At 42.5% G+C, this 126,974-nt stretch overlaps 1 protein-coding gene and 1 long non-coding RNA gene across 10 annotated transcripts; both read left to right on the top strand.

Annotated features, from left to right (window-relative positions):
* Nucleotides 1-2,902: 2,902 nt before the first annotated feature.
* Nucleotides 2,903-3,890, top strand: LOC115159628 (uncharacterized). Its single transcript, XR_003868924.1, has 2 exons — nt 2,903-3,064; nt 3,442-3,890. It is a non-coding gene; the product is annotated as an uncharacterized LOC115159628 (long non-coding RNA).
* A 3,956-nt stretch (nt 3,891-7,846) lies between these two features.
* LOC115159615 (ankyrin-1) lies at nt 7,847-116,696 on the top strand. Of its 9 annotated transcripts, none has more exons than XM_029709496.1 (45): nt 7,847-8,529; nt 74,301-74,399; nt 87,836-87,937; nt 91,199-91,297; nt 91,828-91,926; nt 92,025-92,123; nt 92,562-92,747; nt 93,223-93,321; nt 93,453-93,551; nt 93,660-93,758; nt 94,047-94,244; nt 94,517-94,615; nt 94,758-94,856; nt 95,145-95,243; nt 95,499-95,696; nt 96,017-96,115; nt 96,402-96,500; nt 96,643-96,840; nt 97,136-97,234; nt 97,578-97,676; nt 97,876-97,974; nt 98,184-98,276; nt 98,422-98,494; nt 98,889-98,909; nt 99,736-99,859; nt 100,011-100,074; nt 100,201-100,313; nt 100,569-100,793; nt 104,648-104,802; nt 105,003-105,214; nt 106,139-106,343; nt 106,611-106,707; nt 106,981-107,209; nt 107,375-107,503; nt 108,616-108,735; nt 109,418-109,502; nt 110,440-110,508; nt 110,610-110,741; nt 110,878-111,033; nt 111,246-111,317; nt 114,344-114,974; nt 115,220-115,376; nt 115,748-115,834; nt 116,015-116,106; nt 116,516-116,696. In XM_029709496.1, exons 1-44 carry the CDS (start codon nt 8,404-8,406, stop codon nt 116,081-116,083), a joined length of 5,811 nt encoding a protein of 1,936 aa, XP_029565356.1. In that variant the 5' UTR covers nt 7,847-8,403; the 3' UTR covers nt 116,084-116,106; nt 116,516-116,696. The 9 variants fall into 9 exon arrangements, with proteins under 9 accessions (XP_029565356.1, XP_029565355.1, XP_029565362.1 ...); XM_029709495.1 differs by having other exon boundaries at nt 96,399-96,500; XM_029709502.1 differs by lacking the exon at nt 74,301-74,399.
* The last annotated feature ends 10,278 nt before the right edge of the window (nt 116,697-126,974 follow it).

Genomic DNA, 126,974 nt, shown 5'->3' with positions numbered 1-126,974 from the left:
ATGAAAATTATGCACTATCACAGAAGGGTTATAGATGGGAGCTATTGTTTCACCATAAAAGTAGAGGAGAGACACAAAATACAGTGTCACACTCACTACCTTGGCATTGCCTGAGTCATTATCTACAGCCAACAGCTCCTGTGTATATTTCTAAAAACATTTTTGAGAGCATGTGAAAATAGTTGGCCCCAAAAGCAAATCTCATTTCCATATATCCTGTTTCACTTCTCTCTCTGTGTCATCATTGTGGGTAGGTGGCAGGGAAGTAAGGCGTAGGAGAAACCAACTTGGTATAACTGGAGTAGTTTAAAAAAGAAATAAAAAACCAAAACCAACATACAAAAATAAAACAACATGGGTAAAAATGACACGTCGCACACCAATACAAAATACACGAGCACATAACAAACAAACAATCTCTGACAAGGACTCCAGGGGAAACAGAGGGTTAAATACACAACATGTAATGAATGGGATTGGAACCAGGTGTGTATGAAGACAAGACAAAACCAATGGAAAAGAAAAAATGGACCATTGATGGCTAGAAGACCGGTGACATCGAACGCCGAGCACCACCCGAACAAGGAGGGGCATCGACTTCGGTAGAAGTCGTGACACTCTGCATTATGCATAATAACAGGTGGCAGGTTTGGGAACTTCAGAGAACTCTTAACCATGATCCAATTAATGTGCTGCTGGTTCCATATGTGTGAGTTATGTATTATTCATAATATAATTATTGTACTGTATAATACAAAGTAAAATAGTTTACTTTCATAACAATATCCCTAGTTGTACTTTTGGTTGGAATAACAATGAACTACATTTCTTGTAGTCTCTCTTGACCTACAATTACATTTCTCCCCTTCTCTTGCTATTTTTGTCATTCAACATTAGGGATGCACTTTTCTGATTTGCATGGTTATCAATGGCTGGGAAATAAATGTTGAGCTCTTAAGAAGGGAATAATCTTGCATTTTGAATTAGTTTTAGAACGGACACAAAACTTAGTTTTTTTACTGTGTCTGGGCTAGGGGGCAGTATTTTCACGGCCGGATGAAAAACGTACCCAATTTGAACAGGTTACTACTCTGGCCCAGAAACTAGAATATGCATATTATTAGTAGATTTGGATAGAAAACACTCTGAAATTTCTAAAACTGTTTGAATTGTGTCTGTAAGTATAACAGAACTCATATGGCAGGCAAAAACCTGAGAAAAATATAAGCAGGAAATGAAAATCTTGTGCCTGTACTTTTTTCAAGTCATTGCCAATGGAACACACAGTGACTAAGGACTCATTTTGCACTTCCTAAGGCTTCCACTAGATGTCAACAGTCTTTAGAAAGTTGTTTGAGGCGTCTATGATGAACAGAGACCTAATGAGAATGCTGGGAAGTTGGTCACCCAGGGAATGACATCACTTCCTTGGCGCGCATTCACGAGCGAGGTAGCTCTGTTCCAAAACGTTTTTCAAGACACAGGAACTGTCCGGTTGAAATATTAGTGAATCTTCACGTTCTAAAGGCCCTAAAGATTGATGCTATACAACGTTTAACATGTTTGAACGAACGTAAATAGATTTTTTTTTCACTTTTCGTCGTCACATTTTCCGCGCACTTCCTACATTCGGAGTAGCTGAACTGAACGCGCGAACAACAAGGAGTTATTTGGACATAAATTATGAACTTTATCGAACAAAACAACATTTGTTGTGGACCTGATATTCCTGGAAGTGCCTTCTGATGAAGATTATTAAAGGTAAGTAAATATTTCTAATGCTATTTATGCATTTAGATGACTCCAAAATGGCGGCTATCTGTATTGCGTAGTGTATTTTTCTGAGCACAGTACTCAGATTATTGAAAAGTGTGCTTTCCCAGTAAAGTTATTTTGAAATCTGTAAATGCGGTTGCATTCAGGAGATGTTAATCTATAATTCTTTGAATAACAGTTTAATATTTTTTCAACGTTTATCACGAGTATTTTTGTAAATTGTAGTACTGATTCACCGGAGGTTTGGGGGAAATACATTTTCTGAACGTCACGCGCTGATGTAAAATGCTGTTTTTGGATATAAATATGAACTTGATAGAACAATAAATGCATGTATTGTCTAGCATAATGTCCTAGGAGTGTCATCTGATGATTGTCAAAGGTTAGTGCATAATTTTAGCTGGTTTTCTGCTTTTGGTGATGCCTGTCCTTGCATTGAAAATGGCTGTGTGTAATTTTTTGTCTATGTACTCTCCAAACATAATCTAACTTTATGCTTTCCCCGAAAAGCCTTTTTGAAATCGGACAACGTGGTTGGATTAAGGAGATGTTTATCTTTCAAATGGTGTAATATAGTTGATTGTTTGAGAAATTGAAATGATTAGATTTTTGCTATCTTTTCAAGCAATCCCGTTACCGGGATGAGAATGGGAATGGGGTCCCGTAGAGGTTTTCATTCCTATCTTTCATCAACTATCTCTCTCTTTCCTTCCTCATCCTTCAAGGGGACAAGGAGAATCAGACAAACACTTGGATTACCCAGGAGAAGAAGCACCAGATCTCAGTAAGCCTGAAGTTTGTGACCCTGACTGAAGTGGTTGAGCTGAGCTGCGAGTCCTAATGTAATGCATAGAGTCCTAATGTAATGCATAGATTCCTGATTTAGGTCATTCATCCATTTGGTCAAAAATACATTTTACTCTGTTACAGACATGCTGACTAAGTACATCATCGGATGTATGGCCCTGATAGGATTTGCAGTATTCATATTCTGCATCACCTGTCTCCTCTCACTGAAAGCAAAGAGTATGTGAACCTGGTATCTAACAGCCTTTTAAACGTATTAGCAAAACCGATCAGACAGAATCACTCATTTATTCCATTGTTTTACTATCATAGGGAATGGACACCTCGTCATAACAAGGTGAATAGTGTTGGTTGTGTGTTGAACAGCATGATTATGACAGCATACAGAACATACAGTTTAAATGTGAATGCCTGTCTCACCTAACCATGTCTTTCAGATCGCCCAGTGACCAGACATTGCCAGGAGACCCTACCCTAACAAGTATGTATGATGTCACAATGAAGTGTACGTGTGTAGGCCTATTATTATAGAGATATTTACCACAGTCCCGTTTTAACAGCACATTTCTGTGATTCTGTTAACACAGCAAGTGACACAACAAATCCTGTAGAATCTCCACAGGAAAAGAAGGCAATACCATGACATAATTATGTTTTTATGTAACTGCCTCACACTCTTCCTCTACTTTGCCACCATAGTGCTTTTTTGGTTTTCTGTTCATAAACAGTACAGTGGGCTGGCACACAACACATAAGCATGTTATAAATGAAAAACATTGTGGTTTATTGTAAGGATATTATGATTTGATGTTTTCTTTCAAATAGTGATTTGTCCTCATCCCTTTGTTGCAATAACAGGAAGGTGAAGATGATTGGTGCTATGCCACCGTGTCCCATGCTGGTGCTCCTCCATCCTACTCAGTCAAGTTTGAGCAAGGCCATGACTATGCCACAATGGTCATATACTGACCAGCATGTGCTGACCTGAATGGACATGAAAGGACTTCCACATAGATAGATTGTTTGACTTTAACACCTCCATTTCAATTTTCTTTCCAAGAAATCAATTGCATAAATCTATTTGCAATGTAGTTTTGATCATCCAATTTGTCACTTTAAGAGAACAATAAAGTTTTTGTATTCCACCATCTGCTTAATTTCTGTTTGTCTCGTGTGCACCTGTCAGTCCCAGTCGCAGGAAACAGTAACACACTGCTTTTCGCTGACCAGGCACTCATCTTTGCTTACCTGCTGAAAGCTTCTAAATGTAAGCCATTGAATTAAAGTAATAATTTATTCTTAGGCTACTCTCTCGTTTCTCAATTAAATTGAAATCACATGTTAAGTCAGCAGCTTTTATAAATTCCACGAGGGTTAAGTCTACTCCAAATGTGCACAGTCCGTGGATAAATTGGCAAGTATTCTAACCGTTTTCTCACGTTGTTGTGGTTACAAACTACTCTACTACTACCCCGCAATAGCAATACAAGACACGTTTATATCACTAGATGGAAATGTTGAATCCTGTTTTGCAACAATTTTAAGAGCTCCTCGTAGGCAGGGAAAACCCTTTTTGGACATTTCTGTTATTGGAATAGGCTATCATCAAAATAAATGAATCGTACAATACCATTGGAAATTAATGTTGAAAGTTACATTCATGTTCCCAAAATTTTAATGGAAAATGTATTGTCGCTGCTTCCTGTTGACAAGCCATGTTGATAAATAGCCCAATGTCAAAACACAGTTTAGAGATTAGATTAGACATTAGAGATTAGAGAGTTTAATAGTCACATCATGCACAGGGTTGCAGATGTAATTACAGGGCACGAGCTCCAACAATGCAGGACAAAGTGAGATAAAATAATACAAATAGATAATAATACAAATATACATAATAATAAATACGTTTTAACAACTGTGTCATTGATAAATGTCCATTGGGGGTGGGGACAGGGTTAACGTCCGTTAGAGGGGATGGGAAATGTCCACAGGAGGAGCTGCAGGGTGAGTAGGTGACTAGTTGTGACTATTCAGCATAATACATGTGTATTGGGGTGAGGGCATGGTAAAAATGTCCTTTGAGGTGGGGGGTAGAAGCCTGACGGTCTGGGGGTAGAAGCTATTGGCCAGTCTTACAGTTTTTAACATGATGCTCCTATACTGCCTGCATCTGAGTGATAGAACGGGGAGAACATGCCATGGCTCAGGTTGCTGGGGTCCCTGATTATCTTCTTTGCCTTCCAGCTACACTTGGTGTTGTAGGTGTCCAAATCAATAAGCAATATGCAGAAACAGTTCGTTACATATTGAAAACCTAAAATCTACTATCTACACATGTGCAGCAATTGTAATCATATTACTTGTATTTTTTTAAACGAGCAGCTTATAAACTGCACACGCACCAAAACCCTGGTGTTTTGACAAGTGGCAATAAATAACTGATATCGAATAGGTGGGAGGGATAAAGGTTGTAGCGCTCTTGAAACTAACACAACTAAAACAACACATGGAAACTGGAGATATTTTTTACGTCACTGGTTAGAGAACAACCTGCAGAATTCAGAAATCATCTACATTTTAGAGTGAGGCAATTTGATTTGGGGGTCGCCAAAACAGAAAGAGAAACGCTACACTTATTTTCCAATCACTCATATTGATATCACATTGAAATCAATTGCACGAGGGGGAGATAAGGTTGCAAGTCCTGTTAAAACTAACACAGATCAAAAACTACACGGAATCTGGTAATAATGTGTTACCTACAATTTGTAGAAGACAGCTAGCTACATTTTGAAGTGTTGCATTTTGATTCAAGTGGGTCGCCAACGAGGTGAGTGTAATGCAACACTTTTTCATTTCATGCTGAAATCAAAAGAACAGGGTCAAACGTTTGAGCTGTAGCGTTGTTGGTTAGATGAGAAATTATAGAAGGCATACAGTATTGGCCTATCTATATTTTGGAATGTCGGATGTTGATTTTCGTCAAGCGAGCTTTATAGAGACCAAGAGACCAGGGCCTCCCGAGTGGCGCAGCACAATTGGCCAAGAGTTGTCCAGGTTAGGGGAGGGTTTGGCTGACCTGATTTCCTTGTCCATTGCGCTCTAGAGACTCCTTGTGGAGGCCAGGCGCCTGCAAGCTGACTTCAGTCGCCAGCTGGACAGTGTTTCCTCCGACACATTGGTGCGGCTGGCTTCCGGGTTAAGCGAGCAGTGCGGCTTGGCAGGGTCGTGTTTCGAAGGATGCATGGCTCTCGACCTTCGCCTCTCCCGAGTCCGTAACATGGCTGGGGAGAAGTTGGGTGCTTAAACAGAAAAAATCTATAACATCCGACTACTATTTTGATTCAAGTGGGTCTCCAACGCGTTAAGTGTAATGCAACACTTTTTTTTTACCACTGAAATAAATATAACAGGGTGAAACGTTTGGGCTGTGGCATTTTTGGTTGGATGAGAATTTATAGAAGGCTTACAGTTTGGCCTATCTATATTTTGGAATGTCGGATGTTGATTTTCGGAGATCTGGCAACATTAGTCTGCACTATTGAGGTATGAGTACAGGTTCAGCAGTCTTATTGTTGTAGATTAAAATGCATTGTCATTATTGAAATGATTTATATGATAGCATTCACCAACATTTCAGTAGGTGGCAGTATTATTCATATTTTAGTATTCCAGACTTTTTGCAGCTAGAAAATATATTCTCATAGTTGTACTGACATTTTTGACACATGGAAAAAAACTGAATTGGATCCTGCCCAATCAGTTAGAGTGGAATACTGCCTAGCCTACGTAGATGTGCCTAGTATGTCATTTCCCATTTGACATTTGTGCTGAACACAGAATAAACCCCCATTCTATTCCTGGGGCTATTGAACTATATTTTGGAGTGTTTATTTCCTCCAGTTGAATGGGGACCATTACCATAAGTCAAAATAAAGTCCAAAGCTGTCAATCACACCAAAAGAATTTCCCTCCCTGCTTGGTGTCAGTAGTAGTAGGTGGAGTTTGTACCGTGTTGAATGACGCATGAAGAAGCGATTAATGGAAAGACCCCAAATCAATGCAGGTTTAATTGACATACTGTACACACACACACACACACACACACACACACACACACACACACACACACACACACACACACACACACACTCAATAGATAAATTGCTTGGTCACCAGGGAGACATCCCCTATTCATCTATGAGTCCTTAATGGGAAACACTTTTAATTACTCTATTACTTTTTAAAATAAAAATGCTTGTGTTCCCTATGCACAGTATTGATTTAATGCTTCATTTTGCAGGTAGGCTAACTGGAATGAGCAAAGCAATTCAGTTGCATTCTCAAGCCAGGCAGTTGAATGCAGGTGTGCTGGTATATTGGCTCATAGAAACCGTAAATAAATATGACTAATGTGTTTCCAGTCAGGTGGCTGCTGTCTTAAGACTATGCAGAGAGAGTGAGACCCCCACCATGATGTCAGTGTAATTCCTTTGTTTCTATGTCTCTGGCGTTGAGAAGGATCCCACATATAGCGCTGAGATTACATTTAGTGTGACTGGAATATAAATAAATGGAGCGACTAGAATATGCCTTTTACTTCCATTTCCATGTTGCCCTTGCTCTCTTTTCCCTCGATCAATGCTTGTGTGAGGTCCTTATTGGTTCTGGAATGATTCATTATTTGTTCTACAGTGAAAAGGAAAGGGAGAAGTGCATGCAATTTTTATGAAACACACGTTTTTGATGTTTATTCCTTGTCTGTTGCTGACTGTAAAATATAACAGAACCTGATTAGCTAGGGTGAACACAGCCCCATCTTACTGCTTGTGTACTCCTCCATGTCAATAAATCACACAGAGAAATACATTCCAACAATTGTCTATACATCTTTGAAAACCAAAAGATATATAGAATAGCCTTTAGAGCAGAGCAAGAAAAGGCTGTATATTTAAGCAATAATGCCCAAGGGGGTGTGGTATATAGCCAATATGCCACTGCTAAGGGCTGTTCTTAAGCACGACGCATCTCGGAGTGCCTGTACAAAGCCCTTAGCCGTGGTATATTGGCCATATACCACAAACCCCCGAGGTGCCTTATTGCTATTAGAAACTGGTAGTCAACGTAATTAGAGCAGTGAAAATAAATGTTTTGTCATACCCGTGGTATATGACCTGATATGCCACGGCTGTCAGCCAATCAGCATTCAGGGCTCAAACCACCCAGTTTATATATTTGACTGAAGAATAACAACATTTCTGCTGTACTGCAGGATTGCTGTCCTTTTCCTTTGAGGGAATCGTGGAACTGTGGAAGAGGCAAGAAAAAGCAAGAGGTGACAAATATTTGAAGGAATCTGCAGTTCGTGTGCCCTTGAAATTGTATTTTACACACACAGTTCTCATCAGCTTGGTCAGTGAAGTAGAGGACAGTAGAGGAGGAGGGTAGAGAGAAGCAGAGGAGGACATAACAGAGGGAGAAAGAGAGAGGGAGCTCTGCAGCAGGATCCCCACCGTGCTGAGCCCAGGACTGCGTGACTGGTCTGTGCTGGGTGAGGGGGAGGGGAGGCATATCAGTGCAACACAGCCTTACTGGATGAGTTGCAGCAGCAGCAGTAACACTAGCAGCATCTCATTTGTGGCTGCTGGGAACTCGGTCGCTAGAGCACGGCGCTCCCGCTCACACACACACACACAGGCGCTCCCAGCGCCACCGTCACACACACGCAGTGGCAGCCACAGCCGTCGTTAGAGCCTGGGCTGGGGCAGGGACCACTACTGTGACGACTGGAGCTACGGCGATAGCAGCTGCGGCACCATGGCGCAAGCCGCCAAGCAGCTACGCAAGAACAAGGACCTAGCGGAGCTCGCAGCTCAGGAGCTGAAGGATAAGGAGGAGGAGAAGAACAAGAAGAGGAATCGATCGAGGGACCGCAGACGCAAGGTATGGCTGACTGAAGATGGTGTCAATTTCTCTCTGTCTTTGTTCTCTCTCTCTCTGTTCCCCTCTCTCTCCTTTTCGTTCATTTCCTCCTTTTCTCAACCTGTCTCCCTCCCTCCATTGTACAGGACGGGTTAGGAATGCTTAACAATATAATTACACACACAGTCACGCGCACACACCCGCCATGTGTTAACCAGTCATGCACAGCTGCTCATGCACAGGTTGTGTTTGTTCAGTCAGACATGCCCTGCCCGCTTCTCCCCGGGAGGGTGTCATGCTCTTTACTCTGGTCTTTTCCCCATATGTCATTTCTCTTGGAGGTTGGAGTCACAGAGGGTCGGTGGCGATGTGGGGAGACAGGCAGGGATCCTCTGTCTCCCTCCACTCTTCCCCTCTCCTAATCTCCTAGCTGAGTCGTTATGTCCTGCTGGCTGGGTTTAATGTGCCTTTCAGGTTCTATTGTTTTCCCCTCCTGTGGATCTGCTGTAGTATGTGCCACATATCTCTGATAGGCTGGCTTTTATAGTCACTTTCCTAGATGAGTGTGTGAGAGACTGTTCATCCATCCTCGGCTGAGATGGAAAGAGTGATCTCTTCTCTCCTTCCCATATTTGCTAAGCTTAATATTCCTCCTATAAAGAACAGCCTGTTTTAATGTGAACCTCCCAGCTCTACCTGTGAGATTAAGGGTTAAGGATGTTCTCCAATAGGGTGCACTGCAGCTGCCTCTATCTCTTGAGTCAGTGTTCTGTGCTGTAGGCTACAGTGACATCTCCACCTGCTCCTTGAATTATCATGGCTCATTTGCTCATTACCTGGGTAATGATGGTGACATGACACCTCATTGTTGATGTCTTGTGTGTGTATTATCATCACTATAAGATAACGTGAGGTCGGTGTGAAGAGTTGTGGGATCTTGGAGAAGGCTGAGGATGGTGGGAGAAAGGGAAAGAACAGAGAGATATAGATGGAATAGCAGAGAGAGAGAGAGAGAGAGAGAGAGAATGAGAGCAGAGGAAGGAGCCATTATCTCCACGTGACGGTTGTTCATACCATGGCAAACAGTCTCAGCAATGTCAGGGGCGTCTTACATGGAGGATATCCTGTTCAGAACATCTGTCACAGGCCAGCTTTTATCTCTGACCTCCACATCAAAACCATCCAAATGAGAGACGGTGAAAGAGAGGGAGGAGAGAAGGAGAGGATACCTCTGCAATACCAATTAATAGCAATTGTTGGCTGCAATCATTTCAATACAACACACACATTTGAAAACATCATATTGCTTGCTGTATGCCAAGGTTGGCATTGGAATAAGGTTGAGACAGCGGCATAATTAATTAATGATAACCCTTCCATAATGTGATGATCTACCCTGTCAGTAGTCAGTATGTGTAAAAGAAAAGGTGTCTACACTACAATATCTTCATGCATACAGTGCATTCAGAAGGTATTCAGATCCCTTGACTGTTTCCAAATTTTGTTACGTTACAGCCTTATTCTAAAATGGATGAAAAAAAAAATCCTCATCAGTTTACACAAAATACCCCATAATGACAAAGCAAAACACGTTTAATTTTATATGTGTGCAAATTTATACAAATAAATCAATTAAATAACATATTTACATAAGTATTCAGACCCTTTATTCAGTACTTTGTTGAAGCACCTTTGGCAGCGATTACAGCCTCAAGTCTTCTTGGGTAAGACGCTACAAGCTTGGCACACTTGTATTTGGGGAGTTTCTCTCATTCTTCTCTACAGATCTTCTCAAGCTCTGTCAGGTTGGATGGGGAGTGTCACTGAACAGCTATTTTCAGGTTTCTCAAGAGATGTTCGATCGGGTTCAAGCCCGGGCTCTGGCTGGGCCACTCAAGGACATTCAGAGACTTGTCCCGAAGCCACTCCGGCGTTGTCTTGGCTGTGTGCTTAGGGTCGTTGTCCTGTTGGAAGGTGAACCTTCACCCTAGTCTGAGGTCCTGAGAGCACTGGAGCAGGTTTTCATCAAGGATCTCTCTGTACTTTGCTCCGTTCATCTTTACCTCGATCCTAACTAGTCTCCCAGTTTCTGCCCCTGAAAAATCATCCCGACAGCATGATGCTGCCACCACATTGCTTCACCGTAGGGATGGTGCCAGGTTTCCTCCAGACGTGACGCTTGGCACTCAGGTCAAAGAGTTCAATCTTGGTTTCATCAGACCAGAGAATCTTGTTTCCCATGGTCTGAGAGTCCTTTAGGTGCCTTTTGGAAAACTCCAAGCGGGCTGTCATATGCCTTTTACTGAGGATTAGCTTCCGTCTGAACACTCTACCATAAAGGCCTGATTGGTGGAGTGCTGCAGCGATGGTTGTCCTTATGGAAGGTTCTCCCATCTCCACAGAGGAACTCTGGAGCTCTGTCAGAGTGACCATTGGGTTCTTGGTTACCTCCATGACCGTGGTCCTTCTCCCCCAATTGCTCAGTTTGGCCGGACGGCCAGCTCTAGGAAGAGTCTTGGTGGTTCCAAACTTCTTCCATTTAAGAATCATGGAGGCCACTGTGTTCTTGGGGACCTTCAATGCTGCAGAAATATTTTGGTACCCTTCCCCAGATCTGTGCCTCGACACAATCCTGTCTTGGAGCTCTACGGACAGTTCCTTTGACCTCATGGCTTGGTTTTTGCTCTGACATGCACTGTCAACTGTGGGACCTTACATAGACAGGTGTGCCTTTCCAAATAATGTCCAATCAATTGAATTTACAACAGGTGGACTTACAATCAAGTTGTAGAAACATCTCAAGGATGATCAATGGAAACAGGATGCACCTGAGAACATCCTTAACCCTTAAGGGTCTGAATACTTGTGTAAATAATGTATTCCTGTTTTTTATTTTTAATACTTTTGCAAACATTTCTAAAAACCTGTTGACACTTTTTCATTGTGGGGTATTGTGTGTAAATTGATGAGGGGAAAAAAATACTTAATCAATTTTAAAATAAGGCTGTAACGTAACAAAATGTGGAAAAAGTCAAGGGGTCTGAATACTTTCCGAATGCACCGTATCTTCTCAATCATCACAATTTAAAGATCAGTTAGGGTTTTAGGTTGGCTGAGAAAAGTGGAGAAAGTATTATCAAATGTAGGGATGCTGTAGAATGTTTTGTGTGTTTTCATTGCAATGCATTGGGCTGTAGTACATTTTCCTATTTCCACAGGGTGTGGACTTAATACAATACTAGACTCAAGACCTGCTAATGCGTTGTGTGTGTGAGCACGTGTCCGTTTGTATGTGCAATTGTGCGTGTGTGTGTGAGATGACATGGCTTCAGGGTACCTCATTCCTCTTTTATATATCCTCCTGGATGCAGTCCTCTAATGATAAAACCATTACAATGTGAGCTCAGAGGCATTCACTCTCTCTAGTATTGCTTTGGCCTTGAGGATGATCTGTTCCTTCATAGGTGGAGGCACGAGATGACTAAAAATGACAAAATAAATGTTTCGGTGACCAGGGATGTGCACTGTCTTAGACCTTCTGTAAGTGGAATTCCAAGCTGTTAACATTTTGCATTAACATTTTTAGAAGCCTTGCTCAAACTGCTATGTACTGCTTGCATAATGGCTGTGCTATATCTGTGTGTGCCAATTGACCCTTCGCTAAGCCCTGCCTCAACCAATCACAGCACTCCGATGGATTGCAACTGTCGTCAAGTCTGACACCTCGGACAGGCTTGCTCATGTTTCAAACCTATGGAAGCCAAGAAGGGCTATGGCAAAAACTGAGAGTTTTCATCAAAAAATAAATATTTTAAATTAGGGATGCACGATATATCGGTAAGCATATCGGAATCGGACGATATTAGTCAAAAATGCCAACATCGACATCGGCCCGATGTCTAATTTAACGCCGACGTGCAAAACTGATGTCGAAGCTGACGTGCATACCTATATAACGTAGGTAGATGACGTAATGACGCCACGGAAAATACAGCGCTACACAGAACATAAGCAGAAAAATACTAAGCGCCAACTTCCAACAACTAAACAAGTTCAAGTTGAGCAGTCATTTGAAAGAGTAAGAACATTTCAGCGAGACAACTCAAAGGCAAAATCCATTAATGCCAAGATAATGGAATTCATTGCCCTTGACAATCAACCATTCTCTGTTTTTCAGATGTTGCCCTACCAGAGTTACACAGTATTGTTGAAACGCACATCCATGAGCTACTTACTATAGGCATCACTGCCATTAGCTTCACAACTGACATTTGGACCAGCGATGTTAGCCCCATAAGCATGCTGAGTCTGACAGCACAGTGGGTCGACGAGAATTTTGTACTGAGGAAAGCTGTATTGCATGCTCAAGAATGTGCTGGTTCTCATACCGCTGCTGCCATTTCAATGGCATTTGAGAACATGTTTGAAACTTGGAAACATGAACACACTCCTAGCTCCATTCAAACAACTGACTCGAGAAATAAGCTCATCAACTGTGTCTGCAGCAGACGTGATACCCTCGGTTATGGCATTGAAACACCTGCTCAACAAAACTGCCGACACAGACCGTGGGGTTAAAACTTGCAAAAGTACTCTACAAGAGGCTGTGAACAAGCGATTTGGTGGCATTCTCTCTGACCCTCTTTACTGAGTCGCCACCATGCTCGATGCTAGGTACAAGGATCGCTACTTCGATGCAGACAAGAAACAGGGTTTACGTTAAATGTTACAGACACAGCTGGACAAGAAGGAAATGGATACAGTCACAATGCGCACCGAGGAAGAGAGGCCATGGACAGACAGAGCTGAAACTTCACTGCTTGACATGTAAGATGAAATCCTGGTTGAGACTGAACAAATGAACAACGAAACATCACAGCAAGTAAGTGAAAGAAAGGTTTTGATTATGTTTTACTGGTAATGGGGACATACGTAAATGCCAACAAAACAACTTTTTTGTGTGTGTGTGTGTGTGTGTGTGTGTGTGTGTTTTTCAACTATTTAACTGTACTAGAATACTTTAAAGGTCGCACATGTCTTTTAATATCGGTTATCGGTATCATTTTTTTTGGCAAGCAAAATATTGGATATCGGTATCGGCCAAAAATACCATATCGTTGTATCCCTAGTTTAAATGACTAAATAATTTAACGGTGCGCTAGGGGTACATGCAACTATGAAACATGAAACAGAGCCTGTTGAAGTGTTTTTCAAATTATGAAATTATACTGTTTTCATTGTTTGCTAGCTTGCTGGTTAGTTAGCTCTCATTGAAAACGTTGCTAACGCTAGCTAGCCATAGTGAATATAACTTGTATTCTCCAGATGTATGTTAGCTAGCTAAATTGGCTTTATTAGGAATATAATTGTCATCTGTGTTCGACATCAACAAACGATTTGAGAGCACTTGTTCGCTCCAAAACTGGTCCAGGTTCCCAGGAAGCAATTGTAATGACAGTTCACCACAGCATACCCTAAAGTCTCCTGATCAGCAAGGGGTAGTCTGTGTTTAATCTCATTGTGAATTATAAATACAGTTTGAGATCATTGTGATGAGTCTTCTCCAGTGGTTTTACAGGGGAATTGGGCTTTCTGGGAAAATGTTGACCGAGGTTGCAACAGTAACCAAGGGGGCGGGGCTTAGCAAAGGGTCAATTAACTTTTGGGCTATAGTGTGGAGCGCTGATTACAGAAGTCTATCACTCACACTACAGAGCTGGTAGATGTAATCCAGAAAGCTCACTCACTAATAACCATGCATTGGGGTATTTAATTAATGTATACTTGTGGGGATTGCCCTGTATGGATAGGGCTACATTGAAATGTTTCTTACAGAAAAAATACGGAAAGTATATGCATAACCATGGTAACAATTAAAAGGGAACAGTTAGGAGATTATGGAGAAATAATTAGACTAAAGGTGAGGAGACAACAGTTTACCTGACAAGACTGAATCCAAACATTACACTGTTGATTTCATGTGCATTTTACATTTACTGTACCTTTCGCTGCATTTGTTGATCATGAAATCTGAAAATACTCTGGATACATTCAGTAGTAACATGATGAGAAAATTCTTGGAATATTTGGGGTAGGTGCAACATAAGAAAAACAATTAAAAGGATTTGAGTGAGAGGTCTAAGTGTTTTTTCCAAGTGGCCACACACCTCCACAGTTCCTGATTAATTTAAATACACTTTTGACTCAAAGAAGAGTCTTCAAATATACGTTTTTTTTAATCTCTCCTAGCTGTGCCATTGGGGAACTAGAGCAAGCACACTTGTAGTTGTTTTCTTTGGAACACAGCCCTGCATCCCCGCCTTTACACAATTGCTGTTGTTATTTAAGCAATCCAAAAACGTATAAATCACAATCTGGGTCAGGTGGGCATAATTTGAAAGCTTGTTCTATTGCCAACATGACTAGCTAAATTATAAAATAGGATCTTACAGTTTTAGGCTTTCAGTAGGCAATTCAGAGAAGCAGATCGTTATTTTGATGTGCATATAATGTCATGAGTGCATTCAAATGTATGGTCTGCGGCAAATTTTCTTCACAATACAATAAACATGGTCTCTTTCTGTTCAGGACAACCCAGGTTATAATGCCATGTCTTATTGTAACTGTACATCAAACATAGTGATCATACACTGAGCGTACAAAACATTAGGAACTTCCTAATATTGAGTTGCACCCCCTTTTGCCCTCAAAACGGCCTCAAAGTTTTGAAAGCGTTCCACAGAGATGCTGACCCATGTTGATTCCAATGCTTCCCACAGTTGTGTCAAGTTGGCTGGATACACAATCTATGTCTCAATTGCTTAAAAAGCCTTCTTTAACCTGTCTCCTCCCATTCATCTACACTGATTTGAAGTGGATAAATCCTCTTAAATGTAAAGTTCCCATATTTGGGGACCCTATTCAATTCAGTCTTGTATGAGAACGGTAGCCCCTATCTACAAAAGTAGGGTGTCTGTGGAAAGCTGAGAATCTTGGCTATTGATCTGTGCCTTAAAATGTTTGGTGACCTACTACCATATATGGGCATACAAATGTATAAGGGTAGGCCGAGCCGATGACCTCATTTCAAGATGGCTGCTACCTACGTTCCGGTTAGCATTGAAGTATAAACAAAATAAACACAGAATACGTTGATTCACACCGAAAGCCGGAACTCCATAGATTATGAGAATGTCTAATTTGTCTGCCTGTGACCTACCATTATTTATCACCAGCACCGAGAGTCAAAATATTTATTATACACAACGTTTTCATCTCACAAGGTTCGTCTCACAAGGTTATTTTACACAGCAAACATCTCACAAGGTAAGCTTCGATTGGGTGGGTATAATTTGTGGAACGTTCCAACAGGAATCTGTTCCAAAAACTTTGTAAAGTACAAGGTTGCCAACAAACAACGCATACAAAGTAACATGATCAATTCACCTAGCTAACTAGCTGCCGAATAGGCATCAACTCACCACGTAGCTTATTCATCATTTTTGTCCATAGGCTACCAGAGTGAGGACAGACGTTTTTCGGAATAAACGTGGTGAGTTTATTGAGTCTACCCATTATCTTATTTGGCCGTTATTCAACTTTGTATGCGTTGTTTGTTGGCATCCTTGTTATTTATGAAGTTTTTGGAACAGATTCCTGTTGGAACGTTCCACAAATTATACCCACACGCTTCGATGTGGTCTGTGTTTGAGCTATAGCTACATGGGGGGGTATGAAATTCATCCTTAGGTTGTTATTAACAAATCTAGCCTATTGTCAATGTTATCTGATGATGTATGACTTAATGGCAACATCGAATGAGTGACTATATCTTTGCACATGAAAAATATGATGAAAACATTTGGATATCCCCTGACACCACAACCGTGTTTGAGAGAGGTTGGTGTTGTAGAAATTTAGTTTTTATAGTGAACAATAACTTTTAGGCACATCCAGTGTGCAAAAACAGTGCAATTATCACATTCAGACACTTTGGAGAGGTTAAAGGGCACTTGAATGGACCCTGGATACCACATAACACCACAATGTTTGAGTGAGGTTGATATGGTAGAAATTGTGTTTTAATACTTAACAAATAGCATTTAGGGATTGCAACTATGTAATAGCACTGGAATGATCTAATTTACAGACATATGGCACTTTGGAGAGGTTTAGGGACACATGGAAACGTCCCGTGACCACACCTGACACCACTTACTAAACATCTGCCCATTTCTAGCTGTTAGGTCTATCAATTTTTTTCAGATATTTTCCCCATGTTGTGGAAGCCATCGAATGTGTTTCTAATAATTCACTTATATTTTGTCATGGAGATGATTTTCAAAATAAAAAACAAAAAAACAGTTATTTTGTGTGTGCTTGATCTTGTGTATTCTGAACTAACTCCAATCTTCTGATCATTTCGTCATAATCTCCCAGATGTATTTTTTCCAAATATACCACGTTTCAGAATCGTGTAGTTACACATGAATAGCAGTTACTTTTGGGTTTGTCTATTTAGGCAGAAATCTACATTTTGCCATTATATCTAAAGGGGACATCAATAAGGGATCACCTGGCCAGTCTATGTCATGGAAAGTGGAGGTATTCCTGATGTTTTGTACACTCAGTGTAAATGTTGACATATATTACATGAGTTTTATGATATGGAAATGTGAAGTGCACATTTAGACTCAGGTGTTTGTTTGCTTGTATGACATCAAAGTGGTATTTCATTCAAAATACACTGAACAAAAATATAAATGCAACATCTAATAGCTACAGTTCATGTAAGGAAATCAGTCAATTGAAATAAATTCATTAGGCCCTAATCAATGGATTTCACATCACTGGGAATACAGATATGCATCTGTTGGTCACAGATACCTTAAAAAAAAGGTAGGGGCTTGGATCGGAAAACCAGTTAGTATCTGGTGAAAAAAGGACGGACATCAGAGTATTTTTCAGTACACCAAAACGCAAAGTAAGAACCCTAGTAGCCTAATATCTCAAAGACTAGTTGATAAAATGTTCATAAGAAAGAAATGAAATTCTAATGGAAATGTTTCACAATGATGTCATTAGGCAGAGCAGGCAACAGATGGCACACAGACAGCAGAGTTGGGGACAGATATGCAGGGACAGACTGGCAGAGACAGGGAGTCTCAGGTAAGTTTGTTGAGTCTTTGTTTTGCAACATTATGAAAGGTTCTCAATTTTTTTGACTTGTAAAATAGGAACATAATTGGAAAATGCCATGGATACCCCCACTCTCAACTTAAACTGGTGACTGAACTAAGATTTGTTAAAGGCAATGGTATTGCTGTTGTGATTAGTTGTGTAGTTTTGGGTACCGGTAGTTAGGAGTATGGCAAACACCTTATTTCTTTGGTTCCTCAATATACATTTACCATATTAAACGTAGGCTATGTGTTACAGGACTACTTTTGGTGTCCCCCTCAGGAATTGCTCTTGAGAAAATTTTATGTAATTGTCCCCTCCAAAGTTGATATCAGATTTTCGCCCCTGGGGGCCATGCATTATCATGCTGAAACATGTGCGAAGTGAATGGCACGGCGGATGAAAGGCACGGCAATGGGCCTGAGGATCTCGTCAAGTTATCTCTGTGCATTCAAATTCAAATAAAATGCAATTGTGTTCGTTGTCCGTAGCTTATACCTGCCCATACCATAACCCCACCACCACCATGTGGCACTCCGTTCACAACGTTGACATCAGCAAACCACCCGCCTGCCATCTGCCCGGTACATTTGAAACCGGGATTCATCCGTGAAGAGCACACTTCTCTAGTGTGTCAGTGGCCATTGAAGGTGAGCATTTGCCCACTGAAGTCGGTTATGACGCTGAACTGTAGTCAGGTCAAGACCCTGGTGAAAACGACGAGCACTCAGATGAGCTTCTCTGAGACGGTGTCTGACAGTTTGTGCATAAATTATTTGTTTGAACAAACCCACAGTTTCATGAACTGTCCGGGTGGCTGGTCTCAGACGATCCCGCAGGTGAATAAGCTGGATGTGGAGGTCTTGGGCTGGCGTGGTTACACATGGTCTGCGATTGTGAGACAGGTTGGACGTACTGTCAAATTCTGTAAAACAATGTTGGAGGCGGCTTATGGTAGAGAAATGAACATAAAATTCTCTGGCAAAAGCTCTGGTGGACATTCTTGCAGTCAGCATGCCAATTGCACACTCCCTCAAAACTTTAAACATTTGTGGCATTGTGTTGTTTGCACATTTTAGAGTGGCCTTTTATTGTCCCCAGCACAAGGTGCACCTGTGTAATGATCATGCTGTTTAATCAGCTTATTGATACACCAAAGCTGTCAGACGGATGGATTATCTTGGAAAAGGACAAATGCTCACTAACAGGAATGTAAACAAATTTGTGGGCCTCCCGAGTGGCGCAGTGGTCTAAGGCACTGTATCGCGGTGCTAGCTGTGCCACTAGAGATCCTGGTTTCGAGTCTAGGCTCTGTTGCAGCCGGCCGCAATTGGGAGACCCATGGGGTGGCGCACAATTGGCCCAGCATCGTCCAGGTTAGGGGAGGGTTTGGCCGGCAGAGTTGTCCCATCGCGCACTAGCGACTCCAGTGGCGGGTCGTGCGCAGTACACGCTGACTCGATCACCAGGTGTACAATGTTTCCTCCGACACATTGGTGAAGCTGGCTTCTGGGTTAAGTGGGCATTGTGCCATGAAGCAGTGCGGCTTGGCTGTGTTGTGTTTCGGAGGACGCACGGCTTTCAACCTTTGCCTCTCCCGAGTTCGTACGGGAGTTGCAGCAAGTCCAAATCTGCCATTTTCAACTCGTATATGGGTATGAGTGTAAAGGTCTACCCTAGCCCAGTCGGCCGGAACTGCACAGACCATGGTGTTTATTGTGTGTAAGCATTCTGCCCTATATTCAGTCTTCCTGCTAAGCTGATATATGAAAAGAACAGCAGTGTATGTGCGTGAGCATGTTTACGTGTGTGTGGGGCGCAAACAGAAGTGTCCCAGATTTCGAGGGACCTGTGTGTGTCTGTATGCATCTCAGAGGAGTAGGCAGGATGAGGCAAGGTCGGGCTGATGTGTAAGCACCCCTCATCCCAGCCACCGCCATGCTGGAAGAACATTCTGAAACGGGAACATACAGTCTGCTGTCTTTATGACAGGTACCTGCAGTGTAAAACAGGTGCCAAGTAGAGGCATCAGTCACAGAGAGACAGATAGGGATGAAATTGCAGTTTATAGGATTGTATGAAATATTACAGTAAGAAGTTAGAGGTGAAGGTTATCCTCAGTGTAGGGTTTAGCCAGGTTTCAGCAGGGCTAATCCAAGATGGCCATCCCATCTACCATGCTTGCCTTTATTACCCAAAATCACCTGACTTTGATGGCTAGAAATATCAATCCGCTAGACGCCCATCTCGTTTAGTGCCAGCCATGTTATAATTCTTCAAATTCAATTAAGATCTTAAGTACCAGCCTATTAAAAGGCACCTGGGCCTTAACATGGTCTAACATTTCACTGAACATAGACTATGGTTGTCAATGTGGATTAAGGACCTTGTTCATCTCATCTATCAAATTTACCTGCAACCCTGATGATAGTGGAAGATGATGTTTACTGGGATCTGGTGACACATTTATCAAACACAACAGATCAATGAGACTTGTTCTGCTGACGGGTGGCTAATTGCCAACTGCAGTCAGAATTATTTTGCTCTAATTGCCGTTGTGAAAAGTGACATTCTAAGTGCTTAGAATAAGTAATAAAGCATAGCTGACTTAAAGAAAAATGCCAGATTGCACTGTTTTGTCAATGTGAATGGGCCGTGTGTTGGTGTGTATGTCTGTACTACGTGAGTGTGTGCATACACACATACATGTTGTGTGTCCTTGCACACAAACAGTAGCTGTCCCAGCATCACTGCTGTCAGACCTTGGATGTGGTTCCCCATGGCAACTGAAGGTGTGAAGGACAGATAGGACCTGGATCTGCCAGGTTTTGATGTGCAGGTTGTAGTGCCATTGGCATCTGAAACCATCACGTGTGTGTAAATGAATAGAACGGAATATAAACTACTAGTCCGGTAGCAGATCAATTAGCAATTTAGCCAAATCCCCTGTTGTTTGTTGTCATGCCAAACATTATGTACGACTTGACAACGAGCAAAAAAACAATTGGCTAAGGCACGCACATACAGATCTGCGAACATGCTAATTAACTACTTCATGTCAAATTAAACAATTAACTGGGTTGTTTAATTCAGTGTTACAAAATGCCTTCACCTTTATTGGTTATGGAAAGGTGTTTTGGCCACTGTAAAGTCAAGTACCAGTATAAGATATTTTCCCAGCACATCCGGTAGTTTTGGGTGGATTACATCTCCTACTTACTACAGCACTTCAACTGGAGATCCATTATTATAAGCTCTTAGAGAGGCCTCTGGGAAGGACTGTTAGCACCAAGTTAAGAGCTTAACCGACTGGATTAGTAATAAAGTAATGGAGAAGGGGCCCTTTATGATTAGTACTTTTGACACATTAGCTGGAAAAATTCTGATTATGGCACCATGACTCAGAATGAAAAGTAGGTTGACTTGACTGTGCTATATCTGTTCTTTAGCGTCTCATACTGTATGTGGCGTAGTTAATAATACCAAATCTACTGATTAATGCAAGTTGCTGTGGAGAGGGAGGAATAGAGAGAGACAAAGGGGAGTGGTGTGGACGGCAGATGAGAGGTGAGAAGGGTGGATGCCCAGCCTAGGGGCCTCTTCCACATGTTTTTATCTGCAGATGGACTCACAGCTGTCTCAACCCCAGGGTTCTCACTGCATAGTGTGTGTCTCTTTCTGTGTGTGTGTGTGTGTGTGTGTGTGTGTGTGTGTGTGTGTGTGTGTGTGTGTGTGTACAACTCATCACATGTCTACAGGATGTGTGTACTTTGCTAGCTGACAGTGACATGACATGGTGTTTCTGCATGTATTGTGTGGAATGGTTCCTTGATGTGTCTTGGACCAATCCTGCTTTGGTTCGAGGTTTGTCTCTGGCTTGTCTCAGTGCTGGGTAATATGATGCAGTGAAGTCACAATAAGAGATCCACTGACAGCTCCTAAAAGCGCTCTGTTTTGGCTCATCAAAAATCAATAGCTTCATTAGAAGCGTGTAACCACTGAATCTTTGTCTGAGCTAATTTTATACCTCAGCCCAAACTCTGTCCTGCTGCCAACAGACACCCTGCCAACCTAAGGCACAGAATGAGGGGAGTTAGGCTGGGGAAGGGGTATGGCGTCCTCCACAGCATCTGTTTGTTCCTGAGTTATCCTCTCCCCAATCACTTCCACCTCACTGTAGTATTTTAGGGACTATGGGCAAGCCTGTTTTTGGTGGAGAGTTGACCCTTCTCTGGCAATCTCTCTCCAGCCCACTGGTCTGAAAGAGACTGGATGGAGTGAGAGCTCTGGGACGGAAGATATCCACCTGGAGAGAACACCAGTGACTTTTAAAGGCTGTTGGGACCTGATACCTAGCTCCTGTGTGTTCCCTGTTTGAAATGAGGGAGCCAGTCTGCCAATGCCATTCAGATAGATATATTGTCTCACCAATCGATCAGCCTGCCCGTTAATCAGAACATCGCCTCTCTAGAGGAACTAGCCAATCAGAGCCCTTCTAGTGCAGGGGATGGGTAATGGTAGTAAATCACATCTGCAAAGTTTATTTTGACCTTGGGTCAAGAGGCAGGCATCTGCAGTGACAGAGTTTTGCCATGGTGATTACAGTGTGACATATTGACGCTGCACACCAACCATACAGAGATTGAGTTCTGAGAGTAAGCCCAACAACACACATCAGCTGCAACTGGATTCCATAGTCTTTTAATTGACCTTCATTTCAACTAACATGCTGCAAGTACATATTCCCAAGATGGTGGCATGTCAAGTCGTTTGTCTGTGACTAGTACATTTTAACCTACTAATAACCTATTTATTTATGGCTGAGTAACTTCCTTGTTGTGTAGTGCAAACAATGTTATTTTTTGCTGCTGTAAAGATTACAGGTCATCCTCAACTTGGCACTTCAACTCGGCACTGAAGTTTACCAAAGTAACCCCATCTCTGGCTGGCCTGAGTTCCTTCTTCATCCACGGAGTGTCTCGTCTAAGCCGCTCCTTTTTGCTCTTCGCCTGGCTGTCAGTGGCAGCTCAACAATCCCCAACCCGCTCTCTCAATCGACCTCGACACCCAATCTACTCACACGTGCAAATACTCACATTCAGACTTACATATACGCTGTCCCTCTCTCCCCTTACCTTCATTGGGCTCTATTATTTACATTTGTCAGAGAAAATGACAATTTTCGTGGTATTGCTTTGTGCACTGACTTTAACGAGATCTGGAGAAAACGAACATTGTCACTGGGTGAGTACATCTGACAATGTGCTCTCCCGTCCATTGGACATTTTGTTTGCAGGAACTCGCTCTTTTTCACTCGTTCCACTCGTCCAAGTGCCGATGTATTTGTGGCATGATGTGAACAATACGAATTTGTGTCACTACCAAAGTCTAATGGTTTTAAATTACTGTTTTGTATTGTCTGGAAACTCACTTGTAGACTTCGCTTGCAGTAGGTCTCTTAAAAAAGAGAAGCCGTGCAACGTTATTAAACAGAGGTGCCTAGTTATTCTTTTATTGTTGATATCAGGTAACGTGCGGCCTAACCCTGGCCCTGATATGCAATGTCTCCAAACCCCCTCTGATTTTAAATCAAGATCTGGTCTTGGTATTTTTCATTTAAATGTACGCAGCCTGTTGTCAAAAATGGATGGGGTTAGGATTTGGGCTAAATCAACTGATGCTGATATAATTGTGTTTTCTGAAACCTGGCTCAGCAAGTCTGTTCTTGATACGGATATTTGTATAACTGGTTACAATGTTTATCGCACTGATCGGGTTAAGAAAGGTGGGGGTGTGGCTATATATGTAAAAACGAAATTCCCTGTAAGTGTGGCAAAGTCTGAAACTATTTGTAAACAGTTGGAATTTCTTGCTTTGAATATTGAGGTTTCAAAGGGTCTTTCTATAACTGTGATTGGCTGTTATAGACCCCCCTCTGCTCTCGGTGATGCATTTTCTTCTTTGACGCACCTTATGTCTAAACTTCTTTACAGTGAAATGATTTTGATTGGTGATCTCAACTGGTGTTGGTTAATGCCGGTGTCTGATGATTTAAAAATGTTTTGTAATTCTATGAATCTTACCCAGTTGATTAACTCACCCACTCGCCCAAATCTAAAATGCCCAGATAAATCTACCCTGATTGATTTGATATTGACAAATGTTCCACATAAATATTCTGCGGTTGGTGTTTTTTGTAATGATTTAAGTGACCATTGTGCTGTTGTTGCTATTAGAAATACTAAGATTTCTAAGTCTAACCCGCGTTTTATTCGTAAGAGAAATCTGAAGTGTTTCATTGAGCAGGCTTTCTTTCATGATTTGTTTTATTTTGACTGGAGCAAGATTGAGCTTATCCCTGATGTGGAAACTGCCTGGAAATTCTTTCATGATGGTTTTCTCCAAATAGTAAACAGACATGCTCCATTCCGCAGGTTCAGGGTTAAAGGGAGGGATAATCCATGGTTTTCGTCTGAGCTTTCTTGCATTGTTCACGACCGTAATCTAGCCTGGGCTAAAGCAAGGAAATCGTGTTCTGATGCTGATTGGCTTGTTTTTAGGCAGTTACGAAACAAGTGTTCTTCTCTTCTCAGGAAGGCCAAGTCTGATTATTTTATGTCTGTTACCACTGATAACCTGAATGACCCTAGAAAGTTTTGGAAGGCTATTAAGTCTGTCTGGTAACAGTAATGTTAATGAATTACCGTCATGTGTATTGAAGGACTCTGTTGCTATATATGACAAAACTGAAATGCTGAATTGTTTCAATGAGCACTTTGTATCATCTGGTAGACTGTTTGATTCAGTGTCCTCTGTCTCTGTACAACCCTGTGTGGATGAACCAGTGAGAGCTGGTCAAACTTTTAGCTTTTTGCCATTCTCAGTGCAGGTGGTACATAAGGCCCTGATATCCTTAGATCAGAGAAAGCCTGCAGGTCCTGATCTTTTGGATCCCTGCTTTTTAAATCTGGCAGCTGATTTCATAGCTGAACCACTTACATATCTGTTTAATCTAACCCTGGAATGTAATGAAATTCCAAAGATCTGGAAATCAGCATTTGTCCTGCCACTTTTAAAAGGTGGAGATCCAACTCTTTTAAATAATTATAGGCCAATCTCAAAGCTGTCACCCCTGGTGAAAATACTTGAAACCCTTGTGAGTGACCAGCTAAAAGAGTTTTTATATACTAACTCTATTTTATCAATGTACCAATCGGGTTTCAGGAAGAAGCACAGCACAATTACAGCAGCCATGAAGGTTTTAAATGATATCACTGAAGCTCTTGACAAAAAACAGCATTGTGTCTCACTTTTTATTGATCTCTCTAAGGCTTTTGATACAGTTGATCATGCTATACTAAGGCAGAGATTGTCGAGTGTAGGTCTTTCAGAGCATGCAGTTGCATGGTTTGTTAACTATCTGTCTGATAGAACTCAGTGCACTCAATTTGATGGGCTTAGGTCTGTTAAATTGTCTGTCTTAAATGGTGTGCCCCAAGGCTCTGTACTTGGTCCTCTCTTATTCACTATTTATATAAATAATTTAGACAAAAATTTCCAAAATGCACAACTTCATTTTTATGCTGATGATACTGTTATTTACCGTTGTGCTTCATCTCTTACAAAAGCTTTCCAGAACTTGCAAACTGCTTTTAATACTGTTCAACATACCTTGTCTCAATTGAAGCTTATCCTCAATACTGACCAAACAAAACTACGGGTGTTTTCTAAAGCAAGAAATAGACCTCTGAACCTTTCACCTATTACTACCTGTCAGGGCAAGGAGATTGAGGTTGTAACCTCATATAAATATCTTGGAATTTTGATTGATGATGGCCTCTCTTTTAAAATGCATATTCAACAACTTACAAAAAAATTGAAGCTGAAATTAGGATTTTATTTTAGGAATAAGGCTTGTTTTTCTTTTGAAGCCAGAAGGAGGCTAGTATCAGCTACATTTATGCCTTTACTAGACTATGGGGATATTTTATATGTGAATGCTTCCGCTCAGTGTTTGAGATCAATTGACACCCTTTACCATGGCACTCTGAGATTTATTTTAAATTGCAAAACCCTTACGCACCACTGCACTTTGTATACCAGGGTTGGCTGGCCTTCTCTAGTCACTCGTAGGCTCAGTCACTGGTATACTTTTATTTACAAAGCCATTTTGGGTTTACTACCTTTTTATTTGGGCATTTTTATTGTTCAGAAATGTGGTGGGTACTCTCTTCGTTCGCGGGACTTTATCCTGCTAACTGTTCCAAATGTCCGAACTGAATTTGGTAAAAGGGCTTTTATGTACTCTGCGCCATCGTCTTGGAATGCCTTACAAAATACTTTTAAACTGGAAGAACTTGTCCCGATTGGTATTTTTAAATCACGGATGAATGATCTGGAGACTGATTCCCTGACCTGTCAATGTTTTTAATTTGCTGTTTTTGATTTTGTTATATTCTTTGTTAATTCTATGGTTTTTACTAGATTACTTGTAGTTTTTCATGTTGTTTGTCTGTAATTTTTGTAATGACTTGGCGCTGCCTATCTTGGCCAGGACGCTCTTGAAAAAGAGATTTTAAATCTCAATGAGCCCTTCCTGGTTAAATAAAGGTTAAATAAAAAAATACTACAAGAGAAATTGGCTCCTCACGGATTGGGGCTGTTTTCATCTGATCTCGATTACTATTCCCCCAGATCCGCTGCAGGGGCTGGCCATTAGACCTCTGCTACACAGCCCTCTCATTATCAGACCGAGACAGCAAGCCAGGTTATGTAATGGAATCAGAGCTCCTCAAGGCCTGTGTGGATCATGTGGCCTTGGCAACACCCTACATCCAGTCAGTGACACTCCATGTACCACTCATACTGGACTCTATGTACAATATGTGCTGCTGGGGACAAGTGGAGGCCACTGAGACAGTTGAGAACAATTGTCCTTGGGATGTAAACAAAGAGAAATTCAATTGGTATCCCTAGAAAGGCCAGATACCTTGTGGAAGATCGTTGAGAGGAGATGGATCTAGCAAGGGCAGAGGAAGTATTGTTGAGAGACGAAACATACTGTAGCAAAAGTATATGGGAGATTTTGCATGAGGTTGATACACTAGAAATGTTAAAATGGAGATAATAGTTGAGGGATAGTTGGCTAGGCTGGGGCGTATAGAGTAATGCCCTTGTAGTGGTAGTAGAGGGTATGTGTGCAGTGCACTTTAAGTAATCATGTCTGTGTCGCTGTGCTCCTCTAGTGGTAGTGTTGATGCTGTGTTATTGATTGATGTGTTTGATCAGGGAGGGGTAGCTCCATCAGCTGGCTCCCTGACAGAACAAGGCCCAGGGAGTTTTATACACAAGCACACACACAAACAGCTCCCATCTGTCACTCGCTCCTTTCATTCCCTCTCCTCCTCATTTTTCCAACCCTCTAGTATCCCTCTCTTCCCTTACCCTCCTCTGCCAACCAGCTCCCCATCCCTCACTCCTTCGCCCTCAACCTCTTCCTCTCTCCAGCCCCTTTGCCTCAATCCCCTCTGCCCTATCCCTCTCTCCTCCCCCTGACCCTAGCCCTGCTCTCTGGCTAGCCTCTAATGGTGTAGCATGGAGCACATTACTGAGGAAGAGAGAGAGAGAGCGAGGAGAGGGGGAGTGGGAGAAAGGAGCAGCTTACACCCATTCCCACTAGGGGGCTGGGGGGGAGAAGAACACAAGGAAAAGGAGAGAGAAGGTAGATAAAGGGATGCAGAGAGATGGCTTGCAGGATGGTGATAGAGGGGAGTGGTATAGAGGTACAGAGAGATGGGTGGGAAAGAGAAGCAAAGAGCAGAGGAAAATGTCTTCTACACTTAGAAAAGAGAGAGACTATTATATCTGGGATGTAGCACAGTTGGTTGCTCTCTTTTGATTATTCTCTGTTTATTTGCTACAGACGCAATAGCACACACAGACTGGAAACACTTACAGGCACAGGGAGAGAAAGAGGGGAAGAGAGAGCGAAAGGAGTGACACTATCGACAGGCTGATAGGCGGTTTGTCGCCCCCAGCCGTGTACCTCTGGCAATCCTCCCTGTTTAGATACCTGTGGTGAATGCTGATGAACACTCTCCCGTGCCAGCCAACAGGAAGTGAGATGATGAATATAGAATAACTGCCACACTTGGTGGAACCAATATGTAAATTAAGTTGGGAATCCTCTGGCAGGAAGCTGGGTCTACTCCATTTGCTTGGCTTGGCATTCAACAAATATTTCTGAATGATTCCCAATGCAAGTTTTGGAAGGCAGTCTGACCATGGACGTTGATATTGATACCAATTTACATATGTTAATTTGTTTGCCAGGGGTCTGTGTGTGTGTGTGTGTGTGTGTGTGTGTGTGTGTGTGTGTGTGTGTGTGTGTGTGAGTCTGACTGAGGTTGAGGCATTGTGTTGTTATCAACTGGTTAAGATGTGTGTGTGTGTGTGCTCTGCACCGTACCAAATTCCTGTGTGGTGTCCACATTCTGCCTAATTAACTGACATGGGGGATGTTCCTCAGTGGAAAGGCTAAGGACGCTGCCTCTTCACTGCCTCTGATGATGGAGTTAATAATGATTATCCACCGTGATCCGTTGAACCAAGCTTAATGTTTACCCCATTTCCTGCTCATTCTGCATACTCAGGAACAGCATCTTTTCAATGATGTACATTTGATTTGAACCAAAGGGACTCGAAGCCAGTGAGTCAAGCGACCTTCCCATGCACTGTGAGTGTATCCCCATTGCTCAGTCTCTCCCATGCATATCTGTAATCTGAGAGAGATACAGCATCTGGAGAAGGAGAGAGAAAGTAGGAGAGGCAGAGCGAAGGAGACCGATGGGTTTTGTCTGGTAAGGTTGATAAGGAATAAGATGGATTCTTCTATGACTCACGTCTACAGAAGCGTCTGGATCTCTGAGGAGATTGGAAATGAGGGAGTCAGAGGGCTAGAGGGGGTTGAGTTGAGGGGTGGTGAAATACAAATCTAAACTTGATAGTGTTAGGTGTAGGAGAGGTTGGGTCAGGAAATAGACAGTGTGAAGGAATGGGGAAGGTACCATGGTGTTTATTTGATTTAACCTTTATTTTGACAAGGAGTCATGCTGAATCCAAGGTATATTTTACAGATGTATATTTTACTATAATTTAAACAAATATACACATCAATAAACTACGAAAAGCAAAACGGATACAAAAAACAATCATAGAAAACAAACACATTCTTCAGTCAAAAGGTCCTCAATCAGCCATCTGAACCCTAGCGGCACCAAATCATACACAATCATACAGTTTAAGAGAGTTTGGGAGATTATTCTACAAGGTGCAAAAAAACCACAAGTAGATTTACCTAAGTGGAGATTTGAAGGGATCTCCAGAGTTAGCTGTTGAAGATGGAGGAATTGTATGTCACAAGTTGTGAGCATTGATGTGCCCTCCTCGACAAGGTCAATGTCTCCTCTTTCCTGTGACTATGTGATTTTAACCTTGTCAGCTCCTCACCATCTCCCTCCTCCTGTCTCTCTCTCTCTCTCTCCTTCTCTCTCTCTCTCTCTCTCTCTCTCTCTCTCTCTCTCTCTCTTTGTCTCTGTTCTGTGTGTATTAATCATTGTTTATGTGTGTGGCAGACTCTGTCATGGAGTGTGACTAACAGTGGGCCCACACTCCCTGTCCCAATCAGTCCCCCTTTCCCAGTTGCCCCAGCCCTCTCTCAGCTCTCATCTCCCTCAATTGGCTGTTTACTGATGAGACCTGGGTTAGCCACCCTCTTCCAGGCCACAGAGGACCAACAGTCACCACACCGAGTCACCACACAGCCCACACAGCTCATAGGGCAGCATCACAGACCAGCTAAGTGCCTCCAGCTCCTCTATCTCTCTATGTAAACATCACGGTCGCTTAACCCCAGAAGGACCTTAGGTCTCGTCTCGTTACAGTTAATTCATTATGACGAAAAACTGGCAGATCCTCTCTTTCTCACACAATTGCCATGTTATTCACACAATTGCCATGTTATTCACACATTTTCCATGTTATTCACACATTCCCTGCTCAATTTCCATGTTATTCACACATTGGACACAGATTTCTTTATTTTCGAAGATGGACACATACTGTAATAGTGGATCATGGAGTCTGACTCAGCTGGTTTGGGAGGGTGACAGGGTGACAGAGTGACAGAGTGACAGTGCAGTACTGGCTCGACACAGCAGCCCTTGAGTAGGGGTAGCAAGGTGAGAGAAACAAACACAGAGAAGGACTAAAACCACCATACTACACACCTGACCACTGACCAGCAGTGTGTGAGACTGAACGAAAATCATGATTTCTACACTTAAGTAAAGCGTCTGGAAATCCTACAAATCAGTTTAAATCCGTGCTGTATATCAGCATCAGTAGCTGGTTAATGTGGATGTATTAAATGATTTATGGTGGGCTCAATGAGAACGCTATATTTTGGGGGCATGATATGTCAACACGTCTGTCTGGTCTATGTTCTTAGGACTCCTTGTGTATCCAATGTATTACAGCATGTGTCATGGAGGATGGGGGTGCTGAGTTCTCAACATGCCACCATCATATGATATATGTCACAATAATGTTGCCACACCACTGTTCGTTTGTTAAATGGGCTGTATGATTTTGTCATGCACACATATTACCAGTGTCTTGGCTGTGATTCTGTGTTAGCTATGCTACGGACAACAGCGAGAGAGTGGATCACTATAAAAAAAATTGGCCTGATTATGGTAATCTCACGGTGTCTGTGTGTGTCACTGTGATTGTCTCAGTAGCTGGTTAGGCCTGGGGGTGTTTGGCTGCTTTAAACACTAGTTTAATGAGTTTAGATCAGAACCTTATTTAGTATTCCACTCTGCCTCTCTGACTCACTGCTGCTAGATCCCGTTTTTAGGAAATATCCCCAGCCCTAGGCATCAGTTTAGAAAGCAACAAGAATGTGTTAACCCCTTGGACCTTAAGGCTTATCGTTGACCCTGGCACCAACAATCTATCTGATGAATGGGACCTGATGATAATGCTGATTCAGAACGGCTGTCGACGGTCACATAGAGTGGTCATAATCATATTAAAAGTCTGCTGGAGTCCCATAGAGCAAGAGGGATTTGGGCTGTAGATACGACATAATTCTATGAGGAAAGTGAAGTGATGTATAGTTTACTTACTGGTTTGTATGCTATTGTAGTCTCCTTTGGGAGGGGTCGCAGACTGTGCATGTGGGGGTGGCTTGATGTACTGATCTTGTCCTCTGCCCCACCTTGCAACCTCCTCGTGTCCCCCCTCACCTCCCCTCTCTCCCCCCTCTCCCATCACTCAGCATGGCCCTGAGTTGTAAGACAACACCCACTGAGTGATTAGTGATGACCTGCTGTCAGAAACACAGACAGAAGTAGTGGGATCAGCTACACACGCACACAAGTACATGCACACAAACCACAGGGCTATTCCTTTTTTGAAATATTGTCCTTTTTTACAATAAACAAAAAGATACATACAGTAGACAAAAAGAATAGACAAAAACAATAGACAACTTAGCATTTACATACATTTCCACAAACATTAATGATATCCCACTTGCTCAGACCCACGTTACCACCATATCCACACCCAATGTTGGTTCCAATGCTTGTAAGACTCTACCTCATATGACTTTAAATGTTATGTTGTTTCTGTCTGTAGCCAGATTTTTTTCAATATTTAAATCATTAAGCATTTTGATTCTTACATTCTCTTTACATTGGGGTATCACTGTCACACCCTGGCCATAGAGAGGGTTTTATTCTCTATTTTGGTTAGGCCAGGGTGTGACTAGGGTGGGCATTCTATGTCCTTTTTTCTATGTTTTGTATTTCTTTGTTTTGGCCGGGTATGGTTCTCAATCAGGGACAGCTGTATATCATTGTCTCTGTTTGGGAGCCATACTTAGGGAGCCTGTTTTCCTTTGGGTTTTGTGGGTGGTTAATTTCTGTTTAGTGTTGCTTACCTGACAGAACTGTTTGGTTGTCGTTTTGTTTCTTTGTTTATGTGTTCTCAGTACAATAAATACATGATGAGCACTCAACACGCTGCGCCTTGGTCTACTCCCTTCGACAACCGGTACAATCATTTGACTTCCAGTATTTAAGTAATAGCTTTTTCAATATAATTGACAAAAATCTCACTGCACCTCCATATGCCATGTCTTGAAATATGCAGATAGACAGATTAAAAATACATTTACATTGTAAAACTTCTGACAGCCATCTTTCTAACCCTGCCCATTACTTTTGGATTTTATAGCACTCCCAGAAGGCATGAATTATTGAGTCCTTGTTAGATTTACACTTAAGACATGACTCTGCCGTTGTGCTGTAGAATTTGTCAATTTTGTGTCATGTATAATGCATTGTATACATTCGTTTATACTGGATTAAGTGTATAATTTAGTTCAATATGTTCCAACTCCCTCCATCTTGATCCAATATCTTTTTTTTTTTTAATTCTTCGTTCCAATAGTTTATATATATTTTTAAGATATTGTTAGTTGGATAGCCTCTCTGCAAAGTTTTGTATATTTTACTTATCATATGAGTATCTGTTTCTGACTCAAATTGGATTCCCTCAACATTGCTGTGATGTATATCACCAAATTTCCACCTGAAAGGTTTTGGACAACTTTTAAGTTACATATATTTGAAAATGTCTACATTGAGCAGTCCAAATGTCTTTTTAATTATGTCATGGAAAAACATGTATTTCCTATTACCACGTCATATACAGTTTCTATGCCTTTAGTTTTCCATGTGAGCCAATGTATCGGTGAATTATGAAAAGCTATCGAAGGATTGTTCCTTAGGGGTGTGTTTTTAGGGAGTGATATTTGTTCTTGTAGAATCCGTTTAATTTTCTTCCATGTTGTTCTAGTGTTCTTAACTATAAAGTTGTTAATATTCTTATCTCCATCCTTTGAAAACAGATACGTGAAAATATTCTGGGGATGAGCATACACATCTTCAGTATGAACAGTCGTGGCCAAAAGTTTTGAGGATGGCACAAATATTAATTTTCACAAAGTCTGCTGCCTCAGTTTGTATAATCTCAATTTGCATATACTCCAGAATGTTATGAAGAGTGATCAGATGAATTGAAATTAATTGCAAAGTCCCTCTTTGCCATGCAAATGAACTGAATCCCCCAAAAACATTTCCACTGCATTTCAGCCCTGCCACAAAAGGACCAGCTGACATCATGTCAGTGATTCTCTCGTTAACACAGGTATAAGGGTTGACGAGGACAAGGCTGGAGATCACGCTGTCATGCTGATTGAGTTCGAATAACAGACTGGAAGCTTCAAAAGAAGGGTAGTGCTTGGAATCATTGTTCTTCCTCTGTCAATCATGGTTACCTGCAAGGAAACACGTGCCGTCATCATTGCTTTGCACAAAAAGGGATTCACAGGCAAGGATATTGCTGCCAGTAAGATTGCACCTAAATCAACCATTTATCGGATCATCAAGAACTTCAAGGAGAGCGGTTCAATTGTTGTGAAGAAGGCTTCAGGTCGCCCAAGAAAGTCCAGCAAGCGCCAGGACCGTCTCCTAAAGTTCATTCAGCTGTGGGATTGGGGCACCACCAGTACAGAGCTTGCTCAGGAATGGCAGCAGGCAGGTGCGAGTGCATCTTTTGGAGGATGGCCTGGTGTCAAGAAGGGCAGCAAAGAAGCCTCTTCTCTCCAGGAAAATCCTCAGTGACAGACTGATATTCTGCAAAAGGTACAGGGATTGGACTGCTGAGGACTGGGGTAAAGTCATTTTCTCTGATGAATCCCCTTTCCGATTGTTTGGGGCATCCAGAAAAAAGCTTGTCCGGAGAAGACAAGATGAGCGCTACCATCAGTCCTGTGTCATGCCAACATTAAAGCATCCTGAGATCATTCATGTGTGGGGTTGCTTCTCAGCCAAGGGAGTGGGCTCACTCACAATTTTGCCTAACACAGCCATGAATAAAGAATGGTACCAACACATCCTCCGAGAGCAACTTCTCCCAACCATCCAGGAACAGTTTGGTGACGAACAATACCTTTTCCAGCATGATGGAGCACCTTGACATAAGGCAAAAGTGATAACTAAGTGGCTCGGGGAACAAAACATCGATATTTTGGGTCCATGGCCAGGAAACTCCACAGACTTTAATCCCATTGAGAACTTGTGGTCAATCCTCAAGATGCGGGTGGACAAACAAAACCCCACAAATTCTGACAAACTCCAAGCATTGATTATGCAAGAATGGGCTGCCATCAGTCAGGATGTGGCCCAGAAGTTAATTGACAGCATGCCAGGGCGGATTGCAGAGGTCTTGAAAAAGGGTCAACACTGCAAATATTGACTCTTTGCATCAACTTTATGTAATTGTCAATAAAAGCCTTTGACACCTATGAAATGCTTGTAATTATACTTCAGTATTCCATAGTAACATCTGACAAAAATATCTAAACACACTGAAGCAGCAAACTTTGTGAAAATTAATATTTGTGTCATTCTCAAACTTTTGTCCACGACTGTACCTGTTGTTCCTCTTCAGTGAATTTAACAAGTCAAAACCTTGGGTGGCGAATTGATACAAATCCAGTTTGAGTTTTCAATATTAGTCAGGTTTATCAGGAGATCGTCAAATAAGTTTAGTTTATATTCATGTTTATCAATACTGATACCAAGCATGTTCCCAGGAGTGCTCCTGTCTCTAGCTGTCATATGTAATCAAAGATTGCAGAGCCTTGGTCTCAGTGAGTGAAGATTCACTTTGCAGGGTACTTATTACACGTCTGTCTTCTACCTCTTTCCCTCTCTCCCTCTCTTCTCATTCCACACCTGGCTCTTACTCCTCTCTTTAATATCGCACTCTGTATTTCTCTCTATACCCAGCAGCTTGGCCAAATCATTGCCCTGCACTCCTTTTCCTCTCCTCTGTCTCTTCCACACTCCCTCGCTCCTCTTGTCCTGCACCTATTTGTGCTCCATCCATCACTCCTTACTGTGATCCCTTCTTCCACCTCGTTGTGAATGCGCTAAGGCAATTCCTCATCCTGGGACCTGCTGCAAGGGCGGGCTGCTGGGAGATGGGGGTGTGGGAGGGGGCCAGTCAGACTGTGTGTGTGTGTGGAGGAAAGGACGATGGGTAGTGTGTACTTCGTGTGTGACCTATTCATGGTTGTGTGTGATATATGGTGCATTCAGAAAGTATTCAGACCCCTTCCCTTTTTTCACATTTTGTTATGTTACAGCCTTATTCTAAAATGGATTAAATGAAAATAGTGATCATCAATCTACACACAATACCCCATAATGACAATTTGGCATAATTTATTTTTTAAGTTTGCAAATTTTACATAAGTATTCAGACCCTTTGATCATCCTTGAGATGTTCCTACAACTTCATTGGAGTCCACCTGTGGTAAATTCAATTGATTGGACATGATTTGGAAAGGCGCATGCCTGTCTATTTAAGGTCCCACAGTTGACATTGCATGTCAGAGCAAAGACCAAGCCATGAGGTCGAAGGAATTGTCCATAGAGCTCCAAGACAGGATTGTGTCGAGGCACAGATCTGGGGAAGGGTACCAAAACATTTCTGCAGCATTGAAGGTCCCCAAGAACACAGCGGCCTCCATCATTCTTAAATGGAAGAAGTTTGGAACCACCAAGACTCTTTCTAGAGCAATCGGCGGAGAAGGGCCTTGGTCAGGGAGGTGAACAAGAACCCAATGGTCACTCTGACTGAGTTCCAGAGTTCCTCTGTGGAGATGGGAGAACCTTCCAGAAGGACAACCATCTCTGCAGCACTCCACCAATCAGGCCTTTATGGTAGATTGGCCAGATGGAAGCCACTCCACCATAAAAGGCACATGGCCGCCCGCTTGGAGTTTTCCAAAAGACACCTGTCGTGGAAAACCATACTGAGAGAGACTTCATTTCTTCAGACAATTATCTTTATTTAATATCAATGAATTATTGCAATAATGAGACTAGTCAGCCCAACACTCTTGACTGTTGGGCCGAGCAGCCTAACATTTACAGAAATGCAGAGTTCTTTGTATAGCTGACACTAAGAATGCTTAGTCATGGCTGGTTCCACCACTCCCATGCAGACCGAGGGGCATCATAATCTGCTCTGGGTGCATCTTGTGGTCATCTAAACCCGGTGGCGTTTTAACCTGACCCCGGCTTAGTTTTCCAGATGCCAGGATGATTAGGACAATAAGGGATTGTTGTAAACTGTTCCAGGCTATCTCTATCTTGGTCACTCACACCACATCTTGTCTAAGGAATGCCAGCTTTAGATTTTTTTCACCAAGTCATTGTCAGCTCAAGGAAACCTGTCACCACCCCTACGGTGAAGCATGGTGGTGGCAGCATCATGCTGTGAAGATGCTTTTCAGCGACAGTGACTGGGAGACTAGTCAGATGTAGCGAAAGATGAACAGAGCAAAGTACAGAGAGATCCTTGATGAAAACCTGCTCCAGAGCTCTCAGGACCTCAAACTGGGGCAAAGGTTCACCTTCCAACAGGACAACGACCCTAAGCACACAGCCAAAACAACACAGGAGTGGCTTTGGGACAAGTCTCTGAATGTCCTTGAGTGTCCCAGCCAGAGCCCGGACTTGAACCAGATCGAACATCTCTGGAGAGACCTGAAAATAGCTGTGCAACGCTCCCCATCCAACCTGACAGAGCTTGAGAGGATCTGCAGAGAAGAATGGGAGAAACTCCACAAAATACAGGTGTGCCTAGCTTGTAGCATCATACCCAAGAAGACTTGAGGCTGCAATCACTTCCAAAGGTGCTTCAACAAAGTACTGAGTAAAGGGTCTGAATACTTATGTTCAGTTTTTATTTTTTATACATTTTGGAAGATATTCTAAAAACCTGTTTTTGTGTTGTCATTATGGGGTATTGTGTGTAGATTGATGAGGAAAAAACAATTTGATCAATTTTAGAATAAGGGGTCTGAAAACTTTCCGAATGCACCGTATGTGTAGCATGTTGTGTGTATTGTAGCCTATGTGTTATGTGGGATGGCGTGTGCATGTGTGTGATTAGAAGTGAAGAACACATGTCCTGGGAGTGGCTGTTGGCAGCAGGGCTAGGTTGATGTAGTGTAGTGTGTGCTGACTGTATGATACTTTATGTGTGCCTGCTCGCATAGAAGGGTGTGTTGTGTCCGTCTTTGAATAATGTGTGTGCATGCATGTGTGTGTGCTTGTGTGGGTATTTTGTGGGTATGTGTGTGTCTGTGTCAGCTTTAGAGCACTCTGCGGTGACAGAGATGTGACAGGGGTAATTTGGTAGTCAGTCAGTCAATGTCAATACATAACAGGACAGGAGCACGTGCCCCACTTCTACCTCTTCCTACAAGAAGCCTCAGCGACATGTTACATCCCACAATGACCTTACCAAACAAAGTCACCCAATACTAGGGTTGGGACGATAGATAAATAAATAGAATATCGTTAATTTTTTACATTGATGATATATTGTGACGCGCAAGAAGATATATTGTGATGTGCAAGACTATAATCTATTTGAACTCAAAACTGTGCAGTTGTATCAGTTAAGCTGTATCTATATGTCAAATGAAGTCTAAATGAATTAACTAAGATGAATTCTTTCGGCACACAAAGATTATTTAATGAGAATGTGACTCTAATTTTGTAAATAAGCCAAAAAAAACATTTTGTCATTAATGGCGCACAACAATTATATCGGATATCGCAGTATTTGGTGTAGAAAAGGTGTCCCCAAATATCACCCAACCCTATAGAGTACTGAAGCTTTTTTCTGCCAAGTTGACTTCCTGTCCTGAGTTTTCATTATAGAGGACCAGGATGACTTATAACTGACCTTCCCCTGGTACACGCTGGCTGCTATACAGTAATAGAGATTGACTATATTTCTCCTCTGGCCTCTAACAGTATGGCAACTTACCGCTATGACCATGTTGTAGGTCACTGCCATGTTGTAGCTTGATAACAACCATGTTGTAGGTCACTGCCATGTTGTAGCTTGATAACAACCATGTTGTAGGTCACTGCCATGTTGTAGCTTGATAACAACCATGTTGTAGTAGTTAATCATCTAGTAAGCACTGCGGCTGCTAAAGGAGGCTGCTCTGGATGGGAGCATGTGCTGCTACACTACTGAAAGTGTAAATGAAGTACACATTTTGACATGCAATTGTTATATTTAAATCAAAATCAAATCAAATTGTATTTGTCGCATGCACCGACTACAACAGGTGTAGACCTTACAGTTAAATGCTTACTTACAAGCCCTTAACTAACAATGCATTTTTAAGAAAAATATGTGTTAAAGTATTTACATAAAACAATTAAATAATAATAATTAAAGACCAACTATAAAATAAAAGTAACGAGGTTATATACAGGGGGTACCGGTACAGAGTCAATGTGCGGGGGCAAAGGTTAGTCGAGGTAATATGTATATGTAGGTAGAGGTAAAGTGACTATGCATAGCTAATAAACAGAGAGTAGCAGCAGCGTAAAAATGCGAGGGGGGGGGTTCAATGCAAATAGTCTGGGTAGCCATTTGATTAGCTGTTCAGGAATATTATGGCTTGGGGTAGAAGCTGTTAAGAAGCCTTTTGGACCTAGACTTGGCGATCCGGTACCGCTTGCTGTGCGGAAGCAGAGAGATCAGTCTATGACTAGGGTAGTTGGAGTCTTTGGTAAAAAGTCCCTGTCTTAGGTAAGTTAGGATCACCACTTTATTTTAAGAATGTGAAATGTCAGAATAATAGTAGCGGGAATGATTTATTTCTGCTTTTATTTCTTTCATCACATTCCCAGTGGGTCAGAAGTTTACATACACTCAATTAGTATTTGGTAGTGTTGCCTTTAAATTGTTTAACTTGGGTCAAGCGTTTTGGGTAGCCTTCCACAAGCTTCCCACAATAAGTTGGGTGATTTTTTTGAAAATTCCTCCTGACAGAGCTGGTGTAACTGAGTCAGGATTGTAGACCTCCTTGCTCGCACATGCTTTTTCAGTTCTGCCCACACATTTTCTATTGGATTGAGGTCAGGGCTTTGTGATGGCTCTCCAATACCTTGACTTTGTTGTCCTTAAGCCATTTTGCCACAACTTTGGAAGTATGCTTGGGGTCATTGTCCATTTGAAGACCCATTTGCGACCAAGCTTTAACTTCTTGACTGATGTCTTGAGATGTTGCTTCAATATATCCACATCACTTTCCTCCCTCATCATGCCATCTATTTTGTGAAGTGCACCAGTCCCTCCTGCAGAAAAGCACCCCCACAACATGATGCTTCCACCCCCGTGCTTCACGGTTGGGATGGTGTTCTTCAGCTTGCAAGCGTCCCCCTTTTTCTTCCAAACATAACGATGTTCATTATGGCCAAACAGTTCTATTTTTGTTTCATCAGACCAGAGGACATTTCTCCAAAAAGTACGATCTTTGTCCCCATGTGCGGATGCAAACCGTAGTCTGGCTTTTTTATGGCGGTTTTAGAGCAGTGGCTTCTTCCTTGCTGAGTGGCCTTTCAGGTTATGTCGATATTGGACTCGTTTTACTGTGGATAAAGATACTTTTGTACCTGTTTCCTCCAGCATCTTCACAAGGTCCTTTGCTGTTCTGGGACTGATTTGTACTTTTCGCACCAAAGTACGTTCATGTCTAGGAGACAGAACGCGTCTCCTTCCTGAGCGGTATGACGGCCATGTGGTCCCATGGTGTTTATACTTGCGTACTATTGTTTGTACAGATGAACGTGGTACCTTCAGGCATTTGGAAATTGCTCCCAAGAATGAACCAGACTTGTGGAGGTCCATAATTATTTTTCTGAGGTCTTGGCTGATTTCTTTTGATTTTCCCATGATGTCAAGCAAAGAGGCACTGAGTTTGAAGGTAGGCCTTGAAATACATCCACAGGTACACCTCCAATTGACTCAAATTATGTTAATTAGCCTATCAGAAACTTCTAAAGCCATGACATCATTTTCTGGAATTTTCCAAACTGTTTAAAGGCACAGTCAACTTAGTGTATGTTAACTTCTGACCCACTGGAATTGTGATACAGTGAATTATACGTGAAATCATCTGTCTGAAAACAGTTGTTGGAAAAAATGACTTGTGTCATGCACAAAGTAGATGTCCTAACCGACTTGCTGAAACTATAGTTTGTTAACAAGAAATTTGTGGAGTGGTTGAAAAACAAGTTTTTATGATTCCAACCTAAGTGTATGTAAACTTCTGACTTCAACTGTACATATGTCAGAGCGGCATTGGACAGTGGCATAGTATAGAATACAGTATATACATATGAGATGGGTGATGCAATATGTAAACACAATTTAAAAGTGACGAAGATACCGTAGAATATTGTGGAGTGCAGTTTATACATATGAGATGACTAACGCTAGATACGTAAACATTATTCAAGTGGCTAGTGATCCATTTCTAAGCCGCCTCTGATGTGCTAGTGATGGCTGTTTAGCAGTCTGATGGCCTTGAGATTAAAGCTGTTTTTCAGTCTCTTGGTCCCAGCTTTGATGCACCTGTACTGACCTCGCCTTCTGGATGATAGCGGGTTGAACAGGCAGTGGCTCGGGTGGTTGATGTCCTTGATGATCCTTTTGGCCTTCCTATGACATCAGGGGCTTTAGGTGTCCATTAGGGCGGGAAGTTTGCTGTGTGATTATTTTTGGCAGGGTACTCTCCTGACACATAATCTAATGTTTTGCTTTTGCTGTAAAGCCTTTTTGAAATCAGACAACGTGGTTGGATTAACGAGAGTCATATCTTTCAAATGGTGTGAAATAGTCATATGTTTGAGAAATTGAAGTTATAGCATTTTTGAGGTATTTGTATTTCGCGCCACGCGATTCCACTGGCTGTTGACTAGAGTGGGACTCTAACGTCCCACTGGCCCAGAGAGGTTAAGGAGAGGTGTATCTATAATTCTTTCAATAACTGTTCTATATTTTATCAACGTTTATGATGATTATTTCTGTAAATTGATGTTCCCATTCACCGGCAGTTTTGGGAGGTAAAACATTTCTGAACATTACACGCCAATGTAAAATGGGGTTTTTGGATATAAATATGAACTTTATCGAGCAAAACATACATGTATTGTGTAACATGAAGTCCTATGAGTGCCATCTGATGAAGATCATCAAAGGTTAGTGATTAATTTTAGCTGTATTTCTGGTTTTTGTGATGCCTCTCCTTGCTTGGAAAATGGCTGTGTGGTTTCTTGTTTACGTGCTGTCCTAACATAATCTAATATTATGCTTTCGCCATAAAGCCTTTTTGAAATCGGACACTGTGTTTAGATTAGGGAGAATTTTATCTTTAAAATGGTGTATAATAGTTCTATGTTTGAGAAATTTGAATTATGAGATTTTTGTTGTTTTGAATTTGGCGCTCTGCTATTTCACTGGCTGTTGAATAGTGTGTCCCGCAGGTGGGACCCTAGCGTCCCAGCCACCCCAGAGAGGTTTTAAGACATACACAGAGTCTACATGCAAGACGTTTGATCTATCCATGGAGTGAAAACTTAGAGTCTTGACGAGGGGGAATTGGATACTGACGGGGGGTCAGGGACAACCATATAACCGGGGCCCTTTATCTGTAAGAAAGGTACAGTAAAAAAACGTTTTGTATTAATTAGAAGATGTTTTTAAAAGGTCTGTACTAAAGATTTAGAATTAAATAAAGTGTATTAATGCTATATCTCACCCCTTAACCTCTTGACGGTCGCCTAGGATAGGGGGCGCTACAGCGCTTTTTGAAAAAAAATGGTGCCCATTTTAAACGGCCTACTACTCAAACTACTCAAACTGCATATAATTAATACTTGTGGATAGAAAACACCCTAAAGTTTCTAAAACTGTTTGAATGGTGTCTGTGAGTATAACAGAACTCATATGGCAGTCAAAACCCCGAGACAGATCGAAACAGGAAGTGGAATTCTGAATTGCGGACTCAACTTCATCTCGTTGCATATAAATCACACCGTGAGCAATGGTTCATTGAGCACTTCCTATTGCTTCCACTAGATGTCCCCAGTCTTTACAAAGTGATTTGAGTCTCCTACTGTGAAAACTGACTGAATGACACGCTGTGGAACGTGGTCACATGAGGAGGGCCATCGCCATTATGATGCCGGCGCCCCTGGCCACCCTCCCCTTTCGAAACGTTTATAAAGACAATGCAATCATCCCCCTTGAATCTTATTGGAGCTCTGGTTGAAAAAGGCCCTAAAGATTTATGTTATACAACGTTTGACATGTTTGAACGAACCTAAATAAGAAAAAAATGCATTTTGTTGAAAGAGTAGCCCCGCGCACGACGGAACTTTTGGTGCAGCCTTCAGAACGCGCTAACAAGAACAAGCTATTGGAACATAAAGGATTAACTTTTTCGAACGAAAATACATTTGTTGTGGACCTGGGATTCCTGGAAGTGCCTAAGGATGAAGATAATCAAAGGTTAGGGATTATTGACAATAGTATACAAGACTAGATTTGATATGCGATTGTTCCAAGATGGCGCTGACCTGTATTGCTAGCCTATTGTTCTGAGTATCGCATCCCTTTCATCGCAAAGTGTGATTACCCAGTAAAGTTATTTTTAAATCTGGCATTACAGGTGCTTTCAAGAGATATTCATCTATAAATCTTAGAATGACAATATTACATTTTAAAAATGTTTTCGATTAGTAATTTAGTAAATTGTAGCGCTGTTTCACCTGATGCATTTGAGGGAAAATAGTTAGTCAACGTTACGCGCCAATGTAAAATGCTGTTTTTATATATAAATATGAACTTTATCGAACAAAAGAATGCATGTATTGTGTAACATGATGTCCTCGGTGTGTCATCTGATGAAGATTGTCAAAGGTTAGTGCTGCATTTAGCTGTTTTTTGGTTATTTGTGATGCATGTGGTTGGTCGGAAAATGGCTATGTGGCTACTTTTACGATATACTACTCTAACATAATCTAATGTTTTGCTTTTGCTGTAAAGCCTTTTTGAAATCAGACAACGTGGTTCGATTCAGGAGAGGTGTATCTATAAAACGATATAATTTGAAAAACAAAATTGAAAAAAATAAAATATTACATTTTGTTATGCTAATGGCGATAGGATTTTTCGCTGGATGTCCGACCAGGGATTAACGAACGGGAATCTGTCATTTCTCTCTCGCCCCGGTCTGTCGCGGAGAAATGCAATGTCTTATTTTATACAAATAGTCTTTCCTACAACAACATGCTAGAAACATTAAAGGTTATTAAAAAGTGTAGTACTGTGCCAGGTAATGGTGGCTGACCTGCTGTACTAACATTGTTTATACATAAACATTATTGCATGTTTCAATATTGCACAGTAAAAATGTTTAAGTCATTATAGCATGGTTAAAAAGGTCTGTACTAAATATTATGAATTAAATAAATGGTTTTAAAGCTGTATCTCACCTTTAACGAAGGGACTCTCCCTTTTCGAGCTATCCCCAGGCATGGCCCGGAGAAAAAAGGATTCCGGAAAGACGTGTGCGTGCACGGGGGGGGGGGGGGGGGGGGGGGGGTGCGTGCGCGGGGGGTGTGTGCATGTGCGGTAGTGTAGGTGTGTGGGGGTGGGGGGGTGTGGGGGGTGTCTCTCTGCATGGGTGGCTTTTGAAAACAGAAAAAGTGTGTGTGTGTGGTTGTTTAGGATTGTGTGCGTCTCTTCAATTGGCCTTGGCACTTTCGATTTTATTACCACATAAGCCTTTCAAATGAGTATTTATCTCACCCCCAATGATGTGGGGGCTAAAAAGTCAAACAGCCCAGGCAGAATATATCTTGTCAAGACAACCTCCTACGGTTTAGAACATATGTTATTTCTAATCAGCGCATATACTAACGGTCCCCCACCCCAGGGATATAAATTTACAGCGGTTGACATGCTTCGAAGTACGGTAATGAAATATTTAGAAATCTTTTGTCACGAAATGCGCCGTACGCGTGACCCTTATTTACCATTCGGATAGTGTCTTGAACGCACGAACAAAACGCCGCTGTTGGAACATAACTATGGATTATTTGGGACCAAACCAACATTTGTTATTGAAGTAGAAGTCCTGGGAGTGCATTCTGACGAAGAACGCCAAAGGTAATCAAACTTTTCTAATAGTAAATCGGAGTTTGGTGAAGGCTAAACTTGCTGGGTGTCTAAATAGCTAGCCCAGTGATGCCGGGCTATCTACTTAGAATATTGCAAAATGTGCTTTCACCGAAAAGCTATTTTAAAATCGGACATATCGAGTGCATAGAGGAGTTCTGTATCTATAATTCTTAAAATAATTGTTATGCTTTTTGTGAACGTTTATCGTGAGTAATTTAGTAAATTGTTAGTAAATTCGCCGGAAGTTTGCGGGGGGTATGCTAGTTCTGAACGTCACATGCTAATGTAAAAAGCTGTTTTTTGATATAAATATGAACTTGATTGAACAAAACATGCATGTATTGTATAACATAATGTCCTAGGTGTGTCATCTGATGAAGATCATCAAAGGTTAGTGCTGCATTTAGCTGTCTTCTGGGTTTTTGTGACATTATATGCTAGCTTGAAAAATGGGTGTCTGATTATTTCTGGCTGGGTACTCTGCTGACATAATCTAATGTTTTGCTTTCGTTGTAAAGCCTTTTTGAAATCGGACAGTGTGGTTAGATTAACAAGAGTCTTGTCTTTAAAATGCTGTAAAATAGTCATATGTTTGAGAAATTGAAGTAATAGCATTTCTAAGGTATTTGAATATCGTGCCACAGGATTGAACTGGCTGTTACGTAGGTGGGACGATTTGGTGCCACCTACCCTAGAGAGGTTAAAATCAATTTTTATGCCATTTTTCTCGTAAAAAAGCGATAATATTCCGACCGGGAAAGCGTGTAAACGTACAAAGAGAGAGAAAATAAAAGCATGCTATCCTCTCGTGCACGAGCCTGAGTCTCATAGTACTGTTACTGGCCATTATCCAAACGCGCTAATGTTTTTCAGCAAGAGCCTGCAAAGCCACGATTCAGCTTTTTGCCGCCTTCTGAGATCCCATGGGAGCCGTAGGAAGTGTCACGTAACAGCAGAGATCCTCTGTAATGGGTAGAGATAATCAAGAAGGGCAAGAAATGGTCAGACAGGGTACTTCCTGTACAGAATCTTCTCAGGTTTTGGCCTGCCAAATGAGTTCTGTTATACTCACAGACACCATTCAAACAGTTTTAGAAACTTTGGAGTGTTTTCTATCCAAAGCTAATAATTATATGCATATTCTAGTTTCTGGGCAGGAGTAATAATCAGATTAAATCGGGTACGTTTTTTATCCGGCCGTGAAAATACTGCCCCCTAGCCATAACAGGTTAAAACCTGTTAGGGACAGACGTTCCGCTCACCAATATCCAATAGTATAGCGTGGCGCGAAATACAAACACCTAAAAAATGCTTCAATTTCTCAAACATATGACTATTTTACAGCATTTGAAAGATAAGACTCTCGTTAATCTAACCACACTGTCCGATTTCAAAAAGGCTTCACAGCGAAAGCAAAACATTAGATTATGTCAGCAGAGTACCCTCCCAAAAATAATCACACAGCCATTTTCAAAGCAAGCATATATGTCACAAAAACCAAAACCACAGCTAAATGCAGCGCTAACCTTTGATGATCTTCATCAGATGACACTCCTAGGACATTATGTTATACAATACATGCATGTTTTGTTCAATCAAGTTCATATTTATATCAAAAAACAGCTTTTTACATTAGCATGTGATGCTCAGAACTAGCATACCCACCGCAAACTTCCGGTGAATTTACTAAATTACAAAATACATAACAATTATTTTAAGAATTATAGATACAGAACTCCTTTACGCAATCGCGGTGTCCGATTTTAAAATAGCTTTTCGGTGAAAGCACATTTTTCAATATTCTGAGTACATAGCCCGGCCATCACGGCTAGCTATTTTGACACCCACCAAGTTTGGCACTCACCAAACTCAGATTTACTATTAGAAAAATTGGATTACCTTTGCTGTTCTTGGTCAGAATGCACTCCCAGGACTTCTACTTCAACAACAAATGTTGTTTTGGTTCGAAATAATCCATAGTTATATTCAAATAGCTCCGTTTTGTTCATGCGTTCAGGTAACTATAAGAAGAGTGGCGTGCCAGCGTGTTTCGTGACAAAAAATGTCAAAATATTCCATTACCGTACTTCGAAGCATGTCAAACGCTGTTTAAAATATATTTTTATGCAATTTTTCTCGTAAAATAGCGATAATATTCCAACCGGGAGACGTTGTATTTGTTCAAACAGTGAAAGAAAAAAGTGGAGTCGTCTCGTGCACTCGTGCGCCAGTGTCATTGTCCTCAGAAGGACCACTCACAAAAACCCCTGCTGTTTTTTGCCCAGAGACTGGAGAGCTCTCATTCAAATTTCTGGCGCCTTCCTAGAGCCAATGGAAGCCTTAGAAAATGTCACCTTACAGCAGAGATGCTGTATTTTTGATAGAGATGCCCTAGTAGGAGAACAAATTGTCAGACAGGGCACTTCCTGTATAGAATCTTATCAGGTTTTGGCCTGCCATATGAGTTCTGTTCTACTCACAGACACCATTCAAACAGTTTTAGAAACTTTAGAGTGTTTTCTATCCAAATCTACCAATTATATGCATATTCTAGTTTCTGGGCAGGAGTAGTAACCAGATTAAATCGGGTACGTTTTTTATCCGGCCGTGAAAATACTGCCCCCTATCCCTAACAGGTTTTAATTGAACTGATGAACGAGGATGGGGTAACGGACATAATTCCGATAGACGAAACGCTGTTATCCCAGATTCCCGCCGACCTCATCGAAATAATTAAACATATGAACGAGTCCGGGACGACCGATGAAAACCAGTTATCCCAGATCCCGGATGCCCTCAAATGTTTAATTAACCATATGAATGAGAGCATAAGATCTTCTACACCGGACCCCACACAGACCCCGCCATTAACGCCCATGTCCGAAGAGTCTGAAACGCAATACGATGTTTTTGAGGAATTGGAAAATTGTCTAATAAATCAGGAGGGAGATGGTCTTGATAGAAGTGTTCGGGTTGTGTACAGAAATAAATTCACCAATACAGAGATTCGACAGTTTTTCAATTTCACATGGATGAATCAGAATCTCGACTATGCGGTTTTTTATGTGATGATTTTGGATACTCTGAACGAACTGTTAGACAGGGCAAGATATTATGGCGAACCTCGTGATGTCTTGCAGTTGGAAATTTGTGGAGATAGCATGCAAAACACTGTCTCTTATTTTACCCAATGGTGAAGCAGATCTTGAACAATTTATAGCCCTGCTGGAACGACTTGTTCAATCAAATGTATCCGTCATAGCCGATAGGTTGCTAGAGCTTGTAGTGCAAATAATACGGCAACCCCTGGGTGGTGGGGACAGAGAAGGAAACTAGATAGCCTAATGCAATCAGAAATCATAAACAATAAAAGGGCATGCCTCATAAACGTTCACAATCCCGGTAATAAGCTATGCTTTGCAATAGGCCTAGCACATTTACTCAACCCTGGATGTATGGATCTAGAGGCGTTACAAAAGGCTAGAGAGCTTCAAAATGCTGTCGGTCTGGGCATACAGGATGCTGTGGCATTCTCTGACATAGTCAAATTTGAAAACTTTCTGAACATCAAGATTGTAGTTTTGTACCACAGTAGAGCTAATGCAGCTCTCTTGAAATTCCAAAACAACCTACAACCTCATCCTCAGATTCTGTACTTTAATGTGCAAAATGACCATTATTATGCTGTTACCAACATTGGCGCAATTTTAGGCGCACCGTATGTGTGTCCAGCCTGTCATACAGGCTACACCTGAAAGGGGGGGCACTCGTGCCGTTATAACTGTTCCGTATGTCTGGATGAAAATTGTCCGATGCAGCCCTTAAACCTGACACCCTGTGAGGATTGTCACAGGACATGTCGTTCGGCCTACTGTTACGAAAAACACAAAATTGAAACATAGCACCCCAAGGCCTGTAAATCTGTAAGCAGTTGTGACATTAACAAGAAATGTCCAAAATGCCATTGCAATTACAACCTTAAAATAGACAGCCCTAAACCTCATGTGTGTGGAATCATACATTGCCCAATCTGTAAAGGGCCTTTGAAAAGCAGAGACTCTGAACTGGTTCAATAAGTTCCACACGAGTGTTATATTCAACCCTTGGCTCAAGATGAACATTCAGAGAAATACGTTTTTATGATTTTGAGACTAATCAGCAATCAGGGGTTCATATGCCTATTTTTCTATCTACCCTGACTTTCAAGGGTGATAAGTGGTCAGCAGAGGGGCCCAATTGTGCACTCCTCTTTCTAAAACACTTCAGAAAACCCCAGTACAGAAACTTCACGTTTATAGCGCACAATTCTAAAGCATATGATTCATACCTTCTTTTGAATCCTCTGATACAGCAAGGCGTTGCACCCAGTGTCATAGCTCAAGGTAGTAAAATCTTGTGTTTTGTAGACCCCGCTTTCAACCAGAGACACATTGACAGTTTAGGCTTCTTACCCATGAGATTGGCTCAAATGCCTGAGTCCTTGGGTTTTGAGAACTCTGTGAAAGGCTGGTTCACCCATTTTTTCACATCTGAGGAGAATCTACATTATATTGGATCTTATCCGAGACCCGAAATGTACGGGTGTGATCAAATGTCTCCCAAAGAGCGAGAGAGATTCATGACATGGTACGAGACAGTATGTCACAGCACTTTTGATTTCCACAAAGAGATGGAGTCATACTGTGACAACGATGTAGTTATACTTCGTGAAGGATGCCTCAGATTCAGAGAAGAGGTAATCAAAGATGCAGGCATTGACCCCTGGAGTTGATCCACTATTGCATCGGCATGCATGAAAACCTATCGTACACATTTTCTACCCACAGCATCTATAGCTGTCCCCTCGCCTGACAACTACCGACGCCAATTCAAGTCATACTCTAGTGGCTCCATTCAGTGGTTGGAGTACTTGACCCAGGATAAAGACATTTTTATTCAACATGCTTTGAATAGGGGTGAGAAGGCGTTTGGGGCTTATCATGTAGATGGATACACACAGATTGACGGTGTTGAGACTGTGTTTGAGTACAACGGTTGTTTCTTCCACGGTTGTAAATCTTGCTTTGAGCCACAGGCCATGTGTGTCCTACCCCAAAAGACTTTTGGGGAAATGTACCAAGAGTTTCAAGACAAATTGGAATCTTTACAGGCTACTTACAGTTTGAAAGTGAATGTGATGTGGGAGCATGAGTGGACCGCACTCAAAAAGTCTGATCCTCATGTTCGACCCTTCCTTTCCAGCTTTGACACACCAGATCCCTTGGAATCACGACAGGCCTTGTATGGAGGCCGTACCAATGCTTTGACATTGCGGTATGTAGCGCAACCCGACGAGACAAGAGGATATGTAGATTTTACATCCCTTTATCCTCATGTAATGAGTTCCTCATACTATCCTATGGGGCATCCTGAATTTATTCACCGCGACTTTGACTTACCCCAAAACTATTTTGGTCTGATCAAAGCAACTGTCTACCCTCCTAGGGGTTTGTTTATACCAGTGTTGCCTTACAAGGGCCCTCAAGGAAAAGTTTTCTTTCCCCTATGTCGTACCTGCAGTGAAAACAACAACCAGGAAAAGCCTTGTGATCACTCAGATCAATTAAGAGCCCTGACAGGTGTATGGGTCACAGTTGAATTCTCTAAGGCTCTAGAGATGGGGTATCGTGTGGCCAAAATCTTTGAAGTGTGGAACTTTTCCAGGAAATCAGACACTCTTTTTAAAGAGTGCATCAACACCTTCTTGAGATGCAAGCAAATGGCTTCAGGCTATCCTGCATCGGTCACAGATCAAGAGAGCAAAGACAAGTACATTCAAGACTATCACGACAGAGAAGGCATACTTCTTGACACTGACAGACTAGAGGTCAACAAAACCAAAAGAAATATGTTGAAATTGTACTTAAACTCTCTTTGGGGGAAGCTTTCGCAGAGATGCAATATGCTAACAACGTCGATCATTAAAGACCCCAAAGAATTTTTGAAATTTGTTTTTTCGGAACAATACGAAATTTCACATTTTTCATTCTTGAGTCAAGACATTGCCCTGGTGCAATGGAGACATAACAAGAAGTGGGTTCTACCCCTGGGTAATGTAAATGTGTTTCTTGCAGCATTTACCATGGCTTATGGCCGACTTGAACTGTACGCCCTCATGGAGCAGCTTCAGAGGAGGGTTCTTTACCATGACACAGACCCTATGGTCTATGTAAGAAAACAGGGTGACTGGAGCCCCCCACTTAGCAACTATCTGGGTGGTTTAACGAGTGAACTCAAAGATGGTGACCATATCACAGAATGGTCCTCCTGTGGGCCCAAAAGCTATGCTTTTAGGACTAAAGACAATCACGTGGTGTTGAAAGCCAAAGGCGTGACTCAAAACTACAAACAATCCCTGCGTGTAAACTTGGAATCAATCACACGCTTGGTTGAGGCGTTCATAAACGACTGGAATAGTGACTTGGAGATTTTGAGCTACTACAAAAAAATTGTTAGGGATAAAAAGGGCTTCCATCTAAGGAATGCCCCACTTACTAAAAGATTCAGGGTAGTCTATGACGAGACTGCTTTTACCTGACGGGACCACATTGCCCTTTGGCTACTGACTTATGCTACAAGCCCCAGTGTGTCTTAAAGCTTAAGATATAATGGCTGCTGTAGAAGGTTTTGACCCCCGGTTGCAACTACAATTTTTGGCCTTAATTGCAGGCCCCTCCAACAGTGGTAAAACTTGTTTTGTAAAAAGTGTTTTAGAGAATTCTGAACATGTGTTATCTCAGAAGCCTGACAATATTGTGTGGTGTTATTCGTGTTATCAGCCTTTGTATGATGAACTGTTGAAGAAAATAAAAAATCAAGTTTGGTGAAGGAATACTTGAATCCCTGTCTGATGATGAACTTTTACCTCCTCATAAAAACAGTCTGCTGGTTTTGGACGATATGCTATTTGCAGGTAGCGAACATCCTGAAATTGCACAAGCTTTTACCCAATATACTCATCATAGAAACCTGTCCGTGCTTTACTTGGTGCAGAATGTGTTTCACCAAGGTAAAAATAGCCGTACCATTAGTTTGAATGCCAATTACATGGTATTGTTCTCTGTCTTTAAAAAGAAACCTGCCCCTCTTGAGAAGCCTAGTTGGGGCTACAGCTAAAGAACGGAAGGCCATCTTGGGTCACTGTTCTTCAGATCTCATATTATCCCTATGTGAGATTGCTTTGAATCTCCTCAAAGGGCGCATTCCACTCACCCTGACCCAATTAAAACAATTAAAGAGACAAAAGACCGCGATCAAACTCTTTGCCAATAAAAGAACCAGTCTTCAAAAGAAAAGACATTGCCTACAACAGTCTGGGGGTTTTCTTCTGCCATTGCTAACTATAGCTGTGCCCTTCATCACCAGCCTTATTGCTGCCAGACGTGGGGGTTGAACACAGAGTGTGATGGCAAATAAAATGTACTTGGTACCTCAACAAGAGTTGGATAGACTTAAAAAACAAATGCAGGGCCCTGAAAATATCAGACAAACAGTGGAAAATGATTTGGATACCGCCATGAAGGATATTTTGAACCGAAAAGGATTGAACCGCTATGATAAGGTCCAAAAATACACAAACCTCTTGCAAAGGTATTTGGCCTTGGTAAAACAAGGTCAGAGAGAGACCAACCATTTAACGCTTTCCCTACCGGAACCTTTAAAAGATGACTCGCCTAGAGAGAGCCAAGCCCCTGTAATGCCTGTACCTGCGATCTTAACGGCTGAAGATCAAATGCGTGTTGAAGATAATGTTATGCATGACATGTTGACACATGTTCCGGCACGTAACAGGACAAATGTTAGATACATTATGAACAAGATAAAAGACTCAAAGGGGACCGCTACTTGGAATAACAAAGGAGAGTTTATCCTTCAGGGCGCTGTTGTGAAGGGTTCACATATGCTTGACTTGCTTAAAAGTACCATGGCAGCCCACAAGGTTGCTGATGACAGAAGACCTCCAGGGTGGCGTCAGTTTCTTAAAGCCCTGGCAATCCTCAACATTCCCCTCTCAGGGGTACCCAACTATAAGCTTCGTCAACAGATTCAAGCTTTAAAACCAAAAACCTTCAACGATCTACAGCACCCCTAAAGATGTCCCAACAACCCCTCCCCCCAATGAAGGGGATGATGATAACTCATTTACCCCTATGAACGCCTCCGGACCTTTTCCTAATCCCTATCTCTCGGGGTGGTTAGACTTTTGAATGACTATGATTAAATTCAATACATTTTATTTGAAAAATTAAGCAATTTAACATTTGTGGCATTCTTTAAACATTTGACGTGAGCATACGCTTTGATTATACGGTCTTAAAGGACACATACTTGAACACTTTTGATATTTTCTAACAAAACAAGCTACAACGGTATCATTACTTCTTAAATCATCACAGACAGATTTCCTGAGGTGTCATCAGGGGATAAATTGAAAGCATACAATGTGTAACCCTGTACAAAATCATTTCTGTCAATAGGTAAGGAGAGATCTTTTAGATGCCTCCCGGTAGCCAGGAATAGATTGTAAAATTCTTGCACAGATATGTTGTTATTAAATTGCGGTTGGAAAGCCTTAGCATGGACCTGATGCCCGTCCTGACAGAGAGCTACATCTGCATTGAAGTGTTGAAAATTAAATGGGTTTTTATGTAAGCTGCCCGTATTAGAGGCGTGATCAACCAAACCTATAACCATGTAGCGGGGTAAAGGGCCTAGAAAAAGGTTTTCTTGACTGCAGATTCTACTGCCCACAGGTATGCTAAAGGTTTTCTTGGTAATTCTTTGGAGAGGGTAAAGGGCATTTCCTTTCATCAAAGCCTGTGAGTGACCCAGACGAACTGCCAGAGATACTTTTAATAAAAAGCGTTGCCCCCAACACTTTTAAACTAAAGTCACCGTCTTGGGCAGACATCAGACAAAACTCATCCTTGGCCCTGGTTAATTTTAGTCTTAAATCAACCAAATGTAAAAGTAAACGTTCTTGAAAGAAAATGTCAGAGTGTATAGGCCCTAGCAGATGAAACTCTCGAGATTCGACACAGTAGCGAGCGCGTGCCTCCAGTCCTTTGTTTGCACCGGTGGAAGGGTCTATCGATTCCATAGAGACTCCTGCAGTATCCTTGCTAAACAGCCCGGCGCTGAATTGTGTCTTGAGAGTGTCTTCGGAGTAGTTGAGTAAACACTCTATGATGGCCCTATAGGGGTATGTGGCACTGCTTTGACTGATTAGGCGTTCACCCAAAGTCACATCCACTTGGGAGAAGATGGTGGCCAAGGGGTAATTAATGAGACTCACTTTGGCATCGTTTGCAATATTAGTACGATCTCTTTTGGTCACTTTTGGACGTAAATGCACCAAGGTGTTGTTGAGGTCCTGATAGTTGTCACCGTGGCCTGGTATGAAAAATTCTATAGAACTGTTGTCGGTAATGGCAGAGAGTGGGGCTATCTCCACATAACTGGACCTGTCTATTGAATGTTGGGTTAAGGGGGCCGTGAAAAGATAGAGCTCTGTCTTTATAGCTTCAGAGGACATGCGGTGTAAAAGAGACATGTTGCTTGTTCTTTTAGAAAATACTTCAGAGTATTCTTTTTGTCGTTTTAGGTCCAGACCTCCTCACTTTACCACGTCTGAGTTACTGAGTTTCTTTTAATGGTTAACCTTCACTTTTTAGGGGCAGGCCTGCGCCTTATACCCGGAGGTCTCTTTTTTGGTCTTCGAGACAACATCATAAGCCCCGAGCCTTCTTGATGCTCGGCATCTGGTGACGCCCTTCGGGTCATAGCATTGGCTACAACCTCACTTATTATGTTTTTAGCCGCTGATTTTAAATGGGGTTTGGCTATGCTGAGGCCTCTCTTCATAAACAGTAAAACCATCCTAAAGAGGTTACGAAATATACCTCCTATCCCTGAACCATACATGGTCGGGGATCCATGATAGCCGGGTAACCCATTACCCACTTGATCAACATAATATGAGACATAGCGGTTAGGGTCGAGATGGTGGTTGTGTTCCATAACCATTTTAATTTATTTGTATTATGTTTATAAAAAAAATATATAGAAAAAAAATATAGAAAAAAATAAATATATATATATATATATATTAAAAAAAATACTAATAATATATGTAGAGAGGCTTTGGAGGGCCTAAAGTGGAGTTTTACAATCGTTTTACCATAAGTAAATTCGATGTTTTCGTTCTGATCCGTTTTGAGCTCCACCAGAATGTTTTCAATATATTTCTTGCTTACAGGTACGTAGTGTGGCTTGTCGTAGGTGACAGTGACTATCCCTCCATCCTTTCCCTCTATATGAACTGTTCTCAGGAGGGGCACACAACTGTCTCCTACTCTCTGATATGATATGATGTCGGTATACACAAATATGTTGTAAAACCCTGCATGTATATCTGCAGAGAATGGGGCTAATTTATCTTTCACATACGTCCATTTATTGGGAACCATCCCCAACATGTAGGCTAAATTACCGGTGGTCTTTATACCCCTATCCGCAGCCCCTGAGATTTGTACACGTTTATGAATAGGGTTGTAGCTCAAGAGTATTTCCGTATTGTTCTGGGTTAGGAGTTCATTCAACTCTGAGACGATCCTGTCGACGGTTCTATAGAACCCTTTTTTAATCTTTATAAGTTTCGCAGGTTCCGATATCCTTTTGCAACAAAAATCCCGGTCCTTATCCTTGATATTATACCAACTATGTGGGTATGTAATCTCGCTGAGATCTACTTCCCACGCCTCGGATAACTCTATAGGCTTTGGAAAATTGGTTGTATAATTCAAACTTTGGTTATTGCGATATATATGTGCTGACACATTACTGGGGAGGGTCAGGTAGAAGCCACTGTGTTCCATGATGCACTCCTGTGTACACGCGAATGATGTTGTATTTATCATGCATGAGGGTTTAAGTTAACCCCCGATGCCTCCACCACATAGTTCACAACTGTTGAACTTTTGGGGCCAGTTTTTCCAACGGACCAAGACCCATTTTTACCCTTTTCTCTCTTATGATCTAGAATCTCCTCCACGTGAAAGACTTTGTCTTTACCCATCTGTACCTTCTGTAGTTCCTTCTCATAAAACGATCCCTATAAGCTCCCCGTCATAATCTTTTAACTTGTAGACAGGGGGTATGCGAGGTAGACATTTGGTAACGGTGAACACCTCATCGCTGTAACCTTGCTCATATATTTTGTCGAAAACACCCTTCAACTTGGATATACGTACCAAGTCCCCCACTATGAATTTAAAATCATTTTTTTTCTTACGGCAAAGGGGGAACAAACCATACAGATTTTTAAAGACCTCTCTGGGCTTCATCCTGGGCTTCATCCTTATACTCTTATGGTAGCTGTAGTTGTAACCCTTTACTAAATCTTGAACTATATCGATATATCTATGCGTGTTGTGAGCTGTAAAATATCTCCACATCCGCTCCTTCAGAGTTCTGTTAAAGTGTTCAACAACTGAAGCTTTTAAATCCGAGCCTGTAGCAAAATGTACTATATTGTGCTTCTTCATGAGTTTCTGAAAAGTATTATTAAGAAATTATTTTCCGCCATCCGTCTGCACTTTCTTTGGGACTCCTCCTTCCTTCAAGATAGCGTCAAAGGCCCTGGTCACCTCTGCCTCGCTCTTATTTTTTAAGACCCTTACAAAGGCCAGTTTAGAGAAAATATCTATAACCGTTAGCATGTATCGATTTCCATCATTTTTATCTGCAAGGGCACGCATGTCACATAGATCCGCCTGAAACTGGGACAAGGGATGAGTAGAAAAAACTATATTTCTTGGAAATTGTTTTCGTTCAGGTTTATGCAAAGTATAAGCAACCTGCTCGGCTAACCACTCATTCACTTGAGCAACGTCTAACCAGCTAACTATTTCTTCGGCTATAGCTCTCTGTAAACGCTCCTTACCCCCATAAGACCCAGGGTTAGAGGGGGTGTAATACACGTTTTTCAACATCTGCTCCGCCATCCTTCTTGCCTCTCTGAGGTACAATAACGTTAATGAGCCACTTTCAAATAACGACAACATTTCATTTTCATTTTGTATTTTTATTTTTGCAAACATCAAGTATTACGTATACAGACAATTCAGGATTCGTTGCAGGATACTTGTCCCCGTTTTCTCAACGATCCAAGCATGCAACAGCCTGTATATTTGGTTTAGATTTACAGGCTTGTGTCGCTGAATTTCTAAAACACACACATCCGCTATATAAGTATATAAACAACAAATATGATAAATGTTACAATTAAACGTGTTTCAAACAAATAAAGTAAAATCTTAGACAAGGTTGTTTCTAGTTCTTCAGAATCATCCACAAGACGTGAGACCAGTTGTGTCCATTGTAGACTCTCGTCCGTATGTCGTACATGATTCATGATTTGCTCCATTTTTAGCACACGCTCTACATTAGCCCATGTATTATGGGTTGTGTAGAACGATACATTGTTCACTTTATTTTCAATAATTTGATGCATCACATTTGTAAGTTCTCAAAATAAAAAATGTGTTTATTCTAACATCGTATGTATATAGTTCCCCATTGCTTTACATCTAAATAAGAAATATGTATTGTCACTCGTTCTCTTGGGTTTTGTTGAGCCAGAAAGTCATCACATCATCCACCACAGCTTCCCTGTATTTGTTGTCGTCCACCAGGGTGTGTCGGATTTCTTTGAGTTTCTCGTGGATGCAGATCGCCTCCTTCAGTTCATGTAGGAAAGCCTTGGTTACCCCGTAAACTCTGGGAATAGACCGCACAAGACCCATTGACTCCAGGGCTCTGACCAGCGAACGTTTAAACCTGCAGGACCACAGTCTTTTCACCAGCTCCTCAAAATGGTTGAAGAAGTAGGATCTTGGGGGCTTGTATAAACACGGATACCGGCGCTGGCTGGGGTGATTGATCTCACAACCGATGCGTTTTTCTCGTATATACTCTCCAATCACCACGTTTAAAAGTGTGGCTACAGAGGCCTTGATGGTGTCCACAAAAATAGTACTGACCACCCCATCAAACACATCCTCAGGCTGTGTACATGTAGGGGATGTCGGGGGTCTCGGCTGGGGGGAGTAGAATGGTTGGCTGCGAGGCATAGAGTCCTTAGGGTCGGGCCCCCATGACGTATCGGAGTCCTGGTATGTTGTATGAATATCCATGGTGTATGCTGAAATGAAGAACCGGAGGATTTAAGGGCACTCCTTTAATTGTAGAACCAGTCCTTTGGGGGGTCAGGGTGTGGTTAACGCAGCCGCATACTTTGTTTTCTTCGGGGGCTGACCCTTCTGAGGATGACCATTCTTGGGGTTCCTTTGAATCATAATCCTCAGGAGTCGTATATATTATGCACTTCCCTAGCCGAACAATGCTCTGCCGCTGTTGGCTCTGTACAAAAAGAGCGTCCAACAACTCCATTAGATCCCAAATTTTAAAAGGAATAAACATGCGCAACCTAAAATCCCCAGTCAGGCCACCGTCACGAATGTTTTGGTTGCGGGTTTCCTTGTTGCTGATATAGAATTCCACGCATCCACAAGGAATTCCATTCTTTCTCTGTATTTTCACCCTGTGAAAGACTCTTCCTGAGGAGTCTGGGGTACCTTCCCAATGGGTCTCGTAGCCCGTGAACAAGCTATACCCCTTTGTGATAACTCTCAGTTCGGGACACACAACCTTGCGAAAAACCGACCAGTCTTCAACCCCGTAGTCCACTCCTAAAGTCTGGTCTGTATATTCTTCACCTTCGGCTACGGTATAGAGTTTCACTCTATAGGCCTGGTAATCAAACTGATACCCCCAATGCTGTCCATTAGACATCATCACTTGATCTTTCAGGGCAGTTGCGGGCAGTATTTGGGTTCTATACACACTTAGAAACCTATTTTTTGGTGCATCGTATCTTGTTGCTTTATACTTGGTCTTTTGTCTATGTTTCAGCCGCGGTCCTGCTTCCGTTGTTACGGTCATCACTGCTTTGCCACTGATCACAAAATCCATGTTTATTTTTAAAATCTTGTTTAGTGTTCTGGGGCCGCATGTGTTGTGCTGGGTCTTATTTATAAGGCGTCTGCCGCCAACACAATCCCCCCCCGGACATTCCTACTTCATAGACAACAACCCTAAGAGCAATAAAATAGGTGGGGTGTGGGGCCATCCTCTTTGAAATGTTCAAACCCCCCCCCAGTTCAACGAGGTCCCTACACATCAATCATCATGACAACTTCAAAGGAATAGATGCAATATAGATATAAAATAACACACACTCTAACACGTGACAGAACAGGATGCAACTATATGGCCCTAACCACGTGACACCTTCCCGCCAGGATGTCCTGACCGGATGCCCTTATTTGGGCATGTACGCGTCATCCGGACATTTTGACCGATGCCGTCTACTTTATTCTCTCTTGTGTGTGTGTGTCAGTGTGTATGAAGGGAACAGACTCGGTAGGACAGGAGAGACAAAGGAGGGCTCATATGTTACCATGACCTCTTCATTATTGATGGCATGTCAGGCAAAGTGCTCTTACCGCCCCCTCACCAGCTCAAACTGTCAGAAATAGGTGAGTGGAGTTATTCCCACTCACAACGATGGAAAAGAAACCTTATTATAACTTGTCCCAATTTCATTGATGTAAGGGATGTAAAAATTGGCCCTGGCTGTCCTCTAGTTTGTTTCAGCGAGACAAGCCATGATAGTAATGTATTTAAGGATTTACCTTGCCCTTGCCTTGTGTCCTCTGACGCAACAAAATATCCTCTCTATCTCTTTCCTTTCCCCTCTCTCTCTTATGTTCCTCTCCTTTAGTTTCCTTCTCTGTCATCAGCACTTTCACTTGACCCCTCTCTCTCTCTCTCTCCCTTTATCCCACATCTCCAACTGTTTAGCTCCCCCATCTCCATATCTTGTCTATTTACCTCCCCTCCCACACCCTCTTGCTAGCTCTGCTTCTTCCGTCTATAAGAATATTTAGAAGATAAATACACAACGCAAAGACAGAGGACGAGAGGTCAATACAGAACTAAAGACAGAGGACGAACGTCAGAGTACTAACGATCAATGGAAATAGTGTTCTTTCTGTAATAGGGAAATATTGATCAATGGGTCAGAGACATGGGAGGAATTTGTCTAGGCATCGAGCCTGAATTAGGATACTTGTTATTTGGCCATTGGCCCAGTTTTATTGCAAGGAATTCTAATTGGACAACCACAGGCTAGGGCTGGGTTATAAACTACATCCTGTCCCTTTGTTCTGTGGATAGAATCACAGGAGAGAATCACTGAGAGGAGAATCACAGAGGACAGAGAAGGAACAACCATCTACCATCTACCTCTCAGCATAACATCTATGATTTATCCTCTCTGAATAAACCTATTTTCCTCCACCTGATTTGCTTTGGGGTCTGTGTTAAAGAATAACTTCCATTTCTAACATTTGGTGCCGTGACCCGGATGAATTGGTCTGAACAACAAGAAAAAAACGTATCAACTGTGTGTTGCTCCAGAAGAAAGAGAGAAGGCTGAGCACAACCCACTTTGGGGAGTCAACTCTTAATCTCCTGATTGATGGCATAATTGCTGGGTGAGTCTAGACCAATATCATTTTACAAGAACCAAATCAGGTTAAAATTAGTGCATGCAATGAGTGATATGTATCTGTGATGTATAAGGTTCAAGTCCTTTGTTCTCTGTTATAGATTTTAGTCCTTTGTTTGCTCAGTTAGAGGTTTGAGTCCTCTTACAGCTTTGCTCTCTATTATAGGGGTTCAAGCCCTCTATTAAAAGGTTAGACTCCTTTCTTTTTGTGAAACCTTCTTGTTGCATAGAAGTGAGTTGCTAGTTGAGTAGCAATTTTTACACGTGTGGTTAATGTAAGCCTTCAAGTTTTTTGAAGTGAACATAAGTTTTATTGGTAGCCAGGACCTACAGAGACAATTTGTGTTCTAGAAGAGGTTTGAGTCCTCAAAAGGGGTTAAATACACACGTGTGTGTGTGTATATATATATATATATATATAGTCATGGGCGTCGTAAGGATAGGACCTAGGCGCAGCGGGTAAAGTGCTCATAATTAATTTATTCGATGAAAACACTTAAACAAAATAAACAAATGACGAAAAACAGTTCCATAAGGCATCCAGGTTATACAGAAAATAACCACCCACAAAACACAAGTGAAACAGCATCAACTAAATATGGCCTCCAATTAGAGACAACTACAAGCAGCTTCCTCTAATTGGAGGTCATGCCCAAAAACCAACATAGAAATAGAAAACTAGAATTTAACCATAGATATTGAAAACATAGAACAAAACTCAAAAACACCAAAACACACAAAACAAACACCCCTTGCCACGCCCTGACCATACTATAATGACAAATAACCCCTTTTACTGGTCAGGACGTGACATATATATATATATATATATATATATATATATTATACAACTTTTGAAGTTAATATAATGCCATTGTTAAGTGAGAACCACTCTGGAAAAGGGCGGAACAGCTCCTCCGGATGTGAGCATGAAACAGATTTTAAATTCACTGTCTAGTGATTTGAAGAACCATTTCAAAGTAGAGAAGTGTAGGCAAGAGATAATAAATAAATATTCCGTCATTGTTGACAAAGATGGAATATGGAATCTATCTGATATACAAAAAGCTTGGGGAAAAATACAGAGAATGTCTAATTCCTTGACAAAGACACAATGGTCTAAAACTGTTTTAGCCAAAGTAAGGAAACAAGAGAATCATGACAGGACATTGCAGAGAGATGAGGATAGTTTGAAAGCTCTTGGTGAACAGATCAAAATCTTGAAAGAAGAAATTCAACAATTACAGGCAAGGGTCGTAAAAACAGACTTGACCTCCACCTGTGGACTCTTTGTTCCCTTAATATATCCTCAGGCTAAGTTGCACAAGGCAGATCAGGTTTCAAGCATCTGGTCAGCACTGCCTGGCTTTGGGTCAACAGATTCTGACAGCGGGGACGAACGATGTCTTAGGCCAACCAGAACACAGTCTGTAAAAGGTAGTAAAGACAAACCTCCGGTGACAGTAATCACACAAATCAGCATCTCCAAAACAGTTGGATGAATGGTTAAAAACTTTGAAACATCCCCTAGAAGTGGGTATGAAAACGTGGGACCATTTGAAGCGTTATAAGAAACTCTACAATCTACATCCTTATGATGGGTTACAGTTACTAGCCTTTGTTTTGAACAACCGTGAACATGGTGTACTTGAAGAAAAGGTTTATAGAGCTGTGGGTGGTGAAGAGCAAGATGTGGCCGATGGATGGAGAGCCATACATGTTTTCCTTAAGGGTCTGATCAATGCAACCACCAATTGGGGAGAGATAACCAAATGTGTTCAAAAACGGAAATAACCGTTTGTTGAATTGAAGAAAGGTTTAGAGCAGAGGTGGTTAGACACAGTGGGTTACCTGACATGGAAGATGAAGATACACTCAATTCCTCCAAAAATGGAGGCAATCGCTCATCAGCTGATGCAATCCGTACATGATGATTTGCAACAACAAAAAATGTTTCCACAACTAATGACTGGGAGAAATAAAGCTATGGCGACTTAATTGACAGATTGTCACGACTGGACAGAGACATCAATCAACATAATAAACCGGCTGTTATCAGAGTTGTGCAGGTTTCGAATGAAATCAACAACATTATTTGTTCAGCAGAAGATAAATCTGGTGAATGTCATTATTGCTGGATTTCTGGTCACTGGCAAGAAGACTGTAGGAAAAGAAAATGTGTTCTTATGAGGAATGGCCAGGAGAAGCAGGGTCTGTCTAAGGGAAAATGGATACAGGACAACAGCCCCAATGATACAATGCTGACGCAGAAATGTAAGAAGCTCTCTCCAGCTCAGCAGCAGAGTTTGCTGGATGCTGTGGAGGGAAACTAATACATCCCATCTCAGCTGGTGTACATATGAAATCGGATGGAATATATGTGGAATATATGTGAACATGATGGTTAACAACTTTGCAGTAGATTATTTAGTAGATACGGGTGCTGAAGTCACTGTATTGCCCACATCTAATGCAAAACATATATGTCCTCAGTACACGGGCAAGAAGATGAGAGCAACAGGAGTGGGGGGGGGACAGATATGAAACAGACCAAACCATTATCAGTTTCTATTGGTCCAATGAAGATTGATGCAGGGGTGTGGATAGGCTCATTTGAACAACCTATTTTAGGCCTTGATGTTATTATGCAACTTGACTCTACACTGAACATTTCTGAAGGGAAGGTGACGTGGCAAATTAGGCATCTGCAGGAATCTACAGTTCAGAACCATCCTATTTGGACTACGAAGAGAAATGAGTGTGGAACTTTGGATATGGAACCAGTGTGCTAGCAAAGAAGCTATGGACGCTACTAAAGTAGTGTAGGCTCCTAACGTCATCATACAACGTGGCACACCATGTAATCCAGCTACTGTGATGCTTCCTCCAGATACCACATTACTTGAACATGACTGTTGTGAGTTGTTTTGGATCAGCTTTCTGATGGGTTTATTAAGAGTCATCCGTTTGAAAACCCTGAGTTTATCTTATACACAGATGGTTCAAGCATTGTGGAGGGGGGTGTGAGGAAGGCAGGCTGGGCATGGGAAGTTATTACAATGGACAATGTGATAGTACCAGGCACCTTAGATTTGAGAAAAGCAGACGTTCACTTTGAGGGACACAATGCTTAATTATTGCATACAACTCTCTAATGCAGTAGGGGAAGCAGACAGACAAGTTAAAGAGGCGTGGGGAATAACTTCATAGGGGGGACATGACGTAGTACCAGTGGGTGATGGTAAAACAATATGTAACAGAGACATTAGGGCCAAAATGGAAAGGTCCTTATCAAGTTTAGCTCATAACGAGGTCAGCAGTAAAAGTCCAGGGAAAATCACGATGGATACATATCTATCACTCATTGCAGGGTTGTCTATTTTGATGACAAAGCAGAGCCTGGAGAATAAAGAACTGATTGATTAGCAATCGGGGGCCAATCTCAGGTGAAGAAGCATAGTAAGATGATCAGAACCTGATAAGCTTCTATGTTGTACACCGCAGTCATCATATTAGGGATATCTAGGTGAAATGTCCAACTTTTTCCTGAAAATCGGGGCATGCTTAATTAGCGAAATCTATGTGAAATATTAATTTATCTTGAAACCAGGACATGTTACTTTCACTTTTTTGTTTCCTTCATTACAGGTTATGAGAATCTATAGTCTGAAGCTGAAGCAATATCCCTTGAACCAATATCCCTTGAACCTGAAATGATACAAGATCACCGGTGAAGTGTTCATTAGAAAAGTCCTTAACCCATGGAACAGAAGAAGAATTCCTCACTACCGGCAGACTGCCAGAACATCATTTCTAATAGCTATCTATGTGGGACTGATACCAGTGTGGAAGAGCTGGTCACTTTTAAAGGACTTGGTGAATGATTACCTTGCCAATAGTACGATTGAATATTATTTTCTTGTAGACAATTTTTTGTGTGTGTGTGAGTTTCCTCCTAATACAGGATGTGGTGGGAATTGTAAAGGACATCATCATTACACCTTTTAATACTTATTTTCTATAAATGTTTTAAATCTATTTCTTATTGTAACAGCAAGTACAACACAAAGTGCCTTTGTGTTTCATAGAAATGCAAGGTGTTTTAATGTTAGTGATTTTATGCTTACAGCTAATGTTTTTTATACTGTCTATTTTTTCATCTTTTCTATTGTTTTCTAAAAAAGACATTTGAAGTATATGTATTTTTGAAATGATCTAGGGGGATTATAAGAATATTTAGAAGACAAATACAATCCGCAGAGACAGAAGACGAGAGGTTAATACAGTACTAAAGACAGAGGACGAAAGTCAATAGAGAACTAACAATCAATGGAAATAGTGTTTTTTTCTGTAATAGGGAATTATTGATCAATGGGTCAGAGACGGGAGGAATTTGTCTAGGCATCGAGCCTGAATTAGGATACTTGTTATTTGGCCATTGGCCCAGTTTTATTGCAAGGAATTCTAATTGGTCAACCACAGGCTAGGGCTGGGTTATAAACTACATCCTGTCCCTTTGTTCTGTGGATAGAATCACAGGAGAGAATCATTGAGGGGAGAATCACTGAGGACAGGGAAGGAACGACCATCTAGCTCTCAGCATAAAATCTTTGATTTATCCTTTGAATAAACCTATTTTCCTCCCCCTGATTTGATTTGGGGTCTGTGTTATTAAAGAATATCAACTGCTAACACCTCCCTCTCTCCCCTCCTTCTGCCACTACCTTTCTGTGCTCTTCCGTCCTCCTCCCCTCTACCTTATCCATCCCCCTTCTGTCCTTTCCTTCTGCCTCTCTTCTCCTCGCCCTCCCCCCCTCCCTCCCTCTCTCACTCCCTCTCTCCTCTCCCTGTCACAGTGATGGTGTATTGGGCCTGTGGGAGCTGATGGAGTCATTGACCGTGTGGTGCTGAGTGCTCTTTATAGAACTTGCTGCCACACGACTCTCAGACACACAGACTTCCACTCCTCCTAGCACCTGCTGGAGCACCGCTTAACCAACCTGACTTTAGAGCCGACAGAGACAGACTACATACACATCTAGTGTTGTATTATTCCAGAGTCTATTTATAAGTGGTCCAGAGTCTATTTATAAGTGGTCCAGAGTCTATTTATAAGTGGTCCAGAGTCTATATTTAAGTGGTCAAGAGTCTATATATAAGCTGTACACAATATATAAATATTTGATGGCCTTGTTAAACCCTCTGTTGAAGTGTTTTATTTACCTTTGCATATAAACAGAGAAGGATTCTTAAGATATATTTTTATTGCCAGAATTGCACATGTAGCCAATATAAAGGATAGAACCCAGTGAACATAAGCTGTGTACTGAAATGCTGGATCATGCCCTGCGCTAGTCACCAGAGAGGTGAGGGAGCCGAGCGTCGGCATAGAGTGATGACGTCATAAAGAGACTCAGAGGAACTCTACCCAGCATGCTCAGCGTCTGGAGCTCCTGCAGTACTCATGAATAATGAAAGCAAACGAAGAGAGAGGGAGTGGGGAACTGCGGCGGGTCAGGGAGAGAAAGGGGGAGATCGGGGAGAGTCATAGAGGGAGCTAAGGGAGGGTCATAGAGGGAGCTAAGGGAGGGTCATAGAGGGAGATAGGGAGGGTCATAGAGGGAGATAGGTGAGGGTCATAGAGGGAGATAGGGAGGGTCATAGAGGGAGATAGGTGAGGGTCATAGAGGGAGATAGGTGAGGGTCATAGAAGGAGATAGTGGAGGGTCATAGAGGGAGATAGGTGAGGGTCATAGAGGGAGATAGGTGAGGGTCATAGAAGGAGATAGGGAGGGTCATAGAAGGAGATAGGGAGGGTCATAGAGGAAGATAAGGGAGGGTCATAGAGGGAGATAGGGAGGTCATAGAGCGTCAGGGAAAGGGAGAAACGATAGGGAAGAGGATGGGGGAAATGGGGAGACGGAACAACGCCATATAGAGAGTGAAATAGAGACAGGGAGTTGTAGAGATTTAGGTAGAGGGAGAGAATGAGGGAGGAAATAAATGAATGTTGAAGGGGAACGCAGTGGGCTGCAATGTGATGAGATTGAGAAGTGCTAGTGAAGAGTAGAGGAGTAGAGAGAGGGAGAGAGATGGAGGGAAACAGAGATAAAGAGAGATGGAATGTGATCTGCAGGTTTCTTCCATGAAGCAATTAGGTGAATATGGCATGGTTAATAAAGAGGGAGAAACTGATGCAGTCTAATTGGAGGTTATGGGAAGTGAGAGAATACTGTACAATGGTTCTGATGTATACAGTGCACGGTAGCTAGACATGGGTATGCAGTACCTGCTGTGTTTCATTGGTGTCCATTATGCATCTTATGAAAGATGGTTTAGACTGGAGCTAAGTCACAATCAGGTGTGTGTGTATTTGTGTGCGTCTATTGACTTATTTGTCTGTATCTGTGTTGTATACGCACAATGGATTATGTGCCATAGTATGTATGTATGTGACTGTGTTAAGACAGAGAGATAAGGAGAGTGAGAGATAAACGTAAGATAGAGTATGCTTTGATTGTAATGGAGCGCAGAGGCAGTGGCCTGATAGAAACTATAAATATTTCAGGGCCTCCGTTTTAGCACAGGAGGGAGAGGAGACAACATGAATCTCCTTATTTTGATGTCTCATTACTTATTCATGAGGAGGGAGGAATTTTGTGGCTTTTTGGCGTGCTCCTCTTCATCTTCAAATAGTTGGTTATATGTGTCTTAACTGTGCTTTTACTGCATGTTGCTTCTAGGTTAACATATGGGAGTCTGTGTGTGTGTGTGTGTGTGTGTGTGTGTGTGTGTGTGTGTGTGTGTGTGTGTGTGTGTGTGTGTGTGTGTGTGTGTGTGTGTGTGTGTGTGTGTGTGTGTGTGTCTGTCCGTGTAAGGGTGTATGACTGTGTAATGTATATATACCTGCATGTCTGTGTGTGTTTGTGTTTGAGTGCCTCATTCCAACACCCATATCCTCCATCAATATTTGATAAACTCCCACTCTTGAGCGCCTCCTGGGCTAGTGATTGATTTCTCAATCTCTAGGCCACGACTCCATCATGCCAGTCATGCAGAGAGGACACTAGTAGGTGATGTTTTTCAATTAGACGTCTCATGATGAAAGGAACTAGAAATGTGAATGGAATGAGTGAAGAATGACATGAGGAGCCAGACCAGATAAGAACAGTGGTGATAATTATAGAGTCTAGTATATTTATAGCTGAGCAGAACACAATGACCTTCCACATCCAACAATTGTTTTCACAGGATGTGTTTCTCTGTTTCCTTCTTCTACTGCTGAGCTCCCATAGGCTTCTGTGCTGTAGCTAAGCCTGACTGTCCAGGGACCGATGAGACTGCCACCATTCAAAACCTCATCACCCCGTCTACTGCTAACAACTGAGCCTCATCATAGTGTGTGTGTGTGTGTGTGTGTGTGTGTGTCGGTGTGCGTCTTGCTCATGGAAGTGGGTCTTTGAGTAAACCCAGGAGGGTTACGTTAACACTGCATGAGGTCTGTGCAGCTATTTTTGGTGTGGGTATGTGTTGTGTGTGTCTTCAGGGGAAGTATTTGTGTGTGAATTTGTGCATGCATGCTACTACATGGCAGAACATTCACAGCTTTCACAGATTCTGAAAAGGTGGCAGACCTGGGTTAGAACAGGGACAACGTACCAGTACATCAATCATATAACACATCCCAGTCAACAACCTACAGTACCTCCGACCTCATCCTGGAATCATTATGGTTTGGCTGGTTCCCTAATCGAATGGCCCTCTCCACTATGCCTCGTCGGTGGAGATTAAGGTGGAGTGGCGTCTGCCTTAAGAGTTTTGTCTGTCTGCATGTCCCCCTCTCTCTGCTGCCTAAGTGGAACTGAGCTGAGAGAAGCTGGAGCATGTTCATCTATTTTAAAGCATCTAAATTCTTGACCTGAGAACCAGTTACCTCTGTGTTACTGAATTCCAAAGACGTGTTCACTGCTGTCTGTGTTCTTCTCTAATCCGTTTTATCCTTGCATGCTGCTCTCAGGTTCCTGTTGAAGATTTGCTGCTGACAATAGGCTAGATGTGAGAGGAATACATATAAAAGGTCTGTCTCAGATGTTGAAAGTCACTCTATTTATCTCAATTGTACCTTTTCTGAACTAACTCTATAGTACCTGAAGTTTAAATATAAAGTGGAACTCTTAATTTAATTTGGTGAGGACGTCTTTGTAAGTGAAGTGAGGACACGTTTCTGAATCTAAATCACCAGTGACAGGTGCTGTCGCTACAGTAACGACTTCTGACCGCTCTTCTGTCAATGTGTTTTGACATCCCAGACCGAGACAGTGTTTAAAGATTTGTTTTGGCTACCACATTGCTGAACTTTTCCTATCATTTTGAATTTTATGATTAGTAGGCTAAACTTGCTGAATGGACAGTTTTGACTCCCCCACAGGAGATTGTATAGCAGTGGGGGATGCTCCACACTGGTATGGCTCCAGCGACTGACCAAGGAAACACATGACTCTTACCTTTAGAAAAATAAATAATGACTCTAACATTCTAGAAACAGCTACAATGACCAAATATATTTACAGTGTACAAAATCATTTTCCAGTTTCTGTAACATATCAGTTTCCAACTCCTCTTCTTCAGTTACCCTGCTGTGATTGTATGTCATGGAGCTTGTTCCTAATAATGTATTTATTCACATATTGTGGAGTATTTAGTCTTTGAATGCAATGTGTTTAAATAAGTGTGTAATTGTAGTCATCTTTTTTTGCCAAGCGGCATTTCTGTAGATTTATTGCGGCATAGCTTTTATTTGGATATAGCACTTTGTTTTTGTGTTCGTGTGTTTTGGCTAAAATGTGTCTGTGTTTGTGTAGTGAGGTCTTTAGTTGAAATGAGTGTTAGCATGCCGTCACCCTGTGTGTTTGGCTCTGTAGTCACTCGGTTGGCTGTAGCTTAGTGGAGCAGAACTCCAGTCCTCATGGGCTGTGATATCTTCTGCCTGTCTTTGTCACGTTAGACCCGGCCTCCATGTTGGAGCTGCTGCTGCCATTTTCTTATTATTAGTAACCGTCCTGTTTTGATGGTGTGTGTCATTCCTGTATGCCAGTGGTTCCCAAACTTTTTATAGTCCCGTACCCCTTCAAACATTCAACCTCCAGCTGCATACCCCCTCTAGCACCAGGGTCAGCTCACTCTCAAATGTTGTTTTTTGCTATCATTGTAAGCCTGCCACACACACACTATACGATATATTTATTAAACATAAGAATGAGTGTGAATTCTTGTCACAACCTGGCTCGTGGGAAGTGACAAAGAGCTCTTATAGGACCAGGGCACAAACAATAATATAATAATAATCAATCATTTTGCTCTTTATTTAGCAATCTTACATATAAAACGTTCTTTGTTCATAAGAAATTGTGAATAACTCACCACAGGTTAATGAGGAGGGTGTGCTTGAAAGGATGCACATACAGTGAGGGAAAAAAGTATTTGATCCCCTGCTGATTTTGTACGTTTGCCCACTGACAAAGAAATGATCAGTCTATAATTTTAATGGTAGGTTTATTTGAACAGTGAGAGACAGAATAACAACAACAAAAAATCCAGAAAAACGCATGTCAAAAACGTTATAAATTGATTTGCATTTTAATGAGGGAAATAAGTATTTGACCCCCTCTCAATCAGAAAGATTTCTGGCTCCCAGGTGTCTTTTATACAGGTAACAAGCTGAGATTAGGAGCACACTCTTAAAGGGAGTGCTCCTAATCTTAGCTTGTTACCTGTATAAAAGACACCTGTCCACAGAAGCAATCAATCAATCAGATTCCAAACTCTCCACCATGGCCAAGAACAAAGAGCTCTCCAAGGATGTCAGGGACAGGATTGTAGACCTACACAAGGCTGGAATGGGCTACAAGACCATCGCCAAGCAGCTTGATGAGAAGGTGACAACAGTTGGTGCGATTATTCGCAAATGGAAGAAACACAAAATAACTGTCAATATCCCTAGGCATGGGGCTCCATGCAAGATCTCACCTCGTGGAGTTGCAATGATCATGAGAATGGTAAGGAATCAGCCCAGAAATACACGGGAGGATCTTGTCAATGATCTCAAGGCAGCTGGGACCATAGTCACCAAGAAAACAATTGGTAACACACTACGCCGTGAAGGACTGAAATCCTGCAGCGCCCGCAAGGTCCCCCTGCTCAAGAAAGCACATATACATGCCCGTCTGAAGTTTGCCATTGAACATCTGAATGATTCAGAGGACAACTGGGTGAAAGTGTTGTGGTCAGATGAGACCAAAATGGAGCTCTTTGGCATCAACTCAACTCGCCGTGTTTGGAGGAGGAGGAATGCTGCCTATGACCCCAAGAACACCATCTCCACCGTCAAACATGGAGGTGGAAACATTATGCTTTGGGGGTGTTTTTCTGATAAAGGGACAGGACAACTTCACCGCATCAAAGGGACGATGGGCAGGGCCATGTACCGTCAAATCTTGGGTGAGAACCTCCTTCCCTCAGCCAGGGCATTGAAAATGGGTCATGGATGGGTATTCCAGCATGACAATGACCCAAAACACACGGCCAAGGCAACAAAGGAGTGGCTCAAGAAGAAGCACATTAAGGTCCTGGAGTGGCCTAGCCAGTCTCCAGACCTTAATCCCATAGAAAATCTGTGGAGGGAGCTGAAGGTTTGAGTTGTCAAACGTCAGCCTCGAAACCTTAATGACTTGGAGAAGATCTCCAAAGAGGAGTGGGACAAAATCCCTCCTGAGATGTGTGCAAACCTGGTGGCCAACTACAAGAAACGTCTGACCTCTGTGATTGCCAACAAGGGTTTTGCCACCAAGTACTAAGTCATGTTTTGCAGAGGGGTCAAATACTTATTTTCCTCATTAAAATGCAAATCAATTTATAACATTTTTTACTTGCTTTTTTCTGGATTTTTTTGTTGTTATTTTGTCTTTTCAAATAAACCTACCATTAAAATTATAGACTGATCATTTCTTTGTCAATGTGCAAACGTACAAAATCAGTAGGGGATCAAATACTTTTTTCCCTCACTGTAACTCTGCAATGTTGGGTTGTATTGGAGAGAGTCTCACTCTTAAATCATTTTCCACACACGGTCTGTGCCTGTATTTAGTTTTCATGCTAGTGAGGGCTGAGAATCCACTCTTACATAGGTTCGTGGTTGCAAAGGGTTTCAGTGTCTAAACAGCGCCATTTGCCAAGGCAAAAACTCTGAGCGCAGCCCTATCCATAAATCTTGCAGTGGCTTCTGATTCATTTACATTTTCACAGAACCGCTTGTTGCAATTCTCGATGAGGCTCTCTTGTTCAGACATCGGTAAGTGGACTGGAGGCAGGGCATGAAAGGGATAACGAATCCAGTTGTTTGTGTCGTCCCTTTCGGGAAAGTACCTGCGTAATTGCGCACCCAGCTCACTCAGGTGTTTCGCTATATCACATTTGACATTGTCCGTAAGCTTGAGTTCATTTGCACACAAAAAAATCATACAATGATGGAAAGACCTGTGTGTTGTCCTTGTTAATTAATGCAGACAGAAAAGAGCTCCAACTTCTTAATCATAGCCTAAATTTTGACGCGCACATTGAATATAGTTGCGGAGAATCCCTGTAATCCTAGATTCAGATCATTCAGGTGAGAAAAAAACATCACCCAGATAGGCCAGTCATGTGAGAAACTCATCATCATGCAAACGGTCAGGCAAGTGTAAATTATGGTCAGTAAAGAAAACTTTAAGCTCGTCTCTCAATTAAAAAAAAAAACGTGTCAATACTTTGCCCCTTGATAACCAGTGCATGTTGTAAAAGCATTACATGGTCACTGCCCATATCATTGCATAATGCAGAAAATACACGAGAGTTCAGGGGCCTTGCTTTAACAAAGTTAACCATTTTCACTGTAGTGTCCAAAACGTCTTTTAAGCTGTCAGACATTCCCTTGGCAGCAAGAGCCTCTCTGTGGATGGCATTCCCTTGGCATTTACAAATTAGCCCCCAACACTCTACTCAGCAAACTGGATGTAGTCTATCACAGTGCCATCGGTTTTGTCACCAAAGCCCCATATACTACCCACAATTGCAACCTGTATGCTCTCGTTGGCTGGTCCTCGCTACATATTCGTCGCCAAACCCATTGGCTCCAGGTCGTCTATAAGTCTTTGCTAGGTAAAGCTCCGCCTTATCTCAGCTCACTGGTCACCATAGCAACACCCACCCGTAGCTCGCGCTCTAGCAGGTATGTTTCACTGGTCATCCCCAACTCCTACTTTGGCCACCTTTCCTTCCAGTTCTCTGCTGCCAATGACTGGAACAAATTGCAAAAATCACTGAAGTTGGAGACTTATATCTCCCTCACTAACTTCAAGCATCAGCTGTCAGAGCAGCTTACCGATCGCTGCAGCTGTACACAGCTCATCTGTAAATAGCCCATCCAACCAACTACTTACCTCATCCCCATATTTTGTATTTTTTTTTAAATTCCGCTCTTTTGCACACCAGTATTTCTAATTGCACATCCTCATCTGCACATCTGTTACTCCGGGGTTAATTGCTAAATAGTAATTATTTTGCCACTATGGCCTATTTATTGCCTTACCTCCTTAATTCATTTGCACACACTTTATACAGATTTTCTATTGTGTTATTGACTATACGTTTCTTTATCCCATGTGTAACTCTGTGATGTTGTTTTTGTCACACTGCTTTGCTTTATCTTGGCCAGGTCGCAGTTGTAATTGAGAACTTGTTCTCAACTGGCCTACCTGGTTAAATAAAGGTGAAATATATATATTTTTTTAAATAATAAAGTGGCACCGGGAGCAACTGCTTGCACGCCCGTTACCACTCCACTATGTCTCCCTGTCATGCCTTTTGTGTCATCAGTACAGATACCAACACATCTTGACCACCAAAGTCCATTTGATGTTGCAAAGCTGTCCAGTACTTCAGAAATATCCTCTCACGTTGTCCTGGTTTCCAGTGGTTTGCAGAAGAGGATGTATTCCTTAGTTGACCCTCCATAAACGTAACGGACATATACCAGGAGCTGTGCCAGGCCCGCCACGTCTGTTGACTCATCCAACTGTAATGCACATAATTCACTGGCTTGTATGTGATTTATTCAAAACATCTCCTGCTATGTCACTGGTGCATCGTGAAACAGTGTTGTTTGATGAAGACATTGTCTGTATAGTTTTTTGGGCCTTTTCCCCCAGCATTGTACCAGCTATATCTGCGGCAGCAGGAAGAATTACGTCCTCCACAATAGTATGGGGTTTGCCTGTCCTAGCCACTCGGTAGCTCACCATATAAGACACTTCTAGCCCCTTCTTATTAATGGTATCTGTTGCTTTTATTCATGTCTTACTACTCGAAAGTCATCTTTATTCTCGCTCATAAATCTCCCGTGGCTTATTTTTCAAATTGTCATGTTTCGTTTTTAAATATCTGCGCAAGAGTGAAGATTTCCCGCGAGAGAGTAACAGTTAATGTGATTGGATTTTAATTATTTGACTAGGCTACCTGTATTTGACATTGTGTTGTGATTTTGCTGAACACTAGATGGTTTCATTTTATTTTGGGGAGTGAAACGAGGCTTCTCAGGTGAGAAAAAAATCTCACCCAAATGTATAGCCCCGTTGGAAAATAGAAATGTACGGTTTGAAAATGTGAAGTTTATTATTTTATTTTTTTTCAATTATTATTATTATAATAAAAACAAAAATGTGAATCACATTTTTATTTGGCAACCCCCGACGGCATTGTTGTACCCCTGTTTGTGAATACCTGCTGTCTGCTGTTGTAGTCTTGGTTCATTAAATTGGCCGCATCAATGGCCAGTGGGGTCCTGGAGACTCCTGGGCCCATATCCACAAAGCATCTCAGAGTAGGAGTGCTGATCTAGGATCAGGTCTCCACCTATCCATATAATATTTGATCAGCACTCCTACTCTGAGATGTTTTGTGGATACGGGCCCTGTTCCAGTGGTTATATTTATATTTTCATGCTCATTTTAGGCTACTTGCCTTTGAGTGTGCATTAATGTTTTCCTAAAGCCACCCTACGTTTGGCTGCATCTTGTACAGCGTGTGACTGTGTCTTCATGATTGCTTGGTGTGTTTTTTGGTTGTGTGATTGTGTTATTTAGTTATTTTTTTGCCAAGGTGCATGGATTACATTAGCATGCTTTGTGTCTCTTGTAGGGAGTCTTCCAGGCTTATGGATGTCTATTGGTTTCTTTCTTTGTGTTACAAAATAGGTGGTCTTGTTGTAGGATTGTGTGTGTGTGTGTGCTGTACACAGTATTTGGAAGTGTATGCCTTTTACATCAACATCATTTGAATATAAAATATATATATATGCTTTTCTCCTTTAGATTTAGATGTGTTATGTACAAAGATGAATGTGTGTTTTATTTATATTTCCATACAAGCTTCATCTCTGTGTCCTCAGACTCATTCTTGTGTCAGCTGGTATGGTACATGTGTTCTTTATTATTGTGTTTGAGTGTGTTAGTTCTTATTATGTGTGTTTTTACATGTCAGTAAATCACATTAAAGTAAAAGGCTTTGACTTCATCAAGAGTCTTCAAGACTAACATGTAGTCTATGTCATGCAGTCTGCGTACGGTATCTGTTTGTATGTATGTGTGTACCTGTATGTGTGTCACATTAACAGGCCTTGTCTTTGTGTTGATGTGTCTTCTAGGCTCATGTGGTTCAGCGCTGGCTTGTCCATCAGGACAGTAGTGTGAGCTCTGAGAGGTCGGCCAATCGAGCACGGGGAATATGGTACTATGATGACAGAGTAAATATCATCCGATACACACGCTGTATACTTCAACACTTTCTCTCTATATATCTCTATGGCAGCTCTATGTAGTCGTGGTTTGTGTCGTTGCTTCTTCTTTGGGATCTTCCTCTCGTGATCTCGTGTGGCTTCTTGAGCTCTCTGTGCAACGTATGTGTTGTTGTTGTTGTGATGTGTCTGGGCAGTATAGTTAGGTTTGGTGGTTCTTCGCAATACCATGTATCTATTTTCACCGCTTTCTTCTCTTTATCTCCTTTTCGTAGTACTTGTTTGTCTTTATGTTTGTTTGGTGGACAATTCTTTTCACTGTGGGTGTGCAAGAGTATGTGGTGTTTATTTGGTGCACATTTGTGCGTTCTTGGAGGCCCCTTGTGCTATCTAATAAATAAGCCTCATCCCTAGGTAAACCGTACGTGGACACTCTTTATGTATGTCTGTTTTATAACTCTTTATGAGTGTGCCAAGCACACCGGAAACATTCCCAGAACATTAGCTAAGATTCCTATTACGTTCTAGTTAGGGTTTATCAGAGAATGTTTTTGATAACTGCATTTTTTTAGTAAAAAAGGTTTTAAATTAAATATTCTTGGATTATTCTCCTAACGTTCACTATAATGTTGTACACAACATCTGTAACAACCACCACAGAACATTCTCCCAAAGTTCCCCCAAAGTTCTCCAAGTAATAAATGTTTTCCCAGCAAACCAAAATTGGTTCTGTAAAAGTTCCTAGAATAATTGTTAGTTCACAGCAAATGTTTTCATTACCCAAAAACTGTCCAGTTGTGCTGATGATTATAATGTTTGTATAAAACATTCACCTGATGTTGCGAGAATGTTCCTAGAACACATTTAATCTGTTCTTTAAAGGTTCCCAGAATGTTTCATTAGGTTGTGGGAACAGTCTGGTGAGAACATTGTGGGGACATCACAAAAGATATGTTCCCAAAACACAAAAACTGCCAGTTGTGCAGATGATTCTACAATGTTTCTTTTAGGGTACAAAAAACTTTCACTTGATGTTACAAGAACGTTCCCGGAACACATTCTGTCTGTTCTTTAAAGGTTCCAAGAATGTTTCATTAGGTTGTGTGAACATTGTGGGGAGATGAGAACAGATGGATTCCCAAAACACTACAGTACATTCAGATAATGTTTGTATCACGGTGCAAAAAACATTAATTTGACGTTACAAGAATGTTGACAGAAAAGCCTTTCGGAGATCTTTAAAGGTTCCCAGAACATTTAATTAGGTTGTGGGAACAGTGTGGATACATTACAAGAGATACTGTAGGTTCCTAAAACAGTTGTGATGACATTCATTTAAGTTAGGTTGCACAGAAGATTCCCTTAATGTTGCAAGAATATTATTGTGATATTGACGATAGTTGCAGAGGACATTCCCACAATGTTGCATAATGTTCCACAATTTCCAAAAAAGTCAGTTTTTCTGACATTCATAGTATACAGTATTTGTTTTAGTTTAAAATAATATTCAAATGACGCTCACGCAATATACATTATATCTTGTTGGTGGTCGTCAGAACATTTAAAGAACATTTAGAAAATGATATATTCCATTTTTACAGAATATTACCACAACATTCTCAGCATGCAAATTTGTAGCTCCTTAAAGCATAATGGAATACATCCCCATTATATTTCTCTCCAGATGTAATGGCAATTCGCATTTGAGTACTGTATTGTAGGCCCTACAAGGTGATATACTGTAGACACACAGCATTTTAATTTAATTCGAAGGACATTTGAACAAAAACAACCATATTTTTTACATTTCATATGTTGGCAATCTGCACATTATTTCATCCATAGGAAATTTTAACACACTGTTATAAGTATGCAGCATATGAAGAGGATGGGAACATTTTAATAACTCAAAAATTGTGTTCTGTGATCTGATTCACCTGAAACCCCCCCCACAATGCCACAGTGATCACCGACAACGACGAGACAGCCTATAGGGAGGAGGTCAGAGACCTGGCTGGGTGGTGCCAGAATAACAACCTATCCCTCAACATAACCAAGACTAAGGAGATGATTGTGGACTACAGGAAAAGGAGGACCGAGGACGCCCCCATTCTCATCGACGGGGCTGTAGTGGAGCAGGTTGAGAGCTTCTAGTTCCTTGGTGTCCACATCACCAACAAACTAGAATGGTCCAAACACACCAAGACAGTCGTGAAGAGGGCATGACAACGCCTATTCCCCCTCAGAAAAATAAAAAGATTTGGCATGTGACCTCAGATCCTCAAAAGGTTCTATAGCTGCAACATCGAGAGCATCCTGACTGGTTGCATCACTGCCTGGTACGGCAACTGCTCTGCCTCCGACCGCAAGGCACTACAGAGGGTAGTGCGTATTTCCCAGTACATCACTGGGGCTAAGCTGCCTGCCATCCAGGACCTCTATACCAGGCGGTGTCAGAGGAAGGCCCTAGAAATTGTCAAAGACCCCAGCGACCCCAGTCATAGACTGTTCTCTCTACTACCGCATGGCAAGCGGTACCTGAGTGCCAAGTCTAGGACAAAAAGGCTTCTCAACAGTTTTTACCCCCAAGCCATAAGACTCCTGAACAGGTAATCAAATGGCTACCCGGACTATTTGCATTGTGTGCCCCCCCCCCACCCCAACCCCTCTTTTACGCTGCTGCTACTCTCTGTTTATCATATATGCATAGTCACTTTAACTATACATTCAGTTCATACTTCCTTAGTTGACCCGACCAACCAGTGCCCCCGCACATTGGCTAACCAGGCTATCTGCATTGTGTCCCGCCACCCACCACCCGCCAACCCCTCTTTAACGCTACTGCTACTCTCTGTTTATCATATATGCATAGTCACTTTAACCATATCTACATGTACATACTACCTCAATCAGCCCGAGTAACCGGTGCCTGTATATAGCCTCGCTACTGTTATTTTTCACTATCTTTTTACTGTTGTTTTTATTTCTTTACTTTCCTATTGTTCACCTAATACCTTTTTTGCACTGTTGGTTAGAGCCTGTAAGTTAGCATTTCACTGTAAGGTCTACATCTGTTGTATTCGGCGCACGTGACAAATAAACTTTGATTTGATTTGATTATCCATTGCTGGCACAAAGAGTTAATGATCTGACTGCAGAGCTGAAGATTGCAGGTTTAATCTGACATATTCTTTAACCATGTTTCTTTTGGAGAGAAAAAAAACGATGAAATTGAGGCCCTGATATAATCGACTAAAAGAGAGGATGTCTTTATTTCATCCAGATTCATAAATCCAGCCCGAAAGGCATCCAATATAATTCCTACTTTGAGACGCTTGATATGGTCCTCCCTGTCTTATTTGTCATTATCTGAAAAGCAAAAGTTATCGTAGATCAGCACTCATAGTCTTGGATACCTTGTAAATATGGGCCCAGAAGTACGCAGCATATAAAGAGGATGGGTAAAGTGATGGTGGATAACCCAGTTACCAGTATTTCCCTGGGTATGTCTAAGAAGACAAAAAAAGGAAGCATGTATTTCCTGATTGACCATACTGCCATGGCTATATACTGAAAAATGAGTATGTGAGAGTGCTTCCATGGTGGCACAGAGGTTAAGAGCCCTGGCTTGGGAACTGAACATTGCAGGTTCAAACCCAACATGTCATCTTGAGGTCCTGAAGGTGGTGTGGTGGTCTAGAGCACTGTGTCTCACACAGAGCACTGTGTTTCACTACATACCCTAGTTAGATTCCAGACTGTATCCCAATTGGCCTAGTGTCGTTAGGGTTTGGCCGGGGTAGGCTGTCATTGTAAATAAGAATTCGTTCGTAATTGACTTACCTAGTTAAATAAAATTTTGTAAACATATCAAGTGTAAAGTATTGGAAAGTATTCAGACCCCTTGACCTTTTCCACATTTTGTTACGTTACAGCTTTATTCTAAAATTGATTCAATTGTTTTTCTTAACCTGTCTGGGCCAGTGGGACGCTTGCGTCCCACCCTAATCAACAGGCAGTGGAATCGCGTCGCGCGAAATGCAAAACCTCATAAATGCTATAACTTCAATTTCTCAAACATATGACTATTTTACACCGTTTTATAGATACACCGCTCCTGAATCGAACCACGTTGTCCGATTTCAAAAAGGCTTTACAGCAAAAGCAAAACATTAGATTATGTTAGGAGAGAACCCAGCCAGAAATAATCACACAGCCATTTTCAAAGCAACTAGATGCATCACAAATACCCAAAACACAGCTAAATGCAGCACTAACCTTTGACAATCTTCATCAGATGACAATCCTAGGACATCATGTTACACAATACATGCATTTTTTGTTCGATAAAGTTCATATTTATATATAAAAACAGCATTTTACATCGGCGCGTGACATTCAGAAAATCTTTTCCCTCAAATGCTTCCCGTGAATCAGCGCTACAATTTACAAAATTACTATTCGAAAACATTGTTAAAATGTAATATTGTCATTCAAAGACTTATAGATTAACATGTCTTGAATGCCACTGCTTTGCCAGATTTAAAAATAACTTTACTGGGAAATCACACTTGTGGTATGCCCAGCAAAATAGGCTAGGCTATACATGTTGGAGCCATCTTGGAACGATCAACCATCAAAAATACTATTGTAAATAAAACCTTACCTTTGATTATCTTTATCAGAAAGCACTTCCAGGATTCCCAGGTCCATAACAAATGTAGTTTTGTTCGAAAAAGTTAATCATTTATGTCCCAATTGTTAGCGCGCTCCGAAGGCTACTGAAAATGTACCGTGATGAGTCGGACTTGTCGTCACGAATGTACCAAAAAAAAATATTTAAGTTCGTTCAAACATGTCAAACGTTGTATAACATAAATCTTTAGGGCCTTTTTCAACCAGAGCTTCAATAATATTCCATGGGGACGTTTGCATTGTTGTTCAAAACGTTTCGAAAGGGGAGGGTAGCCATGGGCGGCCGCGTCATAATGGTAAATGGCCCTCCACCTGTGACCACTTACCACAGCCTCTCTTTCAGTCAGTTTTGATAGTAGGAGACTCAAACCACTTTGTAAAGACTGGGGACATCTAGTGGAAGCCTTAGGAAGTGCTAAATGATTCATAAGCCCCTGTGTGTTTCAATGGCAAATGTTTGAAGTGATAGATGCTTGTCCTAGGTCCCAAGAAACAAAGAGATCTTCTGTTGAATCTGACAATTAATCTGGATGGTTGTACAGTCGTCTCAAATAAAACTGTGAAGGACCTCGGCGTTACTCTGGACCCTGATCTCTCTTTTGAAGAACATATCAAGACTGCTTCAAGGACAGCTTTTTTCCATCTACGTAACATTGCAAAAATCAGAAACTTTCTGTCCAAAAATGACGCAGAAAAATTAATCCATGCTTTTGTTACTTCTAGGCTCGACTACTGCAATGCTCTACTTTCCGGCTACCCGGATAAAGCACTAAACAAACTTCAGTTAGTGCTAAATACGGCTGCTAGAATCCTGACTAGAACCAAAAAATTTGATCATATTACTCCAGTGCTAGCTTCCCTACACTGGCTTCCTGTTAAGGCAAGGGCTGATTTCAAGGTTTTACTGCTAACCTACAAAGCATTACATGGGCTTGCTCCTACCTATCTTTCCGATTTGGTCCTGCCGTACATACCTACACGTACGCTACGGTCACAAGACGCAGGCCTCCTAATTGTCCCTAGAATTTCTAAGCAAACGGCTGGAGGTAGGGCTTTCTCCTATAGAGCTCCATTTTTATGGAATGGTCTGCCTACCCATGTGAGAGACGCAGACTCAGTCTCAACCTTTAAGTCTTTACTGAAGACTTATCTCTTCAGTAGGTCCTATGATTAAGTATAGTCTGGCCCAGGAGTGTGAAGGTGAACGGAAAGGCTGGAGCAACGAACCGCCCTTGCTGTCTCTGCCTTATCGGTTCCCCTCTTCCCACTGGGATTCTCTGCCTCTAACCCTTTTACAGGGGCTGAGTCACTGACTTACTGGTGTTCTTCCATGCCGTCCATGGGAGGGGTGCGTCACTTGAGTAGGTTGAGCCACTGACGTGGTCTTCCTGTCTGGGTTGGCGCCCCCCCCTTGGGTTGTGCCGTGGCGGACATCTTTGTGGGCTATACTCGGCCTTGTCTTCGGACGGTAAGTTGGTGGTTGTAGATATCCCTCTAGTGGTGTGGGGGCTGTGCTTTGGCAAAGTGGGTGGGGTTATATCCTGCCTGTTTGGCCCTGTCCGGGGGTATCATCGGATGGGGCCACAGTGTCTTCTGATCCCTCCTGTCTCAGCCTCCAGTATTTATGCTGCAGTAGTTTATGTGTCGGGGGGCTAGGGTCAGTCTGTTACATCTGGAGTATTCTCTTGTCTTATCCGGTGTCCTGTGTGAATGTAAATATGCTCTCTCTAATTCTCTTTCTTTCTTTCTTTCTCTCGGAGGACCTGAGCCCTAGGACTACCTGGCATGATGACTCCTTGCTGTCCCCAGTCCACCTGGCCATGCTGCTGCTCCAGTTTCAACTGTTCTGCCTGCGGCTACGGAACCCTGACCTGTTCACCGGACGTGCTTGTTGCACCCTCGACAATTACTATGATTATTATTATTTGACCATGCTGGTCATTTACGAACATTTTAACATCTTGACCATGTTCTGTTATAATATCCACCCGGCACAGCCAGAAGAGGACTGGCCACCCCTCATAGCCTGGTTCCTCTCTAGGTTTCTTCCTAGGTTTTTGGCCTTTCTCAGGAGTTTTTCCTAGGGAGTTTTTCCCAGCCACCGTGCTTCTTTCACATGCATTGCTTGCTGTTTGGGGTTTTAGGCTGGGTTTCTGTACAGCACTTTGAGATTTCAGCTGATGTACGAAGGGCTATATAAATAAATTTGATTTGATTTGATTTGATATCCACACATCAGATTTCAGTTTCCTGTCAGGATTTGTCTCAGGGTTTTGACTGCCATATGAGTTCTGTTATACTCACAGACACCATTCAAACAGTTTTAGAAACTTTAGGGTGTTTGCTATCCAAATCAAACAATTATATGCATATTCTAGTTACTGGGCAGGAGTAGTAACCAGATTAAATCGGGTTCGTTTTTTATCCGGCCGTGCAAATACTGCCCCCTATCCCCAACAGGTTTTAATCAATCTACATACAATAACCCAAAGCAAAGCAAAAGGATGATCTCAAGGATGATCAATGGAAACAGGATGCACCTGAGCTCAATTTCGAGTACTTATGTAAATCAGGTATTTCTGTTTTATTATTTTAATACGCTTACAACATTGTCTAAAAACCTGTTTTCACTTTGTCATTATGAGGTATTGTGTGTAGATTGCTGAGGATTTTTTTTTTTTAATCCATTTTAGAATAAGGCTATAACGTAACGAAATGTGTAAAATGTCAAGGGGTCTGAATACTTTCCGAAGGCACTGTATATCAAATGAACATGTATTTTCTGATGTCCTCACAATGTTCTCACCAGACTGTTCCCACAACCTAATGAAACATTCTGGGAACCTTTAAAGAACAGATTAAATGTGTTCTAGGGACGTTCTTGCAACATCACGTAAATGTTTTTTTCAAACAGTCTATAATCATCACCACGACTGGACAGTGTTTGTCTTATTAGAACATTTCCGCGACCTAACTAATGTTCTGGGAACTTTCACAGAACCGATTTTTGTTTGCTGGGTGTGCTGTCCTGTCGACCACTCCTATGTATGAGTGTGTTTGAGTTAAAGTGAAGAATTTCTCAACATCTGACATTGACTTGACCCTTTAGAATATTTGTATTTACTTTAAGAGCCCACTCACTGCAGTGTACACATCTTTACATCCACTCACCTTGAATCACATACATTTCTTCTTCCAAATGAACGTAATCCATTCAACTCCAGTAGAGCCCTGTATATGCACACACCCTCTGGAAACAGATTTTCCTTCTAGAAGGAAAATAAATGGCCTTGGTAGGGCAGACAGATTTGTGGACTGCACAGGTAAAGACTACACATGCACATACAGCCTCACCCGTACACTACAGAGCATTGTGATAGCACTGGAGAGAAGCAAGCAGCTAAACACAGCGATATGATACAGTATTAGATTCCTCCACAGATATGAGATTAAAGGCTTTAATTGAATCTGCGTTAACACGGACATGTCCTCTCTCTGATCTCTCAACCCTCCTCTCTTCCACTGGCCGTCACTGAAGGAATACTTGTGATATGTCACGCCATACTGCAGCATGCCATGATTACACAGCATCACATCAATATGACACAAGAGGGACACAGTGATCTGAGGAAAAGCAGGGAAGGGAGGGGGAGAAGGAGGGAGGGAAGAGAGATGGAGGGTGTGAGAGAATGAGGCAGGGAGCCTGCCATGCCAGGGAATAAGAGAGAGAGTGCAAGAGGGAAAATTAGATAAAGAGAGAGAGGGCTGGGGGCACGTGAGCGATGGGAAGGCGGCGTGCTGAGTGTAAATCACCATGTTTGGCTTGAGGATCTAATTATTGAGTAAAATTGATGCACCGACTGCATATGACAATTACAAATGAACAGACAGGGCTGGGATGCATTGATTTAAACTGACCGCATATCACAGACAGGGGAGAGGGGGATGGAAATGAGGATGGAGAAAAGGATGGCGGGGAAGGTGGAGAGAGGGATGGAGGGGAAGGTGGAGAGAGGGATGGAGAGAGGGACATGAGAAGGAAAATCGATTTGTGCCTCACAGCGTAAGCACAAGCACCAGTTGACAGAATGTGATTGCAAAGCAGTTCTGCAGTCATTTCCATTTCTAGGAATATATGAAAACACACACGCACACACACACACACACACACACACACACACACACACACACACACACACTTTCAAGCACAATCATGCGCAAACACAAGCGTTGATTGACCCATACCCCCCCCCCCCCCAGACAATCATGTTAAGAAACACACATTGAAGATCATAGATTCACTTATCAATCCATTCAGAGACTGATGGAGACTGGGGGAGGTGGTCGTCTGGAGACGTTATCCTCAGTATTCTGCTCACATATGGCCTACTTAGAAGGAGCAGAAACATCCATCGTATCAATCAACAGCTGTGAAATCCCATAACAAGATGGCCGAAGGGCCGCAGAATGAAAATCGGAGCATAAAAATGCTGAACATTTGCCGACAAGTTGGCATGGGCACTCAGAGCTGCAGCATGAGGCTTCGCATGTGAAAACATCCTACATGTAGTATAATATTGGTTTGTTACAGGGGAACCTTGACTCAGTGACATAGGTCTTCCAAATGTCCTCCGTCAACTCACAGAACAGAGGGTGGGGTCTAAGATGACAAGGTGTTAAATACATACGGTTGAAGTCGGAAGTTTACATAGATTTAGGTTGGAGTCATTAAAACTCGTTTTTCAACCACTCCACAAATGTCTTGTTAACAAACTATAGTTTTGGCAAGTCGGATAGCACATCTACTTTGTGCATGACACAAGTAATTTTTCCAACAATTGTTTACAGACAGATTATTTCACTTATAATTCACTGTATCACAATTCCAGTGGGTCAGAAGTTTACATGCACTAAGTTGACTGTGCCTTTAAACAGCTTGGAAAATTCCAGAAAATGATGTCATTGTCATGGCTTTAGGAGCTTGTGATAGGCTAATTGACATCATTTGAGTCAATTGGAGGTGTACCTGTGGATTTATTTCAAGGCCTACCTTCAAACCCAGTGCCTCTTTGCTTCACATCATGAGAAAATCAAAAGAAATCAGTCAAGACCTCAGAAAAAAATGTGTAGACCTCCACAAGTCTGGTTCATCCTTGGGAGCAATTTCCAAACGCCTGAAGGTACCACATTCATCTGTACAAACAATATTATGCAACTATAAACACCATGGGACCATGCAGCCGTCATACCGCTGTCACGACTTCTACCGAAGTCGATGCCCCTCCTTGTTCGGGTGGTGTTCGGCGGTCGACGTCACCGGTCTTCTAGCCATCATTGATCAGTTTTTCATTTTCCATTGGTTTTGTCTTGTCTTCCTACACACCTGGTTCCAATCCCATTCATTACATGTTGTGTATTTAACCCTCTGTTTCCCCTCATGTCCTTGTCAGTGATTGTTCGTATATTATGTACTCGTGTATTTTGTATTGGTGTGCGACGGGTTACTTTTACCCATGTTATTTTTGTACGTTGGTTTTGGAGTTTGTTTTTTGTTAATAAAACTACTCCAGTTTAACCAAGTTGGTTTCTCCTGCGCCTGACTTCCCTGCCACCTACACACACGACTATGACAACCGCTCAGGAAGGGGACGCATTCTGTCTCCTAAAGATGAACGTACTTTGGTGCGAAAAGTGCAAATCAATCCCAGAACAACAGCAAAGGACCTTGTGAAGATGCTGGAGGAAACAGGTACAAAAGTATCTATATCCACAGTAAAACGAGTCCTATATCGACATAACCTGAAAGGCCGCTCAGCAAGGAAGAAGCCACTGCTCCAAAACCGCCATAAAAAAGACAGACTACAGTTTGCAACTGCACATGGGGACAAAGATTGTACTTTTGGAGAAATGTCCTCACAAATTGAACTGTTTGGCCATAATGACCAACGTTATGTTCGGAGGAAAAAGGGGGAGGCTTGCAAGCTGAAGAACATCATCCCAACCGTGAAGCACGGGGGTGGTAGCATCATGTTGTGGGTGCTTTTCTGCAGAGGGGACTGGTGCACTTCACAAAATAGATGGCATAATGAGGGAAGAAAATGATGTGGATATATTGAAGCAACATCTCAAGACATCAGTCAAGAAGTTAAAGCTTGGTCGCAAATGGGTCTTCAAATGCACAATGACCCCAAGCATACTTCCAAAGTTGTGGCAAAATGGCTTAAGGACAAGAAAGTCAAGGTATTGGAGTGGCCATCACAAAGCGCTGCCCTCAATCCCATAGAAAATGTGTAGGCAGAACTGTAAACGCGTGTGCGAGCAACGAGGCTTACAAACCTGACTCAGTTACACCAGCTCTGTCAGGAGGAATGGGCCAAAATTCACCCAACTTATTGTGGGAAGTTTGTGGAAGGCTACCCGAAACCCAAGTTAAACAATTTAAAGGCAATGCTACCAAATATTAATTGAGTGTATGTAAACTTCTGATCCACTGAGAATGTGATGAAAGAAATAAAAGCTGAAATAATTCATTCTCTCTGCTATTATTCTGACATTTCACATTCTTAAAATAAAGTGGTGATCCTAACTGACCTAAGACAGGGAGTTTTTACTAGGATTTAATGTCAGGAACTGTGAAAAACTGAGTTTAAATGTATTTGACTAAGGTGTATGTAAACTTCCGACTTCAACTGTAGATCATATTAACTCTCAGGCTACCCCTTAGTTACTTTAGGTCAGAATGAGATAATAGAAAAAGCCTTAAAATGGTGGAACTGATCATGCATATCGGATGTGAATCCAATATACGCTCATTGGCCAGTTTATTAGGTACACTTATTTAGTAACGGGTCAGACCCGCTCGTTGCCTCCAGAACATTCTGAATTCTTTGGGGCATTCTAAAAGTTGTCGTAAATGTTACTCAGGGATGTTGGTCCATGCTGAAGCGATGGTATCACTCAGTTGCTGTAGATTGGACGGCGGTACATTCAAGCTATGAACAGCCTGTTCTCTCATCCCCTCTTCTGCAATTGCCCATTCATAACAGGGATCAACGAGTTGTGCATTCAGAGATGCCGTTCTGCGCACCACTGTTGTACTGCACCGTTTATTTGTCTGTTTGTGTCCCACCTTTTCACTTGCACGATTCTTGCCATTCTCCTTTGACCTCTCTCTTTTCGCCCACAGGACTGCCACTGACTGGATGTTTTTTTGTTTGTCACACCATTCTCGATAAACCCTAGACGTTGTCGTGCATAAAAAGCTCAGGAGGGAAGCCATTTCTGAGCTACTGGATTAGGTGCACCTGGCACCAACGATCATACCACGCTCCAAGTCGCTTAGGTCACTCGTTTTGCCCATTCTAATGTTAAATCGAACAGTAACTGAATTCTTCGATGGCTGTCTGCCTGCTTTATATAGCAAGCCATGGCCACGTGACTCACTGTCTGTAGGAGCGATACATTTTCATGAGGGGGTGATTTACCTAATAAACTGGCCGGTGAGTTTATATTCTACTTCCTATTTGAAATATATCAGAAATATATTTCAGTACTCATGTGTGCGCAATACATATTTATAGATTTTCAATTGTACAAATGAAGTGTGTATGAGGGAGGACACATTATATCTTGGTAATAGCAGCTTATCTAACACATTACCTGAGACTTAATGAAAATACACACACTGCATAGTGTTAGTTTTATGCTGGGAAGACCTCAGCCTGGATCCATCATCCATACATTACTGAGGAAGAGAGAGAGAGAGCGAGGAGAGGGGGAGTGGGAGATAGGAGCAGCTTACACCCCCTCCCACTGGGATTGCACACAGTAGATAGATAGATAGATAGATAGATAGATAGATAGATAGATAGATAGATAGATAGATAGATAGATAGATAGATAGATAGATAGATAGAGAGTGTGTATGTTAAGGCCACAAGGAAAAGAAGATAAAAGGTAGATAAAGGGATGCAGAGAGATGGGTCGCAGGGAGAAACAGGATGGTGATAGAGGGGAGTGGTATAGAGGTAGAGAAAAATGGGTGGGAAAGAGAAGCAAAGAGCAGAGGAAAATGTCTTCTACACTCTTAGAAAAAAGGGTTCCAAAAGGGTTTCCATAGGAGAACCTTTTTTGGGTCCAGGTAGAAACCTTTTTGGTTCCATGTAAAACCCTCTGTAGCTGTGTGGCTGGAGGTGAGTAGGCACACTGTATAGAATCTATATAATACTTGTCCTCAAGGCGGAGACTGCATGCTGGACTACAGTATTAGGCAGCCATGTTAGAATCTCCCTGTCTGGCTGATCATGGTGGCAGAGTTGAACACATCATTTTCACAGAGGCTTTAGAAGTCAGACAGCATGTTCTCTGCTATGGATAGCTGCCAAACTCCTAGTGAGGGGCAGCCTCACCCGTTTGGATTGTCAGCCATTTTTAGACTCTCAGACAGCAGAATACTGAGTAGTTTCGAAGAATAGACTGATATTGAAGAATGTCTCTGACTTACTATTGTAGATCATGGATGACCAAGCAGCTGTTATACTGTTATGCCTATGTTTTTTTTTGTTTGTTTTTTTCAGAAAATAGAATTGCTTAATGTTAACTTTTTTGTCTCGTGTTAGCCCTGGAATGTACAACCACACTAATTTTCTGTCTCTCACTTCTCTCTCTCTCTCTCTCTCTCTCTCTCTCTCTCTCTCTCTCTATTTATCTTTGTCATTGTCTATCTCTGAATGTGTTCTCTTCCCCTCCAGGCGGATGCTGCCACCAGTTTCCTCCGTGCGGCCCGTTCAGGGAACCTGGACAAGGCTCTTGACCACATCAAGAATGGAATAGACATCAACACATCCAATCAGGTACATCAGAGATCCCTCATGCTGCCCAAGTTCCCTGTCTGGTACGCAGGCAAGAGAGTCAATGTGTTGTCTCGTAAAACATTTATTTAATCAGACTTTATGAATATGAAATTATAGATGTGGTTTTCATAGATGACATTATTTGTTTTCGGCCAAACACAATCATTAACAGTCAAGTCTAGCCTAGATAAACGTGTAGGTCATTGTCTCTCTCTGTGTGTGTGTGTGTGTGTGTGTGTGTGTGTGTGTGTGTGTGTGTGTGTGTGTGTGTGTGTGTGTGTGTGTGTGTGTGTGTGTGTGTGTGTGTGTGTGTGTGTGTGTGTGTGTGTATAACCATGTCACCACATTGCCCCCTGTGTTCCTGTGTCATGCTACTCCAGCCGTGTTTACTGTGGCACTAATTCCAGTCATTCACAACCTTAATGAAAAAATATATATAATTAGCCACATATCCAGACCCTCTCTCTTCTCCTCCCACTCCTCTCCTCAATCTGTCCCATGGCACCTTGTTGCATCATAAGAGAAGCACAATGTTTAAATAACATCACATGTAAAGAATAGCTAAGCATGTAGTTTTATTTCCTGTTTTGAACATACAAATGTGTTACATTTGTGAGTGAACGCAAGCTCAAGTTGAAGTGAATCCGTTATGTATTTTTCATCAGTACTTTGGTGAATGGAAGGGAGTTCAGTTTGTACACATAAACACTTAGGGCAGCTTGGGGAATGCACACCCACTCTGTAAGCCTACAGCCTGCAGCCTGCTACTGCAACCCCTCAGCACCATTCACAGAAACAACCATGGCACCAAGCCGACAATAAAACTAATACCACTATCTCTACACCAGATAATACTGCCACTATAATAATACCACTGCTGGCTAAGGCTAGAATCAGAGGTAGAGCTATCATACAAGTGAGGATGTATGCTTTAGTGTGCATTCATTGCTGCATGTGTGTATACACTGCCTTCGGAAAGTATTCAGACCCCTTCCCTTTTTCCACATTCTGTTATGTTACATCCTTGTTCTAAAATCGATTTTTTTTAAATTCCCCTCATCAATCTACACACAAAACCCCATAATGACAAAGCAAAAAAAAAGTAGAAATGTTTTGCAAATGTATTAAAGATAAAAATCAGATACCTGATTTACATAAGTATTCAGACCCTTTGCTATGAGAATCAAAATTGAGCTCAGGTGCATTCATCATCCTTGATGTTTCTACAACTTCATTGGAGTCTACCTGTGGTAAATTCAATTGATTGGACATGATTTGGAAAGGCACACACCTGTCTATATAAGGTCCCAGTTGACAGTGCATGTCCGAGCAAAAACCAAGCCATGAGGTCGAAGGAATTGTCCATAGAGCTCCAAGACAGGATTGTGTTGAGGCCCAGATCTGGGGAAATGTACCAAAACATTTCTGCATCATTGAAGGTCCCAAAGAACACCATAGCCTCCATCATTCTTAAATGGAAGAAGTTTGGAACAACCAAGACTTTTTCTAGAGCAATCGGCGGAGAAGGGCCTTGGTCAGGGAGGTGACCAAGAACCCGATAGTCACTCTGACCGAGCTCCAGACTTCCTCTGTGGAGATGGGAGAACCTTCCAGAAGGACAATCATCTCCGCAGCACCCCAACAATCAGGCCTTTATGGTAGAGTGGCCAGACGGAAGCCACTCCTCAGTAAAAAGCATGTGACGGCCCGCTTGGAGTTTGCCAAAAGGCACCTAAAGGACTCTCAGACCATGAGAAACAAGCTTGTCTGGTCTGATGAGACCAAGATTGAACTCTTTGGCCTGAATGCCAAGCGTCACGTCTGGAAGAAACTTGGCACCCTCCCGACGGCGAAGCATGGTGGTGGTAGCATCATGCTGTGGGGATGTTTTTCAGCGGCAGGGACTGAGAGACTAGTCAGGATCGAGGGACAGATGAATGGATCAAAATACAGAAAGATCCTTGATGAAGACTACCTCAGACTGGGGCGAAGGTTTACTTTCCAACAGGACAACGACCCTAAGCACACAGCCAAGACAACGCTATAGTGGCTTCAGGACAAGTCTCTGTATGTCATTGAGTGGCTCAGCCAGAGCCCGGACATGAACCCGATCTACAATAACATCTCTGGAGAGACCTTAAAATAGCTGTGCAGCAATGCTCCCCATCCAACCTGACAGAGCTTGAGAGGATCTGCAGAGAGGAATGGGAGAAACTGCTCAAATACAGGTGTGCCAAGCTTGTAGCGTCATACCCAAGAAGACCCGAGGCTGTAATCTTTGTCAAAGGTGCTTCAACAAAGTACTGAGTAAAGGTTCTGAATACTTATGTAAATGTGATATTTCGTTTTTTTATTTTTAATACATTTGCAAAAATTTCAAAAAATCAGTTTTTGCTTTGTCATTATGGGTATTATGTGTAGATTGATCAGGGGGGAAAAAACTATCAATTTTTGAATAAGGCTGTAATAACAAAATGTGGAAAAAGTCAAGGGGTCTGAATATATTGCGAATGCACTGTATGTGGGTATGTGATGTGTGTATGTAAACATACACATTTTCTATGTTTTGTATATGTGTTAAAATTAGGATTGGAGTTGAAGTAGAGCATATAGCTATGCTAAAATTTGGTGCTACCGCTGCTGTTCTAGAAAATCCAAGGATTCAGGGTTTTACATTTCAGCCTGCCAACCTGCCTCTGCCCTATCTACAATCCAGCAGACTCCAACCAGCTCACAGAAACAAACCGCTGATTCACACACTTGTTTGCGTGTGTGTGCGTTTACGCGTTCGTGCATCTGTGTTTGTCTCCCCCATGCGTGTGATATCCACGTGAATTGAGTGACACTGCAGTTTGAGGGCAGTAGAGGGACCAGTGTGCTTTGCAAACTGTGGCCAGTCATGGTACTGCAGGCTGGCAGAGCAGAGACAGGCACAGACTGTACTGTTAGACTGTCTGATTCTGCAGCTGTACACCCAGACAAGCCTGAAATAAATCCATGCTCTCTACTTCCTTTGAGACCCGACTGAAAAAGTCTTAAGGTTGTTTATCTTCTGAAATATTTTTGTGTTGCTTCTGTAACCACTGTGGGTTTTGAGTTTCTCTGCTTGTTATTCTTAGTACTGTATATCTGCTGCTCAGAAATCCATGTTATAGATGGATTAAAAGGCTGACAGATTCTATTGGAGCTCGCTCTGTAGGCTGACGATTTGTTCTGATGGTTCTGTGTGGTCACCGCTGACTTCCACTGCTGTCACTGCAGAATGGGCTCAACGGTTTGCATCTGGCCTCTAAAGAAGGCCACGTCAAGATGGTCCTGGGGCTACTACACGCTGGCATTGTCCTGGAGACCACCACTAAGGTACTACTCACACACTGCTCACTGCTTACCATGACTCCACCCACATAGTACCACAGGTGCATAGCACCTACCTCTAACTTCTGATTGAGATATTCACCAGCTAGCTATATAACAGACTGTTTACAGACAGGATCCACCGCATGTATTATAAGCCTATACACATGCTTATGACTTATTCCGCTCATATGATTGGCCTGTAAACATATATCTATCTAATAAGTCATAACTAATTATTTCTGAGCTGTGTTTCATTAAGGAAGCTTTTTAAATAGAGATTTTGGTCATTAGGCTGCTCTCTGCTCCCTGTGTGTGTGTGTGTGTGTGTGTGTGTGTGTGTGTGTGTGTGTGTGTGTGTGTGTGTGTGTGTGTGTGTGTGTGTGTGTGTGTGTGTGTGTGTGTGTACAGAACATTGCTCCCTGTGTTCCTGTGTCATGCCACTCCAGCCGTGTTTAATGTGGCACTAATGTGCCAGTCATTCACAACCTTAATGAATGAAACAATGTTTGTGTATGTGTGTCTGTCACCTCCAGAAAGGGAACACTGCCCTCCATATCGCTGCATTGGCAGGCCAGGAGAGAGTGGTGGCTGAGCTCGTCAACTATGGAGCCAACGTCAATTCCCAGTCACAGGTGAGTCATCGGGGGGGGGGGGGGGGGGGGGGGGGTTGTGTGCATGTATATTTGTGTGTGTTGCTGGTAACCATGCGCCATGTGCCTCTTCATTACAGAAAGGCTTCAGTCCCCTATACATGGCTGCACAAGAGAACCACTTAGATGTAGTAAAGTTTCTGCTAGAGAACGGAGCCAATCAGAGCCTTCCAACAGAGGTGAGTGAAAGCCCACAGAGCAAACAGACATTTAGTTGTTTCTCAGATGTGTATTGGATTCAGTCCAATAGGCAATGCTACATTAACTTTCTCTCATCTTTCTATTACAGTAATCTCAATGTACATTGTCTCAAATTTGCCACTATCTTTATTTTCTTTCTCTCTCTCTTCCTCTCCCTCTACTTACCCATCTCTCACCCCCTCCATTATCATTTGGCTTGTCTCCCTTTCCCCCTCTCCCTCTTTTCCTCCTACTCCCTTGCTGTCTCTTGTTGACCTTGCTTACCTTCTCCCTCCCCTCCTCCTCTTTACCCCTTCTTACTTTACTATCTCACTACCTCTCCCTCTGTCCTTTCCTCTCCCCTTCCTCCCTTTTTACCCCGGCCACCCCTCCCTCTATCCCTTCTTCTCCCTCCCCTCTCTCACCCTGTCTGTCAGGATGGGTTCACGCCGCTGGCAGTGGCTCTTCAGCAGGGTCATGAGAACGTGGTGGCCCTGCTCATCAACTATGGCACCAAGGGCAAGGTCCGTCTGCCCGCTCTGCACATCGCTGCACGCAACGACGACACACGCACTGCCGCAGTGCTGCTGCAGAACGACCCTAACCCCGACGTCCTCAGCAAGGTACTATTCAGCGTGTGTGTGTGTGTGTGTGTGTGTGTGTGTGTGTGTGTGTGTGTGTGTGTGTGTGTGTGTGTGTGTGTGTGTGTGTGTGTGTGTGTCTGTGTCTGTGATGACTCATTAAGGCTTAATATGCTGATGTCGTTAGCTGAAGTAATCAGTCATAACACTGTTGTGTTGACTTGGAGAAAAACAATAGCAACAAAAGTGATTACATGAATAAACAAAAAAGCTGCCTGCAAACATGGATTATGAAAATAACATGAAAAAAATCTCTTTCTCTGTCTCTATCTGTGTGTGTCTCTCTCTATATATTTTTCTGTCTCTTTATCTCTCTCTCCTTGTCTCTTTTTCTGTCTCTTTATCTCTCTCTCACTCTTTCTGTCTCTATCTCTTTTATCTCTCTCTCTCTTTTTCTTTCTATCTCTGTTTCTCACTCTGTCTCTCTGTTTCTCTCTCTATCTTTGTCTGTCTGTAGACTGGCTTCACTCCTCTCCACATTGCGGCTCACTATGAGAACCTGAGTGTGGCCCAACTGCTAATTAACAGAGGAGCCAATGTCAACTTTACTCCCAAGGTCAGTCCATTAACCCTCACCGCTACTGCCTTAACCATGACATTGATAACATAGTCCCTCAAAGACCCCATTTCCTAACAGGAGAGTCTTTGATTAAATTGATTTAGAATTTGTTCTTTCCCCTTTCTCAGAATGGTATCACCCCCCTACACATAGCCTCCAGGAGGGGTAATGCGATCATGGTTCGACTTTTGCTGGACAGAGGGGCCCAGATAGATGCCATGACCAAGGTACTGTAACCCTACACTTGCTCCTCCTCTTCTTCCTTATCCTCGTCCTCTTTCTGCCATTTGACTTGAAAGCTTTTGGACCCTACCTGGCTCCTTCCATCTATTTAGGATGAGCTGACCCCTCTGCACTGTGCGGCCAGGAACGGTCATGTCAGGATCATCGATCTCCTGCTGGATCTGGGGGCTCCCATCCAGGCCAAGACCAAGGTCAGCCAGAGGCCTCTCGTGGCCCACTAGGGAAAATAAAGGGCCATACTTTATGGCCACTTTGGCACAATATCACACCCTTAAGGCCACTTTGGCACGATATCACACTCACTTGCAATTTTTGCAGTAACCAATGCCAAATGATCCTCTGCCAACTACGCTGATGCGTCACTTATTTCAGTATTATGAATTTATAGATGCTTTCTTCTCTCAAAGGTCACTGCTCTTCTCTTTGTTTCTCTTTCAATCCTTTTATATCTTTCCCGGTCCTCCCTCTCTCCCCTCCAGAATGGCCTGTCCCCCATTCACATGGCGGCCCAGGGAGACCACATGGACTGTGTGAGGCAGCTCCTTCAGTACGACGCTGAGATCGATGACATCACGCTGGACCACCTGACTCCTCTACACGTAGCGGCCCACTGTGGTCACCACCGCATGGCCAAAGTGCTGCTGGACAAGGGGGCCAAGGCCAACGCACGTGCACTGGTCAGCAGCTCTTCTAAGTGTCCTTCTATTTCTGTATACTGGTACTTAGTGTGTGAGGTGTACTGGAGATGTCCGTTGGTCAGGTTACTGAACTTTTATAACTGGGTTGCGTATAGCAGGCACAAAGAGTAGAAAACATTATGAGATACGAATAAGCACACAATAAGTACAGGCAGTACCATTTCCGAATGTGTTCTCCCATTTTGTGCATACTAAACGCAACCCTATGCTGAATTTGCTACATTTTCGGTCTGCGTTCCTATTGTGTTCAGAATGGGTTCACTCCCCTCCACATTGCCTGTAAGAAGAACCACATGCGCTCCATGGACCTTCTGCTGAAACACTCTGCCTCCCTAGAGGCCGTCACAGAGGTGAGATAACACCGTACTTTTTGTTATTGTTGCAATTGTTGGGTGTCAATTCTGTCATTACAAAATGTCTGGAGGTGTAAATGTTATGAAACCTTAACCCTTAACTCTCCTCTCTTCATATGCTGTTTCTCTCTCCCATTAGTCTGGTCTGACCCCTCTTCATGTAGCAGCCTTCATGGGGCACCTGAACATTGTGAAGAACCTGCTCCATAGAGGAGCTTCACCCAACGCCTCCAATGTGGTGAGAGAACCCCCTTTATAACATTTATTCCTGACACAGGGGGGGACATTTCCATCACACTCTGATTGACTAGAAGTAACTTGTTGAAATGAACACCAGCAAAGGTTATGGTAAATGGATTGGCATCTGGTCCATGCATTAATAATAATTGAATGGCTAAGGCCTGTTCTCTGTGTGTATGAAGTGATATTTTATGTGTGTTATTGATATTACATAGCATAGTCATGTGTTTAATGGCAGAGTGATTGTGACAGGCTATGTGACCTCTGACCTGGGTTTGTGTAACAGAAAGTGGAGACGCCCCTCCACATGGCGTCCAGGGCAGGCCACTGTGAGGTGGCTCTGTTCCTGTTGCAGAACACAGCACAGGTGGATGCCAAGGCTAAGGTACTGCACACACTGTCATGTAACCATACATACTGCACACATCTACTGTGTGTACGTCATAATGTTTTACAACAAACTCTGTCCTGGCTGGAATACACATTCAAACCACCAACGCACATTTATTTTCTTCAGCTACAGTCTACAACAGCATACACTGCACAAATACCTCACTGTTACTGCTCGCTAAATACAATTATCATTCCAACCTCTGTTTCTGCTCACTCTCAGTCTTTCTCTCCATCCCTGTCTCTCTAGGATGACCAGACCCCTCTGCACTGTGCTGCCCGTATGGGACATAAGGAGCTGGTCAAGCTGCTCCTGGAGCACAAGGCCAATCCCGACTCGGCTACCACCGCTGGCCACACCCCCTTACACATCGCCGCCCGCGAGGGACACCCCCACACCACCCGCATCCTCCTGGACGGGGGGGCCCAACAAACCAAGATGACAAAGGTTCTCCTTTAATTTACTGACTTTTTCTCTGTCTCTGTATCTGTATCTCTCTCTCTCTCTCTCTCTCTCTCTCTCTCTCTCTCTCTCTCTCTCTCTCTCTGTCTTTCTGTCTGTCTCTCTCTCTCTCTCTTTCTGTCTTTGTCTCTCTCTTTCTCTCTCTCTTTCTATCTCTCTATGTCTCTCTCACTCTCTCTCTCTTTCTCATTCTCTCTAACCCCATTTCTCTCTCAAACTCATTCAATCTCAATCCTAATCCCTTCACACCTGACCTCTTTTAGTTCTCCTGCTCATGCTGAATCTGTGTTTGTGTGTCCAAGCAGAAAGGCTTCACTCCTCTCCATGTGGCCTGTAAGTATGGCAAGGTGGATGTGGTTGAGCTGCTGCTGGAGAGAGGAGCCAACCCCAACGCGGCTGGAAAGGTATGAAGAACACACTGCAACGCAGCATGGACTGTCCTGTGCTTTTTTTTGATCAGTTTTAGGCATACTGCTCAATGGTGTGACCCACCTAAAGCTTATGGATCTTTCCTGTGACCCAAGTAACAAATAAACCTTATTTTCTTAGCACTGACTGTCTTTAATCACAGCCCAAAAGGAATCACTGTGTCCCACCATTTTAGAATCGTTATGCACCCACAAAGGCAGGCTGATATTCTGTTATTTCAATAGCTAGTGACAGTAGGTGTGTGTATGTGTGTCCAAGCAGAATGGCTTGACTCCTCTACATGTGGCCGTCCATCACAACAACCTGGACGTGGCCAAGCTGCTGGTTAGCAAGGGAGGCAATGCACACAGCACTGCCCGGGTATGAGGAACAATGTAACACACACACCACACTTATACTGTATACCCCCCCCCTTTTCAGGATCATTGTTCAATATGATAATATGACCCACCCATTGATGATCCAGTGTATTACCCCTGCTGACTCCTGTGTCTGTCTATAGAATGGCTACACTCCCCTGCACATTGCAGCCAAGCAGAACCAGGTGGAGGTGGCCGGGTGCCTGCTGCAGTACGGAGCCTCTGCCAACGCTGAGTCCCTTCAAGGGGTCACTCCCCTCCACCTGGCCTCCCAGGAGGGCCGACCGGACATGGTGGCCCTGCTCATCTCCAAACAGGCTAACGTCAACCTGGGGAACAAGGTACTGGACCAGAGAGAGGAACAATTCATCTCTGACCTTAGCAGGGTTTGAGGCAAGCTTTCAGGGAAAGCTAGCTAAGTTACACAGGGTTTGATAGACCTATGGTAAGATAAAATGTTGAGGGCTACAGGGCATGATGTTTTCATCACTGTGTCAAACAGGTTACTGTAATTACCTACTAGTATAGCATGCATGCTGTGGTACATATTTGACGTTCCACTGTGACTCAGACTGACTCAGAGCTGGTTAGTGAACAGACTGACCAACAACCTCGTGTTCCCCTTGTGTCTATCAGAATGGACTGACCCCTCTGCACCTGGTGGCCCAGGAAGGTCACGTAGGGATAGCAGACACCCTGGTCAAACAGGGGGCATCAGTCTACGCAGCCTCACGGGTAAGGCATACATATGATATCAACCACACACCTCATAATAGAGTATAACAACAGAACAGTTTCGTAATGTAGTGTAATGTAGACTTTTTGTTACATTCAGTAGAGTGGGGTTCAGTATAAGCAGTATAATGTACCACACACTATGATGGCATGTCATATCCAATACTTTTCATACAGCATCCACACTCTCAAATATGTTTTACTGCTAGGACTGGTACAACAAAGCCACCAAGCTGTTTATAATGAGGCAGTAATGAGGCCATTGAAACACTGCCAACTCTCACTATTTTCTCTCTGTCTCTCTCTCCCTCCCTCCCTCTCTCGCTCTCCGTCTTTCTTTCAGATGGGCTACACAGCGCTTCACGTGGCCTGTCACTATGGCAACATCAAGATGGTGAAGTTCCTCCTGCAGCAGCAGGCTCATGTGAACAGCAAGACCAGAGTGAGACGCTGCTGCTACACTCCTCCTTACACATGGCACCTGTTAGTGTGGCTCTGCCCTGCCTCACGTCACTTCCGCATTCACTCCAATTACATTAGATTGGACATGGAATTTATTGTCAATGTCAGCAATCTTGCATTTACTGTAGCACTCAAACTCTCTCTCTCTCTATGCTCCCTCTCTCCACCCCCCTATCTAGGTGGGCTACACTCCCCTGCACCAGTCCGCCCAGCAGGGTCATACTGACATCGTTACCCTGCTGCTCAAACACGGAGCCCAGCCCAACGACATCACCACTGTAAACACACCCTTCTTTCCTTTCCTCATCCCTTCATTCCACCCTTCTCCTCTAGATCTGCTTTTCCTTTACTATATATTCTCTTCTTCACTTCTTCACATTATCCCCTCATTGCTTTCCTCTACTCTCCTTCCATCAGGCTTCCATCTACAGGCTTCTTCTGGTGTCTGAACTGTGTGTCTCCTGTCTGTCTCTGTTCTCTGTGGTAGAATGGGACTTCTCCTCTGGGCATCGCCAAGCGTCTGGGTTACATCTCTGTCATTGATGTGCTGAAGTTGGTCACAGAGGAGGCCGTTTCTGTGGTGAGCAGCACTTCACAAGGTTACTAGTGTGTTTGTGTATTCTGTGAGTCGCTGACCTACAGTACAACATGTTAACTGGAATTATGTATTTGAGCATGTCAGATGATAGCACTCATTTCTCTCTCCTTCTCTTGACTTTTCCCAGATCACCACAGAGAAACATCGGATGAGTTTCCCTGAGACAGTGGATGAGATATTGGATGTTTCAGAGGATGAGGGTAGGTTGGTGCACTCCCGAGACACGTTTATTCTTAGCTCGTAAGGCTTTCTGTCAGAAATAGTACTTCTGTGTGTCTTGTGATTGTCAGCCCCGGTTCAGTGTCATGGCAGAGGACCGAAGACTAGAGAAAAAGGTCAAGCACTGCCATGAGGCTGAACCTTTTATTTTATTACCTTTATTTAACTGGGCAAGTCAGTTAAGAACAAATCCTTATTTTTAATGACGACCTAGGAACAGTGGGTTAACTGCCTTGTTCAGGGGCAGAACGACAGATTTTTACCTTGTCAGCTCTTGCAACCTTTCGTTACTAGTCCGACGCTCTAATCACTGGGCTACCTGCCTAGTGGTTAGATGACTAGCCTAAACAATGCCTTTTTCCATTTGTTTTGTAGGTATTGCAGCGCTAACATTAGGTAGGACTGTGTCCGTCTCTGTTTTGTCCGGTCATCTGGTGGCTCGTGCAATTGTGCCTTCATTGCAAGCACTTTCTCATTCTCTATTCTCTATCAATCTCTCTTTATAACTCTCACTTTCTCATACATTTTTCCTGCTATCCTGTTCTCTTTCTCTCTCTCTCTCTCTTTCCCCTCTCTTTTCTCTCTCTCTTCCTCTATGCTCAATGTGATGTGGTCATGACATTTGCCTTTACCGTTCTGCCACTGAGGGATACAGTCCTGCAGTGCTTAATTGATCAACAGACTAATTACATAGATACAAGTCCAGCTGAGAAGCACTCAAGGAACATCAAAAACACAGTGACTGTGTGTATACCCCTCTGTAACGGCTTGTAGTTATATGAACCTTTTTCAGTAACCAAGGCATTCCCTCCCATACAGAAATCCAATCTCTAACGGGCATGCTCACTAAAGCTGTAACCGGGTGCCATGCTGGGGACCATGCAGTGTGTGTTCTATTCTGTGTTGTCAATCGTCTTGTTTTTCCATTGGTCTCATGGGCTCTGGTTGTTGTCGGTTTGACTCCATTGCTTTGATCGATCTGAAACTGCTTGGTGATGTTACTATATGTGGAAATGGATGGATGGTGGGAGGCAGTGGGTAGTGGTATTGTGGCTAATATGACTGTGTAGACTCTCTATTGACTTGTTTCTGTCTGTCTGTCTGTCTGTCTGTCTGTCTGTCTGTCTGTCTGTCTGTCTGTCTGTCTGTCTGTCTGTCTGTCTGTCTGTCTGTCTGTCTGTCTGTCTGTCTGTCTGTCTGTCTGTCTGTCTGTGCTCTGCAGGTGATGAGTTGCTGGGGATGGATGGTGCTCGCTACCTGAAGCTTGATGACCTCAAGGACCAGGATGATGATTTCCTGTCCCCTAAGAAGTCCCTGAGAGACTTTGAGGGTGGACTGGGTACCACGTAAGTGACAATGCCAGGGTCGGTCTGAACACGTTGTGCATCAGAGTCCAGTCATCTGAGGAAATGTCCTGAAATGTGAGGGAAAGGATTTTCCACCATATTCCTCTTTGGCCCACTCACTTCTTTTATCTCTTTCTTTTTTTTGATGTAGGCCATACTCTCCTGCAATTCCCAGAATCCCATGCGTGTCCCCTGAGACCATCCTGCTGGAGGGGGTAATGTTTAAAGGATTTATTAATTATGATTGGATACAGGTGGTAGATGTATCTCATCAAATGCAATTGCTGATGATTAGAAAGTGCTCTCTCTCGCTCTCTCTCTCCCTCCCTCTGTCTCCACAGCACACCCCTGTCCCCCTGCCTAAGGACTATGATGAGGACTCTCTGATCCCCAGCAGTCCTGCTACAGAGACCTCTGACAACGTCAGCCCAGTGGCCAGCCCTATACACACAGGGTCAGTTTACTCCCTCTACAGTGCTTACGCACTACAAAAATAGAGGTGTACACCCTATTACACACAATACTAACACATTACAAGCATAACGAATCTGCAGCTTTCTTCATATTTCTTCTATTCAGTGTGATTACATCCCTTTTACGAGGTCATTATGACTGTTTTGTGATTTAGTTTGATCAGGATGATGTTGGATGAAGCACGGTTGGACAGTTATTCTCTCAATAATGGTGGTTCTCATTGGTTGCTGTTCAGGTTCCTGGTCAGTTTCATGGTGGATGCCCGGGGGGGCTCCATGCGTGGCAGCAGACACCACGGCCTGCGTGTCATCATCCCCCCTCGGACCTGTGCAGCCCCTACCCGCATCACCTGTCGTCTGGTCAAACCCCAGAAACTCACCACCCCTCCCCCGCTAGTGGAGGGAGAGGGCCTGGCCAGCCGTATCATCTCCCTGGGGCCCTCCAGTATGCACTTCTTAGAGTAAGTGTGTGTGCAAATGTGTGCATATGTATGTATGTGTATATGTATATGTTTATATGTCAGTCAATCACCCTGTATTTGATGGGAGAGTGGGGATCTGGCATTTCACTGTCCAGTGTAGAGTGATAGTGACGATTGTTTTATAGGGGGAAAAAAACTTTTTAGGAGCATTAAACACAATAGATTCAAATACTAATAGCAGGGCTCGACATTAATCACACAAAAATCACAATGTCAAACAATTAGGATCAGAGAGGCAAACATTGGAATAATTTTCAAATAAATGTTTCAAATACATAAATAAAAAAGCCTATATGTCAGTGTAGTTGATATGCATATTGACCACAGCCTCATGTCAAAACCGATGCTGACATGAGGCGCCAGAAAATGTAGCCAAACTTTAATGAGACTTTTAATTACATAAATATAGGCTAATGTCATGTTTGAAAAATATAATGAAGGATAATTAGCGTCTAAAGGCTTGATTCTGTCAAAATACTCTAGGCACGGTTCGTTCGGATCAAATGGTCACAAGGCTGGAGAGTGAAGGATAGTGCCTGTTGTGCACTGCACATCACCCACCTGGAATCTGAGCAATCAATCAAATGTATTTATAAAGCCCTTCTTACATCAGCTGATGTGTCACGATCATCAAAAGGAGAGGACCAAGGCGCAGCGGGCGTATAGTTCCACATATTTTATTTCAAAGTAAACCTTAACAAAACAACAAAGAAACAACGAGCGTCCAGTACAGAGCGCACTAAGGCGCTAACTGAAAACAATATCCCACAACACAGGTGGGAACAATGGGCAACTTAAATATGATCCCCAATTAGAGTCAATGATAATCAGCTGCCTCTAATTGGGAACCATACAAATACCAACATAGAAATAGAAATGCTAGAAACCCCCCTAATCATGCTCTGACCTATACACCATAGAGAACGACATGATGTCACAAAGTGCTGTACAGAAACCCAGCCTAAAACCCCAAACAGCAAGCAATGCAGGTGTAGAAGCACGGTGGTTAGGAAAAACTCCCTAGAAAGGCCAGAACCTAGGAAGAAACCGAGAGAGGAACCAGTCCAGGGGTGGCCAGTCCTCTTCTGGCTGTGCCGGGTGAAGATTATAACAGAACATGGCCAAGATAAAATGTTAAAATGTTCATAGATGACCAGCAGGGTCAAATAATAATAATCACAGTGGTTGTCAAGGGTGCAACAGGTCAGCACCTTAGGAGTAAATGTCAGTTGGCTTTTCATAGCCGATTTCAGAGTATCTCTACCGCTCCTGCTGTCTCTAGAGAGTTGAAAACAGCAGGTCTGGGACAGGTAGTATGTCCGGGACAGGTAGTACGTCCGGGACAGGTAGTACGTGAACAGGTCAGGGTTCCATAGCCGCAGGCAGAACAGTTGAAACTGGAGCAGCAGCACAGCCAGGTGGACTGGGGACAGCAAGGAGTCATCAGGTCAGATAGTCCTGAGGCATGGTCCTAGGGCTCAGGTCCTCCGAAAGAAAGAAAGAGCATACTTAAATTCACACAGGACACCGGATAAGACAGGAGAAATCCTCCAGATATAACAGACTGACCCTAGCCCCCGACACATAAACTACTGCAGCATAAATACTGGAGGCTGAGACAGGAGGGCTCGGGAGACACTGTGGCCCCATCCGACGATACCCCCGGACAGGGCCAAACAGGCTGGATATAACCCCACCCACTTTGCCAAAGCACAACCCCCACACCCCTTCGAGGGATATCTTCAACCACCAACTTACCATCCTGAGACAAGGCCGAGTATAGCCCACAAAGATCTTCGCCACAGCACAACCCAACCCGGATAGGAAGATCACGTCAGTGACTCAACCCACTCAAGTGACGCAGGGGCAATCAGCATTTTGAAACAATTTAAACCCATAAACTTAATTGTTTAAAACTAGGATGTTTTGTCATTTTTCGAAGCATGTCTTACCTTGTTTCAAAGTAGACTTGACAAAATACGACTATAGAAATGTTGAGGGAGTTACTTTAAACACTTAATATGCCTTTGAAACCAGCATTTTTTTAATGTTCTATTGGATTTCAAATCAACTTTCCATTACTTTCATAATCCTAGTAACCCATGCTAGTTGATGCATCTTTAGATCTCCCCTCTTTATTAATTTCGAATGGATATTTTCATCTGTCATACAAAACCTCTCGCGCGTGCAGTAATTGTATTTTGGAACATTTGCGCATAGCCTACAGCCATGTGTGCATTGTTGAGCTTATAAAATGAACAAATAAAACTTTATCAAAATGTTAAGCTAAATGGTCTGATTTGTTGCATCAGCCTCATTGCTTTTTTACATTTTTTATTTGCAGTGGTTTGAATTTTGGATCTGTCATCCCAGAACTGTCCCAGAAGACTGTTTTGAACTGTATACATATTTTTTTATCATCCCAGGGATGACGGGATGCCCTTAATTTCGAGCCCTGGGGGATTTATTTTATAAAGACATTACAAGTATTTGTGACCGACCTCGATTCGGTCATATGTTACAAAATTTGAAATTGTGTTTTTTTCCATTGAATAAAAGTACAGACTCAGAGCTACAAAATGGTATATCATATAATGCAGTTGAGGAACAATGGGAAAGTAATTCTGCTTTGAAAGTTGCTAAACTTTTAAACCCACTTTTGAGAAAACGGCCCTTGAATGTTCTGGTACACCTACTGGAGACCTCTTCTTTGTCTACACCTATTCCGCATCATTCACACCCTGTTAAGCCTTAGCCCCACCCATCTCTTTAAGTATTCACATGTGAGGCCATGTGGTAAACAGAGTGGGTAAGGTAGTGCACTAAACAACCAAAGATGTCAAGACTAAAATTGGTGAAAGTAGTAGCTAACAATATGGAAAAACTCCATGTAAAAATACACTTGATCTAGTCCTTGGCCTATATCCTAATCTGACTTTGGTACAGGTCATGTTGTTCTTCACATGACCGTCTCTGTGTGTTTAACTCCGTTCTGTTTGTACAGCTTGTTTGGCCCGAGTTGTGTCAAGTCACTCCGGTTCAAAGTGATCGTTTGCAGAAAGTAGTCCATCACAACTTTTTCCCACTGATGTTGATAGCGCCTGCTAAATTCAGGGCAGCAATGTTGTTGAGAGCAGTGGCAACACTTTTGCACTTCTCCATGGCTAACTTTATATCTTTCAGAAAAGCTGCTGTAGAAAGGATTATCAACACATACTAAGCAGCTCATGTTATAAACAGTAGCATGCTACATGGAAGACCAATCCGATCTCGTCTCTCAGCATGTCCAGCCCATCCATTTTCTCAGCCAATCATGGCTAGGTAGGAGGTTCCTATCTTTTTCCGTGGCTAAAACAACTAGGCTCGTACACATGAACATTCACATGTTCCAGAAGGGATTTCTGACAAAAAAAATTCAAATGCCTCTCCTGTGAAGTAGTGACGTTCGACATATGACTAGCTTCCTGAAACGGGTCATATTTGATTGTAAATGTAATTTTATAGGCTATCAAGGGTGGCCAACCATCCTCCAGGAGAGCCTTAAAGGGGCAGTGTTGTATTTTGAGACAGGCTTGAATATGCAAAGAAGCCAATAGGCGGAGTGTAGCCTACATTTTTGTCTGATTCTCTATGGTAAAAAAGGTAGTAATGCATTTTATTTTGTAAAGTGGTTCCTTGCATCATACAATGATATAAAAATGGTGTTACAGACCAAGTGACTTGAGCTTTTGGACAAGTACAAAATCAGATCTACAAGTGGCAAAAAAAGTTAATGTCAAGCCCTGAATAGTATAATAATAGTATGTTAATGTAGAGTGGTAATGTCTCTATAGGCCAGTGATAGTGGAGATTCCCCACTTTGCTGCTCTGGGTCGAGGGGACCGGGAGCTGGTGGTTCTGCGCAGTGAGAACGGCTCTGTCTGGAAGGAGCATCGCAATCGCTATGGCGACGAGGTGCTGGAGACCATTTTGAATGGCATGGATGAAGGTCAGTGTAACAATGATAAATGTCATCCCCCTACAGCAGAGCCAGCTGTATCTTCATGCACTATCCTGTCTATCTAAGGACAGACTATTCACATGTACCACACATTTAAGTAGTCTACAGTATATCATTTGAACAACAATGTTATACACACAAAAACATACCTAATCCATATGCCTCTCTCTCTGCCACCCCTCCCTCAGACCTGGAGAGTCACGAGGAGTTGGAGAAGAAGAGAATCCGCCGAATCATCTCCACTGACTTCCCCCTCTACTTCGCTGTGGTGTCCCGCGTCCAGCAGGAGAGCGACCTGATTGGCCCAGAGGGAGGTCAGCTGACCAGTAACCTGGTCCCTCATGTCCAGGCCATCTTCCCTGAGACAGCAGTCACCAAGAAAGTTCGGCTGGGGCTGCAGGTGAGGAAGAGGATGAGGAAGATAAAGAGGAGGGGAGAGACCAGCAGAGATATGTTCAGCAGTTTCACACACCGAACATCCCTCCTCTGGGTTCTGTCTTTTTAAAGAGGACTTTATGGAAATGCAGGCTTTCATGCAGGAGTGAATAATGCTTTCTGCCCTGCTCTTACAAAGAGCTGTCCCAGGACTGTATTCAATCAAGTTTGATTGAATGGGACATCTTGGCAGGTAGCTGCTCTGTTTAGCTTACTCAATCAGTGCTGTCTGCCCTGCCAAACAAGCAAGGTTGGCACCACAGCAACAATGGAGCTGGCTAATGCATCAAACTGACTATGGCATATACACATAGAAACTGGCACTCAGGAATGCTGACTACCTCCAAATACTGAAGCTGGATTCGTTTTATTTTTCCATGACCACAGTTTGTTCTTTTATTTCTTGCTGAATCTGTGTCCCATATCGCTTAATTTTTTTGTACACTGTATTTGTCATATAGCATTTTTGCATGTATGAATGTTGTCTTTTTCTTTTTTCTTTATCCAGCCTTTCTTCACACTTCAGTTCCCTGAGCTAAATCCTGCTATGCTGACAAAGATGATGAACTGATATTCAAATGTGCATGTTACTTGGTGTTATGTGTGAGTATGATTGTGTGCACTTTTTGTCCATTGGTTAGAGAAAAGAGTAGGACTATGGTAGGACTATGTATTATGTTGTCTGAATATGTGTGAGTTTGTCTTAATAATAGTTTGTTGACTGTGCTCCGGAGGGCGAGTAATGTGAGACAGAAAGTTCGAAACTAATTTTGTTATATTTATTCCTATTTTTGTCTCCCATTTTAATGCATCACCTGTCCTTTCTCCTTTATCCCTTTCTCTTTTCTCTCACTCTTTCTCCTCTCTCTTCTTTCCTCTCCCTCTTCAGGCTCAGCCAATCCCAGATGAGCTGCTGACTCAACAGCTTGGTAACCAAGCGACCTTCAGTCCAGTGGTCACGGTAGAGCCACGACGACGCAAGTTCCACCGGCCAATCGGATTACGTATCCCACTGCCCCCTTCTTGGAGGGAGAGTCCACGTGACGCTGGGGAGGGGGACACCACCAGCCTGCGCCTCCTCTGCAGTGTCATTGGTACGGTCCAGTGTGGAGTTTACTTTATACCCTTAACAACTGATTCATGGCCAAAAGCATTCATTGCCAACATAAGTGTTAGGACAGGTTAGGACAGGGGTGAAGGCGATAGAACTAGTGCTGACCAACATAAAGCATCACGAGCCAAGCCAGTCAGTTTTATGAAAGCGGTACGGGAACAATAGCAGGTCTCTGAGGGGAAAGAGAGGGAATGAGTAAGTGGAGGTGTATAAAAAGAGAGAGATGAAACAGTCCTTTGTCTCCCAGGTGGAACAGCACCTGCCCAATGGGAGGATATCACTGGCACCACCAAGCTGATGTACACCAACAACTGCGCCAACTTCACCACCAACGTCTCCGCAAGGTGTGTCCTAATTCACACTCACAACAGTCAGCCATGCTCTCTCCTATAGAGGTTATACAAAATGTATGAAGCAGAATACCCTTATACTATTTACCTAATGCATATAGCCAGATGTAACCTCATCCTGTGCCAAACCATATTGAGTTCCATCCACTGACGATATGGAACACCTGACTTTCCATTACCTGTACTCTTTAACACAACACACACTCTCTCTAACGACTATCCCTCACCCTTTTCTGTGCGTCATCTCTCCTCTCATCCTCTGCCCAGGTTCTGGCTGGCAGACTGCCCTCGCACGGCCGAGGCAGTGACCTTCGCCAACCTGCTGTACCGGGAGCTGATGGCAGTGCCCTACATGGCAAAGTTTGTGATATTCGCAAAAATGAATGAGGCGCGCGAGGGCCGCCTACGCTGCTACTGCATGACCGACGACAAGATGGACAAAACCCTGGAGCTGCACGAGAACTTCAGCGAGGTGGCACGGAGCAGGGATATAGAGGTCAGCAAGGGGCAAGGGTCAGGGGTCAGGGGAAAGGGTTTTAGTGTGTGTGTCAGTAGGTTCTACTGTATTTAAAGATGTTCACATAACTCAGACATTTGTGTAAATAATCCATTGAAGGCAATGGAGGATTTATCTCCCCTGACTCTCTGTCGCCCCCCTAAGGTGATGGAGGGCATGCCGCTGCACCTGGAGTGCTCTGGGAACCTGGTGCCTGTGAGGAAGGCCACTCAGCAGCCACGTAGCTTCAGCTTCCAAGCCTTCAGAGACAACAGACTGCCTGTCTCGGTCAAGGTCCGTCTCCCACTTGTTCTCTATGTTTTCCCATAGGAATTGTGATAGAGTCAATTTAATTGAAATGTCCATCTGTCAGTCAGTCTGTTTTATTCCTTCCAGGACATGTCAGTATGTCAAACTGTCTGTTTATGCATTTAACATGTTAGTCAGACAGGTTTTGTGTTGAATCAGCAGTTGGTCGGTCGACAGTCAGTCGGTCTTTTGATCCAATCTACATGTCTGTGTGTACATCTGTCCCGTCCATCTATTTCTTTATCTTTTTATACGTTTATTACAATCCTTGTGTACCTTCTCCCATCTCTATCACTCCATCTCTCCAGCTGTTTCAAATCTATCTTTCTCTCCTTGTTTAACTGTGTTGAGTTCCAACCAACACTTTTCTATCACATACACCCTGTCCCTCTATCTGTGTGGCTGTCTGTGTTCCTCTCTGTTTGTGTGTCTATGGTATGTGTCTGCGTGTGCGGCCATATGTTTGTATACCAATAAATCTGTCTGTGTCTTCTGTATGTCTGTCTGTGTGGCTTTGAGTGTGACATGGTGTATTCTCCACTGTGGTGTACCTACCGACTCTCTCCCTAGCTGTAACTGTGTGCACGTCCTTTAGCTCTTTCACTTTCTTGCCTGCCTGTCTGTATGTCTGTCTCACTGTCTCTCTTTCTCTCTCTCACGGTCTCTGTTACTGTCTGATCTGACAGACGCCCAGGTAAATGAGCAGGTAAATCTCTCTCTCTCGCCTGCCTATGGACTGCTTCCATCCCTTCCCCCCTGTGTTTCTGCTTGACAGACCCACTACACTGCAGGTTGTCTAATTCCCACCTTTGCTCTGTTCTTCTTCCCCCTCTCTTTTTTCATAATTTTTCACCCTATCCTCTTGCCCATCCTCTTCTTTATCCTTCATATCTGCTCCTCTTACCTCTGTCACTCTCTCTTGTCTCTCCTCCTCGAATCCACCTCTTCTGGTTTTCCTGCTTCTCTCTCACTCTCGCGCTCGCGCTCGCTCTCTGTCTCTGTCTCTGTCTCTGTCTCGCTCTCTCTCTGTCTCTCTCTCTCTCTCTCTCTCTCTCTCTCTCTCTCTCTCTCTCTCTCTGTCTCTGTGTATCTATCAGGTTAGAGACAGCAATAAGGAGGCCTCTGGGTTCCTTTCTTTCCTGCGGAAGTCTACCAAGTATGAGGACTCCCAGCATGTGCTGTGTAACCTCAACATCACCATGCCACCCTGTGTCAAGGTACACACACAGTCTCTCATACACCCACTAAACTACTCATATGTAACCCCTTTTAACCCTTCTAAACCACACTCCACTACCAACATTACACACTCACAACCCCTCTTAACCTTGCCAATACAAAAATATCTTATTTCCGTTCTACATTAGCAGATATCATTACAGTCATTAATTGAATTGACATTTTGAATGGGGTGTTTTTTTTGTTTTAAGGTTGCTGTTGATTAATTGGTTCTCAGTCGTGACAAAAGATTTGCAGTACCTCTTAGGGAGCTCTGTCTGCACCTTCCTCAGCTGATGAATGATCAGTTGAGCTTTGAAGGCTTAAAAAAGACCTGAAATAAAGACCTGAAATACAGACTTTAAGAGATACCGTATCTAAAGAGACTAGTCAGTCTGTTGATTGGCGGTTTAAAAGCAAAGATGAACCAAATATTTAGATGTCCTGCTATAAACCCAGTGCTATTTTAAGCATTTTTTAAAATCTCAAAATCTGTTTTATTTCCACTAAGATAGTACAGTACAAAGTAATAGTCACAAAAGCAGCATAGATACAAGAAACCACATTCAAACATATCATTAGACAACCTTGGGAGAAGTTGCTAGTATTTCAGAGATAGTAGCCATATCTAGTCACTGATGTGTGTGTGCTTTGTGACTGTGTCCCTTGTGTGTGATCCAGGTTGTGGGGAGTGAGGAGCGCAGGCGAACTCTGACCCCGCTGGCCCTGAGGGAGCGCTACAGCGTGCTGAACGAGCCCGGTCTCGGTAAGTCACACCATGCCTGTCCAGAAGCCCTCTCCCCACTATACAGGAGGAGACAGGGCCTGAATGTTGCACCCCTTCTCCCCTGCTTCCCAGTCTACTATTCTCTCTAATTCGTGCACGCATGAGCCTTGGATGCACTGCACTACTACACCCCATAATACACAGCAGTGTGATGAGGGCGCTATATTGATCATGTGCCAAAGATTAGCTAATACCTACACATCCAAACAGCTCCATGGAAAACTATAACCCTTCCAGAGTTCTGGTAACATTAGTACTGAATGACCTGTTATGGTTTGCATGCCGCTGGTGCTGGTCGCTCCACTGCGAGTCCTGTTAGCATGGCGGATATTTAGCATTTAGCTTAGCGCTGGGAATGGTAGGGTCCTCACAGTGGAGCCAGACAGAGGAACCCTCTGATTGGCCCATGGTAGATGAGCAGAGAAAGGAAGGAGTGCTCATTGGTTACATGGTGAAAGACAGCACTGCTACCTTGCACCTCAGTTCCTCATGGTTATGTTACGCTAACAGAATGGACTGGTGTCTGAATTAATGCCTCCAATACTCTACCTACCTCTAAGCTACCCTGCCTATAGTCTGCTAACACACATGGATCGTATGGGCAAAAACACTATACTCTGTGGGTAATGTGTCAAGGTAAGTTTGCTATCTTTTTTAAAAGCAACTGATTTTAATGGGTTTGATATATTGGGTATTTTGGTGATTCGTTTGGTCTCCTTTAATGAGTAACATGGAAAATTGTGTAAAAATGTTACAGTTGTTGTTCTATACTGTTTATGCAGTATACAGTGTTCAGTTGTAAAGTCGGGATTGAGTTATTCATTTGCAGTAGATGTTCTGAGTCAGACACAGTTGTGCTTGTAAAGTATATTTAGCTCTGAGACTGTTCTGTTTCTGAAGTTGTCTTTTTTTACAGTGAATGCCATGGAGAGGACAGAGCTCAAGATCTCCCTCATATCTGAACAGCTGGGCTTGAGCTGGGCAGGTCAGTGCTCCTCTACATGGGTGATACTGTACACAGTCTACTATATTTGGTAAGATAAACTTACATACGTATTTGATTTACCTAATTATTTATTCTCTCAGAGTTGGCGCGGGAGCTGCATTTTGGTGTGGATGACATTAACAGAATCAGGGTGGAGAATCCTAACTCCCTCCTGGACCAGAGTTCAGCCCTGCTAAATCTGTGGGCCGGCCGGGAGGGCAAGAGGGCCAAGAGTGAGTCTCTATCTGTCTGTCTGGCTGTCTGTCTCTCAGTCTGTGTCTTACTACAGTCCCCCAGCACAACTCTCTTCATTCCTTTCCCTATTTTCTGCCCTCTCTCTCTCCTTTCCTTCCTCTTTCCCTCTGTCAGTGGAGAGTGTGTATGGGGCTCTCAAAAACATTGACCGTTCAGACATTGTGAGTTCAGTGGAGGGCCAGCCACAGGCAGAGGCCGGGGCCTCAGAGGAGGGGGCCTGCAGACTGGCCGACCGCGACTCCACCCTGCTCTCCCCCAGTGTTATCAATGGTAAGAGACACATGCACAGAGATGTGCATACACACACATACACATACAGTTGCGCTCACACACACACATTCCACCAATGTGATCAGTAGTATGAATAGACCATACTTGCCCCTAGTAATGTCAATGGTGAAAACAAGATCAATGAGAAGACCAATACTCTTCCCAAGTGTATGGGTAACACAGATTGAACCTTATCTCTGTTGCTCCACAAGAGATCACGGACACAGGTCGTCCACCTGTAGTCTACAAACCACGAGTTATTAGGCACCCATTTTTCAGAAGGGGTAAGTGGGCTGCATGGTTGATTTCTTCTGATGATTCTCAAAGGATTTTGAGTCACTTCTGAGGAAGGGTGCGATTTCCACCATAACCCAGTGATATGTGAGCATGTAATGTGAGCATTTCCTTATTGCATTTTGGTGACAGCCGTCATTCCAGTTTCACTGTTCTGACACCTCATGCTTTATGGCGGAACATGATGGTTCTCACATGACGTCATAGGAGATGTGAGGATAAAACCTCAAATAAACACAACTTGAAGACATATGTCATTTGAAATGAAAGTTCTACACATTGAGTTAATTATCAAAGACTAAAATATACATTTTACCCCTGTGTGTTTATGGTTTAGTCTAGTATATGGATGAGTCGGATATGCGTGTGTGTGTGGGGGGGTGAACACTAAGTGGCACTAGTACACAGTTTGCACACAGTTTGTATGCTCTGGGCCTCCATACCTTGTTCCTTTGTTACTCCCCTCTGTCTCTCCTAAATCTGTCTGTCTTTCTCTCTGTATCTGTGACATGTCATATCTGCCGCCCAGCCACCCTCCTCTTCCTCCTCCTCAAAGCTCTTCCTCTCCGACCTCTGACCTCATATTGACCTCTGGGCCTCTCCTCTCTCCTGTCATCTGATTTTCCCGTGCTCACGTGTTCAGTCAAGCGGGGACGCTGTCCTCCTCTCTCGATGTAGCTCTGTGTCTATGCATGTGCATGCTGCCTGACTCACTGTACCTCTCGCTGTGGCTCGCATCAGGGAAAGGTGTGTTTCTATAGGTCTGGGAAGGTCAGTGGGATGGAGGGGTGGAGGGGTATCAAAATAAAGTTCTTGCTATCAAAATAAACATTTGCTGTTTTGGAATAAGAACTGTGTATTTGCATGGCATGCTTTCTGTATGACTATTTCCTTATGTGTATTTTACTTTTTCTTGTTTCTCTGCTTTTTGTCAAACTTGTTTTAAATGCTGTATTAACTCCTTAAATCTCAGTGGGGTTTCTGTGAATTCTATGGTGTTGGTTTAATGCTAGGCTGTAACCCAAAGTTGACCGAATAGCACATAATGTTCTAAAAATAATGTAGCTGTGACATGACAGCTTTGTCATTAAGACAATGTTGTCGTAATGTTACAGATACATTGTTAGAATGTGCCAGCTAATGGGTTCGATGGTGTGGAGGAGTGTGTGGGCCTGGGTGTGTGTGTTCCTGAGTACAGTGACCTGTGAACCGTGTGTGTGTTTTCATGTGTCTCTGTATGTTCATGTGTGTGTTGTTCATAGGTGGACAGTGCTGTGCATTGTATTTGTGTGTTTGTAGATTGACAATCTATGTGGAGTTGTTGTGCTTCACTATGTGTTGTAATGTTATTTTTACACTTTTGTCTTTAAATTGGGAGGTACAGTAAGGACTAACCCAGATAAACCATCGTCATTCCAACTCATTTCTTCAACATCCGTTTCATTCAGAACACCTCTACCCCTCTTCATCCTCACTTCTACTGTCTCTGTAGTGCATCATCACTATAGCATCCCAGAAACACACATGCACACTCACATACTCTAACACACTTTTACAGTTAAACTATTCTCCGTAGGCATCACCACTCTGAAAGAAATAAAGCCAGACTTCATTCATTGGTCCAGTGCCCATGAACACTTTAGTTCCTTCTCCACCTTAGTACCACATTACATCATACTCATTACCACCTAGAACACAGACTGTCTTCTCCACCTTAGTACCACATTACATCATACTCATTACCACCTAGAACACAGACTGTCTTCTCCACCTTAGTACCACATTACATCATACTCATTACCACCTAGAACACAGACTGTCTTCTCCACCTTAGTACCACATTACATCATACTCATTACCACCTAGAACACAGACTGTCTTCTCCACCTTAGTACCACATTACATCATACTCATTACCACCTAGAACACAGACTGTCTTCTCCACCTTAGTACCACATTACATCATACTCATTACCACCTAGAACACAGACTGTCAAGATGTAAATATACAAAGAAGTCACACTGAAAGCCTTTTAAGACGGACGGACGGACGGACGGACGGACAGACAGACAGACAGACAGACAGATGTATTTGTATGTGTGTGTGTGTGTGTGAAGGTGAGTGCAAGTAACTTGTCATTTTCCCAGCAGCTTCCTGACCCTCTCCCTTATGATTAGGTTTGGAACGATAATGGAATTTGTATCTCAATGATTATAGTATCACAATAAAAAAAATGTATCACGATAATAGACATTGGAGCCTATCATGAAGGTGGATGTGTTTAAACCTAAATGTTGTTGCCAATAACTAATTGAGAACAATGAAAATGATATTGCAATAAACATGGACACAATTAAATTCAATATCACAGGTATCATTGAACATGCGTATCGTGATAATTTGGTAGTATTGATTATCGTGCCAACCCAACTTACCCCAAACACCCCACTAACCTGCTCTCTCTTAATATCTTGGATGACAGTTTTAACTGCCACTCCACATTCTTACTTATTAAGAAAACCTTCTACCACTTCACCCCTTTCCCATAGACAATGGACAGACAATAAATAAGACTCCATGTCTAAGCCTGTATTCCCTTTAGAACACCTGCTGCTCTCAGGGTGAAAATCCTGTCACATGTCACAATACTGTAAAACTGCTTCCTTCCGTGCAGCCTTATTTAGAAACACTGACATATCACTAGATCAGTGGTCTGCAAAATCACAGTTTTTCATGGAATGTGAGACAATTTTTTCACTACTACTGATTCCAAGAAGGTGCCAGTAAGTGTGTGTGCCTCCTTAGAACTGGAAGTAGTGAAAACAAATCTAGTCACTTTCTCTTACCCAGCATATTATTACACAGGACTGAGCCCCACTGTTTCCTATAGGGCAGAGAAACAGTCCCACTACTCCCACATCCCTGTCTAATCCTCCTCTCCCCTCCCCTAACTCCCCCATCCCTGTGCCTGCGTGGTGTTAGTCTCCCTCTCTCTTTATCTCGCCTCCCTCCCAGGTTACGGGCTGGTGCAGGAGGAGCTGCTCTCCCCGGCCTCCTTGCAGTACAGCCTGCCCTCTCCACTGGGTGCTGAGCCCTACTGGCAGGAGGTCTCCAGCCTGGAGTGTGCCCCAATCGCCACCACCGAAGAAGACATCCTGATGGAAATGTCTGACGTGCAGGTGTGGCCCTCGGGGGTCAGCCCCTCCCTGGTCACAGTGGAAGACTCATCCTTGGATGGTAGCAGCCGGGCTGACGACTCAGAGGGGGCCACCCTGTCCCTTCCCTTCAGCCTGGGGCGCCCCAGCAGTGGGGCAAGCGGGGCCAGTTGCTCCATCATGGAGCTGGAGGAGGAAGAGGAAGGGGAGGTAGAGGAGGTGCGGCAGGAGCCGGCAGACAGGGACAGGGTGAGGGCCAGCGGTGCGGTGCCAAAGGTCAACCTGAATGGCCAGCTGGGAGGTCAGAGGTCGGAGGGCAGGAGGGTGGAGGGAGCAGCATCAGTGGCGGGCAGCAGTGTGACTGGAGGAGGAGGAGGAGTAAGGCAGAGTTCAGAGGAAGGGCTTTCTGTTGTTTCAGGACAGCAGGTCTACGCCCAGCTGTGTGAGATGTCAGGACTGAGCCGAACCATGGAGCACAACGGAGACAACAGGTGAGACTCAGTCAGGGGTTCAGACTGGTCTAGTCAGACAGTCCTGCTCTCAACCTTATACTGTATGTCTGTACTGAATCCATACTCAATACTCAATTCCATGAATACATTATGGCATTCTTTGTTTGTGTATTTTGTCTGTCTGTCTTATTCTCTTTCCTACTCGCACCTCTGTCTCTGTCACTCTGACTCTCTGCTCCTCTGTCCACTCCATCTCTCTGTCCCTGTCTCCCCCTCTCTCTCAGGGTGGTGGGAGGCAGTGCATTCCAGCCATACCTACCCGACAAGGACTCCCTGCATGGCTGGGCAGGGTTGCAGACACCCAGGATGCCCCGGCAGAGTGTGGAGACGCTGATGATGTTACCAGGGTCACGCGAAGCCCAGGAGGCTATCTTGACGCCGGTGTGTGACATGGGGCATGCTGTGCAGGGAACTGTTTGGCACCTTTGACAAGGGGCTGGGCTTCTTTCATCAGGAGGCGGGCCTGGGAGCAGGAGCGGAGGCGGGGCCAAGTCAGGTTGTCACGCCGACTGACCACCTGCTGCTTCCTGTGCCTGGAGGAGGGACTTCCTGTCCATGCCTGCGATAGATAGGACAATCTTTTAATTTGGTTTCAATCATCAAAATTCCAACCATCAACATTTTTATGATGTTATGCTACAACATCACCTGAAATTGGGTTAATGGGATAAAGTTGTGTTGCGTGTTTTGTAAACCTGTGTCCTAATGTCATTTGGTAATTGAATGTGTTATATCCTGATGTTTTGACACAGATTCATGTTGATAAAGAGGACTATGCTGTTGAGTTTTTGGCTGAGGAGCAGTTTGTGGATGAACATGGAAAAGTCGTCACTAGAAATGTTGGTTTGTCTTCTTCTGCACAACTATTTCCAACAAATAGACTCACACACTCACAAATAGACACATACAAACATACATACAGAAACACACATGCTTGCAAATACACATCACATAGATCAGTGTTAACTCCTCTGAGTGTTTTCTCCTACCCTGCTCCCTCCCTCCTTGCTGTACTGTAGGTGGGGGTGGATGTGAGGAAGGGTGCTCAGTCAGTGAAGCGCACCAGTCTGCGGAGAGTTAAACACTGAAACACACATACCCAGTCCTCAAGGTACGGAACACACAAGCTCTCGTGTATATATTCCAGTGCTTGGATAGATGCTTTTAGAAGTGTCTATAAGACCCTGGTCAACCAGAGAGGGTTGAAGTTAAACTGGCTAATGTAAATGACAACCCCTGCACACTACTCCTTTGAAATAATGTTACAAAGTGAAAGATTAAAGAATCTTTGTCCGACAGCTCTCATTAGAGCATGTATGTGTACATAATATTCCATCACTTCTGAATGAGAATACATCACTTGTTATCTTTAGGTGTTGTTCATTTTTCATTTAATCAGTTCCTTGTTATTTCATCATCTTTTCTGGATACCTCTGCCCATCTCTTTAAATGTGATGAGATTGTAGTAGTTAAAAACAATTCCCTTTTTACTGAATTCAGTTTTCTTTTCTGTCCCCTAGGACATCCACTGCCAAACTATCCTCCACAAACACAGAGCCAGGTGACAGAGGGAAATGAGGAAAGGATTGAGAGGAGAGAAGAGGGAACGAAGACTGATAGAAAGACTAAGATCTGCAAACAACAAATACAAACACAAAATCATCTGCAGAACGACCCTGGAGTTCCACAGCAAGAGGAAAATAGACAGAGATATACTTGTAGTTTTGTAACATTTTTTTAAAGAAAAAGATACTAAACTAGAGTAGAGCATGATTTTTTTTCTATGAAAAACATGAGAAAATCCAACCCCCAAAAAATGCAACAAAAAGTGCTTCCTATCAACTGTAACCGCATGATTGACTGATGGTGCATGACCTTTGAACTGTCATTATCTACAAACTGAAGGGGAACAAGGTACACGGCCGACTCAGGACTGGGTCAGGGGTGAGTTTAAGGATACTTTTTCCCCCAAAAGGGAGTGGTTTGTGTAAGCAAGTTGAGTCTGGTAACACTACAGCCAAAAAAGCAAGTATTTTTTCCCACAACTGATTGGTACGATACAGTGAAGCCAATGCTGAGCCTACCAATGCTTCATTCACTTGGACCCTATTTCCCTGTTATGCTATGTGATATATGCTCTATGCTTTGTGGATGTGTGTCTGTGTGTGTACCTTTACTGCACGTGTTCTCTCGCTTCAGGCTTGGCACTGAGCCTTGTCCTGGTTGGTCGGTGCTCCTGTGATGTCACGGCGTGCTCAGTGTGGGAATGAGAAAGCCACTGTTCTCCCCTGCTTGTGAGCGTCTGTGTGCGTGTGCCGTCTTTCCTTTGTGAATGCGCTTCTTGTGTTTCTTTAGTGCTGTCAACCCCAGTTCCGTTTTGTCTAACTTTGATAGGGAATCACTTTCTCCCTCTGTTATACTCAGACAAAGGTTTTTTTCTTCAGATATGGTTAGTTGATTGATAGCATTGTGTGGCAGCCAGTGGACTAAGATTTTTACTCAACACATCCCTGATTTACTGTAGCATGATGTGCCCTTCCCCTCATACCACCCTCCTCTCCGATATGTTGACACCACACTCCTCTCCATCAACTCCTGTAGCTCCAACTTATGTCTCTAGCCTATCAGCTTCCTCCTTTGCTCTCTCTCTCTCTCTCTTTTCTCTCATCCTCTCTGTTTGCTTTGGCTGTAGCACCTCATGGCTTCGTTCTTTTATGGTTCACATTAGATTGTGCTTTTGGTTTTAGGGGGTGAAGAAGATAGGGGCATAATGAACAGTGTGGATAATCATATTTATGGGAACGAGATGGAGGTATATGTGGAAGTTAAGATGAGATACTAGAGACTAGCGTAGCTAATCAAGTAAGGACATACTGACAGATAGCACTGTGACCGCCCAACTTAACACTGACCCCTGAGCCCATGTACCTTGTACTGTGAACTTACACACACCTCATACATGCATACATACAAACACACACATAACCATTATACACACTCGCACATGCACTAATACACACATGCACATACAGTAATTGATCTATTGTGCCCTAGTTGTTATGAGAAGCCAGGTCAGGCTCAGATGATGTACTTTGGCGTCTGCCACAGCAATAATATCCGACGAGGAGAACACAGAGGGATATATACAGTTGAAGTCAGAAGTTTACATACACTTAGGTTGGAATCCATTAAAACTTTTTTTTCAACCACTCCACAAATTTCTTGTAGATTATTTCACTTATAATTCACTGTATCACAATTCCAGTGGGCCAGAAGTGTACATACACTAAGTTGACTGTGCCTTTAAACAGCTTAGAAAATTCCAGAAAATTATGTCATGGCTATAGAAGCTTCTGATAGGCTACTTGACGTCATTTGAGTCAATTGGAGGTGTACCTGTGGATGTATTTCAAGGCCTACCTTCAAACTCAGTGCCTCTTTGCTTGACATCATGGGAAAATCAAAAGAAATCAGCCAAGATTTGGTTCATCCTTGGGAGCAATTTCCAAACATCTGAAGGTACCATGTTCATTTGTACAAACAATAGTACGCAAGTATAAACGCCATGGGACCACGCAGCAGTAATTCCGCTCAGTAAGGAGACGCGTTCTGTCTCCTAGAGATGAATGTACTTTGGTGCGAAAAGTGCAAATCAATCCCAGAACAACAGCAAAGGACCTTGTGAAGATGCTGGAGGAAACAGGTACAAAGTATCTTTATCCACAGTAAAACGAGTCCTATATCAACATAACCTGAAAGGCCGCTCAGCAAGGAAGAAGCCACTGCTCCAAAACCACCATAAAAAAGCCAGACTACAGTTTGCAACTGCACATGAGGACAAAGATCATACTTTTTGGAGAAATGTCCTCTGGTCTGATGAAACAAAAATAGAACTGTTTGGCCATAATGATCATTGTTATGTTTGGAGGAAAAAGGGGGAGGCTTGCAAGCCGAAGAACACCATCCCAACCGTGAAGCACGGGGGTGGCAGCATCATGTTGTCGGGGTGCTTTGCTGCAGGAGGGACTGGTGCACTTCACAAAATAGATGGCACCATGAGGGAGGAAGATTATGTGGATACATTGAAGCAACATCTCAAGACATCAGTCAGGAAGTTAAAGCTTGCCCGCAAATGGGTCTTCCAAATGGACAATGACCCCAAGCATACTTCCAAAGTTGTGGCAAAATGGCCTAAGTACAACAAAGTCAAGGTATTGGAGTGGCCATCACAAAGCCCTGACCTTAATCTTATAGAAAATTTGTGGGCAGAACTAAAAAAAGTGTGTGCGAGCAAGGAGGCCTACACACCTAACTCAGTTACACCAGCTAGGTCAGGAGGAATGGGCCGAAATTCACCCAACTTATTGTGGGAAGCTTGTGGAAGGCTACCTGAAACGTTTGACCCAAGTTAAAACATTTAAAGGCAATGCTACCAAATACTAATTGAATGTATGTACATTTCTGACCCACTGAGAATGTAATGATAGAAATAAAAGCTGAAATAAATCATCCTCTCTACTAATATTCTGACATTTCACATTCTTAAAATAAAGTGGTGATCCTAACTGACATAAAACAGGGTATTTTGATAGGATTAAATGTCAGGAATTGTGAAAAACTGAGTTTAAATGTATTTGGCTAAGTTGTATATAAACTTCCGACTTCAACTGTAGATACAGTATTGTGTGTGTGTGTGTGTGTATATATATGTGTTTGTGTGTATATGTGTATATGTGTGTATATATATGTGTGTGTGTATATGTATATGTATATATAGGTGGGTATGTATGTATGTATGTATGTATGTGTGTATGTATACATATAGAACCAGTCAAAATTTTGAACACGCCTACTCATTCAAGGATTTTGCTTTATTTGTACTAGTTTTTACATTGTAGAATAATAGTGAAGACATCAAAACTATGAAATATCACATATGGAATCATGTAGTAACCAAAAGTGTTCAACAAATAAAAATATATTTTAGATTTTACATTCTTCAAAGTAGCCACCCTTTGCCTTGATGAAAGCTTTGCACACTCTTGGGATTCTCTCAACCTTCTTCACCTGGAATGCTTTTCCAACAATCTTGAAGGAGTTCCCACATATGCTGAGCACTTGTTGGCTGCTTTTCCTTCACACTGTGGTCCAACTCAACCCAAACCATCTCAACTGGGTTGAGTTCAGCTGATTGTGGAGGCCAGGTAATCTGATGCAGCACTCCATCCCTCTCCTTCTTGGTCAAATAGCCCTTACACAGACTGGAGGTGTGCTGGGTCATTGTCCTGTTCCAAAAAAATTGGATAGTCCCACTAACGGTAACCAGATGGGATGGCGTATTGCTGCAGAATGCTGTGGTAGCCATGCTGGTTAAGTGTGCTTCGAATTCTAAATAAGTCTCAGACAGTGTCACCAGCAAAGCAACATCACACCTCCTCCTCCTCCATGCTTCCCGGTGGGAACTACACACGCGGAGATCATCCGTTAACCTACTCTGCGTCTAACAAAAACACGGCGGTTGGAACCAAAAATCTCAAATTTAGACTAATCAGACCAAAGGACAGATTTCCACCGGTCTAATGTCCATTGCTCGTGTTTCTTGGCCCAAGCAATTCTCTTCTTCTTATTGGTGCCCTTTAGTAGTGGTGTCTTTGCAGCAATTCGACCATGAAGGCCTGATTCACGCAGTCTCCTCTGAACAGTTGATGTTGAGATGTGTCTGTTATTTGAACTCTGTGAAGCATTTATTTGGGCTGAAATTTCTGAGGCTGGTAACTCTAATGAACTTATCCTCTGCAGCAGAAGTAACTCTGGGTCTTCTTTTCCTGTGGCGGTCCTCATGAGAGCCAGTTTCATCATAGCGCTTGATGATTTTTGCGACTGCACTTAAAGTTCTAGAAATTTTCCGTATTGACTGACCTTCATGTCTTAAAGTAACGATGGACTGACGTTTCTCTTTGCTTATTTGAGCTGTTCTTGCCATAATATGGACTTGGTCTTTTACCAAATAGGGCTATCTTCTGTATACCACCCCTATCTTATCACAACACAACAATAAAGATAAATTAAAAAATAAAGAAAAACCCTTGAATGAGTAGGTGTGTCCAAATTTTTGACTGGTACTGTATATACAGTATGTGTATGGTGGTTGGGTGGGTGTTCTGTGTCTGCACATTATGGTAGCATTAAAAGCATTTCTCTCTCTTGCTTGTATACAAAAGGTACAATCCAAGACTGTATGCAAATGGTTTTCCCCTCACAAATGTGATCCTTTCAATGTATTCACCAATGTCATACAACGGTATCTCCTGAGTTGCATTGATGTTGATGTATTAGTGTGGTGGCACTCCCACCTGGTGTCGTAAAGAGGTATCACAGACTACATAATGGTTGTAGGGGGGAAAGGGGGATACCAAGTCAGTTGTACAACTGAATGCATTCAACTGAAATGTGTCTTCCCCATTTAACCCAACCCCTCTGAATCAGAAAATGGTTTGGTCCAGCACTTAACGTAGCAGATATTATCCAGGATATGCTAACTTCATCCATTGCATCTTGGGAATGAATCGCTCGTGGTAGCACTCATTTACTGAGAAAAATAGAATATGTATCATAACCACTGTAGCTGGAGTAAAAAAAGACACTGAATTTGGTATTTGTATTTATTATGGATCCCCATTAGCTGCTGCCAAGGTAGCTACTCTTCCTGGGGTCCAGCAAAATGAAGGCATTTATATACAATTCAAATTATTACATGACATTTCACAACATATTTCTCAACACATTAAGTGTGTGCCCTCAGACCACTACTGTACTACCACATATCTACAACACAAAATCAATGTGTACATGTGCCTGTGTGTGTGTCTCTTCACAGTCCCTGCTGTTCCAGTTTTCTTTTTTTAATCAGATTTTACTGCATGCACGAGTTACTTGTAGAATAGAGTTTCATGTAGGACTGACTCTATGTAGTACTGTGTGCCTCCCATAGTCTGTTCTGCCTCTGGTGGCATGTCCCTCTTTGTGACACCTGACCACATGACTGGACAGTAGTCCAGGTGCGACAAAACTGGAGCCTGTAGGACCTGCCTTGTTGATAGCGACATTTGTGTAAGTGTCGTACATTTTGAATGCCCTTATGCCCTTCTCTATAAGCATGCTGAAAATCTGTTGTTACTGTGAAATAGCATTGTTTCTGATCAAACTATTTTTTTCAAAAGTTTACTAAGGGTTGGTAACAGGCTGATTGGTCGGCTATTTGAGCCATTAAAGGGTGCTTTGCTATTCTTGGGTAGCGGAATTACTTTTGCTTCACTTTCCTGTTGGCATAGATTGAAGAGATGGCAAATAGGAGTAGCAATGTCGTCCACTATCATCCTCAGTCATTGTCCATCCAATTTTGTCAGACCCAGGTGGCTTGTCATTGTTGATAGACAACAATAATGTTTTCACCTCTTCCACATTCACTTTACGGAATTGAAAATTACAACGCTTGTCTTTCATAATTTTGTCAGTTATGCATGGATGTGTAGGTTCAGAACTTGTTGTTGGCATGTCAGACTTAAGTTTGCTAATCTTGCCAACGAAAAAAATCATTAAAGTAGTTGGCGATATCAGTGGCTTTTGTGATGCATTAGCCATCTGATTCAATGAATGATGTTGTCGAGTTCGCAATTTTGGCCAAAATTTCATTTAAGGTGCTCCAAAGCATTTTACTATCATTATTTATATAATTGATCTTTGCTTCATAGTACAGTTCCTTTTTTGTGTCACATGAATGACTGAGTGAATAGATTAGTAACACATCACAGACACATATTACCTGCCAATCAGTGCACATTAAAACCTCATCTGTTATGCCGCATTGATCACATATAACTTATCGTTCACTCTTATTCAACTCAGGTTTCAGTTCTAGCAGGATCCTAGCTGTGTGTGTGTGTGTGTGTGTGTGTGTGTGTGTGTGTGTGTGTGTGTGTGTGTGTGTGGTGGAGATGTCATGGGTTACAGGTGAGCCTCCACTCTCCAGGTCATTTTTCTGTTTAAACAGCAGTGGAGATGATTGACTTATGTTGCTGCTTTGGGTCTGAATAGGCTGATGATGAATAAAAGTGCAACTCTCAATCAGCAATGGATAAGTCAATTAATGTATCAATCAGATTTTCCACAACAACAAGACACTGAGACCGAATATGGATGAAATATAGAGACCACAGTCTGAAATGTATTTAAAATGGATGTTCAGCATGTTTGATGAGTCTGAGATTAAGGGTAACTGTGTGTTGGCTTAGAGGTTTTGGATTTTTTAATTTCCAAGATCAAACTGAGCCGGTCCACAACCCTTTACACTGTGAGAACTGTAGACTCCACCTGTGTGTGTGTGTGTGTGTGTGTGTGTGTGTGTGTGTGTGTGTGTGTGTGTGTGTGTGTGTGTGTGTGTGTGTGTGTGTGTGTGTGTGTGTGTGTGTGTGTGTGTGTGTGTGTGCTTGCTGTGTTCAAGATGTTGATGGAAGGGTTAACTGTTAACTGTTGCAAAGAATAGAGATCACCTATACTCCTTTAGAATGGATACATGACAATATTAACGCAATATCATATTACTCTCTACTAAGGAATGCAACTGCGCACATGCACAGAAAATGTTTTTATGAAAATATATTACAAAATATATTGAATTAGAATGCTATGGACCCTTATAGAGTTGTTATAGGTGTTATTTTAAGCATATTAACTAGACTATAGGCAAACGCCCACATTATGGGGGCTGTAGAGGATTTGTGGGTATTTCAACTTGTTTACTTTTCTTTTTTATTGTCATGGAGAGCGGGAAAAACAAACATGAATATGTATACAAACCTTTGTTTCAAACAGATTCATTCTGACATGATATGTATAGATCAGTGTTCCCCAACTTGTGGCCTGCGGGTGATTTTATTTGCCCCCCCCCCCCCACACACACACACACACACAGTTTTCTGAGCCCAGACACATTTTTTTTTTACATAAAAGTGTAAAAACACCAGCAAATCAGCTCCAAGTGATTTTAATTTTGGAAATGTGTTCCCAAGTATTCCCAGGCATAATAGAGATACAGTACCAGAACAACGTTTGGACACCTACTCATTCAAGGGTTTTTCTTTATTTGTACTATTTTCTACATTGTAGAATAATAGTAAAAATAAAGAAAAACCCTGGAATGAGTAGGTGTGTCCAAACGTTTTACTGGTAGTGTAGATGTGATCATATACAAATGTAAGTAAGGTTTGAAATTATTATGTTTTAGTCAAATGTTATATCTGTTTGGGCTTCTTGCGGTCAATTTGCAGTCTGGCCCCTTGACCATCCGCTCAAGAAAAATTGGGCCGCGGCTGAATCCTAGTTGATGATCCCTGGTGTAGATCATCTACCATGTACACCAGCTCCAACCATTTACAGAAATTAATAAAGAAAGATGTGAACATAACTAATGTGTTGTCTTACACACTTTGATGTGTTTGAGAATCAAATGTAAACTGATGTACGTTTGGAAATGTAACTCTATGGGCATGTGTACAGTATAAAGCAGTGGCAGTCGGTGCCGTTTAAGATGAGGGAGGACAATTATTTTTTTCATGAGCATGGTCGTATTTCTTTTACAGCATATTGGATGACTGTCATTCATTTTCCATTCACCCAATTCAATGTAACAGTGATAGGTTTAGGCTACTACATGATACTCTAATTTTCCTTATACCCATCATGAGGTTGCTACAACCTAGCCTATGAATGAAAGTTTACAACGTAGGTGCACACCGGTCGAGAGAAAGATTTGAGGTGACAGACAGTGACACATTCAATACCGCCTTGCACACTCTTGCCTGCATCTAGCTGATATAGGGTGTAATCATTAGTCCAACAGTTGCAAACAAGAGTTTTTATTGGACAATTTCAGGTATGTTTTGTTCCATTTACTTCCGTTTAAGAAACGTTTTTCATCAGAATCGTCGGAATGAATACACCTCTGATCCTGTGTAAACACAGTTCACTTTCATAGCAGCCATGTTGTATTTCTTCTCACATCTATGCGCTCTCCTCCTCTCACCTTTTCCTTTCGTTTGTGGACTTCAATGCACAACACATCAGCTGTATGTGACCAGGCGAAACAAACGTTCCAAGCCAAACCATATTATAACCGGTACACACAGCCTACATCGTTGTCACCATATTATCTAAAGTAAAGTCATAGTCAACATAGCTAATAGAACTAACGAGTTAGTAAATCCGCTACAATCATGCAGTAACGTTACAGTGTACAGTCAGTAAGCAGTTTAGCACTTACACCGGCGGGCCCCGGTGGCAATAAATTGGTCAAACCAAAAGCTTACCTTGACTTAGAAGAGTTCCAGTGTTGTGTTGGATAGTCATAGCCAGCTAGCTAACATAGTATCCCTCTATTTGAGCAGGGTGTTTGAGTAGGCTAAACTAGCTAGCCGCATTTGCTAGCTAAGTAAGTGAAAAACATGATGGAATCTCTCTCTCTCATCTCTCTCTTGCTTGCTTCTCCTTCATTATGGAAGAAATTCATTTGTCCAGAACTGCTTAACTATTGTCTTTCTCTCTCTTTCAGTTAACTACTCACCACATGTTATGCACTGCAGTGCTAGCTAGCGGTAGCTTATGCTTTCAGTACTAGATTCGTTCTCTGATCCATTGATTGGGTGGACAACATGTCAGTTCGTGCTGCAGGAGCTCTAATAGGCTGGAGATGTCCTCCGGAAGTTGTTATAATTACTGTGTTAATTATGTCTATGGAAGTGGGTGAGAACCATGAGCCTCCTAGGTTTTGTATTGAAGTCAATGTACCCAGAGGAGGATGGAAGCTAGCTGTCCTCCGGCTACACCAGGGTGCTACCTTACAGAGTGCTGTTGAGGCTACTGTAGACCTTCATTGCAAAATAGTGTGTTTTAATCAATTATTGGGTGAAGTGATTAAATTTAGGATAGTTTTATCTAAAAAGGATAACTTTTTAAATGTTGTACAATTTTTTTAAATGAAATTCACTGAAAAGGATGGCCTCCACTGGTATAAAGGTAATTACATTGGTGCAAAACATTTCAGGCAGAGAGTGGATCTTATTCTTGTTTCAAAGACTATGTATATGTCACGTCCTGACCAGCAGGTGGAGTAGGTGTATAGTTTTGGTCAGGGCGTGGCAAGTTGTTTTCTATGTTCTGTCTAGGTTGGGTATTTCTATGTAGAGTTAATTGGGGTGGACTTCCAATTGAAGGCAGCTGTGTGGTGTTGCCTTTGATTGGAAGTCCTATATTAGTTGGGTGTGTTTGTTTGTGAGGAATTGTTTTTGCACTGCGTTAGTATAGCCTGCAAAACTGTTGGTGTCGTGAGTATCGTTTATTGCTTTGGTTTTTTCTGTGGATGCTTTACTCTTGTTTTTGTGAATTAAAAGAATGAGTATCCACAACTCTGCTGCATTTTGGTCTTCCCTGCAACACCACAACATAATCTGTGACAGTATAGCCCACATAGGCTATACATATACTCTCACAGGGATATTGTTATCTTCATTTTTCCAGTTTACATAGTTATTTAGGCTATTTTATATTCCTCTACATGGGTGTTAGTATCATGACACAAGGCAAGACTCGGACACGGGAGGCAGGTGGTTGGAGTCTAAGATGTTTAATGATCCAAAAAAGGAGTAGGCAAGAGAATGGTCCTGGACCGGCAAAAGGTCAAAACCAGTTCAGAGTCCAGGAGGTACAGAGTGGCAGACAGGCTCGAGGTCAAGGCAGGCAGAATGGTCAGGCAGGCGGGTACAGAGCCAAGAAACAGGCAAGGGTCAAAACTGGGAGGACTAGAAAAAGGACAATAGCAAAGTTAGGAGAACGGGAAAAAACTGGTTGACTTGGAACATACAAGATGAACTGGCACAGAGAGACAGGAAACACAGGGATAAATACACTGGGGAAAACAAGTGACAC

Source organism: Salmo trutta, chromosome 23 (assembly GCF_901001165.1).
Source record: "Salmo trutta chromosome 23, fSalTru1.1, whole genome shotgun sequence".
Lineage (NCBI taxonomy): Eukaryota > Metazoa > Chordata > Actinopteri > Salmoniformes > Salmonidae > Salmo > Salmo trutta.
The sequence above is the reverse complement of the archived record's forward strand: the minus strand, read 5'-3'. Positions and strand labels throughout refer to the sequence as shown.

Bases quoted from the DNA above. Each gene is read 5' to 3' on its own strand.
- LOC115159615 (XM_029709495.1), top strand. From the start codon at position 8,404: ATGGCGCAAGCCGCCAAGCAGCTACGCAAGAACAAGGACCTAGCGGAG. The intron at 94,616-94,757 runs GTGAGATAACAC...CTCTCCCATTAG, and splicing joins CCCTAGAGGCCGTCACAGAG to TCTGGTCTGACCCCTCTTCA. The intron at 99,860-100,010 runs GTAAGTGACAAT...TTTTTGATGTAG, and splicing joins GAGGGTGGACTGGGTACCAC to GCCATACTCTCCTGCAATTC.